Raw genomic sequence first — 144,179 nt, 5'->3', positions numbered from 1 at the left:
AGGGATCCATGCATACCAGGATAGGGATGAGGGGGCCTTGTGTATCAGGATGGGGGTGAGGCGACCATATATACCAGGATGGGGGATACTAAGCACATATTTGACCACATTTTTTGCAATAACCCCTTTACTCCCAAGGGTGGTTTGCATGTTAATGCCCGGGCCAATTTTTACAATTCTGACCACTGTCCCTTTATGAGGTAATAACTGGTGAACGCTTCCATGGATTCTGGTGATTTTGACATTGTTTTCTCATGACATATTGTACTTCATGATAGTGGTAAAATTTCATTCATATAACTTGCGTTTATTTGTGAAAAAAACAAAAAATAAAAAACTCATACTCAGCTGGCGTGCCGGCTCCACTTCAGCGGTGTCGAGACTCACTGTCCCGGGGCTTATGTGAGGTTCTCACATCACACGAGCCCTGCGCCCAATCAGCGGCAGCTTCACTGTTCCTTTCTTCGGACGTATTGAACATCAACATGAAGCCAGGGCTGCGGCTGCTCTCTGACGGCCTCATGATGCTTGATTTGTCTGAAGGTGGGGACAGTGACGTCAGCGCTGATTGGGCACAGGGCTCACATGACGTAAAAACCTCAAAAGAGACCCAAGAACGCAAGTGCCGACACCGCTGAGACGGTGCCAGCATGGGAGGTTTGTGTATATGTTTTTATTGTAACAGGACCAAACATGAGGAATGAGAAGGGGATGTCCAACAAGTTGTCAACCTTTTTATCAAAAATCCCACACAGGGAAAAGTCATTATTATACCGAGAGTGCGAGAAATGAATTACAGGAAAATCGTATTTTGTTGACCTTCAAAAATAACTCAGACGAGGAGAACCTATATATATTATTCACAAATTGTACAAAAACATGATGCACGCGGCGTGCGTTCAAGGATGGAATATTATATGGGAGTTTTATAGGATAAATTCAAGGTGAGAATATTATATGGGAGTTTTATAGGATAAATTCAGGGTGAGAATATTATATGGGAGTTTTATAGGATAAATTCAAGGTGAGAATATTATATGGGAGTTTTATAGGATAAATTCAAGGTGAGAATATTATATGGGAGATTTATAGGATAAATTCAAGGTGAGAATATTATATAGGAGTTTTATAGGATAAATTCAAGGTGAGAATATTATATGGGAGTTTTATAGGATAAATTCAAGGTGAGAATATTATATGGGAGTTTTATAGGATAAATTCAAGGTGAGAATATTATATGGGAGTTTTATAGGATAAATTCAAGGTGAGAATATTATATGGGAGTTTTATAGGATAAATTCAAGGTGAGAATATTATATGGGAGTTTTATAGGATAAATTCAAGGTGAGAATATTATATGGGAGTTTTATAGAATAAATTCAAGGTGAGAATATTATATGGGAGATTTATAGGATAAATTCAAGGTGAGAATATTATATGGGAGTTTTATAGGATAAATTCTAGGTGAGAATGTTATATGGGAGTTTTATAGGATAAATTCAAGGTGAGAATATTATATGGGAGTTTTATAGGATAAATTCAAGGTGAGAATATTATATGGGAGTTTTATAGGATAAATTCTAGGTGAGAATATTATATGGGAGATTTATAGGATAAATTCAAGGTGAGAATATTATATGGGAGATTTATAGGATAAATTCAAGGTGAGAATATTATGGGAGATTTATAGAATAAATTGAAGGTGAGAATATTATATGGGAGTTTTATAGAATAAATTCAAGGTGAGAATATTATATGGGAGTTTTATAGGATAAATTCAAGGTGAGAATATTATAATGGAGTTTTATAGAATAAATTCAAGGTGAGAATATTATATGGGAGTTTTATAGAATAAATTGAAGGTGAGAATATTATATGGGAGTTTTATAGGATAAATTCAAGGTGAGAATATTATATGGGAGTTTTATACAATAAATTCAAGGTGAGAATATTATATGGGAGTTTTATAGGATAAATTCAAGGTGAGAATATTATATGGGAGTTTTATAGGATAAATTCAAGGTGAGAATATTATATGGGAGTTTTATAGAATAAATTCAAGGTGAGAATATTATATGGGAGTTTTATAGAATAAATTCAAGGTGAGAATATTATATGGGAGATTTATAGAATAAATTCAAGGTGAGAATATTATATGGGAGTTTTATAGGATAATTCAAGGTGAGAATATTATATGGGAGTTTTATAGGATAAATTCAAGGTGAGAATATTATATGGGAGTTTTATAGGATAAATTTAAGGTGAGAATATTATACGGGAGTTTTATAGGATAAATTCAAGGTGAGAATATTATATGGGAGTTTTATAGGATAAATTCAAGGTGAGAATATTATATGGGAGTTTTATAGAATAAATTCAAGGTGAGAATATTATATGGGAGTTTTATAGAATAAATTCAAGGTGAGAATATTATATGGGAGTTTTATAGAATAAATTCAAGGTGAGAATATTATATGGGAGTTTTATAGGATAAATTCAAGGTGAGAATATTATATGGGAGTTTTTCAGGATAAATTCAAGGTGAGAATATTATATGGGAGTTTTATAGGATAAATTCAAGGTGAGAATATTATATGGGAGTTTTATAGGATAAATTCAAGGTGAGAATATTATATGGGAGTTTTATAGGATAAATTCAAGGTGAGAATATTATATGGGAGTTTTATAGGATAAATTCAAGGTGAGAATATTATATGGGAGTTTTATAGGATAAATTCAAGGTGAGAATATTATATGGGAGTTTTATAGAATAAATTCAAGGTGAGAATATTATATGGGAGATTTATAGGATAAATTCAAGGTGAGAATATTATATGGGAGTTTTATAGGATAAATTCTAGGTGAGAATGTTATATGGGAGTTTTATAGGATAAATTCAAGGTGAGAATATTATATGGGAGTTTTATAGGATAAATTCAAGGTGAGAATATTATATGGGAGTTTTATAGGATAAATTCTAGGTGAGAATATTATATGGGAGATTTATAGGATAAATTCAAGGTGAGAATATTATATGGGAGATTTATAAGATAAATTCAAGGTGAGAATATTATGGGAGATTTATAGAATAAATTGAAGGTGAGAATATTATATGGGAGTTTTATAGAATAAATTCAAGGTGAGAATATTATATGGGAGTTTTATAGGATAAATTCAAGGTGAGAATATTATATGGGAGTTTTATAGAATAAATTCAAGGTGAGAATATTATATGGGAGTTTCATAGAATAAATTGAAGGTGAGAATATTATATGGGAGTTTTATAGGATAAATTCAAGGTGAGAATATTATATGGGAGTTTTATAGAATAAATTCAAGGTGAGAATATTATATGGGAGTTTTATAGGATAAATTCAAGGTGAGAATATTATATGGGAGTTTTATAGGATAAATTCAAGGTGAGAATATTATATGGGAGTTTTATAGAATAAATTCAAGGTGAGAATATTATATGGGAGTTTTATAGAATAAATTCAAGGTGAGAATATTATATGGGAGATTTATAGAATAAATTCAAGGTGAGAATATTATATGGGAGTTTTATAGGATAATTCAAGGTGAGAATATTATATGGGAGTTTTATAGGATAAATTCAAGGTGAGAATATTATATGGGAGTTTTATAGGATAAATTTAAGGTGAGAATATTATACGGGAGTTTTATAGGATAAATTCAAGGTGAGAATATTATATGGGAGTTTTATAGGATAAATTCAAGGTGAGAATATTATATGGGAGTTTTATAGAATAAATTCAAGGTGAGAATATTATATGGGAGTTTTATAGAATAAATTCAAGGTGAGAATATTATATGGGAGTTTTATAGAATAAATTCAAGGTGAGAATATTATATGGGAGTTTTATAGGATAAATTCAAGGTGAGAATATTATATGGGAGTTTTTCAGGATAAATTCAAGGTGAGAATATTATATGGGAGTTTTATAGGATAAATTCAGGGTGAGAATATTATACGGGAGTTTTATAGGATAAATTCAAGGTGAGAATATTATATGGGAGTTTTATAGGATAAATTCAAGGTGAGAATATTATATGGGAGTTTTATAGAATAAATTCAAGGTGAGAATATTATATGGGAGTTTTATAGAATAAATTCAAGGTGAGAATATTATATGGGAGATTTATAGAATAAATTCAAGATGAGAATATTATATGGGAGTTTTATAGGATAAATTCAAGGTGAGAATATTATATGGGAGTTTTATAGGATAAATTCAAGGTGAGAATATTATATGGGAGTTTTATAGGATAAATTCAAGGTGAGAATATTATATGGGAGTTTTATAGAATAAATTCAAGGTGAGAATATTATATGGGAGTTTTATAGAATAAATTCAAGGTGAGACTATTATATGGGAGTTTTATAGGATAAATTCAAGGTGAGAATATTATATGGGAGTTTTATAGGATAAATTCAAGGTGAGAATATTATATGGGAGTTTTATAGGATAAATTCAAGGTGAGAATATTATATGGGAGATTTATAGAATAAATTCAAGGTGAGAATATTATATGGGAGATTTATAGGATAAATTCAAGGTGAGAATATTATATGGGAGTTTTATAGAATAAATTCAAGGTGAGAATATTATATGGGAGTTTTATAGGATAAATTCAAGGTGAGAATATTATATGGGAGTTTTATAGGATAAATTCAAGATGAGAATATTATATGGGAGTTTTATAGAATAAATTCAAGGTGAGACTATTATATGGGAGTTTTATAGAATAAATTCAAGGTGAGAATATTATATGGGAGTTTTATAGGATAAATTCAAGGTGAGAATATTATATGGGAGTTTTATAGGATAAATTCAAGGTGAGAATATTATATGGGAGATTTATAGGATAAATTCAAGGTGAGAATATTATATGGGAGTTTTATAGAATAAATTCAAGGTGAGAATATTATATGGGAGTTTTATAGGATAAATTCAAGGTGAGAATATTATATGGGAGTTTTATAGGATAAATTCAAGATGAGAATATTATATGGGAGTTTTATAGAATAAATTCAAGGTGAGACTATTATATGGGAGTTTTATAGAATAAATTCAAGGTGAGAATATTATATGGGAGTTTTATAGGATAAATTCAAGGTGAGAATATTATATGGGAGTTTTATAGGATAAATTCAAGGTGAGAATATTATATGGGAGTTTTATAGGATAAATTCAAGGTGAGAATATTATATGGGAGTTTTATAGAATAAATTCAAGGTGAGAATATTATATGGGAGTTTTATAGAATAAATTCAAGGTGAGAATATTATATGGGAGATTTATAGAATAAATTCAAGATGAGAATATTATATGGGAGTTTTATAGGATAAATTCAAGGTGAGAATATTATATGGGAGTTTTATAGGATAAATTCAAGGTGAGAATATTATATGGGAGTTTTATAGGATAAATTCAAGGTGAGAATATTATATGGGAGTTTTATAGAATAAATTCAAGGTGAGAATATTATATGGGAGTTTTATAGAATAAATTCAAGGTGAGACTATTATATGGGAGTTTTATAGGATAAATTCAAGGTGAGAATATTATATGGGAGTTTTATAGGATAAATTCAAGGTGAGAATATTATATGGGAGTTTTATAGGATAAATTCAAGGTGAGAATATTATATGGGAGATTTATAGAATAAATTCAAGGTGAGAATATTATATGGGAGATTTATAGGATAAATTCAAGGTGAGAATATTATATGGGAGTTTTATAGAATAAATTCAAGGTGAGAATATTATATGGGAGTTTTATAGGATAAATTCAAGGTGAGAATATTATATGGGAGTTTTATAGGATAAATTCAAGATGAGAATATTATATGGGAGTTTTATAGAATAAATTCAAGGTGAGACTATTATATGGGAGTTTTATAGAATAAATTCAAGGTGAGAATATTATATGGGAGTTTTATAGGATAAATTCAAGGTGAGAATATTATATGGGAGTTTTATAGGATAAATTCAAGGTGAGAATATTATATGGGAGATTTATAGGATAAATTCAAGGTGAGAATATTATATGGGAGTTTTATAGAATAAATTCAAGGTGAGAATATTATATGGGAGTTTTATAGGATAAATTCAAGGTGAGAATATTATATGGGAGTTTTATAGGATAAATTCAAGATGAGAATATTATATGGGAGTTTTATAGAATAAATTCAAGGTGAGACTATTATATGGGAGTTTTATAGAATAAATTCAAGGTGAGAATATTATATGGGAGTTTTATAGGATAAATTCAAGGTGAGAATATTATATGGGAGTTTTATAGGATAAATTCAAGGTGAGAATATTATATGGGAGTTTTATAGAATAAATTCAAGGTGAGAATATTATATGGGAGTTTTATAGGATAAATTCAAGGTGAGAATATTATATGGGAGTTTTATAGGATAAATTCAAGGTGAGAATATTATATGGGAGTTTTATAGAATAAATTCAAGGTGAGAATATTATATGGGAGTTTTATAGAATAAATTCAAGGTGAGACTATTATATGGGAGTTTTATAGGATAAATTCAAGGTGAGAATATTATATGGGAGTTTTATAGGATAAATTCAAGGTGAGAATATTATATGGGAGTTTTATAGGATAAATTCAAGGTGAGAATATTATATGGGAGTTTTATAGAATAAATTCAAGGTGAGAATATTATATGGGAGTTTTATAGAATAAATTCAAGGTGAGACTATTATATGGGAGTTTTATAGGATAAATTCAAGGTGAGAATATTATATGGGAGTTTTATAGGATAAATTCAAGGTGAGAATATTATATGGGAGTTTTATAGAATAAATTCAAGGTGAGAATATTATATGGGAGTTTTATAGGATAAATTCAAGGTGAGAATATTATATGGGAGATTTATAGAATAAATTCAAGGTGAGAATATTATATGGGAGATTTATAGGATAAATTCAAGGTGAGAATATTATATGGGAGTTTTATAGAATAAATTCAAGGTGAGAATATTATATGGGAGTTTTATAGGATAAATTCAAGGTGAGAATATTATATGGGAGTTTTATAGGATAAATTCAAGGTGAGAATATTATATGGGAGTTTTATAGAATAAATTCAAGGTGAGAATATTATATGGGAGTTTTATAGGATGAATTCAAGATAAGAATATTATATGGGAGTTTTATAGAATAAATTCAAGGTGAGACTATTATATGGGAGTTTTATAGAATAAATTCAAGGTGAGAATATTATATGGGAGTTTTATAGGATAAATTCAAGGTGAGAATATTATATGGGAGTTTTATAGGATAAATTCAAGGTGAGAATATTATATGGGAGTTTTATAGAATAAATTCAAGGTGAGAATATTATATGGGAGTTTTATAGGATAAATTCAAGGTGAGAATATTATATGGGAGTTTTATAGGATAAATTCAAGGTGAGAATATTATATGGGAGTTTTATAGGATAAATTCAAGGTGAGAATATTATACGGGAGTTTTATAGGATAAATTCAAGGTGAGAATATTATATGGGAGTTTTATAGGATAAATTCAAGGTGAGAATATTATATGGGAGTTTTATAGGATAAATTCAAGGTGAGAATATTATATGGGAGTTTTATAGGATAAATTCAAGGTGAGAATATTATATGGGAGTTTTATAGGATAAATTCAAGGTGAGAATATTATATGGGAGTTTTATAGAATAAATTCAAGGTGAGAATATTATATGGGAGTTTTATAGAATAAATTCAAGGTGAGACTATTATATGGGAGTTTTATAGGATAAATTCAAGGTGAGAATATTATATGGGAGTTTTATAGGATAAATTCAAGGTGAGAATATTATATGGGAGTTTTATAGAATAAATTCAAGGTGAGAATATTATATGGGAGTTTTATAGGATAAATTCAAGGTGAGAATATTATATGGGAGATTTATAGAATAAATTCAAGGTGAGAATATTATATGGGAGATTTATAGGATAAATTCAAGGTGAGAATATTATATGGGAGTTTTATAGAATAAATTCAAGGTGAGAATATTATATGGGAGTTTTATAGGATAAATTCAAGGTGAGAATATTATATGGGAGTTTTATAGGATAAATTCAAGGTGAGAATATTATATGGGAGTTTTATAGAATAAATTCAAGGTGAGAATATTATATGGGAGATTTATAGAATAAATTCAAGGTGAGAATATTATATGGGAGTTTTATAGGATAAATTCAAGGTGAGAATATTATATGGGAGTTTTATAGGATAAATTCAAGGTGAGAATATTATATGGGAGATTTATAGGATAAATTCAAGGTGAGAATATTATATGGGAGTTTTATAGGATAAATTCAAGGTGAGAATATTATATGGGAGTTTTATAGGATAAATTCAAGGTGAGAATATTATATGGGAGTTTTATAGGATAAATTCAAGGTGAGTATATTATATGGGAGTTTTATAGGATAAATTCAAGGTGAGAATATTATATGGGAGTTTTATAGGATAAATTCAAGGTGAGAATATTATATGGGAGTTTTATAGAATAAATTCAAGGTGAGTATATTATATGGGAGTTTTATAGGATAAATTCAAGGTGAGAATATTATATGGGAGTTTTATAGGATAAATTCAAGGTGAGAATATTATATGGGAGTTTTATAGGATAAATTCAAGGTGAGTATATTATATGGGAGTTTTATAGAATAAATTCAAGGTGAGTATATTATATGGGAGTTTTATAGGATAAATTCAAGGTGAGAATATTATATGGGAGTTTTATAGGATAAATTCAAGGTGAGAATATTATACGGGAGTTTTATAGGATAAATTCAAGGTGAGAATATTATATGGGAGTTTTATATGATAAATTCAAGGTGAGAATATTATATGGGAGTTTTATAGAATAAATTCAAGGTGAGAATATTATATGGGAGTTTTATAGAATAAATTCAAGGTGAGACTATTATATGGGAGTTTTATAGGATAAATTCAAGGTGAGAATATTATATGGGAGTTTTATAGGATAAATTCAAGGTGAGAATATTATATGGGAGTTTTATAGGATAAATTCAAGGTGAGAATATTATATGGGAGTTTTATAGGATAAATTCAAGGTGAGAATATTATATGGGAGTTTTATAGGATAAATTCAAGGTGAGTATATTATATGGGAGTTTTATAGGATAAATTCAAGGTGAGAATATTATATGGGAGTTTTATAGGATAAATTCAAGGTGAGAATATTATATGGGAGTTTTATAGAATAAATTCAAGGTGAGAATATTATATGGGAGTTTTATAGAATAAATTCAAGGTGAGAATATTATATGGGAGTTTTATAGGATAAATTCAAGGTGAGAATATTATATGGGAGTTTTATAGGATAAATTCAAGGTGAGAATATTATATGGGAGTTTTATAGAATAAATTCAAGGTGAGAATATTATATGGGAGATTTATAGAATAAATTCAAGGTGAGAATATTATATGGGAGTTTTATAGGATAAATTCAAGGTGAGAATATTATATGGGAGTTTTATAGGATAAATTCAAGGTGAGAATATTATATGGGAGATTTATAGGATAAATTCAAGGTGAGAATATTATATGGGAGTTTTATAGGATAAATTCAAGGTGAGAATATTATATGGGAGTTTTATAGGATAAATTCAAGGTGAGAATATTATATGGGAGTTTTATAGGATAAATTCAAGGTGAGAATATTATATGGGAGATTTATAGGATAAATTCAAGGTGAGAATATTATATGGGAGTTTTATAGGATAAATTCAAGGTGAGAATATTATATGGGAGTTTTATAGGATAAATTCAAGGTGAGAATATTATATGGGAGTTTTATAGGATAAATTCAAGGTGAGAATATTATTTGGGAGTTTTATAGGATAAATTCAAGGTGAGAATATTATATGGGAGATTTATAGGATAAATTCAAGGTGAGAATATTATATGGGAGTTTTATAGGATAAATTCAAGGTGAGAATATTATATGGGAGTTTTATAGGATAAATTCAAGGTGAGAATATTATATGGAAGATTTATAGGATAAACCAAATACCAACAGAAAATAAATGACCCAAAACAAACATTTATCAGTAAAAATAACTCCTCTTCATTAGGTAAAGTATAAAATAATTGCACCATTTTCCTATACCCGTCGCATCTCCATTTTTCATGATCTTGGGTTGGGGGAAGGATTATTTTTTGTGTGCCGAGCTGACGTTTTTAATACCATTTTGGTGCAGATACGATCTTTTGATCGCCCGTTATTGCATTTTAATGCAAGGTTGCAGCGATCGAAAACCTAATTCTGGCGTTTTGACTTTTTTCTTGTTACGCCGTTTAGCGATTGGGTTCTTTTTTTATATTGATAGATCAAGTGATTCAGAATGTGACAATACCAAATATGTATATGTCTTATTTTCTTTGAAACAAACATTTTTGGGCCAATATACCATGACGGCACCAAAAATCATGAAGAGATACAGTATGAGAATAAAATATCAAATTTTATTGAAAAAACATTAAAAATATTAAAAAAAATTGCAAAAATGCCCAGCAGGAGGCGCTCAAAACATTCATGCCATTAGTTATTATAGTCGCACAGACAAATGTGAATCCTTGCACATAAGTAATTATATATAATTTCCAACAGGAGTATAATATCTCTATAAATGTAGAGAATATTCACACCACAGTATTAAAAAACACATTGAATATAAATCAGGCCCGATATATGTAACTTAATTAAATAACCTCAGTGTCAAAATAGCTGAATATATCGTGACTGAAAAAAAATACTGTGTGGAAATAATCTGTGACAACACTACAGGCAGCTCACTCTGAATGTAATAGTTCACGCCTTCATTACCTTATGATGCTCTCTGATTGGTTCCTGGGTATATTTAAACCCGGAAGGCCCACCACATAGACACTCCCTGGAAGAAGCTAGTGCGAAACACGTGTTGGGGTGAGGGAGGTCGCGTCATTCACATTCACCAGAGACCTGCAGTTTTCATAGGTATTACCCTTTTTTACCTTTATGTTGAACCTTTGTGGATTTATGCAGCAATCCTCTAGTACTTTCTCAGCCGTGATATTATTTAATCGTGCTGACATTGAGGTCATTTACTTTTACCTGCAGCATATATCAGACTGGGTTACCTTCATTCAGGTGCAATTTAATGTGGGTCTCTATTGTCAGCGTCGGGATTTTTTCTCTAGTCCCCAACCTCGGGTAGAGCTCAGGTGGAGCTTCTCTTACCTAGGAACCTAGGAGTGGAGAAATAAAACGAGAGACTCAGGTTGCTTGTCTATCAAGTAAATCTCATTTATTAAAGGGGCAGGCTTGATCTTTTATAGCAAACCAGAAAAGGAAATGGAGAAATATGGACAATTCCGTAACATTGTGTAACCATTGGCAAAATACAGATAAGATTGTACAATAATTGGCAAGAAAGATAAGTTATATAATGATATGTCAACTATATCATGAGTTATGAGATATAATTTAATTAGAGGTGACGGGAACATGTGGGGGTTTTGGCATTTCCCTTATGTCAATTTAACAATTCGTGGAACCATATCCTGTTAGTGCTTTTTGGCCAAGAAGATACTTGGCCTCGGCATATTTAGACATTATTGAAATATAGAAGGGGGAATTTGGAGCTGACCACTGGCAAAAGCATCTAACCACGTAGACAGATGATAACAATTAAAATGGTGTCATGGGTTACGAAGTTGTTTTTCTGATATTTTTCGAGACTTTAGAGAACTAAGATTAACCATTTCTTTAACAACTCCCCTCTTTTTTATCTGTCTACCTACCTCTATCTGCCCTTGCCTTTTTCCAAGGCCTGCAAGATAACCCTACTTCAAAAAATACACGGCTTGTCCTATGTATATCATGGGACACCAGTCCTGCTGTGTATCCATTCAGATTATACTTGAGAATCAGACCTCCTTTCCCTACTTCTCTTCTACTTATTGCCCTTTCTCAGAGGAATACAGACTTTATTAGGGGGGTTATGTCTGTCTTGTGTGTAATATGTTAAGATATAGCGAATACATATTTATTGTAATACAGTGGGGAAAAAAAGTATTTAGTCAGTCAGCAATAGTGCAAGTTCCACCACTTAAAAAGATGAGAGGCGTCTGTAATTTACATCATAGGTAGACCTCAACTATGGGAGACAAACTGAGAAAAAAAAATCCAGAAAATCACATTGTCTGTTTTTTTTTCATTTTATTTGCATATTATGGTGGAAAATAAGTATTTGGTCAGAAACAAGCAATCAAGATTTCTGGCTCTCACAGACCTGTAACTTCTTCTTTAAGAGTCTCCTCTTTCCTACACTCATTACCTGTAGTAATGGCACCTGTTTAAACTTGTTATCAGTATAAAAAGACACCTGTGCACACCCTCAAACAGTCTGACTCCAAACTCCACTATGGTGAAGACCAAAGAGCTGTCAAAGGACACCAGAAACAAAATTGTAGCCCTGCACCAGGCTGGGAAGACTGAATTTGCAATAGCCAACCAGCTTGGAGTGAAGAAATCAACTGTGGGAGCAATAATTAGAAAATGGAAGACATACAAGACCACTGATAATCTCCCTCGATCTGGTGCTCCACGCAAAATCCCACCCCGTGGGGTCAGAATGATCACAAGAACGGTGAGCAAAAATCCCAGAACCACGCGGGGGGACCTAGTGAATGAACTGCAGAGAGCTGGGACCAATGTAACAAGGCCTACCATAAGTAACACACTACGCCACCATGGACTCAGATCCTGCAGTGCCAGACGTGTCCCACTGCTTAAGCATGTACATGTCCGGGCCCGTCTGAAGTTTGCTAGAGAGCATTTGGATGATCCAGAGGAGTTTTGGGAGAATGTCCTATGGTCTGATGAAACCAAACTGGAACTGTTTGGTAGAAACACAACTTGTCGTGTTTGGAGGAAAAAGAATACTGAGTTGCATCCATCAAACACCATACCTACTGAAAGCATGGTGGTGGAAACATCATGCTTTGGGGCTGTTTCTCTACAGAGGGGCCAGGACGACTGATCCGGGTACATGAAAGAATGAATGGGGCCATGTATCGTGAGATTTTGAGTGCAAACCTCCTTCCATCAGCAAGGGCATTGAAGATGAAACGTGGCTGGGTCTTTCAACATGACAATGATCCAAAGCACACCGCCAGGGCAACGAAGGAGTGGCTTCGTAAGAAGCATTTCAAGGTCCTGGAGTGGCCTAGCCAGTCTCCAGATCTCAACCCTATAGAAAACCTTTGGAGGGAGTTGAAAGTCCGTGTTGCCAAGCGAAAAGCCAAAAACATCACTGCTCTAGAGGAGATCTGCATGGAGGAATGGGCCAACATACCAACAACAGTGTGTGGCAACCTTGTGAAGACTTACAGAAAACGTTTGACCTCTGTCATTGCCAACAAAGGATATATCACAAAGTATTGAGATGAAATTTTGTTTCTGACCAAATACTTATTTTCCACCATAATATGCAAATAAAATGAAAAAAAAACAGACAATGTGATTTTCTGGATTTTTTTTTCTCAGTTTGTCTCCCATAGTTGAGGTCTACCTATGATGTAAATTACAGACGCCTCTCATCTTTTTAAGTGGTGGAACTTGCACTATTGCTGACTGACTAAATACTTTTTTTCCCCACTGTATATGGTAACGTATATTTTGATATATTAGAATATTAGTATGTATTCTTATATCTTTATTCATCAGTGTTAGTCATTTAAAATCCATAAAGCATGTAATCTTCATCGTTGTAGTTCTTTATAAAGTTCTTGTCTTTGGCTTTGTTCAGACCAGCGGTTTTCCACAATGCAGACAATCAGCCAGGTCTACTGCAGTTTGCTTGTTGCAGAATATACATTCACGCTGAACGGTGGTTATGAAGGTCGTCAGCACTTGGGTTTGCTTGATCTCTGAATCACTACGTTTACCTGGAAAACATTTACAATTAGAGCCAAGAATTTCTTTATGAGTAAAACAAATATTCTTATCATTACTGCAAGAACCAATATCACAAAAACTGCTTGAATTAGAAAATGAATTATTCCTGATATCCATCCGCCTATCCCTTTAAACAAATTCAAAGGCTTTAACCATGCGAGCCATTCAGGGAGGGGCAGGTCCTCCAGGGAATTAACCGTCCCTATTCCTTCCTTTATCAGCCTAGCTTGTTCTATGTCATGAGTGACTCTCATCAGTCCGGACGGATCTATATAGTGACAGCAGGCAGGTCCCACTACCTGACAGAATCCCCCTTGAGATGCTGTGAGATAGTCGAGCACCATAGAGTGTTGGTTGGTTATGACAATGAACTGCCTCATATAAGCAGATCCTACATTGATGGCATCAAATAAATACTCAGTCACATTATCAAAGATATCACCCAATTCTTCTATCATCTGAGCATTTCTTATAGTTCCGAACATAACTCCCAGAGGACCAGTGAGGACCATTCCGGTCTTAAGATACCATGGAGTGTGCATTAAATGCTTGGGTGGCTGGGGAGAAGGTGCACTACGCTTTGCTATCATGTGACCAGGGACGTTTTTATAAGGGAAGTCCTTTTCATCCCATACCCAGGTGGCCGGCTCTAACCTAGCCAGTGTACATGCTCCTTCAGCTCCTTTAGGAATCCACCTATACACATTGCTCCCACAGACTATATAAACTCCCTTCGGTAATTCAAACTGAAATTCATTAAGAAAAGCTATTGCTATTGAAACCAACCGGGTGGTGGCAGTGTAGAGGCACCAAGAGTTGTCTAAATCTGTAGTGACTGCCCTATAATATCGTAACGGCTGACATTCTGGGTCTGTATTAATACTTATGGACATCTCAGCTGCTCCATCTCCATACTGACCTCCTCCAGTTTCTTCATCTACATGAACCGCCTCTCGCTGTACATTGTGCTGTATTACCATAAAGGAAGAAATGATTCCTTGTCCAATTAGTATCATGTAGGAATCGTTCTAAACACACTTGGTCACTACAAATTTGCTTATCTCCCAGGGAAAAAGGGGTTTTTACTGCAAAACTAAGTTTTAGCTCCTGATCTGTCACCTTTCCTATATAATTTTTATCAGTAGCCTTGTTTCCCCAGTTTCCATCATATTCCTTAAATTCAAACAAATTGATTGGTCGCTTATTTACAGGTTCCTGTTTTCTGGTAAGATTTATTTGGAACCACGGCTGCTTTGTCCAACCTGTAATAGACAAGGCAGCAGAAGTTTGACTCTGCTGCTCAGCCAGATTGAGGGCCCGCATTTCCCAACACTTTCCTCTGAACAGCTCCTCTTCTGTCAATGGAGTTACGAAATATGGCATAGTTTTTGCAGCAATGGGAGCATGTGAACAGATCCAACAGTTGGATAAATTTCGGACTTGGGCAATATAGCTATGGTACTGGACAAATTTATTAGCCCACAGTTTTGATACCTCATTATCCCATGGTTCAAAGACATCATTATCTTTTTTACATTGAATAGATATCACAGTGAGAAGCAACAATGGATAGTACTTCCCAAATTCCATTCTTTTAGTTCCTGTAAAATTTCTTGCAGCGAGACGTGTGTGGGCGTGATCAGCTGGACTTGATAGGGTCCCTCAAAGTGAGGATCTAGACTTTTCCTCAGGTGCTTTCGCGTCACCACCCAGTCACCAGGCTTAAGGTCATACGAATTTGCTGCAACACCTGTTGCAATGCTCCCACATAGGCCGTCATATTTGAATGAGAGGCCTGCATCTGCTGGGGAAAGTACAATCCTGTCTTGGGAGGGCTCCCAAACAATACCTCATATGGACTTAAACTTGTCTTTCGGTTGGGAGTTACCCTAACAGTGTACAATGCAATGGGAAGACACTCAGTCCATGGTTTACCTGTTTCTGCCATTGCTTTCTGAATTTTCAATTTCAGTGCACCATTTAACCCTTCCACCCTGCCACTGCTCTGAGGATGATAGGGAGTGTGAAATGATTGCTCCATTCCTAAGGCTCGGGTGATTCCTTGGCACACCTGTGAAGTGAAATAACTACCTTGGTCACTTTCAATTACCTCTGGCACTCCAAATCTGCAAACAACTTCTGACAACAGCTTTTTAACCATGGTGCGTGCATTTGCATGAGCACAGGGCCATGCGTCTGGCCAGTTGGAAAAAAGATCCACACATACCAGCACATATTCATAGTTGCCTATTCTTGGAAGCTGAATTAAATCAATCTGCAGTCGCTGAAAAGGGTACAATGGCCTGGGGGTGCACTTTGGTGGCACCTTCACCGTTTTCCCCTACATTATGGCATGCACAGATAACACATCCCTGTACGAATTTTGCAGCTGCATAATGGAACCCTGGTGCGACCCAACTTGCTTTTACCTGGCTTACCATTCCATCCTTGGATTGGAGTGTTAATCCATGGGAGAGGGAGCACACTATAGGGAACAATGCCCTGGGCAAGCAGTACCTACCGTCCGCTCTCCACAATCCATCTTCTTCCTTCACACCTGCGTACCTTTGCCATTCTTCCTTTTCTGGTGCAGAGGCCTGGTCTTGCAGGCTCTGGAGTAATTGAAGATCCACCTCCCCTGACACCTGTACAGTGTATGTTCCTGCGGGAAGAGGGAACAAAGCAACCTTGGCTGCAATATCAGCTCGGTTGTTGCCTTCGGCTTCCTTAGTGCGCTCCTTTGTGTGAGCTTGCACTTTCACTATAGCAACTTTCTTAGGCAGCTCCAATGCTCTGAGAAGCTGGGCCACCAAATCTGCATTTTTAATGGGCTTACCAGAGGAACCAACAAACTTTCTGCTCTTCCATATGGGACCATAATCATGGCAGATGCCAAATGCATAGCGGCTATCTGTGAAAGTATTTTCTGTCAAATGTTCAGCGATTACACACGCCTCAGCGAGTGCTTTCAATTCAGCTTCTTGAGTAGACATCCTAGAAGGCAAAGCTTTACTTTGTACCACCTTATGTTGATCAACCACGGAATAACCTGCATAAGGTACTTCATCTTGGTAAATCTGTGACAAATCTACATAAAACTCTTGATCTACATTAGGGATTGGTGTCTCTTGCACATTGGCAAGTAGCCATGTTAAAAATACAGTATACCCTTAGCATGTCCCCCCCCAATTCATGACAAAGCAAATGGAAGTGGAGGTCATAATTTGGGATTTCTAGAGCCGAGGCTGAGAGAATGGCCTACTTCAAGTTCTTGAACCCCTCTTTTGCTTCCGGGGTCAGTTGGCATGGCTTCTCTACAGTAGCTGGTCAGCCCCAGGAATATACTCAGTGGCAGATGGAAGTGAGCTCCATTGCTTGGCTTATGGCTTTTTCTATGCAATGACCTAAGAAAAGAACTTTTTCCTTTGCTAATTGCAGTTACCTCTTGACACCTTACATCCTTCATGGTACAAAAATATTAACAAGGAAGCTGTTTCCATTAGACATACAGGACCTGTTTGATCTCTCTGCTCAGGGGATATCGTCTAATACGTACCGGGACAGTTCCTGGCTTCAATCTAATGAATACTGGCACTATCCTAAACCCACATCTGTTTTATCTTTTACCCATAGTGCAGCTGCTATCTGCTCGAGCATCTGCAGTATTTCCTCATCTTGCTCAACCTGTTGGTTTTCCTGTTCTTCTAACTGCATCATGGACATCACCGTGGATAGTGCTTCTTCCGATAAAGGGCCTGAAACAGTAATTCCCTTTTTCCCAAACTTAATGATTGCATTGACAGCATTCAAAATATCAGCGCCTATCAAGTTCAGCGGACATTTCTCTGAAACTAACAACTGGGCACATAAGTCAGTAGTCTGAGCTATTCGCACATTCATAGGTTCTGTTTCATACAAAGGATGAACCATTCCTCCTGCTCCTAATCCCTGTACCATTTTCCCTGTCCTGAATTGTTGTGGCATATCCTTTTTCTTATATATTATAGTACGGCTCACCCCCAATCAATCAGGCATTTTATTTGTTGGAGGAAGATTTAATTGTGTGATAGTGATTGGACCGTCCTGTGGGGGAACCGCTATTCTTGTTTCCACTTCTCCGGGTCTGTTCTCCCATCTTTCCTTTTTTTCTCTCCCCCTGTGATGTATACCTGCCGCCTGCACCACAGTTTTCACAGCATTAATAAATGCATCCGGAGGTGTATTCCCCATAACAGGAGTCGCCTTCTGCTGTTTCTTTACTTTCCAATTGTTAATCTGGTCCTCTATCCCCTGAACATGGGAAGGGATTGTATATACATTCTGGCCGTACTCTCATCACTTCTGTTCTCAGATCTTCCTTCAATCCTATCAGTAACATATTTTTACAAATCTGGCTTCTCTGGGGTTTTACAAATCATAGTTATGAGGTGTAAGGGTTGTCTGCAAGCGAAATGTAAAATGTTTCCTCATTTCTCCCCTCCGTAGGAATTGCTTGGGGCTGTTCCTTACCGGAGTGGAGAGACTGTCTGTGAACCCCTGTGGCGACCCAAGGGTAATAAGCATAGAGGAGAAGCATCATATACAAGTCAGCTAGTTTGCATCTGCGGAGACATGGGGATCAGTCCTCCCCCGTGTTTGGCACCTATGGGACCCCTGGCTGATGGTATATCACCAGGGTCTACCAGAGATGGGGCGTATAGAATTATACAGATGTTAAGGCTGCAGACAGAAATCTCCTGTCAGCACATAACTTCGCTCTTTGGGCTGCTTAACCCCTTACCTACAAATGACGTAATATTCCGTCCATGTGACCATGGACCTAATTACCATGGACGGAATATTACGTCATCGCGATCAGCGGCGCCCACGTGGTGAGCGCCGCTGATCGCGGCCGAGTGTCAGCTAATTATCATAGCTGACACCTGGCAAAATGTGTCAGGGGCGGTCACGGACCGCCCCCGACACGTTAACCCCTTGCACACCGCAATCAAACACGATCGCGGTGTACCGGGGTTAAAGGGAAGCATCGGCAGGGAGGGGGCTCCCTCCGTGCTTCCCTGAGCCCCCCACGGCAGCGCAATGTGCAGCGCTGCTGCGGGGGACTCCTTTCCTGCAGGTCCCCGGATCCAATATGGCGACGGGGACCTCCGGGGGCCTGCAGGAAGCTGGCTTCCTCAGTGCCTGCAAAGCGCAGGCATGAGGAAGCCTGTGCAGTGCCTGTGACAGATCGCTGATCTGTCACAGTGATCTGTGATGTGACAGATCAGCGATCTGTCACAGGACAGTGATGTCCCCCCTGGGACATTGTAATAAAGTAAAAAAAAAATAAAAAAAAGTGTAAAAATAATTAAAAAAAAATCGCCAAATAAATTAAAAAAAAAAAAAATATATTCCCCAATAAATTCATTTTTTGGAAATAAAAAAAAAAAAAAACAATAAAAGTACACATATTTGGTATCGCCGCGTCCGTAACGACCCGCCCTATAAAACTGTCCCAATAGTTAACCCCTTAAGCGAACCCCTTAAAAAATAAAAACAAAAAACGAAGCAAAAAATAATGATTTATTATCATACCGCCGAACAAAAAGTGCAATAACGCGCGATCAAAAAGACGCATATAAATATCCATGGTACCGCTGAAAACGTCATCTTGTCCCGCAAAAAACGAGCCACCATACAGCATCATCAGCGAAAAAATAAAAAAGTTATAGCTCGCAGAATAAAGTGATGCAAAAATAATTATTTTTTATATAAAATTTTCATTGCATAAAAGTGCCAAAACATAAAAAAACGACCTAAATGAGGTATCGCTGTAACCGTACTGACCCGAAGAATAAAACCGCCTTATAAATTTTACCGCACCCGGAACGGCGTAAACGCACCACCCAAAGGAAATTCATGAAACACTGGTTTTTGTAAATTCTGCGTCCCAAAAAACGAAATAAAAAGCGATCAAAAAATGTCACATGCCCAAACATGATACCAATAAAAGCGTCAACTCGTCCCGCAAAAAATAAGACCTCACATGACTCGGTGGGTCAAAATATGGAAAAATTATAGCTCTCAATATGTGGTGATGCAAAAACTATTTTTACAATAAAAAGCGTCTTTTAGCGTGCGACAGCTGTCAAACATAAAAACCGCCATAAATAATAAATCAAACCCCCCGTTATCACCCCCTTAGTTAGGGAAAAATAATAAAATTTAAAAAATGTATTTATTTCCATTTTCCCATTAGGGTTAGGGCTAGGGTTAGGGCTCAGATTAGGGTTAGGGCTAGGGTTAGGGCTAGGGTTAGGGTTAGGGCTAGGGTTGGGGTTAGGGCTATGGTTAGGGTTAGAATTGGGGGTTTCCACTATTTGCGCACATCAGGTGCTCTCCAAACGCAACATGGCATCTGATCTCAATTCCAGCCAATTCTGCGTTGAAAAAGTCAAATGGTGCTCCTTCCCTTCCAAGCTCTGCCATGCACCCAAACAGTGTTTTACCCCCTCATATGTGGTATCAGCCTACTCAGGACAATTTGTAAAACAACTTTTGGGGTCCTATTTCTCCTGTTGCCCTTAGGAAAATAAAAATTTTGGGGCAAAAATATCATTTCTGTGGAAAAAAATTTTTTTGTTATTTTCACGCCTGGGCGTTATAAACTTCTGTGAAGCACTTGGGGGTTCAAAGTTCTCACCACATATCTAGATAAGTTCCTTAGGGGGTCTAGTTTCAAAAATGGGGTCACTTGTGGGGGGTTTCCACTGTTTAGGTACATCAGGGGCTCTCCAAATGCGACATGGCGTCCGATCAGAATTCCAGCCAATTTTGCATTGAAAAAGTCAAACGGCGCTCCTTCCCTTCTGAGCTCTGCCATGCGCCGAAACAGTGGTTCCCCCCCACATATCAGGTATCAGCGTACTCAGGACAAATTGCACAATAATTTTTGCAGTCCAATTTCTCCTGTTACACTTGGTAAAATAAAAAAAATTGAACCTGAAGTAATTTTTTTTGTGAAAAAAAGTTAAATGTTAATTTTTTTTAAATATTCAAAAAATTCCTGTGACGCACCTGAAGGGTTAATAAACTCCTTGAATGTGGTTTTAAGCACCTTAAGGGGTGCAGTTTTTAGAATGTTGTCACTTTTGGGTATTTTCTATCATATAGACCCCTCAAAGTGGCTTCAAATGTGATGTGGTCCGTAAAAATAAAATGGTGTTGCAAAAATGAGAGATCGCTGGTCAACTTTTAACCCTTATATCTTACTAACAAACAAAAATTTTGGTTCCAAAATTGTGCTGATGTAAAGTAAACATGTGGGAAATGTTACTTATTAACTTTTTTGTGTGCCATATCTCTGTGATTTAAGGGCATAAAAATTCAAAGTTGGAAAATTGCGGAATTTTCAAAATTTTCGCCAAATTTCCCTTTTTCTCATAAATAAATGCAAGTTATATGAATGAAATTTTACCACTAACATGAAGTACAATATGTCACGAGAAAACAATGTCAGAATCACCGGGATCCATGGAAGCATTTCAGAGTTATGACCTCATAAAGGGACAGTGGTCAGAATTGTAAAAATTGGCCCGGTAGTTAACGTGCAAACCACCCTTGGTAGTGAAGGGGTTAAGGGGGGCCGGTCTCATCCCCTCCGCTACTACAGGGGTGGAGGGAGCTGTGGAAACACAGACTGATCTTGGGAAGGGGGAGCAGCCTGTGTGTGGAGACGCTGCAGATTGCCTGACATACATTCTCTCATTCTAACTTCATCACACTTAGTATTAACTTCATCATTCATCATAACTTCTTAGTAATAACTTCATCATTCTTAGTAATAAAACACAACATATCATTCAGAGGTTCTGATCCATGCTGCAACTTGCACACCATAATCACATTTTCCCAATGCCATACAGCATGCTCCTTACTTAAACACTCATTGTATCTCTCAGCATCCAAACATCCATTCCTTGGCACTTCTGCCTTTTCAAGACTTGTCAGCGGTATTGTTAACTGCTTCATAATCCTGCAGGTCCTTTATCTTATATCTCGGATCCGTAGTCTGCCCTGACCTGGTGTGCCTAGCACCCATAACAGCTGTCAAGGGTAGCGACCCCTGTCTTCAGCCCTGTTATGTATTAGCCGGATCCCACTGGTCTACTACAATAGCCAGCAATCCCACTATCAAAGCAATAACCTGAACCGCAGCTCTCTGTTCTATCCTAATGCTGATACATACTCTCCCAAATAATCAGACAGAATACTGTCAACAACACAGCTCCAAACACAAGCGCTATATACTCCTCATACATCTGGATCTGAGCCCTTACTAGACTCTGAATATGGAAGGTCTATTCCTGAATCCACTCCGGGTTCAATAAGATAATATTCGTGCGTGATATTATCTTGCCACCTTGGCATATACCACCTAGAGTCCAATACATCTACCCAGCTTTTGGACAATGCATATGACAAGAATATACTCTGTGCCTATACTGCTGAACTGAATACAGACCCTTATCACACAGCATATGGTGCACACATGGTAAGCATCTGTCTGACACTTCAATCACATCCATACACGCAGTACTTCTGTACTCTCCCGCTCCCCGCATCTTATCAAAAATGCTCTAGTGCCAATGGACGAAAACATGAATCGCATCTATTTGTAGAAACTCTTGCTTGGTTCACTATATCCTCTAATTAGCGTCCTATCTGAGTGCCGGGTTACATACAAAAAACATTTATATTCCCATAGATTGTCTTCACGTGATTTTCCCTCTTCACTACAAACTCCCACCCAGGACCTTCCTGTAAATTTTTCAAGTAGCAACTAACTAGAGAGTTTTATCTTACTCACTGCTTTGAGTAAGAAAACTATTTTATACACTGAGCACCCATCATTTATCAAATTTCCTTTGATAATCCTTTAATTTTATTTTTGCAGATTCACACCAAACAATCAACCAATTCTTATCATTTTACTACTTACCAACTGGATTCTGTCCCTTGTAGGACTGCAACTACTGGTAACATTTGAGTCACTAAGAGAGATTTCCCTACTCTCACTCAAAGGGGCGGAGGGAGCTGCGGACACAGACTGTCGCTGTAAAGGAGGGGCTGCTGCTCGTCCCTGCGCTATTTGATTTCTCCCTCTCCTACTTTGGGCGAACTCCCTCTAGTCATCATTCTTATCAGTATTAAAATATGGATCATGCTGCTCAGCTGTTCTCATCCATGCGGCCACTTGCTCCTCATAACCATATTTCTTAATCCATTTATCATGTTCTCTGCTAAATCGCTTCCATCTCTCAATCTCAACAGCGCAGCTTAGTGCTCCACAACACAGACATAGCAACATATCAGGACAGCATTATCAGTACTACTTATCAATTAACATTTGACAAGGCATCAACAAACAAAAGAAGAATAAAAGTTAGAACAAACATAAACCAAGTATAGCAAAGCAGCAAAGCAGGATCAAGACAATTTGATTGCAATATTTTCAATATTAACAAACACTGATATCATTACAAACAGAAAGACAGGAACCTTTGTTATAGATACAGACAAAACAAATGAAAAATCATCGCACTTCATCCTGAAACAAAACAATTGTTAACAGCACTTTTGGTCTATTGCCCGGTCTTTACTTTGCAACAACAATTAAGCACATAATATTAGAATGTTAAGATGGTTAGTATTTTTAGACAGATGAACAAGTGCAAATATGCAACAACAGACAAAGACACAAAAACAAAATAGATTAAAGCAAAGAGACAAAAATAAAATAAACCTAAATCTTTTAAATTTTGTTACCCGAGGGGATTCCCATTCAAAGATCCAGACAGACTGACCTACCTACCTTGCCTGAGGGAGACAAGAAAGGATGCGAGCAAAAATGCTCACTTACCCGGGTCCTCTTTCTGCTCTCCCTGACAAAAGCAAGGCAATCTTTTTCAGTCCAAATCGATAGTTAAAAGGGAATGCAATCCCGCTGTGGGCCTCCAAGTTGTCAGTGTCAGGATTTCTTTTCTAGTCACCAACCTCAGGTAAAGCTCACTTAGAGCTTCTCTTACCTAGGATCCTAGGAGTGGAGAAATAAAAAGAGAGACACAGGTTGCTTGTCTTTCAAGTTAATCTCCTTTATTGGGAGGGTCAGGGTAGATCTTTTATAGCTCATCAGAAGAGGAAATGAACAAATATGGACAATTCTGTAATATTGTGTAACAATTAACAAAAATGGCGGAGAGCTTACACAATAACTGGCAAGAATGATAGTTATATAACAAGATGTCAACTGTATCATGTATCATAAGATATATTTAATTGGAGGTAACGGGAGTTTTTGGCATTTCCCTTTTATTAATTTAATAGTTCATGGAACCATATCCTGTTGGCCAGGAAATGGATTTGGCCTCAACATATCTAGACATTTATTATGAGAGAGATTTGGAACTGACCACTGGCAGAATTATCTAACCACGTAGACAGATGATAAAAATTAAAATGGTGTCATGGGTTACAAGTTGTTTTTCAGTTATTTTTCTAGAATTTAGAGAACTAGGATTAACCATTTCTTTGACACAATTGACTGTACGGAACCACAGATGGGTGAGTCTGAAGAGCTGTTCACACATTCTATCATGAATTCATCAGAAGTGTACTCAAAAGCTTCACAGAGTCAAGAGGAGGAAATCTGCACCAATGCCCATTTATTTAGCTGGATCCGGGGCAGAACGAAGTATGGTCTGAACAGCATCCTGACCCTCATCAGCAGACGCTTACCCCTGGGGGAGATGGTCCTGATGAGACTCAGATATCTGAGGCTCATATGGATTGTACTGTGCTGTCAGGGCAAGAAGAGGAGGAGGGTGACTCCAATGGCGAGGAATGTGATAACACAGAGGATGATGATGATGAGGTGATAGATCCCAGTTGGTGTGAACATAGAGACACACAGCTGAGTAGGTCATCTGAGGAAGATGAGGTTAGGTTGCGCTGTACATCGCAAACACGCAGTGAGGCAGCCACGACGAGCGATGCATCCTCAGCCACAACTGTGCCTCTGACCAGCAGCGTCCATGGGTCTGCAGTTTGCAGAGGTGGCAAGGGTTGCCTATTCTGGGCCTTTTTTGACACTGCAAATTATGAGCCAACTCATGTAATCTGCCAACTTTGCAAAAAAAAAAAAACTGAGCCAAGGTAAAAAGTGCAATAATTTGACTACTTGTATGAAATTTCACATGCGCAATCAACACAAGGGCTTTAAAAGTGAACCTGGAAATTATAGGCCAGTAAGTCTAACCTCTATTGTTGGCAAAATATTTGAAGGGTTTCTGAGGGATGTTATTCTGGATTATCTCAATGAGAATAACTGTGTAACGCCATATCAGCATGGGGTTTTGAGGAATCGCTCATGTCAAACCAATCTAATCAGTTTTATGAAGAGGTAAGCTATAGGCTGGAACAAGGTGAGTCATTGGATGTGGTATATCTTGATTTTTCCAAAGCGTTTGATACCGTGCCACACAAGAGGTTGGCACACAAAATGAGAATGCTGGGTCAGGGGGAAAATGTGTGTGAATGGGTAACAGGCTTAGTGATAGAAAGCAGAGGGTAGTTATAAACTGTATATTTTCTAACTGGGTCGCTGTGACCAGTGGGGTACCACAGGGGTTGGTGTGGGACCTATTCTAATCAACATATTTAGTAACAATCTGGTAGAAGGTTTACACAGTAAAATATCGATATTTGCAGATGATGCAAAACTATGTAAAGCAGTCAATACAAGAGAAGATAGTATTCTGCTACAGATGGATCTGGATAGGTTGGAAAGCTGGGCCGAAAGGTGGCAGATGCAGTTTAGCAATGATACATGTAAGGTTATACACATGGGAAGGAGTCCATATCACTATTACACACTGAACGGGAAACCACTGGGTAAATCTGACATGGAGAAGGACTTGGGGATCCTAGTTAATGATAAACTTACCTGGAGTAGCCAGTGCCAGGCAGCGACTTCCAAGGCAAACAGGATCATGGGGTGCATTAAAAGAGATCTGGATACACATGATGAGAGCATTATACTGCCTCTGTGCAAATCTCTGGTTAGACCGCACATGGAGTACTGGTACAGTTTTGGACACCGGTGCTCAGGAAGAATATAATGGAACTAGAGCGAGTACAAAGGAGGGCAACAAAATTAATAAAGGGGATGTGGGAACTACAATACCCAGAGAGATTAGCAAAATTAGGATTATTTAGTCTAGAAAAAAAACAACTGAGGGGCGATCTAATAACCATGTATAAGTATTTAAGGGGACAATACAATCACTCCGAGGATCTGTTTATACTAAGGAAGGTGACGGTCACAAGGGGGTATTCTCTGCGTCTGGAGGAGAAAAGGTTTTTCCACCAACATAGAAAAGGATTATTTACTGTTAGGGCAGGGAGAATCTGGAATTCCTTGCCTGAGGAGGTGGTAAAGGCGAACTCAGTCAAGCGGTTCAAGAGAGGCCTGGATGTCTTCCTGGAGCGCAACAATATTGTATCTTACAGTTATTAGGTTCTTTAGAAGGACGTAGATCTGGGGATTTATTCTGATGGAATATAGGCTGAACTGGATGGACAAAAATCTTCTTTTTAACTATGTTAGCATGCTTTATTGTGGGAATTCAATTGCACAAAAATGCGGACCAGCGGACATCAACAACCATCAGCCGCCCCATCAATCACATCTGCTGCTTCCTCCTCCTCGGTTACTGTATCAACTATTGAGACACAGGTCTTCAACCACAAAACCTCAAGTTCTGTACTTGCTCCAGTCACGCTGACTGAGATGCCGCCTTCAGATGTAACGGAACCGGACAAGCCTAGATTTTGACTGATCAAAGAGAACGATCACACCACAAGTTTCTCAAACCACAGTAACATCTCCGCTTGCAACTCTCTCACGGTCCAGCAGTTTGTCTGGTTCACCGTTCTCCGCCCTCTCTCAGCACTGCAGCTAGCCCATGGTTCCGCAGTTGTGGTCACATAAAAGATAGCTTTGTCATGCGTAGGAGGAAATAAAGAGGTTGAACTCCACCATCTCCAATTTGTTGGCCACAGAAATGCTGCCTTTCTGCCTGATACAGACAGTTTACGAAATCTCATAGCCGTCGCAGTCCCCCAGTACCAATTACCCAGTAGTCATTACTTTTCTAAGAAAGCTGTGCCTGTGCTACACCAGCATGTCGCAGACATCACCCATTCCATGACAAAATCGCTGTCTGCTAGAGTGCATTTCATCACAGACACTTGGATGAGTAAGCATGGCCAAGGGGGTTACATCTCGCTGACTGAGCACTGGGTGACTCTACTGGCTGTGGGAACAGGTGCTGCTCCACAAGTCTTGGAATCCCCAAGGTTTGCAGGACAAACCTCTACATTTAACACTTCCTCCACTGCTTTTGCCTCCTCTATCACATCTAGGGCCTCCACCTGTGCCCTCAACCTCTGCCTTAACAAGACACACGTTCCAAGTGCGGAGCAGACCCCCACCACCTCCGTACTGCACAACATGGGCTCTCTGCAATCAGGCAGTCTTAAAATTGATATGTCTTGGAGATTGCAGTCATACAGCTGAAGAGTTGTGGACAGTTCTCCAGGCTCAGTGTGATCAATGGCTGTCTCCGCTGAACCTGCATGCAGGGAAGGTGATAACGGTGCAAACTTGGTGGCGGCCCTACAGCAAGGCAAGCCCACACATGTGCCTTGCATGGCTCATGTCCTCAACTTGGTGGTACAGCGTATTCTCCACCACTATTCTGGCCTGGGTGAACTGCTCAAGAAGGCACGTAAGCTGTGTGCTCATTTCTGCTGTTCACACCCCTCTCCTCATCGACTTGCAGTGGAATTCCACTGTGCACGTTGGAGCAACTGTAGCAGCAGCAACAAGCCCTGACGCAGTATGTCATGTCATATAGCCTGGGCCAACGCAGTATGGACCTGGCGCATGTCACATTTACAGAGTGCGCACAGATTAAGGACTTCTGAACCCTTCTGCACAGTTTCAAAATGGCTACTGAGATAGTTCTCACTGATGCCGCCATCATCAGCATCACTATTCCGGTCATCTATATGCTGGAGAAGACATTGAACAGCCTGCAGGAAGAGATGGTGGTCCCAGAAGAGGAGGAAGCAGAGGCGGATGCAGAAGGGATAATACTGTCTCTAAGTTCAAGACTGTCACCACACAGGTGGGTGCCAAGGGAGGGTGGATTACTGTGATCGAGTGGGGGTGGTGATAGACAAGCTGTTATCGAAGGTGCAAGATCCAAGGAACAAATGGAGGAGAAAGAGGTGATGGGCGAGCAACTGTAAGATGAAGAGGATAATACTTCCCTCTCTGTTATTCGTGGTTGGAGGGATGGGACGGAGGAAATGAGCCTCATTGTTACCCAGCCACCAACACAGCATGGGCTTTGGGCTTAGACCTCATGGTAGAGCCCGACATATGAGTGCCTTCTTGCTACACTATCTGCAACATGATCCCCGTATAGTTATGGTAAGGAATAATGCTGACTACTGGGTTGCCACTTTCTTAGATCCACGTTATAAAACCAAATTTTGCCAGACGATCCCCGCCCTAGAAAGGGAACAGCGAATGCTGGAGTATTGAAACACGCTTTTACACAACCTTAAGAGAGCTTTTCCCTAAGACAGCAGTGAAGCACACAGTTCGAATCGTGGTTGTAGACTTCCAACCTCTGGACCGTCAATTCTTCAATGCCAAAATATTAGCAGCAGCAGCAGTGGTGGAAGTAGAAGAAGCAATTTCTGTAAGTCCTTTGACACTTTTTTAGGCCAACGCATGATGTGGGTTACTTGCTTACGTATTTTGGCCAAAATATTTACTAAGACCTCTCATATTTTTATATGTGTTTTTTGCACTATATTTTTTAGGGTGCAGTTGGGCCCATTCGGTCTTGCAAACTGTGGTGTCTGTTCACATGGGATGCATTTGGATAGCACTGGGCAGCCCGCCTGATCTAATAGTATGGGCGTAACTAATAGGCTGTTAGCCTGGATGCTGTGCATTACCATTGTGTGAACAGCGCCGCATACAAGTCTTCATTGTGCATTAATATACCAAGCAACCGCCCCTCCATACATTGGTAGGTTGTGAGCGGTAGTCTCATCAGTATTCTTGCACCTGTGTTGCCGCCATCTTAACTATATGGGCGCACTCACCCTGATAGTGCGTTTGTTTGGAGGTCTGGGCAGGTCAGCATCTCTGCCTTTTTGCTGTTTTTGAACATTTGACATTTGCCTGAATTTTTATATCTACACTTGATTTACACAAATTATATTTTCTAGTCTTAACTCTATACTATTTAACATTAGAAGCTGTGTATTTCTGTAATTATTTGTATGTATACATGATTGATTACCACTTCTGTCTCTGTAAAAACAATCCCCATTAACCCCTTTCTGACATCGGGTGTAAATGTACGCTGATGTCACACTCCCTCCTTTTGATGTGGGCTCCGGCGCTGAGCCTACATCTTTTCTTGCACATGATGGGCCAGAAATCCCGCACTTCAGTGACCGTCACATGATTGCGGGTCACCGATAGGTTGGCATGACAACCAGAGGTCTCCAGCAGACCTCTATGGTTGTCACTGCCGGATCCTATGAGCGCTGCCCAGTGGTTGGCGCTCATAGCAAGTGAGCAACTCTGCTACATGCAGGTGATCTGATCATTGCCTGCATGTAGCAGAACCGATCGGGTTATAGCAGCTTCTAGCCTCCCATTGAGACTATTGAAGCATGCCTGTGGAGACATGGGGTGGTCAGTGCGCACCCCAGTGCGCTGACCGAAACGAGATGGATCAGGGATCATCCCACTGAACGCAGGCTCTCCCTTTAACATGGGCATAATGCTACTCAGACAGCACACAGTGAGGGTAATGCAGTGTGGCAATGCTTTATTGAACCACAAAACAGGCAGATAACACATAGAACAGTCCCAGCAAAATACCCAACAGAGTGCACATTACAGAGTCTCACCCTTCCGCTGATTAGCTCCCAGGGTCGCTACCCCACCTGTGGCACGCACAGAGAGGAGGTAACGACAAGCATAGGAAGATGACAATCCATTCAGTCCATACAAGGTAAAAGGCCAGTTGATCCGAGGATCACAACCTGGCTTCTCCAAACGTATCCATGGTTCAGCGATGGTGAATGGAGCAGATCTGTATTCTTCCAACCGAGGCTGAAAACCCCTAGGTTATTTTCTGTAGAATGATAGATCCGTGTCCCTCGTGATGTAAAAACTATGCGAAGTATAAAATTTGAAGTCTGGGATCTGCCGATATGTGGCTAGTTTTCTGTTACAGATAACATGATTTTAATTTTTTTTTGTCTAGTCTCGCTTGAATATAGATTAATATTAAATAGTCAACTGATGACGCCTTTGGTGAGGACAATGAAACCCATAGAAATGTGAGGCTTGGAGAGTGAGTGTGTATACATCACCTCACCCTATATACTGAGATGTCGGGTACATGTTTTTTTCTATTAGTCACCTTCTGTCTAACATTCAGGGGGTGAATTATGGGTATAGTTTTACATTTGGAATTAATAAAGTTTAGTTTTAGCCTTTTTTCAGCATACATGAGGAATGACAAGAGACAACCCATTTAAGAAAATTCAATTTTGGTTAAAACTATTCCAACATTATGAACATAAAAAAAGGCTTCTACCCTATGTGATGTTTCTGATGTTTATTAACAGCTGATTTCCAAGTAAAATATTGACTACATTAAGAAAATCAAAAAGGCTTCTCCCCTGTGTAACTGCTCTGATGTCTAACAAGCGCTTTCCGGTTAAAATATTTCCCACATTCTGAACAGGAAAAAGGCTTCTCCCCTGTGTAAGGTCTGTTGAGGTGGCTCAGTGGTTAGCACTACAGCCTTGTAGTGCTCTAGTCCTGGGTTCAACTCCCATCAAGGACAACATCTGCAAGGAGTTTGTATGTTCTCCCCGTGTTTGCGTGGGTTTCCTCCCACATTCCAAAGACATACTGATAGGGAATTTACATTGTGAGCCCCATTAGGGACAGTGATGATAATGTGTGCAAACTGTAAAGGGCTGCGGAATAGGTTAGCGCTATATAAAAATAAATATTATTATTAGTAGTAATATTTCATTTCTATTAAAAGATTTCCCACATTATAAACAGGAAAAATGGCTTCTCTGATGTGATCAAGATTTATTTTCGATTAAACATGAAGGAAGTTTCTCCCATGTGTGAGTTATTTGGTGTGGAACAAGACTCCCTTTCTGGTTAAAAATTGTTCCACATTCTGAACATGAAAAAGGCTTCTCCCCTGGTGAGTTCTCTGGTGCCTAACACAATCTGATTTATTGCAAAAACATTTCCCACATTCTGAACATGAAAAAGGCTTCTCCCCTGTGTGAATTCTCTGGTGTTTAACAAAATGTGATTTATGTGCAAAACATTTCCCACATTCTGAACAGGAAAAAGGCTTCTCCCCTGTGTGAATTTTATGGTGATAAACCAATTGTGATTTCCAGTGAAAACATTTCCCACATTCTGAACAGGAAAAAGGCTTCTCCCCTGTGTGAATTTTATGGTGATTAACCAAATCTGATTTCCGGTTAAAATATTTCCCACATTCTGAACAGGAAAAAGGCTTCTCCCCTGTGTGAGTTCTATGGTGATAAACCAATTGTGATTTCCAGTGAAAACATTTCCCACATTCTGAACAGGAAAAAGGCTTCTCCCCTGTGTGAGTTCTCTGATGAGTAACAAAATGTGATTTCTGGTTAAAACATTTCCCACATTCTGAACAGGAAAAAGGCTTCTCCCCTGTGTGAGCTCTATGGTGATTAACCAAATCTGATTTCTGTTTAAAATATTTCCCACATTCTGAACAGGAAAAAGGCTTCTCCCCTGTGTGAGATCTATGGTGATTAACCAAATTTGATTTCCGGTTAAAACATTTCCCACATTCTGAACAGGAAAAAGGCTTCTCCCCTGTGTGAGCTCTATGGTGATTAACCAAATTTGATTTCCGGTTAAAACATTTCCCACATTCTGAACAGGAAAAAGGCTTCTCCCCTGTGTGAGTTCTATGGTGATTAACCAAATTTGTTTTCAGGTTAAAACATTTCCCACATTCTGTACAGGAAAACGGCTTCTCCCCTGTGTGGGTTCTCTGGTGAGTAACAAAATGTGATTTCTGTATAAAACATTTCCCACATTCTGAACAGGAAAAAGGCTTCTCCCCTGTGTGAGTTCTCTGGTGAGTAACAAAATTTGATTTCTGTATAAAACATTTCCCACATTCTGAACAGGAAAAAGACTTCTCCCCTGTGTGAGTTCTATGGTGATTAACCAAATCTGATTTCAGTGTAAAACATTTCCCACATTCTGAACAGGAAAAATGCTTCTCCCCTGTGTGAGTTCTCTGGTGTGCAACAAAATGTGATTTCCACGTAAAACATTTCCCACATTCTGAACATGTGAATGACTTCTTTGCTTTACTAGCAGTTTGTTTTTTATTGCCTCTTTTGTGACATTGCTTTCCCTTATTACTCAGTAAGGAATCAGAAGATGGGACCTGTTTCATAGGACCAGATGACAGATCTTTGCTGTGAATGGATGATGGTATATCTGGAGTAATAGCAATCACTTCAGTTGTATCTTGTAGGATCTCAAGATCATCAGATTTAAAAATTGAAGATGTCAAATGTCCCTCTGATCTCCTGGTACAGTCATCTGCTAAGATAAAAAACAATTACTACTTATTAATAAAATATCCTTTGGTTTTATATTTTTGAACATTTCTACTTAAACTGTCCATAAAAATGGCAAGCTATGTATAAAACTTTAATTATTTACCAAGTCAATGACAGTTCACAGTCTAATAGAAAACCTTGTTGGATGAACCAGTAGTGTGCGGTGTTTAACTGTTTGTTCATTCTGCCTCCCAAATATCAAATATAAAGAAACCAATCAATGTTATGTAGGCGAAAATAATACCAATTCTCATCTCACAAAAACAAGTCCCCACTCAGGTCCATCATCTGTCATTGGAAAAACAGAGGTTCCCACACGATTAGTGGCTCAAAGGCTGTTGAAAAGCAACAAGGTTTCTATAAACCAATCCAGCAAAATCTGCTCTCACTTCGGAGTCTTGCAGTGTGCGCAAACAACATTTAGGATGCCTGTATTTAGCAATATTATAATGAGAAGAATCCACTTAATTTGCGGTGTCTCCTGGAGCACAATCTGGGCACTATGTGCTGGGTAATAAAATGGCAAATGTGTAATTTTCACTCCAACATCCACTGCGTGTTAATTTCCAGAAAGTTGCTGTGGAGTCAAATTATACACTCCTTCTACACATGTGGCCAAAATTGTTGGTACCAGTTGTTTAATGAAACCCACAATGGTCACAGAAATAACTTTAATCTGACAAAAGAAATAATAATTAAAAAATCTATGAAAATGAACAAAGTCAGACATTGCTTTTCATCCACGCTTCCACAGAACTTAAAAAAAATAAAACTCATGAAATAGGCCTGGGCAGAAATGATGGTACCCTAAAGTAAAATATTTTGTTGCACAACCTTTAGAGACAATTACTGAAATAAAATGATTCATGTACCTGTCAATGAGACTTCTGCACCTCTCGACAGGTATTTTGGCCCACCCCTCAAGGGCAACTGCTCCAGTCGTCTCGTGTTTGAAGGTTGCCTTTTCCAGACGGCATGTTTTCAGCTCTTTCCAAAGATGCTCATTAGGATTTAGGTCAGGGCTCATAGAAGGCCATTTCAGAATAGCCCAATATTTTCCTCTTAGCCATTCTTGCGTGTTTTAGCTGTGTATTGTGTGTCATTATCCTGTTGCAAGACCCATGACCTGCGACTAATACCAAGCTTTCTGACATTGGGCAGCACATTTCTCTCTAGAATCCCTTGATAGTCTTGAGATTTCATTGTACCCTGCACAGATTCTAGACACCCTGTGCCAGATGCAGCAAAGCAGCCCCAGAACGTAACAGAGTCTCCTCCATGTTTCACAGTAGGGATAGTGTTCTTTTTGTGATATGCCTCATTTTTCCATCTGAGAACATAGAGCTGATGTGCCTTGCCAGAAAGTTCCATTTTTGTCTCATCTGTCCATAGGAAATTATCCCAGAAGCTTTGTAGCATGTCAACATGTGGGTTGGCAAATTCCAGTCTGTTTTTTTATGATTTTTTTTTCAACAATGGTGTCCTCCTTGGTCGTCTCCGTGAAGTCCACTTTGGGTCATAGAATGACGGATGGTGTGATCTGACACTGATGTTCCTTTAGCTTCAAGTTCACCTTTAATCAGTTTACAAGTTATTCTGGGCTATATTACCATTCATATTATCTGTCTCTTTGATTTGTCATCAATTTTCCTCCTGCGGCCACGTCCAGGGAGGTTGGGTACAGTCCCATGGATATTAAATTTCTGAATAATATGTGCAACTTTAGTGACAAGAATATAAAGCTGCTTGGAGATGGTCTTATAATTTTTACCTGTAACATGTTTTTCTATAATTTTCCTTCTAATCTCCTGAGACAACTCTTTCCTTCGCTAACTCTGGTCCATGTTGAGTGTGATACACACCATGTCACCACACACCACAGTGAGTATCTGTAGCCTCTATACAGGCCACTCACTGATTCCAGGATTGTAGACACCTGTGATGATAATTAGTGGACACACCGCGATTTACACATTCTGTTGAAGCTTGGTTGAAAAGCAATGTCTGACTTTCATTTGTTCATTTTCATAGATTTTTTATTTATTATTACTTTTGTCAGATTCAAGTTATTTCTGTGACCATTGTGGGTTTTTGTCATTAAACGAGGGGTAAGAACAATTTTGACCATGTGTGTATAGTTTATAACCATCAGTGAATTAACTAATTACATGGAATTACTTTATGGGGATTTCGACTGTTCTGGTTTTCTGTCAATTAGTTATATTAGGGCTTCTGCATATGGTGTGACCAATCTCATCTGGGATCTGTTCCTGCTGTCCAGCTGGAGTAATCTGCTCCCTACTTCAGCCAATTGGAAAGTACCACACCCTACTAAAGCGCAAAGCACATGGCCGGAATCTGCCAGATACAGCGCTGTTCTTCTCTGGTTCAGTCCTCTGTGCTCAGCTTGTGGATTAAAAAACTGGAGTCTGAACTGAGAAAGTAAGTTAATGTGTATGCACAATGTAAGTGCATATTAACACATGACCATTAACCAGAGAAAACAAAAAGCAAAAAACACAACTATCCTAAACTAAAAAGTAAAAAAATAAACTGCAAATAATGCATAAAGGTAATAATAATAAGGGTATTTAGTAAACATAATTTTGATCAAAATAATGTACAAGCCATCCCACCACGTCACGGCAACCCCGGTGGGACAGTCCTAACTCTAGTATTTAAAAGCTTTTCACTTGCCAAGTGACGTAAATGTGAACAAGGATCGAGCGACTAAACCACTAGTAAAAGCATAGGCCAGACAGGATGGTTTTCCCAGCTCAGAAAAGAGGGCGGTCACACCCTTATATGCACTGAATGCACAATAAAATGAATAAAAAACTGGAGTCTGAACTGAGAAAGTAAGTTAATGTGTATGCACAATGTAAGTGCATATTAACACATGACCATTAACCAGAGAAAACAAAAAGCAAAAAACACAAATATCCTAAACTAAAAAGTAAAAAATAAACTGCAAATAATGCATTTTTTACTTTTTAGTTTAGGATATTTGTGTTTTTTGCTTTTTGCTTTCAGCTTGCGGATTGTGTATTTATCCCCTGTTGTGACCGTGGCCCGTTTACTGACTACTCTTGTGTCTTCTGATTCTGTATTCTGGCCTTCTGGTTCTGACCCAGCTACCTGACTATTCTTCTCGCCATCTAACACTACAGAATAGCAGGTAACACCATGGTCCAAGCCTAGGGGTCTCTGTGTAAGTCCAGATCCATGTAATCGTGTTATAAGGCGATGAGCAAGGCAATCCTTGGGATATGGAAAGCAGAGAAGATAGAGTCAAGCATGTTCATGGTGGACATCTTTTGAGCTGCCAGTTGACCATGAACAGTGCTCCCAATACATTGTGTCTGCAAACTATTCCAGCTAGATCTGCATTCAAATAGCTAAGTGGCGCTCCTTCCCTTCTGAACACTGCCATGTGCCCAGACAGTAGTGTACAACCGTATGTAGGGTATAGTGCGAAGCTGGAAAATAATTTGTAAGATCCATTTGTTTCCTATTATCCTCTGTGAATAATTTATCACCACATAAAGTGACACACGTCAGATATTAATAATGGGGCCTGATTAGGAACACAAAACTGGCTGCAGGAAGAGGTTAAATCAGAGGATTTTGGACACTACTGTAATCAAACACTGTGACTATAGACAATAACATCTACTGAAATGATCAAACTCCACAGTCTCCATCAGTAATAAATGAGCAGCTAGTGGTGAAACCTCTCTGGGGTAATTAGTGTATGGGGCTCGGTGACGTCACAATCTAAACTATCGTAAGGTCCAATATTTTCTGTCAGATGAGTTTCAAGAAGAAATATTACACATTTATAGAGAACTGTGTATAATAGTGCAGAGCGGAGATGTCTTAAAGAGAACCTGTCAGCAGGATTGTGCTCAGTAACCTACAGACACTGTCAGGTCAGCACCGTTATACTGATTACATCGATACCTAGTGATGAAATCCGTCTTGTTGTTGTTTAATCTGTATTTGTAATTTTCAGTTAATGATATTATCGTGCTCGGGGCGGGGCTGTGGGTGGGGCTGTGGGCGGGGCTTTATGTGGTGCTCTGATTACATATTCCTCTGTATTGGCTTATGACAGGTCGCTGACCCCTCACTGACCTGCCCCCATTATTACATAATGCATATAATAGCATTGATGTTATTGGTGATAATGCCTATAATATTGTGACTATTGTGAGGCTTAGAAAAAAAATTACATCCAGCAAAATGTCACCAGCGGCGCCAGCGCAGTAACCTCTGTCTCTTACTTATAGATGCTACTGCGCAGGCGCCGGATGTAATACAGATGAATATATAATCAGAGCACCACCTAAAGCGCATATTTTTCTTCAAGTGATTTTCTATCTTGTCAGCACATTCTACGTACGCTGTCATTTGGCTTTATAGTTACAGATCTGGGCAGGTAACGGTCAGCATCTCCTAATGTGAAGGAGAGAATGGCTAATGAAATCAATTATTAAACCTTATATAAGTCAGTTCAGATATGGTGTACCAAGATGGCATCTGTGTCTTCAGACAACACCCTGGAAGGAATCCTTGGAATGCAGAAGCTGAGATACTGGATACCATATATGGAAGTGAAGCTGAAATGGACCTATCATAGACTGACACTGGCTCCTCAGAAGATTGTGTGACACCCATTTCCTGTCTCTTTGTCTTGAGAATAAACTTCAGCTGTGTGCAAGCCTTTACTGAGAAAGGAGTAGACATCTAACTCTGTGCTCGGTGTGACTCTTTAAGTGTGCACTCGGCCTATATTGGGTCAGGTACAAGCAATCATATAGATCTCGCTTTAAGGATCACCCTCACACTAATCCCAGGGGGTAGGTAGATCCTCCAGGTTGTAAGTTCTATAGAAAAGGGCTATCAATACCCAAAGTCATTTGAACAGTTTTGGGTGGAGGAGAATGTTGTGGTCTAGAGGCAAAATGGTGATCATGGTAATACGGCCGGACTACACCACCGATAAAGCAGCCACAGCCGTTGACTGAGAGGAATCTGTGACTTCTCTGCATTCAGTGGTTACTACTCACCTGGGTAGTCATATGTGGGAATCTCCTCGTTACACCACTCATCATCTCTCACATCTGTGTCTGTAGTATTAATATGGGTCAGATCTTCACCCTGAAACAAATATTGTAAGAAGTCCCATCTATGATCAGCTCTAATCCTGCCATCTCCACCGTTCTCATTACACAAGTATAAAACATACAATACTGGAGGATAAAACAAGATTGAGCACAAGACCTTCACAGCCATCTACACATCATAGGGGAGATCTCCTGACACCTTCTCTCTATCTACCTGATGATCCTGGGGAGCACTGGGATCTTCTTGGTTACAGTCCTGTGGAAGAAGAGGACAGGGACATCTCTCTGGTGTTGTCCTCTTACTGGATAGATCTGGAGGAAACACATACAGGGACTGAATTCATTATTTACATACAGATAATTATAGGCCGTGTGTATTTAGTCCTGTCTATTACCTGGTGATGTGAGGGGCTGGGGAACCTCCATTATGACGTCCTTGTACAGATCGTTGTGTTCTTCTAAATACTCCCACTCCTTCATGGAGAAATAGACAGCGACATCCTGACACCTTATAGGAACCTGACACATACAATGATACCGTCATCCCCCGATCCCTTCATAGTGTTACTGTATAATGTCCCAGCATTCCCAGCAGTGTCACCTCTCCAGTCAGCAGCTCAATCATCTTGTAGATGAGTTCTAGGATCTTCTGGTGATTGATGTCCTCATGGATCAGGGGGTGAGGTGCAGGCCCCGTGATTGGGCTCAGGGGTCTTCCCCATCCCTCAGACACAGGGTCCTGACAGCGATCACTAGAGGTCTTCTTCACCACTGTGTAATCCTGGTTATGGAGAGACACATTAATAAATCTCACTACAGACATTTCCAGAGTCCTCACCTCTCCAGTTCTGTCCATCTGTTATTCCCATAGATAAGAATGATGTAATGTGACGTCATCAGAATCTCTCACCTCTCCAGTGAGACGGAAGAGGATCTCTAGGGTGAGGTGTAACATCCTCTCCGCCATCTTGTTTCTGTCCATATCCATCCTTGATGGGTAAATCAGGAAAATTCTCTTTTGTAGAAGATCTTCACTGAGAGGATCCGATATTGTAGAGACCTGAATGAGAAGAAGATGATCCGATGTAACATCATAAGAATCCTGTGTAATAATACAATTACTGGAGATAATAAGGGAAACATATGAGGAGATTTATTATCTTACAGGGTTTAGTTTTCTTCCCTGACATCTACTAATAAAACCTATATATTTAGGCCACAGACAACAAGCAGTTTCCTCCTCGGAGTCGGCAGCTGAACACGTTCCTCATAGACTCATCTTCCATAACGCTAATTCTCGTCTCATTACCGACACTGGAATCGGCATTAGCAATACTGCAGGAGATATTCATCACACACGACATGAGAAATAACTCCTTCATGATGAGGACGACATCTTCATCTTCTACTGCGGCTCTAGAGACAGATTTGGCCAGAGTCGGTCACTGCCTCCATCCCCACCGGCCGTCTATATGAAGGTTTCCCGTCTTCCCCGCACTGGAATCTTCTCTCACGTTAGATCTCAGCTCTGAGTCACACACAGAAGTTTGAGGCTTTTAGAAAAGATTTTTTGTTTCCACAAACACAATGGACAGAAATTATCTGATCCCAAAGTCTCCATGTACAGTGATTTATGGGGATTATTTCTGGCCTTAGGCTTTCCTATATTACAAGAAAAACTCCAGAAAAAGCCGATATTAAAATGTTTCTAAAGAAAATTGGCTCCAACAATTCTTGTAAAAAGAAAAAAATTTATAATTTTTAACATGTTGAACATTTATTAAAAAGAAATGAATCTGTTTGGGCCCCAGAACATAGATGTACACCGCAGGGACGGCACAGATGAGGCTTCAACAAAACCACTTGCTGCTATGAAAAGCAAACATGACATGTAAGAAGGTGTGACAGAGTTTGGCTGAATGCCCCCCGCCCCCAAGTACTCGATAGCATGGGGCGGCCTAGTTACTACGATACTTACATGCCTAATAATGGGGTCTGGGCTGCAATGTATGAAGGTCTATTAGGCCAGAGGCAGCGTCCAATAAGTTACCTTATAACGCCCCCAAACACAGTAGACTAAAGTTCCATGAAAGCACTGATTTCGGGGGGATTGGCCGACCATATAATGTATTTGGGGGCCTCCCGACAGATGATGTCAGGGCAGAGAAGGATCTGACATCCTGAATTTCAGAGGATAATCTGTTTGTTCTTCCTATAGATAATCCTCCTCTAGAGGAGTCTGGAGGCGACTCTCTCATACAGACCACAGGAAAGCTGGAATATTTGTGTGTATGGGGGAGTCGGGAGAGATCACCGTCTGCCAAATGACCGTTCAGCCAACTCTGATCTCATGTGTATGGGGCCGTTAGTATTACACTGACAGGCAGTGATGATACACGGCACTACAGTAGTACAGGGCATCACCGGAGCCATCAGATGCTTGTATGTTGTGCGATCGCACTGATCAGAGGGGTTTAAAAAAGGTTTAAAGGGGGAAAAAAATCACAGTTTCAGCAACAAGAAATATCCATCACTATATGGAAAGCAGAGTCACTGCACAATGTTAGTTACGTCACGTCCATAACTACTTTATTATACTCTATTATCCTGTACACAGTGGAGTAGATAGAAATCACAGGTCCCACAGCAATAGCTGGAATTGGACCCTCCAACGTAAAGAAAAAAAATCTATCTATATACACTGTTCAAAAAAATAAAGGGAACACTTAAACAACAGAATATAACTCCAAGTAAATCAAACTTCTGTGAAACCAAACTGTCCACTTAGGAAGCAATACTGATTGACAATCAATTTCACATGCTGTTGTGTAAATGGAATAGACAACAGATGGAAATTATTGGCAATTATCAAGACACCCTCAATAAAGGAGTGGTTCTGCAGGTGGGGACCACAGACCACATCTCAGTACCAATGCTTCTGGCTGACGTTTTGGTCACTTTCGAATGTTGGTTGTGCTTTCACACTTGTGGTAGAATGAGACAGACTCTACAACACATACAAGTGGCTCAGGTAGTGCAGCTCATCCAGGATGGCACATCAATGCGAGCTGTGGCAAGAAAGTTTGCTGTGTCTGTCAGCGTAGTGTCCAGAGGCTGGAGGCACTACAAGGAGACAGGCCATTACACTAGGAGATGTGGAGGGGGCCGTATGAGGGCATCAACCCAGCAGCAGGACCGCTACCTCCACCTTTATGCAAGGAGGAACAGGAGGAGCACTGCCAGAGACCTGCAAAATGATCTTCAGCAGGCCACAAATGTTCATGTGTCTGCACAAACGGTTAGAAACTGACTCCATTAGGATGGTCTGAGGTCACGACGTCCACAGATGGGGGTTGTACTGATAGCCCAACACCGTACAGGATGCTTGGCATTTGCCACAGAACACCAGGGTTGGCAAATTTGCCACTGGCGCCCTGTGCTCTTCACAGATGGAAGCAGGTTCACACTGAGCACATGTGACAGACGTGACAGAGTCTGGAGACGCCGTGGAGAGCGATCTGCTGCCTGCAACACCCTTCAGCATGACCGGTTTGGCAGTGGTCAGTAATGGTGCGGGGTGGCATTTCTTTGGAGGCCACGATGTTGGGCTGTGAGCACAACCCCCATGGAGACACAATTGTGCCTTTACCTGGAGATAAATTCCCAGTGGGGGCAATTTCCAAAATGCAATAACTTAAGTGGGGAATTCAGCTCTTTTCACACTTAAGGGATCTGTATATGGAGTCTACAAACTACAGTGGGGAAAATAAGGATTTGTTACGCCGCCAATTTTGGGGCTAAAGTCACATTTTTGTGAGGAAATAAAGTAAAATTGTCATTTTTTCCTTCCACATTGATTAAATTCCTGTCACACTATCCGAATTCAGATATTGTCCTGTCAGAAAGGAGAATACAGGGAGCAAAAGGGTTAATAGGACTCACAGGATGAACCGGCCCAGAAAGCAGAAGATCCAGGAGTGTCTGCCACATATATGACTGCTCTGTGCACAGGACCTGTGATGAGGTCACAGGAGGGGAGGAGTCAGGGGGTCACATGATCGGGGCCTCAGTGTGTGCAGGACTCAGTGTGCTGGAGCGCTCCCGATAATCAGCTGTGTGTGTCGCGCTGTGTGATAGTCACAGCACCTGCATGGAGGGCGACACATGCAGCTGATTATTGGGAGCGCTCCAGGGATCCGGGGTCCCGATGCAGCTATTCGGTAAGCGATATTAGCCAATAGCAACTTCTCCGACGATATTCGCTCATCTCTAGTAATAACAGCTCAAAGAAATTCACCAAACTTTTCATTAAGTTTAATAGTAAGACCCTATTAAATATTGAGCACCAACGGGATGGAGCATTGACAGCGGCATGTAAAAGTGTGGGCGCCCCGGGTCAAAATGACCGTTATTGTGAGCAGTAGTAAGATGAAGATGAAATGATCTCTAAAAGGCCGAACCTCTAAGATGACACATGGCCTTTGTATTTTAGGCAAAAATAATATTAAAAAAATATATATATAGACTTTTTTACAATTTCAGAATTGCAAAAAGGAAAAAGGGTGATGCAAAACTTTGGGCACCCTTGGAGATTTGTGTACTGAGATGATTTTGATCAAGATTTCACACCTTAATTAGCTTGTTAGGGTTATGGTGAGATCACATGGTGACCAGGAGCTACAGTCTGAGGAAAGGGCTAAAAAGCCTTCACTAGACCCCTGTACAGCTGTATAATGGGGCCCAGGCTTTATAGTGAAGGGACAGGAGTGAGGGCCTGTGCCCAGAAGCTACAGTCTGAGGAAAGGGCTAAAAAGCCTTCACTAGACCCCTGTACAGCTGTATAATGAGGCCCATGCTTTATAGTGAAGGGACAGGAGTGAGGGCCTGTGCCAGGAGCTACAGACTGAGGAAAGGGCTAAAAAGCCTTCACTAGACCCCTGTACAGCTGTATAATGAGGCCCAGTCTTTATAGTGAAGGGACAGGAGTGAGGGCCTGTGCCCAGGTGCTACAGTCTGAGGAAAGGGCTAAAAAGCCTTCACTAGACCCCTGTACAGCTGTATAATGAGGCCCAGGCTTTATAGTGAAGGGACAGGAGGGAGAAAAGTGGGGAAAGGAGCCAGAAGAGCCGGACTGCCCATCACTAACCTGCAGAGCCGCACTCCACATATATGGCTGCTCTGTGCACAGGACCTGTGATGAGGTCACAGGAGGGGAGGAGTCAGGGGTCACATGATCTCCGGAGTGCAGACCTCCATGGAGCCTTCTCCTCAGTCAGTGACATTCCCGCCATTATTCGCCCCTCACTACTGGCACAATTACCCCGCGCCGCCTTCTCTACACAGTGTTATGTGTGGAATGTAACGTGTGATTTCTCTGGAGGGAAATAGACCCCACACAGGAGGGAATTCTCACCAGTTACCGGCCGTCTACTATATGGCGGCATATGATTGTGCTATCGACTCCACACCAGGAGCTAAAATGCCCAAATCTCTATTGTAACCGCTATAAGAGAAGATATAACAAATTTCCCCTAAACTCACACAGCGGAGGAGGCCTCACTTGGAGCAATGTGACTCGCGCACAGAAAATCTATTCCCGGTTCTGTGATAAGTTATCGGCCGACAGGAAGAAGAAAGGTCTGAATTACAGCCCAGACTGGAGGAGAAACTGCAGGAGTTAGAATTGGCCAATCAGCGCTCTTCACCCCTATACTTATCTACACAAATACAAGATATGAAATGACAATTAGACGCCATTCTCACCACCAGAACGGAGAGGCGCTAACTTGGAGTAAAGCCGCGTTTTATCACCATGCCAATAAGCCTAATAAGATGCCGCTCGTAAGCTCAGAATGAGAGAGTCACTGCATATAATCTCCTCTATAAAAGACCCTAAGGGTCAGACCTCAGCCCACCCCGATGTCATGTATAGCACTTATAATGAATACCCCCAGAGTTTGTATTCGCCCCCACAATCACCCCCCTCACTACTGGAGTCATTCCTTCACACACTACATCTACCTAACCTGACTGAGTCCGCGGCACAACAACTCCATTTACACATCTCTGAGGAGGAAATAGTTTCATCAATCAAAAACCTAAAAAAAAGGAAAGTCCCCGGGACCGGATGGTCTTACAGCAATATATTATAAAAAATGCAGCGATGTGCTGACACCACCTATAAAAACCTCTGTAATTCACTACTAAATGGCTCACAGCTGCCCCCTGAGTTCTACGTGGCGCATGTAACCGTAATCCCTAATCCTAAGAAAGATCATCTCACAACAAATTATAGACCTATATCCCTCTTATACATTGACTTCAAAATCTTTACATCCATTGTGACTAACAGGATCAATAAAATCCTCCCTCACCTCATCCATCGGGATCAGGTTGGTTTTATACCAGCGCGACAGGCCCCAGATAATATTAGGAGAGCGTTAAATATTATTCATACAACTAACCTACAGCGAAAGCGACTTCTCCTGCCTGCATTAGATACTGAGAGGGCTTCCGATTCGGCGTCCTGGACATATCTCTTTACGGTTCTATCGGAAGTCGGATTCTCCCCTAAACTTATAAAGTGCCTCCAATTGTTATATGATAGCCCTATCGCTTATGTAAAACTCCCGTCACCACATCACCCTCCAATTAATATTCAGAGGGTACCAGGCAGGGCTGTCCTCTATCTCCGGATCTTTTTGCACTTGTAATGGAACCCATTGTGGAATCAATAAGGAGAGATCAGAATATCCTGGGCCCTGAGAATATGGGAGACCAATATAAAGTCAGCCTCTTTGCGGATGATCTCCTGCTAACATTAATAAGTCCCCACACTACACTCCCTCACTTGTTTTCCCTCCTTCACGAATTTGAGAAGGTCTCAGAGTTAAAAATTAACATTGATAAACCCGAAGCATTATTTGTAAATTTTCCTAAGAGCAAACTAATATAGCCTCCCATTTTGGGTTTATACACAAAGAACATTATCTAACATATCTGGGTATCAACTTAACAGCCAACAGGTCACCTCTGTTTAGGTGGAATTACACTCCACTGATCCAAAACTTCCAGAGGGACTTGGATAGATGGGCTTCCTCAAAGTTATCCTGGCTCGGCAGAATACATGCATTAAAAATGGTGTCACTGCCTCGCTTCTTATATCTATTTAGGTCCCTCCCAATTATGGTACCAGCCAGAATGTTCACTCAGTTACACTCTATGATGTCTAAGTTTCTTTGGCTCGGAAAACAACCCACAATTGTGCAAAAACTTATGTTCCGTCACAGAAAAGAAGGGGGTTTATCCCTCCCTAATTTTACACTTTATTACAAGTCGGCACAGATTGCTCCATTAATAAGTGCGTGTTCATATCCCAATAGTCCGAGATGGGTTATTCTGGAATCATTTCTCTCCAAACCATTCTCTTTATCAGGCCTAATGTGGACCACAGACCAACTTCCACGGGGGCTAATGAATGTGGCTCCTTTTACAGTCCACTCGTTGCTTCTTTGGAGGAAAGTCTGGTTTAAATATAACTTACAATAAAGCCCTTCTCCCCTGACAGCTATATTACAAAACCCCATGTTCCCGCCAGGCCGTGGGCCACAAATTTTTTCTTGGTGGATAATGAAAGGTATTCATATACTTAAACATTTGTGTTCCCCATTTAATATCTTACTTGACAGACAGGAATTTGTTCAAACATTTGACCCTCCAGTTAGGGAGGTAATGCGACTGAACAAATTCTTCCAATTTGCAAAGCAGATCCTCCCGAGCGGTACTACTCTCAGGGCAACGAGTTTTGAAAATAAATGTCTAAATGACCCTTTGGGAAGGGCAACGATCTAATTGATCTACTATGTGTGAGAATCATGTGGGAATAGTGGATGAGGGCAGGTATATCTCGCCCAGATTCCTTTCCTATGTGGCCTAGTCTGGTCAGTATCGCACCTGCTTGCTAATGAATAATGGGAGGTGGATATAAAAGGATGCAAGGTGGTTGTGTGAGTGTCTCAGCCTGGGAACACAGAGAGCCTGTCTGTATGAGAGACACACGTGAGTGGAAGCAGTGCCCACTGCAACTGTGGTTTGGCTGGACGGGAGAAGCCCGCCAGTTGGTAGTTAGGTTGTCCATTGTTTAGTTAGTGCTGGACAGGCAAGGATTTGTTTTATGTTTTATTTCCTTTTGCATTGCTTTCACCGTTAATAAACCTGACCCAGGGTCAGTTATACACGAATCCCAGCTCTGCGCCTGAGTTTCATGCTGAATGCACGTGACCTTTGACCCCAGCAAAGGCGATCCCTGAGTGTTTTATCACATTGTGGTGGAGAACGCGGGCATCACGTTGCAAGCATGAGCATGGAGGACGTGGTGAAAGCGCTGGTACAATCCACCGCCGTCCAGCAAGAAGCTAATCGGGTGATGATGGCCCAGCTGAAGGAGTTGGTGGACATGACAGTTACCGATCGTTCGCTTCTCCAGCAGGTGGCGCAGCGCTTGGCAAGCTTACCTGAGCTTAACCTGGAAGCCGAGTCGAGAGTGATTCACGTGAGTCGGTACTGGCAGAAAATGACAACCGAAGATGACGTCGAGGCATACCTGACCACGTTTGAACGGACGGCGGTGAGAGAAAGATGGCCAAAGGCACGATGGGCCGGCCTGATTGCCCCGTTTCTTTCCGGTGAGGCCCAAAAGGCTTATTATGACTTAGAGCCTGAAGCCGCGCAGGACTTTGACAAACTGAAAGCCGAGATCTTGGCCCGGCTGGGAGTGACGACCGCTGTCCGTGCACAGAGAGTGCATCAATGGACTTATCAGCCGGATAAACCACCGCGGTCCCAGATGTTCGACCTGATCCACGTGACGAAGAAGTGGCTACAACCCGAGGTGTTGACAGCGCCAGAGATAATCCAGAGAGTCGTCATGGACAAGTACCTGAGAGCTCTACCGCCAGCCCTGAGGAAGTGGGTAAGCCATGGAAATCCTATGACGGCAGATCAACTGGTGGGTCTGGTTGAATGTTACTCCGTGGCGGAAGGACTCCGAGACGACGCTACCCCACCTCGTTCTTCATCATCTCCACGTGGAACCGGTAAGACTGTTCCAGGGAGTAGGGGAGATGGAAAAAGCCCTAAGACAGTGGGGGAGGAAAACGGGACTGCCCGCACTGCGAGGCCGAGAGTAACGAACTATGGTCTAAGCAAGGGGCCCGTTAGGTGTTTCCGCTGCCAAGAGATGGGACATATTGCTGCGAACTGTCCGGTCACTACTGAACCCATGCAGTGCGACGTCACAGACTCTAAAAAACGCATGTCTATGGTTGCACGGGTAGTGAGTGTGAATGCCGGTCAAAAGGATGTGGAAAAACACTTGTGTGATTTAACTGTTGATGGCAAAAATGTGGTGGCATTGTTAGACTCGGGAAGTGTGGTGACTCTGGTGAAGGCCAGTCTGGTGTCAGCCCCGACTGGACCATCAGACAAATTTTCTGTAACGTGTGTGCATGGAGACACCTGTTCGTACCTCACCACGGTCATATGCATTACTACTTCCTATGGGTCTGTGCAACATAAAGTGGGACTCGTCCCGGCGTTATTGCATGATGTTATCCTGGGCCGGGATTTTCCCCACTTCTGGCAATTGTGGGAGAATCAGTTGATGCCCTCGGGTAATAGTGTACATGATTCTTCTCCCAGGGAGCGTGTGGGTCCCGAACCCCTGGAAGAGGTCTCCCCGGAAGACTCGGGGGAAGAGTCTGCGGGAAATGACCTGCAGTTCCCGTTTTCAGTCATGGCGGGTGATAATGAGGAGACCGGGGAAGAGGAGGAGGCTGACAGCCGTCCACCTCCCCGTTTGCCGGATTTAGAAGTTCAGAAAGATGACTTCCAAAGTGAGCAAATAAAGGATCCTACCCTTTCTCAGGCTAGGACAAATGTGAAAGTGATAAATGGGGTAACCGTAGAACCTGGCTCTAGGCTGGCATATCCTTACATGGTTCTGGAGAATGATTTACTCTATCAGATAGAGAAAAAGGGGAAGATACGGTGCAACTATTAGTCGTGCCAAAACCCTACCGGCGACAGGTGCTGGACCTGGCCCACGGACATGTGATGGGAGGTCACCTGGGAGTCCAGAAAACCACCGAAAGGATATTACACTGTTTTGTTTGGCCAGGCATGCATCACGATATTCGTGTATATTGCGAGTCTTGTCCTGACTGCCAAGCCTCTGCACCTAAGCCCCGGTTCTGTAGCCCTTTGGTACCCCTACCTATTATTGAAGTCCCGTTTGAGAGGATTGGGATGGATTTAGTTGGGCCCCTTCCACGGTCTGCACGTGGACACCAACATATCCTGGTCATCTTGGATTATGCCACTCGTTACCCGGAGGCCATCCCTTTGCGTAACACGGCCACCAAGATGATTGCCAAGGAGCTGGTGCATGTGTTTAGTCGGGTCGGTATACCAAAACAGATACTCACCGACCAGGGGACCCCCTTTATGTCCAGGATAATGAAGGAGCTCTGCCGATTGTTACAAATCGAACCGTTACGCACATCCGTGTATCACCCTCAAACAGACGGGTTGGTTGAACGGTTCAATAAAACTCTGAAGCAGATGCTGAGAAAGGTGATAGACAAGGATGGGAAGAACTGGGACTATTTACTTCCGTATTTGCTTTTTGCCATCAGGGAAGTACCCCAGTCTTCCACGGGATTCTCGCCTTTCGAGTTATTGTACGCCCGACGTCCTCGCGGACTGTTAGACGTTGCAAAAGAAACCTGGGAGGGTCAGGTCACTCCATTTAAAACAGTGATAGATCACGTCACACAAATGCAGGACCGTATTGCGGCTGTTATGCCTATCGTCAAAGAACACATGATACAGGCTCAAGGAGCCCAAAAAAGAATCTACGATAGGGGCGCCAAGATCCGTACGTTTGCACCCGGAGATAGGGTGTTGATCCTGGTCCCCACGGTGGACAGTAAGTTCCTGGCAAAGTGGCAGGGCCCCTTTGAGATCAAGGAAAGAGTTGGTGAAGTAAACTACAAAGTATACCAGGCAGGTAAACGGAAACCTGAACAGATTTATCATGTAAATCTGATAAAGCCCTGGAAGGATCGGTCTGCCTTGTCAGCGGAGCTGGCCCGTCCTGTCTGCTCGCATACCGTACCGGAGGTACGGGTTGCAGAGACTCTCTCAGAGCGGCAAAAGACTGAGGTCAGGCAGTTTCTACTTCACAACCAAAAGTTTTTCTCAGAAAAACCCGGGCAGACTATGCTAAGCTAATGAAACATGACATCGTAACGGAACCTGGTGTCACAGTTCACGTAAAGCCCTACCGAATCCCGGAAGCGCGCCGTGAAGCCGTTTCCCGAGAAGTGAAGGCAATGTTAGAGTTAGGAGTCATTGAGGAATCGCACAGTGTGGGGTCCAGCCCGATTGTGCTAATTCCTAAACCGGACGGCACCATCCGGTTCTGCAATGACTTCAGGAAACTGAATGCGGTCTCAAAATTTGATGCCTATCCTATGCCCCGGGTCGACGAGTTAATAGATCGGTTAGGAAAAGCCCGGTATACTACGACCCTAGATCTAACAAAGGGGTATTGGCAGATCCTTCTGGCTGAGGCTGCCAGAGAAAAGATGGCATTTGCTACGCCGGAAGGTTTATTTCAGTATGTGTATATGCCGTTTGGACTGCACGGGGCACCGGCGACCTTCCAGAGACTGATGGATCGAGTCTTGAGGCCACATAGGCGGTACGCTTCAGCCTATTTGGATGACATTGTCATTTACAGCTTGGACTGGGAGACTCATCTCCAGAAAGTACAAGCTGTGATTGACGACCTGTGGGAGGCAGGTCTAACCGCGAACCCCAAGAAATGTCACATCGGGCTAGAAGAAGCCCGGTACTTGGGGTATGTAATTGGGAGGGGTGTTGTTAAACCCCAGAAGCCTTCCATAGCCTAAAACGGGCACTTTGCTCTCAGCCCGTACTGGTGACTCCGGACTTCCGCAGCGAGTTTGTGGTACAAACGGATGCCTCTGATACCGGTATCGGGGCCGTACTCTCACAAGTGAGGGATGGAGTGGAACACCCAGTCCTCTATCTCAGCAGGAAGCTGAATAAACACGAGCAAAGGTATGCAGTCGTAGAAAAAGAGTGCCTCGCCATTAAGTGGGCTCTAGAGGCCCTCAAATATTACCTGGTGGGCCGAAAGTTCAGGCTGATCACTGACCATGCCCCTCTCAAGTGGATGCACTTGAACAAGGAACGGAATAGCCGGGTGACCCGGTGGTTCCTTGCCCTGCAGGCCTACACTTTTACGGTGGAGCACCGCCCAGGGGTACAGATGGGGAATGCAGATGCCCTGTCCCGAGTGCACTGTTTGGCGGGTGTCATTGCTCGACCAGAGTGGTCTGAGCAGAGGGGGGGGATATGTGAGAATCATGTGGGAATAGTGGATGAGGGCAGGTATATCTCGCCCAGATTCCTTTCCTATGTGGCCTAGTCTGGTCAGTATCGCACCTGCTTGCTAATGAATAATGGGAGGTGGATATAAAAGGATGCAAGGTGGTTGTGTGAGTGTCTCAGCCTGGGAACACAGAGAGCCTGTCTGTGTGAGAGACACACGTGAGTGGAAGCAGTGCCCACTGCAACTGTGGTTTGGCTGGACGGGAGAAGCCCGCCAGTTGGTAGTTAGCTTGTCCATTGTTTAGTTAGTGCCGGACAGGCAAGGATTTGTTTTATGTTTTATTTCCTTTTGCATTGCTTTCACCGTTAATAAACCTTACCCAGGGTCAGTTATACACGAATCCCAGCTCTGCGCCTGAGTTTCATGCTGAATGCACGTGACCTTTGACCCCAGCAAAGGCGATCCCGGAGTGTTTTATCACATATGCCATAAATTCTCCATAAAATGATAAAAAAATGAAGTATATGTTACAATGGGAGGAGGATCTGGGGTTTGAACAGTCAATTGATGAATGGTATCGTAGCTGTGACACCCTATCAGAAGGTAGTCACCAGACTTCTCTTGTGGAGACCTCCTTAAAACTATTGCACAGAGTCTATTATGTACCAGAAAAAGTTCACAGCATTTTTCCTAAAATCTCGGGAGACTGTTTTAGGGGTTGTGGATTTTCTGGTGACATGAGACATATTTGGTGGTCTTGTATGGTGGTTTCTGGGCTTTGGGAGAAGGTGAAGCGTCTGATAGCACAGATGTATGGTGGACCGGTTGATCTGGAACCTTTTACCCTTTTACTGGGAACCAGGCCTTCCCAGCTCCAGAAAGCTTTCAGAAGCTAGTAAACTACTTATGTATGGCCACTTATATCCACATTGTGGCAAAGTGGAAGTCGCCCTCACTGTCAATATCTATGGTGAAAGAGAAGAAGAACGACATTATGTTATTCTCATTTGTGGCCCCAGCGTTTCTTGTAGAATAAATCCCTTTCTCACACAGTCCTGTAGTAATGACTTTGTTCTCACGTTTTGTAGGAGGGTTCGTCTGACTCCATCTTATGTTATCAGTATAAGTGCGAGAGATGAGAGACCGACGACCGCAGTATTACCGTGTGTGTCCGGCGTCAGTTCTACAGTGTGAGAGATGGGTGGTCTGTGACTGAAGCTGGGGGTATACGGGTGTATACAGCATACACAGAGGGGTCTGTGACCGAAGCTGGGGGTATACGGGTGTATACAGTGTACACAGAGGGGTCTGTGACCGAAGCTGGGGGTATACGGGTGTATACAGCATACACAGAGGGGTCTGTGACCAAAGCTGGGGGTATACGGGTGTATAGAGCGTACACAGGGGTCTGCGACCAAAGCTGGGGGTACACGGGTGTACACAGCATCCACACAGGGTTTTGAGACTGAAGCTGGGGGTATACGGCTGTATACAGCGTACACAGAGGGGTCCATACAAACGCGGCTCTGCTCCATACACCTCGTACACACACGTCTCCGCTCAGTACAGCTCGTACCCACACGGCTCCGCTCTGTACACCTCGTACACATGCGACTCTGCTCCGTACACCTCGTACACACACGGCTCCGCTCAGTACACCTCGTACACACACGGCTCCACTCCGTACACTTCGTACACACACGGCTCCGCTCCGTACACCTCGTACACACACGGCTCCGCTCCGTACACCTCGTACAAACTCGGCTCCGCTCCGTACACCTCGTACACACACGGCTCCGCTCCGTACACCTCGTACACATGCGGCTCCGCTCCGTACACCTCATACACACGCGGCTCCTCTCCGTACACCTCGTACACACACGGCTCTGCTCCGTACACCTCGTACACATGCGGCTCCGCTCCGTACACCTCATACACACACGGCTCCGCTCTGTACACCTCGTACACACACGGCTCTGCTCCGCACACCTCGTACACACGCGGCTCCGCTCCGTACACCTCGTACACACGCGGCTCCGTTCCGTACACCTTGTACACACGCGGCTCCGCTCCGTACACATCGTACACACACGGCTGCGCTCCGTACACCTCGTACACACACGGCTCCGCTCCGTACACCTCGTACAGACGCGGCTCCGGTCCGTACACCTCGTACACACACGGGTCCGCTCCGTACACCTCGTACACACGCGGCTCCGCTCCGTACACCTCGTACACACGCGGCTCCGCTCCGTCCACCTTGTACACACGCGGCTCCGCTCCGTACACCTCGTACACACACGGGTCCGCTCCGTACACCTCGTACACACACGGCTCCGCTCCGTACACCTCGTACACACACGGCTCCACTCCGTACACCTCGTACACACATGACTCCGCTCCGTACACCTCGTACACACACGGCTCCGCTCCGTACACCTCGTACACACATGACTCCGCTCCGTACACCTCGTACACACATGACTCCGCTCCGTACACCTCGTACACACACGGCTCCGCTCCGTACACCTCGTACACACACGAGTCCGCTCCGTACAAGTCGTACACACACGGCTCCGCTCCGTACACCTCGTACACACACGGCTCCACTCCGTACACCTCGTACACACACGGCTCTGCTCCGTACACCTCGTACACACACGGCTCCGCTCCGTACACCTCGTACACACATGACTCCGCTCCGTACACCTCGTACACACACGGCTCCGCTCCGTACACCTCGTACACACGCGGCTCCGCTCCGTACACCTCGTACACACACGGCTCCGCTCCGTACACCTCGTACACACACGGCTTCCCTCCGTACACCTCGTACACACACGGCTCCGCTCCGTACACCTCGTACACACACGGCTCCGCTCCGTACACCTCGTACACACACGGCTCCGCTCCGTACACCTCGTACACACACGGCTCCGCTCCGTACACCTCGTACACACACGGCTCCACTCCGTACACCTCGTACACACACGGCTCTGCTCCGTACACCTCGTACACACACGGCTCCGCTCCGTACACCTCGTACACACATGACTCCGCTCCGTACACCTCGTACACACACGGCTCCGCTCCGTACACCTCGTACACACGCGGCTCCGCTCCGTACACCTCGTACACACACGGCTCCGCTCCGTACACCTCGTACACACACGGCTTCCCTCCGTACACCTCGTACACACACGGCTCCGCTCCGTACACCTCGTACACACACGGCTCCGCTCCGTACACCTCGTACACACACGGCTCCGCTCCGTACACCTCGTACACACACAGTTCTGCTACATCCACCCTGTAAACCCCTCCTGACCCCACACAGAAACTTCTCCTCATCCAGCACCATGACAACCAGCACAGCAGAGTCCTGCACACACTGAGGCCCCTGATCATGTGACCCCTGACTCCTCCCCTCCTGTGACCTCATCACAGGTCCTGTGCACACAGAGCAGCTGTAGAACTCTCCGGCCTCGGGGGGTCTCACCAGACTTCGCTCTTTTCTTGCAGGGGCCGCAGTGGATTTCATCCTGGATCCATAGAGCTGAATAGAGGAGCGATGTTCCTTCACTCTGATGGGAATTGATGGTGACGTTTGTCCAACGTCCACGTTACCGAGTAAATCCCCCCAGGACTGCAGCCGGTAAAGAGCCCGATATCCACAGGTGTCCCCTCTAATTGGGGGAAAGGGATAGAAAAGCCTCTTATCCCGAGGGGAAACCCTGTACATGGAGACATCGGCCTCAGATCTCTCCTGTCCTGTTCTTCCAGAAAAGCCTCAGACTTCTGTGTGTGACTCAGAGCTGAGATCTAACGTGAGAGAAGATTCCAGTGCGGGGAAGACGGGAAACCTTCATATAGACGGCCGGTGGGGATGGAGGCAGTGACCGACTCTGGCCAAATCTGTCTCTAGAGCCGCAGTAGAAGATGAAGATGTCGTCCTCATCATGAAGGAGTTATTTCTCATGTCGCGTGTAATGAATCTCTCCTGCAGTATTGCTAATGCCAATTCCAGTGTCGGTAATGAGACGAGAATTAACGTTATGGAAGATGAGTCTATGAGGAGCGTGTTCAGCTGCCGACTCCGAGGAGGATGAAAATGAGGATGAGTGACCTCATGGAGATCAACATCCAGCACTGCGGAGACACCATCACATGTTTCTCAACGCAAGCAATGACTAGCCAGGTCTTTCCCCGGGAAGGAACAACCACGGGAAGGGAAGTCTCCAATGAAGTAAACCACCTATGCCAAAACATGGTATCCATCCACAGACAGCTGTTTCGGGGTATTGCCCCTCATCAGTGTGGAGTAGGAAACTGGCTAGTAGGAGCAATGCCTAGTAAAAGACTATGAAAATGAGGATGAGTGACCTCATGGAGATCAACATCCAACACTGCGGAGACACCATCAAATGTTTCTCAACGCAGTGATTCTAGAGCAATGCCCCCATCCCTTATGGGAAATATGCAAAAACATGTAAATCAATCAGCCACGGAGACACCATCACATGTTTCTCAATGCAAGCAATGACTAGCCAGGTCTTTCACCGGGAAGGAACAACCACGGGAAGGGCAGTCTCCAATGTAGGAAACCACCTTCTCTTCTCTACAGAAGAGAATTTTCCTGATTTCCCCATCAAGGATGGATATGGACAGAGACAAGATGGCGGAGAGGATATTACACCTCACCCTAGAGATCCTCTTCCGTCTCACTGGAGAGGTGAGAGATTCTGATGATGTCACATTACATCATTCTTATCTATGGGAATAACAGATGGACAGAACTGGAGAGGTGAGGACTCTGGAAATGTCTGTAGTGAGATTAATGTGTCTCTCCATAACCAGGATTACACAGTGGTGAAGAAGACCTCTAGTGATCGGTGTCAGGACCCTGTGTCTGAGGGATGGGGAAGACCCCTGAGCCCAATCACGGGGCCTCCACCTCACCCCCTGATCCATGAGGACATCAATGACCAGAAGATCCTAGAACTCATCTACAAGATGATGGAGCTGCTGACTGGAGAGGTGACACTGCTGGGAATGCTGGGACATTATACAGTAACACTATGAAGGGATCGGGGGGATGACGGTATCATTGTATGTGTCAGGTTCCTATAAGGTGTCAGGATATCGCTGTCTATTTCTCCATGGAGGAGTGGGAGTATTTAGAAGGACACAGAGATCTGTACAAGAACGTCATAATGGAGGTTCCCCAGCCCCTCACATCTCCAGGTAATAGACAGGACTAAATACACACGGCCTATAATTATCTGTGTGTAGAGAATGAATTCAGTCCCTGTATGTGTTTCCTCCAGATCTATCCAGTAAGAGGACAACACCAGAGAGATGTCCCCGTCCTCTTCCTCCACAGGACTGTAACCAAGAAGATCCCAGTGCTCCTCAGGATCCTCAGGTAGATGGAGAGAAGGTGTCAGGAGATCTCCCCTGTGATGTGTAGACGGCTGTGAAGGTCTTGTGCTCAGTCTTGTTTTATCCACCAGTATTATATGTTTTATACTTGTGTAATGAGAACGGTGGAGATGGCAGGATTAGAGCTGATCATAGATGGGACTTCTCCATCTGTCTGTGACTTTTACAATATTTGTTTCAGGGTGAAGATCTGACCCATATTAATACTACAGAAACATATGTGAGGGGTGATGAGCGGTGTAAAGAGGAGATTCCCACATATGACTACCCAGGTGAGTAGGAACCGCTGAATGCAGAGAAGTCACAGATTCCTCTCAGTCACCGGCTGTGGCTGCTTTATCGGTGGTGTAGTCCGGCCGTATTACCATGATCACCATTTTGCCTCTAGACCACAACATTCTCCTCCACCCAAAACTGTTCAAATGACTTTGGGCATTGAAAGCCCTTTTCTATAGAACTTACAACCTGGAGGATCCACCTACCCCCTGGGATTAGTGTGAGGGTGATCCCTTAAAGCGAGATCTATATGATTGCTTGCACCTGACCCAATATAGGCCGAGTGTGCGCTTAAAGAGTCACACCGAATATAGAGTTAAGGCCCTGTCACACATAGCGATCTCACCTGCGAGAATGCTGCTGAGTCACAAGTTTTGTGACACAACAGCGATCTCACCAGCGAGATCGCTGTGTGTGACAGCGATCAGCAACTGTCCCCCTGCCGGTATCGCTGATCGCTGTAGGAAACCGCTGGACATTTCTTTTGTTGCTGGTCTCCCGCTGGCCAGCACGGCTTCCCTTGGATACCCGATGTGTACATTAGTTACCAGCTCCCTGCACCAGGACGCTGGTAACTAACGAACACAGCAACGCCTTGCGCTCGGCGTCGCTGTGCTGATCGCTAGTGAAGCTGTCTGTGTGACAGCTCACCAGCGATCACATAGCGACTCACCAGCGATCCTGACACGTTGATATCGTTGTCGGGATCGCTGGTGAGTCGCTATGTGAGACTCCAGCTTTAGATGTCTACTCCTTTCTCAGCAAAGGCTTGCACACAACCGAAGTTTATTCTCAAGACAAAGAGACAGGAAATGGGTGTCACACAATCTTCTGAGTAGCCAGTGTCAGTCTATGATAGGTCCATTTCAGCTTCACTTCCATATATGGTATCCAGTATCTCAGCTTCTGCATTCCAAGGATTCCTTCCAGGGTGTTGACTGAAGACACAGACGCCATCTTGGTACACCATATGTGAACTGACTTATATAAGGGTTAATAATTGATTTCATTAGCCATTCTCTCCTTCACATTAGGAGACGCTGACCGTTACCTGCCCAGATCTGTAACTATAAAGCCAAATGACAGCGTACGTAGAATGTGCTGACAGGTTAGAAAATCACTTGTAGAAAAATCTTATGCTGGGCCTGTAAGAGAAAGCGGAGGGTAATGATGCTGTTGGCTTCCTAGATCCCTGAGATCTTATCGGACGAATCTTCTCTCCCTTCTGTGCTGCTGAATGTCTCATGGTCCCTACAAGACAAGGTCCAGTCTTTCTGACCAAACTTCCCTTTTATGAGCGACACCAGTAAATGTGCAGTGAGGCCAAGTGTGGATTTCTGTACAATAACAGCAGAGTTTCCCTTTATCCTGACTTTTCAATTTGTATTAAAACCAACTAACTTCAAGGAGGATTGTGATAATCTCCAGGACAAACATTCCACCTGTGCCATGATAGATCTCTAAGCTGTGCGTGGCTGATGGCTGTAATATACATTTATTCCCGCCTGCAGGAGATGTGTTGGCTCCCCACCCAGCAAAATGACACCAGCGGCGTCTGTCCAGTAGCTTTTATCTCTTACTTATAGACGCTACTTCACAGGCGCCGCCATCACCGGTGACATTTTGCTGGATGTAATTTTTTTCTAAGCCTCACAATAGCCACAATATTATAGGCATTATCACCAATAATATCAATGCAATTTTCACATTTTTTTTATGCCCTTAAATCAGAGAGTCATATCGCACAATATAGTTAATAAATAACATTTCCCACATGTCTACTTTACATCAGCACAATTTTGGAAACTATTTTTTTTGTTAGGAAGTTATAAGGGTTAAAAGTTGACCAGCGATTTCTCATTTTTACAACAAAATTTACAAAACCATTTTTTAGGGACCACCTCACATTTGATGTGAGTTTGGGGGGTCAATATGACAGAAAATACCCAAAAGAGACACCATTCTAAAGAGTGCACCCCTCAAGGTGCTCAAAACTACATTCAAGAAGTTTATTAACCCTTCAGGTGCTTCACAGGAATGAATGGAATGTGCAAGAAAAAAATATTTACTTTTCTATAACAAAAATGTTCCTTTAAAACTAATTGTTTTTACTTTCGCCAGGGTAACAGGAGAAAATGGACGATACATTTTGTTTTGCAATTTCTCCTGAGCATGCCGATACCCCATATGTGGGGGAAATCTACTGTTTGGGCGCACGGCAGGGCTCGGAAGGGAAGGCGCACCATTTGGCTTTTTGAATGTAAAATATGCTGGAATAATTAGCGGTTGCCATGTCGCGTTTCGAGAGCACCTGATGTGCGTAACCAGTGGAAACCCCCAACAAGTGACACCAATTTGGAAACTAGACCTGCCAAGGAAATGTGTGGTGAGCACTTTGAACCCCCAAGTGCTTTGCAGAAGTTAATTACGTAGAGCCGTGAAAATAAAAAATCATTTTTCCACAAAAAATGATCTTTCCGCCCTCCATTTTTTTTCTAAAGGGTAACAGGAGAACTTGGAACCCAAAATTAGTTGTGTAATTTGTCCTGAGTATGCTGACAACCAATATGTGGGGGTAATCCACTGTTTGGGCGCATGGCAGAGCTCGGAAGGGAAGGAGCGCTATATTGGAGAGCAGATTTTGCTGGAATTGTTTGTGGGTGACATGTCACATTGTCAGAGCCCCTGAGGTGCCAGAACAGCATAAGCCCCAAAAGTGACCGCATTTCACCATATACTTCCCTGAGTGAATTCTTCTAGTGATGCAGTGAGCATACTGACACCACAGCTGTTCCATAGAAAATTATACCATTGGGCAGTGAAGAAAAAATAATTACATTTTTACCACTAAAATGTTGTTTTAACCCCAGATTTTACATGGGAAAATAGGTAGATAGGTAAATGGTCACTACACCCATAGATGAATTCTCAGAGGGGTGTCATTTCCAAAATGGGGTCACTTCAGGGGGGATTCTGCTGTTATGGCACTTTGGAGAGCCGCTAAGTGCCAGAACAACAGTTATTATTATTATTATTTATTGTTATAGCGCCATTTATTCCATGGCACTTTACATGTGAGGAGGGGTATACATAAAAACAAGTACAATAATCTTAAACAATACAAGTCATAACTGGTACAGGAGGAGAGAGGACCCTGCCCGCGAGGGCTCACAATCTTCAAGGGATGGGTGGTAATACAGTAGGCGAGGGTAGAGCTGGTCGTGCAGCGGTTTGGTCGATCGGTGGTTACTGCAGGTTGTAGGCTTGTCGGAAGAGGTGGGTCTTCAGGCTCTTTTTGAAGGTTTCGATGGTAGGTGAGAGTCTGATATGATGTGGTAGAGAGTTCCAGAGTAGGGGTGATGCGCGAGAGAAATCTTGTATGCGATTGTGGGAAGAGGAGATAAGAGGGGAGTAGAGAAGGAGATCTTGTGAGGATCGGAGGTTGCGTGCAGGAAAGTACCGGGAGACGAGGTCACAGATGTATGGAGGAGACAAGTTGTGGATGGCTTTGTATGTCATGGTTAGGGTTTTGTAATGGAGTCTCTGGGCAATTGGGAGCCAGTGAAGGGATTGACAGAGGGGAGAAGCTGGGGAATAGCGGGGGGACAGGTGGATTAGTCGGGCAGCAGAGTTTAGAATAGATTGGAGGGGTGCGAGAGTGTTTGAGGGGAGGCCACAGAGCATGAGGTTGCAGTAGTCAAGGCGAGAGATGATGAGGGCATGGACTAGGGTTTTTGCAGATTCTTGGGTGAGGAATGAACGGATGCGGGAAATATTTTTGAGTTGAAGTCGGCATGAAGTGGAAAGGGTTTGGATATGTGGTTTGAAGGAGAGATCAGCATCAAGGATTACTCCGAGGCAGCGAGCTTGTGGGACTGGGGAGAGTGGGCAGTCATTTACTGTAATTGATAGGTTCGTAGGGGGGGGTCGTGTGAGATGGGGGAAAGATGATGAATTCTGTTTTGTCCATGTTGAGTTTCAGATATCTAGTGGAGAAGAAGGATGAAATAGTGGACAGACATTGAGGGATTCTGGTTAGTAGGGAGGTGATATCTGGTCCAGAGATGTAGATCTGTGTGTCATCAGCATAAAGATGATACTGAAAGCCATGAGATTCTATGAGCTGTCCCAGGCCAAAGGTGTAAATAGAGAACAGCAGGGGCCCAAGGACTGAACCTTGTGGGACTCCGACAGATAGGAGGTGAGGAGGTGGTGTGTGAGTGGGAGACGCTGAATGTCCGGTCTGTTAGGTATGATGAGATCCAGGAGAGGGCCAAGTCTGTGATGCCGAGGGATGAGAGGGTCTGTAATAATAGGGAATGGTCCACTGTGTCAAAGGCAGCCGACAGGTCCAGGAGGAGGAGGACAGAGTAGTGTCGCTTGCTCTTGGCAGTTAAGAGGTCATTGGTGACCTTAGTAAGGGCTGTTTCAGTGGAGTGGTGTGACCGGAAGCCAGATTGTAAGCGGTCGAAGAGGGAGCAAGAAGAGAGATGGGAGGAAAGTTCAAGGTAGACGTGTTGTTCCAGTAGCTTGGAGGCGTATGGGAGAAGTGATATAGGGCGATAGCTAGATACAGAGGATGGGTCAAGAGAGGGCTTTTTGAGGATAGGTGTGATGGAGGCATGTTTAAAGCTTGAGGGGAAAACACCAGTTGTTAGTGATAGGTTGAAGAGATGGGTTAGGGTTGGGATGAAGACTGTGGTGAGGTTTGGGATGAAGTGGGATGGGATCGGGTCGAGTGCACAGGTGGTGAGATGTGATCTTGAGAGTAGAGTGGAGAGTCGATCTTCTGTAATGGTGGAGAAGTTGGTTTTGAAGGTGGAGGGCTGGGAAGTCGGGAGGAAGGGCTCTGGGGGTTGTTGACCAAAACTGTCCCTGATGTTATCAATTTTCTGCTTGAAAAATGAGGCAAAGTCTTCAGCTGAGATGAGTGAGGAGGGAGGAGGTGCTGGGGGGCGGAGGAGAGAATTGAAGGTGTTGAATAACTGTTTAGGGTTGCGAGACAGGGAGGATATGAGAGATGAGAAGTAGGTTTGTTTAGCTGTGGCGAGTGTGGTCTTGAAAGTAGTGAGGGACTGTTTGAATGCGATGAAGTGCTCGTTGGAGTGGGATCTTTTCCATCTGCGCTCAGCAGCCCTGGAAGCTCGCCTCAGCTCTTTGGTCAGGCTGGTGTGCCAGGGCTGTCTGTTGATTTTGCGAGTTTTGGTATGTGTAAGTGGGGCAGCGGATTCCAAAGCTACAGCTATCGTGGTGTTATATAGAGCGGCAGCGTCATCCGCATTGTGTAAGGAACTTATATCTGTAAGAGGGAGGAGGGATTCAGAGAATGAGTGTAGGTCAAGGTGTTTAAGATTCCTGCGAGGGTGTGAAAGTTTGTGGGGTGAGGATTGTAGACATGGAGTGAAGAGGGAAGAGAATGTGAGCAGGTTGTGGTCAGAGAGAGGAAGAGGTGAGTTAGAGAGGTTAGATAGGGAGCAGAGGCGGGTGAAGATGAGGTCCAGTGTGTGGCCATCTTTGTGGGTGGCTGTAGAAGACCATTGAGTGAGGCCGAAGGAGGAAGTGAGAGATAGAAGTTTAGTGGCAGCTGAGAGGGAAGTGTCAATGGGGATGTTGAAGTCGCCCATGATGATGGTAGGGATGTCAGCGGAAAGGAAATGAAGTAACCAGGTGGTGAAGTGGTCAAAGAAGGTGGTGGCTGGCCCTGGGGGGCGGTAGATGACAGCCAGTTGGAGGTTGGAGGGGGAGTAGATGCGCACAGAGTGCACCTCAAAGGAAGGGAGGGTAACAGAGGGTGGCAGTGGGATTGGGGTGAAGGAGCAGGTATCTGACAGGAGAAAACCAACTCCTCCACCATGTTTGCTGCTGGGGCGGGGGGTGTGAGAAAGGTGGAAGCCACCATACGAAAGTGCAGCAGGAGAGGCTGTGTCAGAAGGGGTGAGCCAGGTTTCGGTGATGGCGAGGAAGGAGAGTTTGGTAGTAACAAAAAGATCATGGATGTAGGAAAGCTTGTTGCAGACAGAGCGAGCGTTCCACAGAGCTCCTGTTAGTGGGACTGGGGAAGCGGGGGCTGGGTGAATGGGTATAAGGTTGGAGAGGTTACGGAAGGTTGTGATAGAGCGTGGATGGGAGGTAGAAATGACTGTGGGAATGTGGTGAGGAGGACCAGGATTTGGAGAGATATCACCAGCAGTGAGAAGGAGCAGAGAAAGTGTTAGCAGGTGGGAGCAGGAGAGGGCATGAGGGGGCTGTCTGTGTTTGGAGACAGAGGATTGTATGTTAAGGAACAGTTTTGAGGCGGAGGTGAGGTGGATGGGGAGGATTGAAGAAGAGATGAACAGTTCCTTACTAGGAGTAGGGATTAGGGGAATTAGCAGAAAGTGAAGGATTATTGGGGTGAAAGTGATAACAAACAGAAACATTGTTTACAGTGACTGTGTCCAGTTACCTTCAGTTCCCTTCTGGTTCAATTCTGGTTTTAATTCTTAAATTAATCTTCACACTTCTAGCACACACTTATAGGAATCACAATGCAGACTGAAGTCTATGCAGACTTGTGCTCTGCAATATATGTACAACTAAGTGCAGTCAGGTGTGAAGCAGAGAGGAGTGGTCTCTGCTCATCTTGGCCAGACAATTAAGAGTGGACCATATGTATATGATCAAGCCAGAGTAAACAAGGTCATAAATAACACTGGGGTAAGCTGGGGTTAGCTGAAAGGCATACCATGTGAATGCTAGGTGCAGAGGCAAGTCTATGTGCAAAGCTGGGTGATGCACTGTGTGTCCTTCATAGACAGACAGCAGGAGAGCTGGGTGGATGGACATACCATGTGAATGCTAGGTGCAGAGGCAAGTCTATGTGCAAAGCTGGGTGATGCACTGTGTGTCCTTCATAGACAGACAGCAGGAGAGCAGGAGAGCTGGGTGGATGGACATACCATGTGAATGCTAGGTGCAGAGGCAAGTCTATGTGCAAAGCTGGGTGATGCACTGTGTGTCCTTCATAGACAGACAGCAGGAGAGCAGGAGAGCTGGGTGGATGGACATACCATGTGAATGCTAGGTGCAGAGGCAAGTCTATGTGCAAAGCTGGGTGATGCACTGTGTGTCCTTCATAGACAGACAGCAGGAGAGCAGGAGAGCTGGGTGGATGGACATACCATGTGAATGCTAGGTGCAGAGGCAAGTCTATGTGCAAAGCTGGGTGATGCACTGTGTGTCCTTCATAGACAGACAGCAGGAGAGCAGGAGAGCTGGGTGGATGGACATACCATGTGAATGCTAGGTGCAGAGGCAAGTCTATGTGCAAAGCTGGGTGATGCACTGTGTGTCCTTCATAGACAGACAGCAGGAGAGCAGGAGAGCTGGGTGGATGGACATACCTGTCGGAAGAATAGAGATGCTTGTTAGAGTGCGATGGTGGCAGGTAGCAGGGCACAGTCTGTATACATCCTTCTGGTTTTAATTCTTAAATTAATCTTCACACTTCTAGCACACACTTATAGCAATCACAATGCAGACTGAAGTCTATGCAGACTTGTGCTCTGCAATATATGTACAACTAAGTGCAGTCAGGTGTGAAGAAGAGAGGAGTGGTCTCTGCTCATCTTGGCCAGACAATTAAGAGTGGACCATATGTATATGATCAAGCCTGAGTAAACAAGGTCATAAATAACACTGGGGTAAGCTGGGGTTAGCTGAAAGGCATACCATGTGAATGCTAGGTGCAGAGGCAAGTCTATGTGCAAAGCTGGGTGATGCACTGTGTGTCCTTCATAGACAGACAGCAGGAGAGCAGGAGAGCTGGGTGGATGGACATACCATGTGAATGCTAGGTGCAGAGGCAAGTCTATGTGCAAAGCTGGGTGATGCACTGTGTGTCCTTCATAGACAGACAGCAGGAGAGCAGGAGAGCTGGGTGGATGGACATACCATGTGAATGCTAGGTGCAGAGGCAAGTCTATGTGCAAAGCTGGGTGATGCACTGTGTGTCCTTCATAGACAGACAGCAGGAGAGCAGGAGAGCTGGGTGGATGGACATACCTGTCGGAAGAATAGAAACAGTTCCCCCTGAAGTGACCCCATTTTGGAAATGACACCCCTCTGGGAATTCATCTATGGATATAGTGACCATTTTCACTACATGGATGATTTCCAGAAACTCGTAGTGGAAGTTTTAGAGCAAAAATTGCAAAAATGTCATTGTAGTGCCCAATATATTGTGCCCAGCTTGTGTCTCTGGAGACCTCCCCCCACCTACCCCCGGAAATTGTTAAGTCAGCTCTACTCAAATGTGTCTGTCACTAAATAATCCAAATGCTTGAATGTCAAAACAGTTCAAAAACGTGGTTCTGTGTGGAAGATTGTAAAGCCGTCATGGAGGCATAAGGCTGGCAGTGATGGGCATTGTGGGTAATAATAGCGGGGATCATGCCTCATTCCTTTCTAGGAACATACACGACATCTTCTCTGGGGGTTCTTTCTTGTTTCAGTTACTGGGGTGAGTGCAATAAAATGTCGCTCAGTGAGTCTTCTGACATCTTCAGATTCTAAAGGATTGGCGGGGACAAAATTTTCAAAAACAAGATTTACATGACGTCATAATAATCAAGGAAAGTATCTGCATTTCTGGATTTTATGTATAACACAAAAGAATTATATGTGGCCACCTGAAACAAATACATGACTAACTTTTTATACCAGATCTATGATTTTCTTGATACCTGGTATGGCTGTAGAACCTGATCTGCAAGGTCCACACCCCATATATTTGTTGTAGTCAATGACAGACACAGGTTTTGGAGTAGTGGATCCCTGTTGGTCTGCAGTGGCCCTTGTGGCATCTGTGTGGATCAAGCTCAGGATAAAAATATCTTTTTTATCCTTATACTTAAGGGCAAGCAGCTCTCCATTGTGTAAAGCCCCTGACTGCCCCTTTCAGAACTTTTTGCTGACCAATGATTGTGGAAACGCCTGACAGTTTTTGCGAATGGTCCCACAAGCCCCTATGTTATTTCCAACCAGACTTTTAAATAGGGGTATGCTGGTGTAGTAGTTGTCAACATACAGATTGTAGCCTTTTTGTAAAATTGGAGTTATCAGCTCCCAAACGATTTTTCCTGATGTCCCCAGATAAGTAGGGCATCCTGGTGGGTTTAGTTGGCTGTCTTTCCCCTCATAAATGTGAAAAGCTGATGTGTATCCGGTTGAACTCTCGCTCATTTTATAGAGCTTTATTCCGAACCTTGCCCTCTTAGAAGGAATAAATGGCTTGAGGTGCAGTCTTCCTTTGAATTTTGCAAGGGACTCATCAATGGAAATGTTTTCTGTTGGGGTGTAGAGCTTTAAGAACTTTTCTGTCAAGTCTTCGATGATGGGTCTGATTTTGAATAGTCTGTCATTTTCTGGGGCATTTCTGGGCAGTCATTGACTATTGTCGTTAAAATGCTAAAATCTCATGAGCATTTCATAACGGGTCCTAGGAAGAACGGGAGAAAACATAGTGGTGGCTTGAACAGGGCGGTTGGACCAATAGGACAGAATGCTCTTTTTATAACAAGCCCCATAGCGAATGTAAGTTCTAAATTTGACCTAGCCTAATAGGATCGTGGATTCTGGCTGATGAATTGGGACGCATGTAAATTTGTGTGTAGAACAAATAGAAATAGGAAACTCTGACATGACTGACGTGACGTTACTGATGTGACCCAATTATTGGGGAGACAATTGAGAAAAGCCTAATTCTTGAGCCTAACCCTAACTTTAGCCAAACAGTAACCCTAACTTTAGCCCCAACACTAACCCTAACTATAGCATTAACTCTAACCTGCCTTTTCTGTTTTTCCGTTGACAGATGATGGACCTGAGTGGGGACTTGTTTTTTTGTGAGATGAGAATTGGTATTATTTTCGCCTACATAACATTGATTGGTTTCTTTATATTTGATATTTGGGAGGCAGAATGAACAAACAGTTGAACACCGCACACTACTGGCTCATCCTACAAGGTTTTCTATTAGACTGTGAACTGTCATTGTCTTGGTAAATAATTAAAGTTTTTACATAGCTTGCCATTTTTATGGACAGTTTAAGTAGAAACATTCAAAAATATAAAACTCAAAGATATTTTATTTAAAAAAATGTTTTTTTTTATCTCAGCACATGACTGTACCAGGAGATCAGAGGGAATGCTGGCATTTTCAACTTTTAAATCTGATTATCTTGAGATCCTACAAGATACAATTGAAGTGATTACCATTACTCCAGATATATCATCATCCATTCACAGCAAAGATCTGTCATCTGATCCTATGAAACAGGTCCCATCTTCTGATTCATTACTGACTATTAAGGAAAATCAAAGTCACAAAAGAGGCATTAAAAAACAAACTGCTCCTAAAGGAAAGAAGTCATTTTCATGTTCAGAATGTGGGAAATGTTTTAACAAGAAATCTCATTTTGTTGCACACCGCAGAACGCACACAGGGGAGAAGCCTTTTTCATGTTCAGAATGTGGGAAATGTTTTAACCATAAAGGTAATCTTGATAAACACTATAGAACTCACACAGGGGAGAAGCCTTTTTCCTGTTCAGAATGTGGGAAATGTTTTAATCAGAAAGCGCTTCTTGTTAGACATCAGAGCAGTCACACAGAGGAGAGGACTTTTTCTTAATGTGGGAAATATTTTACTTGGAAATCAACTGTTAATAAACATCAGAGACGTCACATAGGGGAGAAGCCTTTTTTATGTTCATAATATTGGAATAGTTTTAACCAAAATTGAATCTCCATAAATGGGTTGTCTCTTGTCATTCCTCATGTTTGCTGACAAAAGGATAAAACTAAACTTTATTAATTCCAAATGTAAATCTATACTCATAATTCACCCCCTGAAGATTAGTCAGAAGGTGACTAATAGAAAAAACATGTACCCCACAGTTCAGTATATAGGGTGAGGTGACGTATACACACTCACTCTCCAAGCCTCTCATTTCTATGGGTTTCATCGTCCTCACCAAAGACGATTCATCAGGAGACTATTTAATATTAACCAATATTCAAGCGAGACTAGACAAAAAAAAACTAATATCATGTTATCCGAAACAGTCAGAAAACTAGCCACAATATAGTTCAATATTAAATAGTCTCCGGATGAATGAATGAATTCAATGAATATTCATTTCTCTTAAGTAGCGGCACACGTGACCGCCGGCAGCAGCAGGAAACCGGTGGCTGACACTGCGCGCTACTGAAGAGGAATGAATACTCACTGCTCGCACAGTCCCAGTGAGTACTCCGGCAGCTGTGCTCTGCTTGTGAGCAATGCATGATGTCCCTGAAATGTGCTGCTTACAAGCATATAGCAGTTGCTGGCATCGGAGCAGGACGCTGTGAGGAAGCACCGAGTAGATAAGTGTAATGTTTTTTTTTTATGTTTTCTGATGGGGCCAATCATACCAGAACGAGATGAGAGCCCTGCATACCAGGAAAGGGATGGGGTCCTTATATACCAGGAAACGGATGGGGTCCCTGCATACCAGGAAAGGGATGAGGGGGCCATGTGTATCAGGATGGGGATGAGGGGACCATATATACCAGGATAGGTGATATTAAGTACAGAATTGACCACATGTTTTGCTTTCATTTTTTTTCCTAATTTCCTCCTCTAAACCTAAGTGCGTCTTATAGTCCAAAAAATACGGTGTGTATATATATATATATATATATATATATATATATATATTTTTTTTTTTTTTTTTCTCATTGAACTCATTCCTCATGTTTGGCCTCATTAAAATAAAAACACTCATACTCCGCTGGCGTTCCGGCTCCACTTCAGCGGTGTGGAGACTCACTGTCCCGGGGCTTATGTGAGGTTCTCACATCACACGAGCCCTGCACCCAATCACCGGCAGCTTCACTGCTCCTTCCTTCGGACGTATTGAACATCAATAGGAAGCCAGGGCTGCGGCTTCTCTCTGACGGCCTCATGATGCTTGATTTGTCCGAAGGTGGGGACAGTGACGTCAGCGCTGATTGGGCACAGGGCTCACATGACGTAACAACCTCAAAAGAGCTAAGAATGCAAGTGCTGACACCACTGAAACGGTGCCAGCATGGGAGGTTTGTGTAAGTGTTTTTATTTTAACAGGACCAAACATGAGGAATGAGGAGGGGTTGTCCAACTAGTTGTCAACCTTTTTATCAAAAATCCCACACAGGGAAAAGTCATTATTATACCGAGAGTGTGAGAAATGAATGACAGGAAAATCGTATTTTGTCGATCATCAAAAATAACTCAGACGGGGAGAACCTATATATATTATTCACAGATTGTACAAAAACATGATGCACGCGGCGTGCGTTCAAGATGGAATATTATATGGGAGTTTTATAGGATAAATTCAAGGTGAGAATATTATATGGGAGTTTTATAGGATAAACCAAATACCAACAGAAAATAAACGACACAAAATAAACATTTATCAGTAAAAGTAACTCATCTTAATTAGGTAAAGTATAAAAGAATTGCACCATTTTCCGATACCCGTCGCATCTCCATTTTTTGTGATCTTGGGTTGGGTGAAGGCTTATTTTTTGTGTGCCGAGCTGATGTTTTCAATGATACCATTTTGATGCAGATACGATCTTTTGATCGCCCGTTATTACATTTTAATGCAATGTTGCAGCGACCAAAAAACATAATTCTGGCATTTTGGCTTTTTTCTCATTACGTCGTTTATCGATCGATGTAATCCTTTTAAATATTCATAGATCAAGCGATTCTGAAAGCGGTGATACCAGATATGTGTATGTGTTATTTTGAATAGGATGAAAGGGGGTGATTTGAACTTTTATATTTTTTTTTATATATTTTTACAAACATTTTTTTCTGCTTGGCATTGTGAAGACATACAGCATTGTATCTTAATTAACAAGACGACTATTTTTTAGCAAACAAAGAATAATAGAATGTTATCTGTATGTTGGCTTTCAAATTTTAAGTGTTGATTTCTGGTTGGTCAAGGAAACAGACTTTTATTTGTGTAAGCCGGTAATATTGACTTTTATTGTGCGCTTATCCTTGATCACTAGTGATGTTTACTGATATGCTAATTATGCATTGTGCTATGGAGCCAGTTTGTTGATTTCTAAAGCAGAGAGGGAAAAACTATGCAAACAGGTTAAATAATCAAGTAAAACTACTTGATTTCATCTCCATTCTTACCCTTTATGTAAGTACTGAATGAGAGACACTTGTTAAGTCTAAAAATAGGTTAAATGCCTCTGTATAAAGAGACTGAGAGAGAGAAACAGCCAGAGAGATTCTGCCAAGACATCCATACATCCCAAAAGGACAAGAGACAGGACAGCAGCCACAACATCATCACAAGGGACACGGATCTATCATTCTATAGGAAACAACCTAGGGGTTTTCAGCCTCGGTTGGAAGAATACAGATCTGCTCCATTGACCATCACTGAACCATGGATATGTTTGGAGAAGCCAGGTTGTCATCCTCAGATCAACTGGCCTTGTATGGACTGTCATCTTCCTACACTTGTTGTTACCTCCTCTCTGTGTGCGTGCCATCGGTGAGGTAGTGACACTGGAAGATCTGTAGTCACAGCAGCTATTATCCTGGTGAGTCAGTAGAAAAGAGACTCTGATGTGCCCCATCTTGGGTCCTGTGCTGGGACTGTTCTATGTGTTATCTGCCTGTTTTGTGGTACAATAAAGCATTGCCCACACTGTTTTACCCTCACCCTGTGTTGTCTGAGTAGCATTTTGCCCATGTAAAAAGGAGAGCGGGAGTTCAGTGGTGCAATCCCTGGTCCATGCATTTTCGGCTAGTGGGCTAGTGGCCCATCAGTGACCCATAATCATGTGACAGGGTCACTGATGGGCGGGATTTACGGCACACTTGCGGACATCCGCCAGAAAAGAAGTGGGCTCAGCGTTGGAGCCCACATCAAAGGGAGAGAGTCTGACATCGGCATACATTTACACCTGATGTCAGAAAGGGTTTAAAGGGGATTGTTTTTACAGAGACAGAAGTGGTAATCAATCATGTATACGTACAAATAATTACAAGAATACACAGCTTCTAATGGTAAATAGTAAAGAGTTACCACAAGAAAATATAATTTGTGTAAATCATGTGTAGATATAAAAATTCAGGCAAATGTCAAATGTAGCGCCATCTAGTGGCTATGTGCAAAAGTGCCATCATAGAGTAAAATGTATCCTAAGAGAGCGTCACTGTCAAGGCAGAGATGAGATTAAATGGAAGGTGCCGTGATTTTTGATAATTTATTGTAAAAATGAAAATATGTAAAAAGATGTTTTCACCTAAGCTTGACTCTGTTATGTTCATTTATTTTTTTTACTGTTTTAGTGCAGCCACTGGGCGCTGCCAGTTTACCACTTTCTGTCCTCAAATATGGCAGTCCTGGGTATAGGAGACAGCGGTCGGACGCCTCTGAAGGTTTTACAATGGCCCTCAGGCTATGTTCACGTAGCGGAACTCTCGCGGAAATTACCGCGAGAATTCCGGATTCCATTCTGCGGGAATTTTGCAAGCGTAATTAGCTTGCAGAATGCTAGCATTTTCCAAGCGACCTGTCGCGATCCCGCGAGAACGGACGCCATCGCGGTCATTCTCGCAAAGGATTACTGGGACCGGGAGCATGGAGAGGGGCGGGAAGGCTGCGCGGGACGCCGGAAGGTGAGAATAACAATATTTTTTATTTTAATTCTATTTTTTACAGGGATATGGTACCCAGAGCCTGGAGGACAGTCTCCTCTTCTCTGGACCGTGGGTACCATCCGCAAATGTTCTGCTTACTTTTCGCATGGTGTGCACAGCCGCATGCGGGAAGTAAGCAGAACAATGCATTCCTATGGGTGCGGGATCGCCGCAAATCCGCTAAATTAATGAGCATGCTGCGTCTTTTACCGCAAAGCGATTCCGCCGCGGTAAAAAACGCAGCATTAGCACAGCATTGCGGAATCCCATAGGAATGCATGGGATGCTTATTTTTCGCGTTTTCACGGCAAAATCACGCGTTTAAAACCACCGCGAATACGTGAAAAAAACGCTACGTGTGAACTCAGCCTCACAGTCCCCTGATGTGAACATCATTGTAAATCTGTGGTTAGACCTCAAAATATCAGTGCATGCAAGACGACCCAGGAAGCTCAAATCCCAATAGTAACCTGTTCCTCGCATGTTACAAACATTAACACACTCCCCCCGCAGTGACATCACTAGAATTAATTATATGCAAACACATGTAGTGGATCAATAAATTGGAATATCAAAATATACCCAATATTCCAAAATTTAAACATTGCTTCAATAAAACAATAAAACAAAGCCGAGCAGATGAGCGTTTTTTTAATATTAATTTTTATTGAAACCTTTTCGGTAACAACAAAGGGTGGTAACATAGAAAGCATTATTCATGACGACCATGTATTACATTTACTACTGTCACAGTATTTATAGGCTGAAGGCCTAGATTAAGAATGTCTCTCTCTAGAAGTAGAAGAGATGACCTTGTAATACGTTGCTTCCCATGTAACAGTGTTAACAGCACTAACAACAGTATCATAAACAAACAACAAAAACAGAAAGGGATCGGGAAGGAAAGGGGGGAACCTCCCCCAAGCCGCCTCACTCAGCCAACCCAGCGGCCTATCTCGCCTCCCCTCCAACCAGTATCAACCTCACACCAGTACTCTCCTTTAAAAACAAATATTTTAATTTTTCCTTTAAAAAACACCTAACGCAGTGTAGAAAGGCACATACACCAAAAGATGCAAAAGCCATAAATGACCGAAACACCTGCCTGCCAAAACCCTACAATAAACCTAGTCTTACTCCTTCCTTGCTGTGGAGGTAGGCACCCCAAGAAACAATAGTTTGGCGCCCCCACTCAACGTGGACTGTCCCTCTCTCCCCTGATGTAACCCTATCAATATAGGTGGGAAAACAATATAGTGAAGGAAAGAAATGAAAAGGATAGGCCCTTGTAAAATGTGTAACATATCATAGGTTGCTTTATGGGTCTGGCAGTACAAGAGCAAAAATCAACAAAAATGATCTAAAAAAACAGGCAAACATCTGCCCTCATGGTCACCTTGTTTAGTAAGGCCGGGTGGGTCATTTTTGGCGTGATAGGTTCACTATATAGTTCTCCATAGTATGCTCCCAAAATTTGGTTTATCGCCTGGGGGTTAGATTGAATTAGTGACGAGGGGTCCTTGAGCTGGTAAATCCCCTGTTGGGGTCTGATACCCCTGGCCAGATTAGCCAGGATTCTGCCGGCTTTGTTCCCATATCTATAAAAATATATCTCCCTTTGTGTCAAAAACAGCTTTTCTCTCCTTTCTGCTTGAAGATTAAAGTCTGCCTGTTTTTGTAGCCAGTGCTCTCTGTTAGCAGGGGATGAATCTGCGAGGAAGTTAGTGTACGCCTTTCTGAGCTCCTCTGTTAACTCCCCGTACCTCTGTAATGTACGCCTTTTCAAGGTGCACAAGTATGTGCCATAATTTTCCTTCTGAGTACAGCCTTCGCTCTCTCCCACAGGAGTGAAGGCTCATTTTGATGTAGCTCCTTGTCGGTTAAAAATTCCTGCCACCACATCCTGAGGGAGAAGGTAAAGGAGTCACCTGCGTACAAAAAGTTAGGGAATCTCCAGAGGAAATCAGTACCCTTCTGATAGGTCTCCCTCAGGTCTAACAGCATAGGGAGTGGTCCAAGAGGATCAAATCTCCAATTGTTGCATCTATTAGTTTGGGAATCAGGGGGAGGGAAGTCAGGAAGTAATCAATCCGGGATCATGAGTTTTTAGCGTGAGAAAAGAATGTGTATTCCGTGCCATCAGGATGTAAGAATCTAAAAGCATCTTTTAGAGAACACTGTGCCAAGAGTGGAGCCATTACCCTGCCTCTTGAAGACTCAGAACTACTGGATGGAGTCTCATGCTTTCTATCTTCCAAGGTAGATATCACCGAATTGAAATCACCCCCTACTATTTGGTTAAGATTCTGGTCTGCATTAATTGTATTCTCCAAATATTTAAAGAAAGGCTTATTGCTCTCATTTGGGCCATACACATTAAAAATGAAGATGTCACTTAGTTGCGTCGACAAAGTTTAGTGCGATAGTCTTCCCTCTTTATCAGTTTGGTGAGAGATCAGGTGGTGGGTAAAGTGTTTGCTAATATGAGTCAGCGCACCAGCCCTGCAGCGATGGAGACCCATATACACTCCCCACCCAGAGCCTTCGCATTCTGATAGTCAGCCTCACGCAAATGAGTCTCCTGAAGGAGAGCTACATCAGGTTTAAGTCATTTTAGATGTCTAAGGACCATCATTCATTTTTGTGGGGAGCGCAGGCCTTTAACATTCCAGCAAATTATTCTCATGTTAAATGTATAATATGTAGGTCTGTGAATTAAGCTTGTAACTTAAACAGATTGAGGCAGGTGGGGGTAGAGGCAGGAGAAGGGGAAGGACAGTGGGGAAAAAACGAACATCAGAGTGAAATTCAATAGGAAACAACATTAGCTGCAGTGGAAAAGACACTAAACAAGGAATTACAGCAAACTGTTCTGGGAGATAAGATCGCAGTCTCACCACAAACATTTCATCCAAGCGTCAATGAATAAAATAGCATTCACCAACTGGAGAAATGGAAAACATTTAACAAATGGACTACACTTCTACCCGACCCTGTGAGACAAGGGTCCCTCTAACCCTCCGTCATATCAAAATAGGCTTAACTAAAATCAAAAGATCCACATCAGTCAGGGATGAATCATCCATTTTCACGGGATCTCACTTCCTCTATTGTCCTCAGAATTCCTCGGTGACTGGCGAGCTTCAGAGCTTCTCAGGGAGTGGTTGTTCTTGGGGAGGTTTTTTTAATTTGAACAGCTCTCTAGTAAAAGCTTCTGCTTTGTCAGGGGAGACAAAAGTGTGAGATAATCCCAATCTCTCTCTGCCCAACAACGTTGCAGGGTATTCAAGTTGATATCGGATGCCTTCCTTGTACAATTTCGTACAGATAGGGCTAAAAGCCTTGCGCCTCCTTATAACTTCAGCTGAGAAATCATCAAAGATGAGAGTTTTGTGGCCACAGATCATCAAAGGTTGGTTGCATCTCTGGTATGCTTACAATATATCAATTTTGTCATTGTAATCCAAAAAGCGCATGATCGTCCGGCGTGGGCACTTCGGGGCCCTTCCCTCAGATGTAGTCGAGGGTGCCATAGGCGCTACTCTGTGGGCCCTCTCCACTTTTTGTCCCGTGGAAAGATGCAAGGCCTTGGGAAGATCAATTTCACAGATTGGCTTTAGATCCTTAGGTAGAAAAGATTCTGGCAGGCCCACCAAGCGCAAATTATTACATTGGGAACGTTTTTCCAGGTCATCAATTCTATCCCATAGTAAGGTGTTTTCTTTTGCAAGCGCCAAGAGCTTATTATGGTCACTATAGGTGTCATCTTCAAGATTTGACAGTCTTTTTCCTATTTCAGAGATACTTTCGGCTTGTTCGTCCTGTCTGTCTTGCATTCCCTTTAAGGTGGAATTTAATGAATCTTCAATAGTAGATTTGATTTCCGGCAGAATTTTAGCCATAATGTTATCAACTATAGAGGGGATATTTATTTGCAAGTCTGAGTTACCAGGTGATGGCAAAGAGGTGGAAATGGGCATCACAGCTTCCCTGACAGAGGTCATATTGGAAGAAGTCATGTTAGCGGACTCCCCAGAAGGCTGGCGCTGTTTCTGCCTGCTGTGCAAAAGGTATCGGTCCATATAAAGATATGTTGTAAATGCAGATTATTGCACGTCTTTAATTCTAAGCAGGTCACCAGGTCGTATTTGCAAGGAAAGCAAGATGCAGATGTTTCCACAGGGTTAACGGAGGGCAAGGGACACCAACTACACAACTTTCACATGACCGACGCACGACTCGGAAGCCACATAATCAAAGTGGTCTGTTTCTGTTAGGTGGAAAACAAACTGCAGCAAGATTCACATTTGTCAGGCTGTGAGTGACCTCATGGATCACAAGAGGGGGTAGACATTTGCAGTAGAGCAGCGAAGTATTGTACAATTTTATGGCAGCAGGAAGATGCAGGCTCTTCAATACAGGACACTTTCCTCTGCTGTCCAGGGAGAGGGGGACAAAACCCTTCCCAGGGAGGGTAGCTGACATTATCACCCCAGATTAGGATTTCCCTCCCTTATAATGATCGCTCTTTCCCCTTATAGCTCAGCTATCCAAAGGATAAGTGTCTCACCTCAGCCAGCAGTGTGTACTTAAGATCAACTTCGTAACATCAGCCTTGGAAAGTTCGGTGATTACAGAGAGGTAAAGCTCAGTTCTGTGTTGTATAAGAGCAAGTACAGTCCCTCATATGAGGAGAGGGGAGAATGCTCTTCCTGGCTTTAGCTGTATGAAGACATCCCGGCAGATATGCCGGGCAGGGAAGCAGCAGTGCAGTCCGATTAGATTCTGTCGTGGGTATCTCTGCGTTGCTTGATCCCACAGGTCTGATTAAGGTCTCAAAATGATCATGGGATAAGTGGCAATAATCCCTAAGTGAAAGAAGATGAAGTAGAACCTCAAAGTCTGCTTTTTTGTTGCTTTTCGGGGAAGTCCTGTGGGAGCTCCAGACCCCTACTTCCCCACACAACAAGAGTCAGATCACGCCTCTGTAGAACGTATTTGTGACCAGCTGTTAGTCCTTAAAAGGTTAGTCCAAAACCAAAAAGTAAACTTCAATTAATAAATCTTTCAAAACTAATAACTTTTGTAATTCAAGTCATTTCTTGATTCCACACCATTCACTCTGTACTGAACTTCGGGTTCTGCTTATATTACCCGCCTCCTGTGATGATTCATATGAGAATCCTCAGTGCATGATGGGATATTCAACCAATTCATCATCTGCTGGCTGACACTGCTGTCACTCCCCTTTCTACCCTGAAATGTAGCATCATTGAAGGGGGCTGGGACATCCCTACACTCCGCTTACTTAGTTTTACCCCCGGAAACAAAGCATTATCAGTCACGCTCCTTTCATGGGCTGGTCCCTGGATCGTCTCCCTTGTGCAATGTCTCCCCCAGCGTCCTGTGTGATGAGAGCAGCGTCCAGGCTGTTGTCTGCTTAGCTGAATACTAATAAGCCGGCTCTGCTTACAGTCAGAAATAAAATACAACAGTGCACTTATAGTATCTGAGTGCTTACTTTATGATTCATAGCTGTTCATCTGTTCCCCCAACAAATGATTTCAGTGATAAAAACTGACATCCTGCCAAGTTTGATATACATAGGACAAGCTGTGTATTTTGTGAAGTAGGGTTATCTTGCAGGCCTCGGATGAAGGCAAGGACAGACAGAGACAGGTAGACCGATAATAAAAGAGGGGAGTTGTCAAAGAAAGGGTTAATCCTAGTTCTCTAAACTCTAGAAAAATAACTGAAAAACAACTTGTAACCCATGACACCATTTTAATTGCTATCATCTGTCTACGTGGTTAGATAATTCTGCCAATGGTCAGTTCCAAATAAATGTCTAAATATGTTGAGGCCAAATCTATTTCCTGGCAAAGCACATCAACAGGATACTGTTCCACGAATTGTTAAATTAATACAAGGGAAATGCCAAAACCCCTCCATATCCCTGTCATCCAATTTAGTGATATCTCATAACTCATCATATAGTTGACATGCCGTTATATAACTAACTTTCTTTGCCAAGATATCCTCCATTTTGTTAATTGTTACACAATAATACGGAATTGTCCATATTTGTTCATTTCCTCTTTCTGGCTCACTATAAAAGATCTACCCTGACCCTCCCAATAAAGGAGATTAACTTGAAAGACAAGCAACCTGTGTCTCTCTTTTTCTCTTTTTATTTCTCCACTCCTAGGATCCTAGGTAAGAGAAGCTCTAAGTGAGCTTTACCCGAGGTTGGTGACTAGAAAAAAATCCCGACGCTGACACCCCAAAAATGATTTCAGTGATAAAAACTGACATCCTGCCAAGTTTGAGCAAGGTCTACTACCTCCCGAATGCCTCTTCTGCACAGTACAAACATAAGAAAAACTTTATAAATGCCGGCATCACAAGAAAGATTTTGGAGTGGAAGCTGAATGGCCTTTTTCGCCACAGGTCATGACAAATGTGGATGTGATGATTTAGGATGCCCCGTGAAACATTTTGTAGCTCGGGCTAGCCTCCAGAGGACATATTCAGACCAAATCTTATCTCCTCTGCAACTTTTCAACCGGAGGGAGAAAATTATTCCTAACATCCAGATCATGTAGTGTACAAACCAGGACTGTGAAGACGAGGAGAGTTTGTAAAACATTGATTTCTGTAAGCAGAGCCCATCAGAGAGACTCAGCAATACTGGACTGTCATCGCAGGTAAGTGAAAAAGAAAAAATAACAATGAATTTATCATTCAACAGTGACGTCCATGAAGGGATTGAAGGTGGCACAAGATTGGCAATGCATGACGTAACTGGTGATGTGATATGTGAATATGATCGACACCGCTGGCAGCTGACGGACTCTCCAAAGATTAATGAAGAAGTAGAAGTGACTTTTCTGCACCTTCCATCAACGCCTTTTGTGTATCCAAGAAAACCAGATATTTTAAAAGTAAAAAAAATCAGGTATAATTCAAGTGGAGCCAAACCCCATAACAGCCGGACATACTGTCACGGGGTTACCGCAACAGTGCGGAGCCAGAAGACTGCAGTGTCTGATTGCTCCTTCTCCGGCGCTGAGAAAAAGAACTCCTGCTTCATTTTAAATGTGTTTATTCCTTCTGGCAGAACAGGGGTTAATCGGCCTTGTTGGAAATCCCTGTGCTCACAGTTGTGCTCCGTTAGCCACTCCCTTCCCCTTTATAATCTGGGTCCTGTTGCAAATCCTTGTGTGAACTACCATTTGCTGCATGGAGAGGAGTTCATATGAGAAGGAGATTTGGAAGAGTTATCTGTGACTGTCGCTTGGTTGGTATGTGTGGTAGTTCCCTATCCTTCTCTATTTTGGTTTATTCCCCTACCTCCACGCCCTGGTTCATTCCTCTGTTATATGTGAGTGAATATCTTATATGCCTGGAGTATTCCATTTACCCTTGTTTGTGCTGCCTTGTTTGTCGGGTTGGTGTACTACGGTGCACAGTAGCGCCCCCTCTTCCCTGAGTGGGAGAAGAGAGCCTTATCTAATGTAAATAATTAGTACAGAAGTGTTAGGACTGCTCACCTAATAGGGATGTGTGAGACACAACACATAGAAAGCTCTGAATCCAGATGCTGCGGCTTCCTGGGGATGTTAGAAATAGATGCCGGGAAAGGAAGTTGTTCTGCGCTCTCTGGAGTCACCACAAGCCAGTAGTGAGGATAAAAATATAGGTTTATTTGTCTACGTGTTTCACCAACTCCTTCCACAGGACGACCATACATAACAATGAGATAATCAACATACATGGTATCAATATAAAACTCTAGGAAAAGGAACAGAGGGAGGGGTGTATACAGTCACGTGTCTATTACAGTCACATGTCTATTATAGTCACGTCTCATTACAGTCGCATTTCTATTTCAGTCACATGCCTATTACAGTCTCGTGTCTATTATAGTCACATATCTCATTACAGTCACTTGTCTATTAGAGTCACATGTCTCATTACAGTCACATGCCTATTACAGTCACATGCCTATTACAGTCGCATGTCTATTACAGTCACGTCTCATTACAGTCACATGTCTATTACAGTCACATGTCTCATTACAGTCCCATGTCTAGTACAGTCCCATGTCTATCAGTCACATGTCTTATTACAGTCACATGTCTATTACAGTCACATGTCTCATTACAGTCACATGTCTATTACAGCCCCATGTCTCATTACAGTCCCATTTCTATTACAGTCACGTCTCATTACAGTCACATGTCTATTACAGTCACATGTCTCATTACAGTCCCATGTCTATTACAGTCACATGTCTATCAGTCACATGTCTTATTACAGTCACATGTCTATTACAGTCACATGTCTCATTACAGTCACATGTCTATTACAGTCACATGTCTCATTACAGTCCCATGTCTATTACAGTCACATGTCTATCAGTCACATGTCTTATTACAGTCACATGTCTATTACAGTCACATGTCTCATTACAGTCACATGCCTATTACAGTCACATGTCTATTACAGTCACATGTCTCATTAAAGTCACATGCCTATTACAGTCACATGTCTATTACAGTCACATACAGTCATATGTTAAAGTTTGGACACCCCTATTAATGTTAACCTTTTTTCTTTATAACAATTTTGGTTTTTGCAACAGCTATTTCAGTTTCATATATCTAATAACTGATGGACTCAGTTATATTTCTGGATTCAAATGAGATTTATTGTACTAACAGAAAATGTGCAATCTGCATTTAAACAAAATTTGACCGATGCAAAAGTATGGGCACCCTTATCATTTTCTTGATTTGAACACTCCTAACTACTTTTTACTGACTTCCTGAAGCACTAAATTGGTTTTGTAACCTCATTGAGCTTTGAACTTCATAGCCAGGTGTATCAAATCATGAGGAAAGGTATTTAAGGTGGCCACTTGCAAGTAGTTCTCCTATTTGATTTCCTATGAAGAGTGGCATCAAGGGCTCCTCAAAACAACTCTCAAATGATCTGAAAACAAAGATTATTCAACATAGCTTTTCAGGGGAAGGATACAAAAAGTTGTCTCAGAGATTTAACCTGTCAGTTTCCACTGTGAGGAACATAGTAAGGAAATGGAAGAACACAGGTACAGTTCTTGTTAAGCCCAGAAGTGGCAGGCCAAGAAAAATATCAGAAAGGCAGAGAAGAAGAATGGTGAGAACAGTCAAGGACAATCCACAGACCACCTCCAAAGACCTGCAGCCTCATATTGCTGCAGATGGTGTCACTGTGCATCGGTCAACAATACAGCGCACTTTGCACAAGGAGAAGCTGCATGGGAGAGTGATGCGAAAGAAGCCGTTTCTGCAAGCACGCCACAAACAGAGTCGCCTGAGGTCTGCAAAAGCACATTTGGACAAGCCAGTTACATTTTGGAAGAAGGTCCTGTGGACTGATGAAACAAAGATTGAGTTGTTTGGTCATACAAAAAGGCGTTATGCATGGAGGCTAAAAAACACAGCATTCCAAGAAAAACACTTGCTACCCACAGTAAAATTTGGTGGAGGTTCCATCATGATTTAAGGCTGTGTGGCCAATGCCGGCATCAGGAATCTTGTTAAAGTTGAGGGTCGCATGGATTCAACTCTGTATCAGCAGATTCTTGACAATAATGTGCAAGAATCAGTGACGAAGCTGAAGTTATGCAGGGGATGAATATTTCAGCAAGGCAATGATCCAAAACACCGCTCCAAATCTACTCAGGCATTCATGCAGAGGAACAATTACAATGTTCTGGAATGGCCATCCCAGTCCCCAGACCTGAATATCATTGAACATCTGTGGGATGATTTGAAGCGGGCTGTCCATGCTCGGCGACCATCAAACTTAACTGAACTGGAATTGTTTTGTAAACAGGAATAGTCACAAATACCTTCATCCAGAATCCAGGAACTCATTAATAGCTACAGGAAGCGACTAGAGGCTGTTATTTTTGCAAAAGGAGGATCTACGAAATATTAATGTCACTTTTATGTTGAGGTGCCCATACTTTTGCACCGGTCAAATTTTGTTAAAATGCAGATTGCACATTTTCTGTTAGTACAATAAATCTCATTTGAATCCAGAAATATAACTGAGTCCATCAGTTATTAGATATATGAAACTGAAATAGCTGTTGCAAAAAACAAAATTGTTATAAAGAAAAAAGGTTAACGTTAATAGGGGTGCCCAAACTTTAACATATGACTGTATGTCACTACAGTCACAAGTCTATTACAGTCCCATGTCTATTACAGTCACATGTCTCATTACAGTCCCATGTCTATTACAGTCCCATGTCTATTACAGTCCCATGTCTATTACAGTCATATGTCTATCAGTCACATGTGTTGTGAACTCATTTTCTGGTCTGCCTCTGGTTTCTGGTGAGGGAGCTGGTTGTGCTGACAGAGGAGTTGTGAGATCTCTTTCCGTGAACCCTCTGGTGGTGGCAGGAGGTAGTGAAGCTGATCTAATTAACAGAGACCTGCCACCTGATAATGAGGAAGAGGATTTGACATCTGGAGTCTCAGACTGGATTTAAGACAGCCGACTCCCTATTTTCATGCTGGTGATTTTTTCCTGCCTCCTGAGGTCTTAGTTTCCAGCTCAGTTCCTGCCTTCTCAAGCTAAGTTGTCTTTGCTAATGTTCACATTTGATTTGGTTTGGTTTATTCAGTTTTTTGTGTGGTCAGCCAGCCCCGGCTGGGGCTGTGCTAAATTTCCACTCTTTTGTCATTGTATGTGCCAGTTTGCTTTTTGTCCCTTATTAGATTGGCCTATTTTTGCTCTGTTCTCAGAATATGCCAGAGTGCTGATATAGTGGGAGAAGTCTAGTGACTTCAGGGTATTTTTGGCTACCAGAAGTGTTGGATATTTTTGCAGGGTTTTTGGCGTGATTGCAGACAGTATCTTTCCTTTCCTGTCCTTTCTAGCTAGTGTGGGCCCCATAGTTTGCTCAGCCTATTTTCCTACCTGTGTTTGTGTTTTCATCTTGTCTTACCGTCAATACATGTGTAGGGGCTGTCTATTCCTTTGGGGTCTGCTCTGGGGCAGTTTTAGATTTCCCCTTTTCTTGCTTTAGGCTTATTTAGTCCTCCGGCTGTGACGAGGTGTCTAGAATCATCGTAGGTACGCTCCACGGCTGCTGTTAGTTGTGTGGGTAGGCTCATGGGTCTGCAATCTGCGTAGTTACCAACCTCTCTGGTTTTCTGTGACTTGGCTTGGTCTTGTTTTCCTCCTCCGTGACCCATTCATAACAGAATCACCAGCCTAAACCGCAGATTCTAGGGTATTCCATAGCAGGAAAAAATTGTTAAAAAAAGTGTCATAATTTTTTTTATATGTATTTTTTCCTTTTTTTCTCTTGGGGCCGTAGGAGGATTTTTTTCTCTAATGGAGATTAAGCAATTGTCTGATCGTGTGGAGCAAGCTCGCTGCTGAAGTGCGGGGAATTTCTGCCTATCTCGCTAAATTTTTGAATTTTAAGAATAATTGTAAATTATTTTGTGCCTGGAAGCCTAACTTATCGGGGAGCTCTGTGCAGCAGGTTAAAATTGTCATCTCCTTGCTGCGCGGCAATCCTCAGGATTGGGCTTTTTCTCTGACACCTGAAAAAACTATTCTGACTAATGTGGACGCATTTTTTCAAGCCTTGGGGTTGTTGTTTAATGAACCTAATGCTATTGATCAAGCTGACAAAACCCTGTTGGCATTAAACCAGGGTCAGGATTCTACAGAGTTATACTGTCAAAAATTCTGAAAGTGGGTGGTCCTTACTACATGGAATGATGGTGCATTGGCAGCTCTCTTTCGGAAGGGTTTATCAGAGACTGTAAAAGACATGATGGTGGGATTTCCTGTTCCCTCTGGTCTTGATGATTCTATGTCATTGGCCATTCAAGTGTTTACGTAAACTTAAAACTACACGAGAGGCGTTGCCATCTTTTGAACAAACATCTGAACCTATGCAATGTGATAGGGTTTTGTCTAGGGCGCAACGTCAGGAGTTTAGAAGGCGTAATAAGCTGTGGTTTTTCTGTGGAGACGCCTCTCATACTATTTCTATCTGCCCTAACTGATAGAAACTATTTGCACACACATTTGCTGTGGGCAGTGTATAACCTAAGTTTCTTTTGGCAATTACTCTGATCTGCTCCTTATCCACATTTTCCGCTAAGGCTTTTGTAGATTCAGGAGCAGCTTTGAATCTGATGGATTTGGACTTTGCTAAACATTGTGGTTTTCCTATGATACCTCTGCGGATGCCTATTCCTTTGAGGGGCATTGATGCTACTCCTTTGGTGGAGAATAAACCTCAGTTTTGGACCCAGGTGATTATGCGAGTTGCCCCAGACCACCAAGAAAATTGTAAATTTTTGGTGCTGCCCAATTTGCATGATACTATTGTTCTGGGTTTCCCTGGTTGCAAACTCATAATCCAGTTTTGGATTGGAAATCTGTGTCTGTGGTGAGTTGGGGTTGTCAGTGTGTTCTTAGGGACATTCCTGTTTTCTCCACCTCTCCTCAGTCTCATGATATTCCTGTTTATTTGGCTGATTTTTCTGATGTATTTAGTGAGAGTAAGTCTGCGTCTTTGCCTCCTCATAGGAGTTTTGACTGTGCAATTGAGTTGATGCCTGGGTGTACATTTCCCAAGGGTCGGCTTTTCAACTTATCATTACCCGAACATTATGCTATGCGATCCTATATTAAGGAGTCGTTGGAGAAGGGTCATATTAGACCATCCTCTTCACCCTTAGGTGCTGTGTTTTTTTTGTGGCCAAGAAAGATGGTTCATTAAGACCTTGTATTGACTATCGTTCCCTAAACAAGATGACGGTTAAATATCAGTACCCGTTACCCCGATGTCTGATTTATTCTCCAGAGTTAAAAGTGCCTGCTGGCTTACTAAGCTGCCTCAGGGGTGCGTATAATCTTATTCGCATCAAGCACGGGGATGAATGGAAGACGGCGTTTAATACTCCGGAGGGACATTTTGAGTACCTGGTGATGCATTTTGGGCCCACTAATGCCCCTTCTGTCTTCCAATCCTTTATGAATAATATTTTCAAGGACTTTGTGGATACGTTTTTGATCATCTATCTGGATGATATTTTGATCTTTTCCAGTGATTGGGCTTCTCATGTAGAAAATGTCCGGACTGTTTTCTGGATTTTGAGGGAGAATTCCCTGTTTGTTAAGGGATCGAAATGCCTCTTTGGTGTACAGAGGATTTTATTTTTGGGATTTATTTTGTCTCCGTCGACTAATGAAATGGACCCGGCCAAGGTACAGGCCATTTATGATTAGGTTCAGCCCACTTCTTTGAAGGCTCTCCAGAAGTTTTTGGGTTTTGCTAATTTCTATCGTAAATTTATAGGTAATTTTTTCTGGCATTGTCAAACCCCTGACTGATCTGACCAAGAAGGGCGCTGATGTGCTGAATTGGTCTCCAGGGGCTGTCTCGGCATTTCAGGAGCTTAAGCGGAGATTCACTTCTGCTCCGGTTTTACGGCAACCTGATGTCTCACTTCCATTTCAGGTGGAGGTAGATGCTTCTGAGATTGGTGCGGGAGCTGTTTTGTCCCATAAAGATCCTGTGACTTCTAAAATGAATCCCTGTGCCTTCTTTTCTTGAAAGTTCTCCCCATCTGAACGAAACTATGACATGGGGAATCGGGAATTGTTGGCCATGAAATGGGCATTTGAAGAGTGGAGACATTGGTTGGAGGGAGCTAGACATCAAGTTGTGGTCCTCACCGACCACAAGAATTTGAATTATCTGGAGTCGGCCAAATGCTTGAATCCTAGACAGGCTAGGTGGGCCTTGTTTTTCATGCGTTTTAATTTTGTGGTCTCTTTTTTTCCTGGCACTAAGAATGTTAAGGCAGACGCCCTTTCTTGGAGTTTCTTTGATGATTCTCTTATTGTAGCCGAGCCTACTACCATCCTAGGTGAGGGGGTAGTTCTTTCTACCATTTCACCCGATTTGAGACGCACCCTGGAGGAATTTCAGGAGGATAAACCTGAGCGTTGTCCTATGGGAAAATTGTATGTTCCTGACCAGTGGAGGAAGAGAGTGATGTCTGAAGTTCATTGCTCCGCATTGGCTGGTCATCCAGGTATTTTTGGTACCAGAGATTTGGTGAGTCGTTCTTTTTGGTGGCCTGCCTTATCTCGTGATGTCAAGAATTTTGTCCTGTGGGACTTGTTCTCGGTCTAAACCCTGTTCTCATTCTAGTAGGTTGTTGATGTCCCTGCCGGTGCCCAAGAGGCCATGGACCAATATCTCAATGGATTTTATTTCTGATCTTCCTGTCTTTCAGAGAATGACTGTTATCTGGGTGATTTGTGATAGATTTTCTAAGATAGTCCATCTTGTACCACTCTCAAAGTTGCCATCTTCCTCAGAGTTGGTGCCCTTGTTTTTACAACAGGTGGTTCGGTTGCATGGGATTCCTGAGAACATTGTGTCGGACAGAGGAGTCCAGTTTGTTTCCAGATTCTGGAAAGCCTTTTGTTCCAATCTGGGAATTCAGTTATCTTTCTCCTCTGTGTTTCATCCTCAGACCAATGGGCAGACTGAGAGAACAAACCAGACTTTGGAGTCCTATTTGAGATGTTTTATATCTGCTGACCAGGATGACTGGGTCTCATTTTTGCTCTTGGCCGAATTCGCGCTAAACAATAGAGCTAGTTCTGTCACTTTGATGTCGCCCTTTTTCTGTAACTTTGGGTTTCATCCTCGATTTTCTTCAGGGCAGGTGGAATCTTCAGCCTGCCCAGGTGGGGACACTGTGGTAGAGAGAATGCAGCAGATTTGGGACCAAGTGGTGGATAAGTTGTCACTCTCTCAGGAAAAGGCCCAGCGGTTTTTCAACCAGCATAGGACCAATGGTCCATGGTTTAAAGTGGGTGATATGGTTTGGTTGTTGTCAAAGAATATCTCTATGAAGGTTGCGTCTCCAAAGTTCAAGCCAAGATTTATTGGACTTTATAAGATCTTGGAGATTCTTAATCCTGTTTCTTTTCGATTGGCTCTTCCAGTTACGTTTAAGATCCATAACGTATTTCACAAATCTCTGTTGAAGAGGTTTGTTGAGCCAGTAGTTCCTGCGGTGGTGCCTCCTGACCCTGTATTGGTTGAAGGCAATGTGGAATATGAGGTAGATAAAATATTGGATTCTCGTTTGGCTAGACGGAGACTCCAGTATTTGGTCAAATGGAAGGGTTATGGCCAGGAGGATAATTCTTGGGTCTCTGCCTCTGACATTCATGCCAATAGATTGGTTTGTGCTTTTCACCGGACCCATCTGATCGGCCTGGTGGCGTGGATGAGGGTTTGGTGACCCCTCCTAAAGGGGGGTACTGTTGTGAACTCATTTTCTGGTCTGCCTCTAGTTTCTGGTGAGGGAGCTGGTTGTGCTGACAGAGGAGTTGTGAGTTCTCTTTCCGGGATCCCTCTGGTGGTGGCAGGAGGTAGTGAAGCTGATCTAATTAACAGAGACCTGCCACCTGATAATGAGGAAGAGGATTGGACATCTGGAGTCTCAGACTGGATTTAAGACAGCCGACTCCCTATTCCCATGCTGGTGATTTTTTCCTGCCTCCTGAGGTCTTAGTTCCCAGCTCAGTTCCTGCCTTCTCAAGCTAAGTTGTCTTTGCCAATGTTCACATTTGATTTGGTTTGGTCTATTCAGTTTTTTGTGTGGTCAGCCAGCCCCGGCTGGGGCTGTGCTGAATTTCCACTCTTATGTCACTGTATGTGCCAGTTTGCTTTTTGTCCCTTATTAGATTGGCCTCTTTTTGCTTTGTTCTCATAATATAATAATAATAAATAATACATTTTATTTCTATAGCGCCGACATATTCCGCAGCACTTTACATTTCAGAGGGGATTTGTACAGAAAATAGACATTACAGCATAACAATAATCACATAGATTATAACAAATTCCATGAGGAATGAGGGCCCTGCTCGCAAGCTTACAGTCTATGAGGAAAGAGGCAGACATGAAAGGTGGGTGGTAACGGTTGCCCTGATTGTATGGACCAGCCATGTTAAGTGTGTAACAGTACAGACACAGAGGGCTAATGGATGCATAAAGCATGTGGGAACATGATGCGGGGAACCTGGTTATGGTAAAACTTTTGGCTGTGCCACACAGGAATAGATTAGGTTAATGTGGTGAGGCGATAGGCCAGTCTGAATAAATGCTTTTTCGGACGCTTAAAAGTGTGGGGATTGGGGACTAATCGTATTGACCTGGGAAGTGCATTTCAAAGAATTGGCACAGCACGTGTAAAGTCTTGGAGACGGGAGTGGGAGGTTCTGATCATTGAGGATGCTAACCTCAGGTCATCAGCAGAACGGAGGGCGCGGGTAGGGTGGTATACTGAAACAAGGGAGGAGATGTAGGGTGGTGCTGAGCCATGGAGGGCTTTGTGGGTGAGGGTAATAAGTTTATACTGAATTCTGGAGTGGATGGGTAGCCAGTGTAATGACTGGCACAAGGTAGAGGCATCGGTGTAACGATTGGTGAGGAATATGATCCTGGCTGCAGCATTCAATACAGATTGGAGAGGGGAGAGTTTGGTAAGAGGGAGACTGATTAGAAGAGAGTTACAATAGTCGAGACGAGAATGAATAAGAGAAACAGTAAGAGTTTTTGCAGAGTCAAAAGTAAGAAAAGGTCGAATTCTAGAAATGTTTTTGAGGTGCAGATGACAAGAGCGAGCCAGTGATCGAATGTGGGGGGCAAAGGAAAGCTCGGAGTCAAGTATGACCCCAAGACAGCGGGCATGTTGCTGGGGAGTAATAGTGGAACCACACACAGAAATGGCAATGTCGGGTATAGGTACATTTGTAGAGGGAGGAAACACAAGGATTTCAGTCTTTGACAGGTTCGGTTTCAGATATAGTGAGGACATGATGTTAGACACATCGTTTAGACAATCGCCGGTGTTTTCTAGAAAGGCTTGCGTGATGTCAGGAGAAGAAGCGTATAATTGGGTGTCATCAGCATAGAAATGGTACTGGAAACCAAATCTGCTGATTGTTTGACCAATAGGGCAGTGTACAAGGAGAAGAGGAGGGGGCCTAGAACCGATCCTTGAGGAACCCCAACAGTAAGGGGAAGGTGAGAGGAGGAGGAACCGGCAAAAGATACAGTAAAGGAGCGGTTAGAGAGATAGGAGGAGAACCAGGAGAGAACGGTGTCCTTGAGGCCAATGGAACGGAGCATAGTGAGGAGGAGCTGATGATCCACAGTGTCGAATGCTGCAGAGAGATCCAAGAGAATTAGAATGGAGTAATGACCATTTGATTTAGCTGTTAGTAGATAATTAGAGACTTTAGTGATGGCAGTTTCAGTAGAGTGTAAAGAGCGGAACCGGATGGGAGAGGGTCGAGAAGAGAGTTATCAAAGAGGTAGCGGATAAGACGGGAGTGGGCCAGGCGTTCCAGGAGTTTAGAGATGAAGGGAAGATTACAGACAGGTCTATAGTTAGCGGCACAGTTTTGGTCGAGAGATGGTTTATGCCAGAGTGCTGATATAGTGGTAGAAGTCTAGTGATTTCAGGGTATTTTTTGCTATCAGAAATGTTGGACATTTTTGCAGGGTTTTTGGCGTGATTGCAGACAGTATTTTTCCTTTCCAGTCCTTTCTAGCTAGTGTGGGCCCCATTGTTTGCTCAGGCTATTTTAATACCTGTGTTCGTGTTTTCATCTTGTCTCACCGTCAATACATGTGTGGGGGCTGTCTATTCCTTTGGGGTCTGCTCTGGGGCAGTTTTAGATTTCCCCTTTTCTTGCTTTAGGCTTATTTATTCCTCCGGCTGTGATGAGGCGTCTAGAATCATTGTAGGTACGCTCCACGGCTGCTGTTAGTTGTGTGGTTAGGCTCAGGGGTCTGCAATCCACATAGTTACCAACCTCTCTGGTTTTCTGTGACTTGGCTTGGTCTTGTTTTCCTCCTAGGTGACCCATTCATAATACACATGTCTTATTACAGTCACATGTCTATTACAGTCACATGTCTATTACAGTCACATGTCTTATTAGTCATATGTCTATCAAAAAAAAAGAGGAAAAGAATCATGCTCTCATGGACTCTTAACATCACCACTGACCGCACCGCTGCTATTCAGATGACTGGGCGACTGACTGGTTCCCCCAATCACTATCATATAGGGTGACGTTTTCAGCTTCTGTAGCCCAGCATGCAGGATGCATTTGGCATCATTGTGTATTCACTATTAACCCCTTTCTTGTGGCATTCAGCCGTTTGGCTTTTGGTAATAATCAGGGTTTAACTTTTGCACTGCATGCTCCATATATGGGGGCTACACTGGTTTATAATCTAAGACTGTTGGTTATATGCTAGCAGCATTTATTCAGAGTTATTTTTCTCTGTGCACTTTCAGCATTTGCGGTCTATTGATACATTAAAGTCTATTATGTTATATTCTGTCATCTTTTGGAAATTCCATTTATGATCTTTTGGATGTTTTAAATGTTTTTAAATGTGTGCTTTTTTTTTGGCTTGTCACTAATAAAATTTGCTCATAGTTTGTACCTATTGATACTGAGTGGTGATCCTATTTTTTTGCATGATTCTTTTTCTCTTTTTTTCTGGTTTCCATACTCGTCATGCAAGACATCCCCCAGTGACTATAGACTCTAATTATTACTGTTGTGATAGTGCCTGCTTGCTCTTTTTATATTAGTCATATGTCTATTACAGTCCCATGTCTATTACAGTCCCATGTCTTATTACAGTCACATGTCTATTACAGTAAAAAGTCTGTTATAGTCAAATGTCTATTACAGTCACATGTCTATTATAGTCACATGTCTATTACAGTCATGTCTTATTAGTCACATGTCTTATTACAGTAACATGTCTATTACAGTCACATCTTATTACAGTCACATGCCTTTTACAGTCACATGTTTATTACAGTCATGTCTTATTACAGTTACATGCCTTTTACAGTGAAATGTCTATTACAGTCACATGTCTTATTGCATTCACATGTCTATTACAGTCATGTCTTATTAGTCACATGTTTTATTACATTCACATGTCTATTACAGTCACATCTTATTACAGTCACATGCCTTTTACAGTGAAATGTCTATTACAGTCACATGTTTATTACAATCACGTCTTATTACAGTTACATGTTTATTATAGTCACATGTCTATTACAGTCACATACCTATTACAATCACATCTTATTACAGTCACATGTCTATTACAATCACGTCTTATTACAGTCACATGTCTAATAATGGGCCACCTGAAGATATGCAATTACAAGTGTTTTCTACTTGGTAAGGATAATAAATATATTTTGAAACCAGAGAGGTAATATACCAGGGTTATGGACAGGAAAAGAGATAGGTAATATACCAGGATCATGGACAGTAAACCAGAAAGGTAATACTGTATACCAGGGTCATGGACAAGAAACCAGAGAGGTAATATACCAGGGTTATGGACAGGAAACCAGATAGGTAAGATGCCAGCGTCATGGACAGGAAACCAGAGACGTAACATACCAGGGTCATGGACAGGAGCCTAGAAACGTAATATATCAGGGTCATGAACAGAAAACCAGAGAGGTAATATACCAGGGTCATGGACAGGAAACCAGAGAGGTAATATACCAGGGTTATGGTCAGGAAACCAGATAGGTAAGATGCCAGTGTCATGGACAGGAAACCAGAGACGTAATATACCAGGATCATGGACAGGAAACCAGAGAGGTAATATACCAGGGTCATGGACAGGAAATCAGAGAGGTACTATACCAGGGTCATGGACAGGAAACCAGAGAGGTAAGATGCCAGTGTCATGGACAGGAAACCAGAGACGTAATATACCAGGGTCATGGACACGAAACCAGAGAGGTAATATACCTGGGTCATGGACAGGAAATCAGAGAGGTACTATACCAGGGTCATGGACAGGAAACCAGAGAGGTAAGATGCCAGTGTCATGGACAGGACACTAGAGACGTAATATACCAGGGTCATGGACACGAAACCAGAGAGGTAATATACCAGGGTCATGGACAGGAATCCAGAGAGGTAATATACCAGGGTCATGGACAGGAATTCAGAGAGGAAATATACCAGGATCATGGACAGTAAACCAGAAAGGTAATACTGTATACCAGGGTCATGGACAAGAAACCAGAGAGGTAATATACCAGGGTTATGGACAGGAAACCAGATAGGTAAGATGCCAGTGTCATGGACAGGAAACCAGAGACGTAATATACCAGGTTCATGGACAGAAGCCTAGAAACGTAATATATCAGGGTCATGAACAGAAAACCAGAGAGGTAATATACCAGGGTCATGGACAGGAAACCAGAGAGGTAATATACCAGGGTCATGGACTGGAAACCAGAGGGGTAAGATACCAGGGTCATGGACAGAAAACCAGAGAGGTAAGATACCAGGGTCATGGACAGAAAACCAGAGAGGTAATATACCAGGGTCATGGACAGGAAACCAGAGAGGTAATATGCCAGGGTCATGGACAGGAAACCAGAAAGGTAATATACCAGGGTCATGGACAGAAAACCAGAGGTAAGATACCAGGGTCATGGACAGAAAACCAGAGAGGTAATATACCAGGGTCATGGACAGGAAACCAGAGGTAAGATACCAGGGTCATGGACAGGAAACCAGAGAGGTAAGATACCATGCTCAAAATTATGAGGTCCAGAATAAATGCCTGAATCATTTCTTATGTACTGATGAGTATTTTTGTGGCTATTTAAATGTATAAATATTTTAACCATGTTAATTTTATGTAGATTTTATTCTAATTGTTTAAAAGAAAATAATTCTAAGCTCAAACTTCACAGAGGGAGGAGCAGGCACAGAGGGCAGTAAATCACCAGAATGAGCCGAACGCTGCATCACTTCAGAAAGTGAGTGAACGGAGTTCAATATTTTGGGAATCCGTTCTGCTCACTAATAGCAGTATGGACCGGAGACCAGAAGCACAGTGTACTAGGGCACAGAGAGAAACATGGGTTCCAGGACATATCGGCCCCCGATGTCCTGTTAAAAAACTGGAAATCCGGAATATCAAGGAATTTATGGAAAAAAGAAGAAAAGAGAAAATGTTGATGGGTAAGTTTTTCATATTAGGCTCAATATATACTTGGCTTGGTTTTAATAAGGTGGAAATATAATTTTCCCACCAGGTTCAGGAATTGACAAGGAAGTTATCGATTGTAACCTGAACCTTGGAAATTTTGGGATATTACAGACCCGCTTTTTAGTTTGACATATGTTAAATCTACCGATCTCAAAGAACAACTGCCCATAATAATATATGCTATTCACCATAAATACTGGACGTGAGGCACCATGTATCTTATCAATGGTATCTAGTGGAGCAGAAGCTATCCTCCAGGAACACAGACCAATATAGTATATCATTAATCTGCAGAGAGTTTATCACTATAGTCGGATGGTAGATATATATCTAGATGGGAAAAGATGGCTGGGGGGGAAAGGGGGAGGATGGAAGTAAGATGGGGAATTGTGGCCAGGGAGAGAGCACAGTAGGTGCTCATCCGCGCTGATTCTACCGGCAAGAATCTTCTTATGGGAGAGAAAGAAGGGGGAACGAACATATATTTGATCATATATGTTATATTTATACCTAATTTATAACCCACTTGCTGATTGTCTCTCTTAGGCCAGACACATCACACAATCACAGGGATTGAGTGTGAGGACAAAATAGTACTGTGACCCGGTCACTGCTTCACATAGAGTCTATGGTGCCTGCAGTTTAGGTGCTTCCTATGTGGGCTACGGGATCTGGCAATAAAGGCTGGTTCCGTAGTGCCAATAGGACAAGCACCCCCTTTAGGACTGTGGGTTTCGGTAACTGCGGCCGGCTCGCGGCCTTGCAACATTGTTTTTCAGGGGTACTTTCTGCTCCCCATCCGGGTTCCAGCATTGTCAGCAGGTTCTTGGCAGTGCCATTGGCTCTTGTTCCTTCTGCTGCCCCTCCGGGTTCCAGCACCATCAGCTGGTTCTCGGCAGTGCCTTTGGCTTAGGTACCTCCATCTCGGTATCTGAGGTCCAGCAACATCTGCTGGTCCTTGGTAGTGCTTTCTAGCACAGGTACCTCCTGCTTAGTAACGGTGTTCCAGTACCCTCAGCTGGTCCTCGGTAGTGCCATTGGCTCTTGTTCCTTCTGCTGCCCCTCCGGGTTCCAGCACCGTCAGCTGGTTCTCAGCAGTGTCTTTGGCACGGGTACTCCCTCCTGCCCAGCCTGGTTCCAGCACGCCAGCTGTTTCCGGGAAGTGTCAACGTCACTTTGGCACCAATACATTGTCCTGTCATGTTGCGGTCGGGTTAGCCGAATCTATGGTGCCTGCAGTTTAGGTGCTTCCTATGTGGGCTGCGGGATCTGGCAATAAAGGCTGGTTCCGTAATGCCAATAGGACATGCACCCCCTGTAGGACTGTGGGTTTCGGTAACTGCGGCCGGCTCGCAGCCTTGCAACGTTGTTTTTCAGGGGTACTTTCTGCTCCCCATCCGGGTTCCAGCATTGTCAGCAGGTTCTTGGCAGTGCCATTGGCTCTTGTTCCTTCTGCTGCCCCTCCGGGTTCCAGCACCATCAGCTGGTTCTCGGCAGTGCCTTTGGCTTAGGTACCTCCATCTCGGTATCTGAGGTCCAGCAACATCTGCTGGTCCTTGGTAGTGCTTTCTAGCACAGGTACCTCCTGCTTAGTAACGGTGTTCCAGTACCCTCAGCTGGTCCTCGGTAGTGCCATTGGCTCTTGTTCCTTCTGCTGCCCCTCCGGGTTCCAGCACCGTCAGCTGGTTCTCAGCAGTGTCTTTGGCACGGGTACTCCCTCCTGCCCAGCCTGGTTCCAGCACGCCAGCTGTTTCCGGGAAGTGTCAACGTCACTTTGGCACCAATACATTGTCCTGTCATGTTGCGGTCGGGTTAGCCGAATCTATGGTGCCTGCAGTTTAAGTGCTTCCTATGTGGGCTGCGGGATCTGGCAATAAAGGCTGGTTCCGTAATGCCAATAGGACATGCACCCCCTGTAGGACTGTGGGTTTCGGTAACTGCGGCCGGCTCGCAGCCTTGCAACGTTGTTTTTCAGGGGTACCTTCTGCTGCCCCTCCGGGTTCCAGCACCGTCAGCAGGTTCTCGGCAGTGCCTTTGGCTTAGGTGCTTCCATCTCGGTATCCAAGTTACAGCAACGTCTGCTGGTCCTTGGTAGTGCTTTCTAGCACAGGTACCTCCTGCTTAGTAACTGGGTTCCAGTACCGTCAGCTGGTCCTCGGTAGTGCCATTGGCTCTTGTTCCTTCTACTGCCCCTCCGGGTTCCAGCACCGTCAGCAGGTTCTCCGCAGTGCCTTTGGCTTAGGTGCTTCCATCTCGGTATCCGAGTTCCAGCAACGTCTGCTGGTCCTTGGTAGTGCTTTCTAGCACAGGTACCTCCTGATTAGTAACTGGGTTCCAGTACCGTCAGCTGGTCCTTGGTAGTGCCATTGGCTCTTGTTCTTTCTGCTGCCCCTCCGGGTTCCAGCACCGTCAGCTGGTTCTCGGCAGTGCCTTTGGCTTAGGTGCCTCCATCTCGGTATATGAGTTCCAGCAACGTCTGCTGGTCCTTGGTAGTGCTTTCTAGCACAGGTACCTCCTGCTTAGTAACCGGGTTCCAGTACCGTCAGCTGGTCCTCGGTAGTGCCGTTGGCTCTTGTTCCTTCTGCTGCCCTTCCGGGTTCCAGCACCGTCCCGTCAGCTGGTTCTCGGCAGTGCCTTTGGCTTAGGTGTCTCCATCTCGGTATCCGAGTTCCAGCAACGTCTGCTGGTCCTTGGTAATGCTTTCTAGCACAGGTACCTCCTGCTTAGTAACCAGGTTCCAGTACCGCCAGCTGGTCCTCGGTAGTGCCATTGGCTCTTGTTCCTTCTGCTGCCCATCCGGGTTCCAGTACCGTCAGCTGGTTCTCAGCCTTCTTGTACCTTCTGCTACATTTCCAAGTTCAAGCTTTTACCACCATAGAGTCTATGGTGCCTGCAGTTTAGGTGCTTCCTATGTGGGCTACGGGATCTGGCAATAAAGGCTGGTTCCGTAGTGCCAATAGGACAAGCACCCCCTGTAGGACTGTGGGTTTCGGTAACTGCGGCCGGCTCGCGGCCTTGCAACGTTGTTTTTCAGGGGTACTTTCTGCTCCCCATCTGGGTTCCAGCATTGTCAGCAGGTTCTTGGCAGTGCCATTGGCTCTTGTTCCTTCTGCTGCCCCTCCGGGTTCCAGCACCATCAGCTGGTTCTCGGCAGTGCCTTTGACTTAGGTACCTCCATCTCGGTATCTGAGGTCCAGCAACATCTGCTGGTCCTTGGTAGTGCTTTCTAGCACAGGTACCTCCTGCTTAGTAACGGTGTTCCAGTACCCTCAGCTGGTCCTCGGTAGTGCCATTGGCTCTTGTTCCTTCTGCTGCCCCTCCGGGTTCCAGCACCGTCAGCTGGTTCTCAGCAGTGTCTTTGGCACGGGTACTCCCTCCTGCCCAGCCTGGTTCCAGCACGCCAGCTGTTTCCGGGAAGTGTCAACGTCACTTTGGCACCAATACATTGTCCTGTCATGTTGCGGTCGGGTTAGCCGAATCTATGGTGCCTGCAGTTTAGGTGCTTCCTATGTGGGCTGCGAGATCTGGCAATAAAGGCTGGTTCCGTAATGCCAATAGGACATGCACCCCCTGTAGGACTGTGGGTTTCGGTAACTGCGGCCGGCTCGCAGCCTTGCAACGTTGTTTTTCAGGGGTACCTTCTGCTGCCCCTTCGGGTTCCAGCACCGTCAGCTGGTTCTCGGCAGTGCCTTTGGCTTAGGTGCTTCCATCTCGGTATCCGAGTTCCAGCAACGTCTGCTGGTCCTTGGTAGTGCTTTCTAGCACAGGTACCTCCTGCTTAGTAACTGGGTTCCAGTACCGTCAGCTGGTCCTCGGTAGTGCCATTGGCTCTTGTTCCTTCTACTGCCCCTCCGGGTTCCAGCACGTCAGCAGGTTCTCGGCAGTGCCTTTGGCTTAGGTGCTTCCATCTCGGTATCCGAGTTCCAGCAACGTCTGCTGGTCCTTGGTAGTGCTTTCTAGCACAGGTACCTCCTGATTAGTAACTGGGTTCCAGTACCGTCAGCTGGTCCTTGGTAGTGCCATTGGCTCTTGTTCTTTCTGCTGCCCCTCCGGGTTCCAGCACCGTCAGCTGGTTCTCGGCAGTGCCTTTGGCTTAGGTGCCTCCATCTCGGTATCCGAGTTCCAGCAACGTCTGCTGGTCCTTGGTAGTGTTTTCTAGCACAGGTACCTCCTGATTAGTAACTTGGTTCCAGTACCGTCAGCTGGTCCTTGGTAGTGCCATTGGCTCTTGTTCTTTCTGCTGCCCCTCCGGGTTCCAGCACCATCAGCTGGTTCTCGGCAGTGCCTTTGGCTTAGGTGCCTCCATCTCGGTATCCGAGTTCCAGCAACGTCTGCTGGTCCTTGGTAGTGCTTTCTAGCACAGGTACCTCCTGCTTAGTAACTGGGGTCCAGTACCGTCAGCTGGTCCTCTCTTGTTCCTTCTGCTGCCCCTCCGGGTTCCTGCACCGTCAGCTGGTTCTTGGCAGTGCCTTTGGCTTAGGTGCTTCCATCTCGGTATATGAGTTCCAGCAACGTCTGCTGGTCCTTGGTAGTGCTTTCTAGCACAGGTACCTCCTGCTTAGTAACCGGGTTCCAGTACCGTCAGCTGGTCCTCGGTAGTGCCGTTGGCTCTTGTTCCTTCTGCTGCCCTTCCGGGTTCCAGCACCGTCCCGTCAGCTGGTTCTCGGCAGTGCCTTTGGCTTAGGTGTCTCCATCTCGGTATCCGAGTTCCAGCAACGTCTGCTGGTCCTTGGTAGTGCTTTCTAGCACAGGTACCTCCTGCTTAGTAACCAGGTTCCAGTACCGCCAGCTGATCCTCGGTAGTGCCATTGGCTCTTGTTCCTTCTGCTGCCCATCCGGGTTCCAGTACCGTCAGCTGGTTCTCAGCCTTCTTGTACCTTCTGCTACATTTCCAAGTTCAAGCTTTTTGAAATGGTTTTTGGTAATCACTCTGGATCTCCCTGACGACGACCCTGAAGACCACCCCAAAGAAGACCAAAAAGATGACCCTGAAGAAGATGACCAAGAGGACAAAGAACATGAAGACAACCACCAAGATACAGAACAACAAGAGACAGAAGACCAAGAAACAGAAGAAAAAAAAGCAGAAGAACATTAAGCATAAGACTAAAAATCAGAGCAAAAGATATTATCTAAATTATAAGCAGAAGAAGACTAAACAGTGTATGGGGGTGAGTCCATTCTTCCTCGTCGTGCCCCTGGAAAATGCATGCTGCTGCAGGCCAAATTGAACGCGGACAAATCCTGTTGTAAATCTTTTGTGACAGGCAGAATGGAAGGTGTAATCTTCAAACTTTTATAGATAACAACTACAGGAATGCCTGTCACAAATAAGAATATGATGAAGAAGAAAAATAGGAAGAAGATGAAGAAATAGAAAATGAAGAAGAATAATAGTTGAATAAGAAGAATATGAAGAATGTAAAAAAAAGAATAATTGGAAAAAGGTGAAGAAGAAGAAGATGAATAAGGTGAAGAAGAAGTTGATGAAAACGATGAAGAGAGAAGGAAGATCCGGCACTGGAGACTTGATAAAATCCACGATAAGTTTTATTCACATAATTTCATGATAAAACCATAAAGGGGAAAACAGACCCCCCACGCCTGATGCGTTTCGAACCTTACACCAGGTTCTTCCTCAGAGACATGTCTCTGAGGAAGAATAAAACTTATCGTGGATTTTATCAAGTCTCCAGTGCCGGATCTTCCTTCTCTCTTCATGTTTGCAACACATGGTGGTCAGCCATTTGATCCCTAGGCACGACCGGCTTACAGGACTATTTTGGTGAGCACAAATTTCCCTTTCCCCTTCCTAATTTTCCAAATATGATGAAAACGATGCTGCTGCTGCTGCTGCTGCTGCTGCTGAGGATCATGAAGGAGAAAGTGTGGGAGAGTAAAAAAGAAGGTGAAGAGCATGGAAGTAGTGAAACATACATATCTGACAAAATATAAAAAAGGTTAACATAGTCAATATCTTTGTAACTCCGAACGTCTTAAAAAAAAAAATTATTTCTGCTATTCCATTTGATTGGGCTAAACCTCTATGCCTTTAATGTCTCCTCCACCTCCCCCAATACATTCTACATTATTCTTAGTTGTTTTTCTTTATGTAGAATTAACCTACAAGGAAGGAAAGGGTTTATTTTAATTCCGATATTTCTGTCCCATTGACTTGCATTGGTTTCCTGTATCGGAATCGGCGATATACGATACTTTTTGGGTATCGGTCCGATCTAATCCGATCCGATATTTCACGATATCGGAAGGTATCGCTCAACACTACCAACTACTACAGACAATTCATTCCTAACTTTTCCACCTGAGTGGCGCCCATCTCAGCCCTGACCCGGAAAGGTAAAATTCCCAAGGATTGGCCTCCTGATGCAGAGGAGGCTTTTGTTTCTCTCAAGAAGGCCTTTGCTGTCGCACCTGTCCTCCATCGTCCTAAATCTAATGAGCAATTTTTTCTTGAGGATGATGCTTCCTCCGTAGGTGCGGGAGCAGTACTTACCCTGAAATCGTCCACTGGTCGAATGAACTCATGTGTTTTTTTTCCAAGGTTTTTTCTTCCGCAGAGAGGAATTATTCCGTTGGAGATCGGGAATTGCTGGCTATCAAATTGGCTCTGCAGGAGTGGAGGCATCTTCTTGAAGGAGCTCTTCATCAGGTAGTCATATACACCGATGACAAAAGCCTTGCTTACCTTCAAACTGCACAGAGGCTGAAACTACATCAAGCCCGCTTGGCTTTGTTTTTTGCTTGATTTAATTTTGTTCTTCATTTTCGTCCAGCTGACAAAAATGTCAAGGCAGACACACTTTCCAGAGCCTTTTTGCCTCCTGATCAAGAGGAAGAACCTCAGCACATCACTGAACTCTCAAGGTTAGTTGCTGTCGCTTCTGCTGATCTTACCCGGCTACCCCCTGGGAAAACTTTCGTGTCTGCTCCTGAACGTACTCGTGTCTTTCGGTGGGGTCACGCTTCCAAGTCGGCTGATCATGCCGGTCAGAGGAAGACTCTGCAACTAATCACCCGATACTACTGGTGGCCTGCTATGGCTAAGGATATCCAGGAGTACGTCGTAGCCTGTCCTTCCTGTGCCCGTAACAAGACTGTCAAACGTCTACCTGCTGGTAGGCTTCAGCCTCTACCAATTCCATCCGCCCCCTGGCAGCACATCGCAATGGACTTCATCACCATCCCAGATCTTCCAATCTCATCTGGCTGTTCTGTGGTGTGGGTAGTGGTGGACCGCTTTTCTAAGATGGCTCACTTCATTCCGCTACCCGGTCTTCCTACTGCTTCTGAACTGGCAGATCTGTTCATCCGACACATCTTCGGTCTCCATGGTTTCCCTTTCCACATTGTGTCCGACAGAGGAGTCCATTTCACCTCAAAATTCTGGAGAGCAGTTTGTAAACTGGTAAGAATTGAACGGGATTTTTCCTCGGCATACTATCCCAAATCCAATGGTCAAGTGGAGAGGACTAATCAGATCCTGGCTGGATTCCTGCATCATTTCGTCAATGAGCTTCACGACGACTGTGTAGACTTACTGTCCTGGGCTGAATTTTCCTACAACAACCAAGTAAGTGAATCTTCTGGAAAGTCTCCCTTTCAGATTGTCTTTGGACTGCAACCCGGAATACCTCTTCCCATCTCCGGATCATCTGGCGTTCCGGCTGCCAATCCTTTCTCTGAAGACTTTTCTAAGGTTTGGAATGACACCAAAACTGCTCTGGAGAAAACCTCCCTGTGCATGAAGAGGCATGCGGACAAGAGACGTTTGGATGCGCCTATCTTTTGCCCCGGAGATGAGATATGGCTCTCCTCCAAGTATATCCGTCCGAAGTTGCCATCCTACAAATTGGGTCCCCCGTTGATTGGACCATTTGAAGTCTTGAAACAAATCAATCCAGTCTCTTATAAGCTGAAGTTGCCTTCTTCTTTACGTGTGCCTAACTCCATTCATGTTTCTCTCCTCAAACCAGTAGTTTTGAGCCCCTTCTTTAAGGATCCGGGTACCACTCCTGACCCTGTCTCGGAGGATAATGTTTTTGAGGTAAAACATATTCTGGCCATTAAGAAAGTAAGGGGTAAGATATATTACCTGGTGGACTGGAAGGGCTTTGGTCCTGAGGAGAGATCTTGGGAGTCTAGGGAGAACATCCAGGCTCCTCTTCTTAAAAGATTTCACACAGGCTTGAAAAAGAGGAGGCGTAAAGAGGGGGATACTGTTACACCCGGTCCCTGTCCTGGCTCTGCTCCCCGGTCTGCCGCTGCTCCCCATTCAGGGCACTCACCTCGTGCCTTCCATGCTGTCCCTGTGCAGCAGCCAACTCCCTGTATGTCCCATCCTGCTTCTCAGCGTTCAGTTCTCTCCCCTTCCCCCACCTCCTGGCGTCCCGTCGGCAGATCTTCAGCCAGAGCTATTAGGGCAAGCGCACACGCCCCCCTGGCTTCTTAAAGGGACAGCGTGCATTTTTCAAAATTTGTAATTATCCAATGGCAATGCACTGGCTGCTATTTCTGGCCTCTCCTTCATAGGGAGAGCGCCAGCGCAACGAGTATCAGTCATTTCTACATCCGGTTCTGTTGCTAACCTGTCTGTGCTGCGTTAGCAGTCTCTGTGCATTTTCTCATGCTATCTGTCTCCACAGAAATATCCGTATCCTGATAACCCTGGTTATATCTGCAACCATCTGAGCGAAAGCCATCCCGTTCCTCCAACAGCCATCCGAGTCCAAGGACTGTGTCAAGGTTAGCGGAGCCAGCTATTCACCAACTACCCGGATCCAGGACCCGTCTCATTATGGACTCTGCTGTCACTTGTTATCCCTTTTGGTCCCGCTGGGAGAGCTGCCACGTGTCCGGGGTCTAACTGGAGGTAGCACCTGTGTCCTCCGGGTATTCCATTCTGGTCCTGTCTGAGGGGCTTTACTACAGGTACCCGGGGCTCACTAGTTACGCCCCCTTTGGAGCCCCCCGGTCTGTGGTCCCGAGATTCCACTTTAAAAATAAATCTCTGCCTCCGCTTCCATTTGTTACAGCTATTTACCATACGGCAGAGACCTTACACCTGAGATATGTAACGATATAGGATGATATGCTATATACAGTGCCTTGCAAAAGTATTCAGCTCCCTGGAACTTTTCAACCTTTTCCCACATATCGTGCTTCAAACATAAAGATACCAAATGTTAATTTTTGGTGAAGAATCAACAACAAGTGGGACACAATTGTGAAGCTGAACGAAATTTATTGGTTATTTTAAATTTTTGTGGAAATACAAAAACTGAAAAGTGGGACGTGCAATGTTATTCAGCCCCTTTAACTTAATACCTTGTTGCGCCACCTTTTGCTGCGATTACTCTGCAAGTGGCTTGGGGTATGTCTCTATCAGTTTTGCTCATTGAGAGACTGAAATTCTTGCCCATTCTTCCTTGGCAAACAGCTCGAGCTCAGTGAGGTTGGATGGAGATCGTTTGTGAATAGCAGTTTTCATCTCTTTCCACAGATTCTCGATTGGATTCAGATCTGGACTTTGACTTGGCCATTCTAACACCTGGATACATTTATTTGTGAACCATTCCATTGTAGATTTTTCTTTATGTTTGGGATCATTGTCTTGTTGGAAGACTAATCTCCATCCCAGTCTCAGGTCTTTTGCAAACTTCAACAGGTTTTCTTCAAGAATGGTCCCATATTTGACTCCATCCATCGTCCCATCAATTTTAACCATCTTCCCTGTCCCTGCTGAAGAAAAGCAGGCCCAAACCATGATGCTGCCACCACCATGTTTGACAGTGGGGATCGTGTGTTCATGGTGATGAGTTGTGTTGCCTTTACGCCAAACATATCGTTTGGCATTATTGCCAAAAAGTTCGATTTTGGTTTTATATGACCAGAGCACCTTCTTCCACATGTTTGGTGTGTCTCCCAGGTGGCTTGTTGCAAACTTTAAACGACACATTTTATGGATAACTTTGAGAAATGGCTTTCTTCTTGCCACTCTTCCATAAAGGCCAGATTTGTGCAGGGTACGACTGATTGTTGTCCAATGGACAGACTATCCCACCTCAGCTGTAGATCTCTGCAGTTCATCCAGAGTGATCATGGGCATCTTGGCTGCATCTCTGATCAGTCTTCTCTTTGCTTGAGATGAAAGTTTAGAGAGACGGCCGGGTCTTGGTAGATTTGCAGTGGTATGATACTCCTTCTATTTCAATATGATTGCTTGCACAGTGCTCCTTGGGATGTTTAAAGGGAACCTGTCACCCCCCAGGCGTTTTTAAGTAAAAGAGCCACCTTGTGCAGCACTAATGCTGCATTCTGTCAAGGTGGCTCTTTTATTTAACGTCCCTTCCACCGCAGAAATAATTGTTTTAAAAATTGGTCAGACATACCTGATATTTGACAGAGGGGCAGGTCTTAAGTCATAAGAGAAAAAAGGAACAGCATCCAATCCAGGTGATAGCCGTATCAAAGGTTTATTCTGCCAGTATAAAATACAATGTTTTGGCCATATTGTGGCCTTCTTATTCATCTGGGTTCATGAACTTTGAGCTTGCATCCACTTAGTCCCTGCTGTGCAGTCGGCTGCTTTTTTGCCTCACATAAGTCAGTCATGTCATGCTTTTGAATTTGGCGCCAACTCCTCAGCGTATTCTGACGTCACCACACATCTTGCTGCACTGCTGCCCTGCTCAGCTCTGCCCCTACAGGTCACATGGTGCTGACATCATCACAGGTCCTGCTGCACCACTGCTTTGCTGAGCTCCGCCCCTATTGGTCACATGGGGCTGACGTCATCACAGGTCCTGCTGCACCACTGCTCTGGTGAGCTCCGCCCCTACTGGTCACATGGTGCTGATGTCATCACAGGTCCTGCTGCACCACTGCTCTGGTGAGCTCCGCTCCTACTGGTCACATGGTGCTGATGTCATCACAGGTCCTGCTGCACCACTGAAAGAATATTACAGCGTAGGCTTGAAAAAAAGAAATGAATGCTGAGGAGGCTGCGCCAAATTCAAAAGCTGGACATGACTGACGTATGTGAGGCGTCTGTGTCCAGGGGGGAAAGACCTGCTCCCCTGTCAAATATCAGGTATGTCTGACCAATTTTAAAAACGATTATTTCGGCGGTGGAAGGGACGCTAAATAAAAGCGCCACCTTGACAGAATGCAGCATTAGTGCTGCACAAGGTGGCTCTTTTACTTAAAAATGCCTGGGAGGTGACAGGTTCCCTTTAAAGTTTTGGAAATCATTTTGTATCCAAATCCGGCTTTAAACTTTTCCACAACAGTATCACAGACCTGCCTGTTATGTTCCTTGGTCTTCATGATGCTCTCTGTGCTTCAAACAGAACCCTGAGACTATCACAGAGCAGGTGCATTTATACGGAGACTGGATTACACACAGGTGGATTATATTTATCATCATTAGTCATTTGGGACAACATTGGATCATTCAGAGATCCTCAATGAACTTCTGGAGTGAGTTTGCTGCACTGAAAGTAAAGGGGCCAAATAATATTGTATGTCTCACTTTTTAGTAAATTTCGTTCAACTTCACAATTGTCTCCTACTTGTTGTTGATTCTTCACCAAAAATTTACATTTGGTATCTTTATGTTTGAAGCATGATATGTGGGAAAAGGTTGAAAAGTTCCAGGGAGCTGAATACTTTCGTGAGGCCCTGTAATTGTTATACTTCTTCCATATGGTCTTTCAACTTATATACAGTATATATATATATACTGTATATACTGTATGTAAAGGATTTTTCTAAACTATATTTTGGGACAGATTTAGATATGTTTTATATACATACCTGATGATTTCTCTCTACATAATCTCTTGTCTTTACATTTTTTTATGTGTTTTGTTGAAATAAATATTTATTTCATACTGAAATGTTGTTTATGGGAGTAATGTTTGTAGGCTGTGTTGTTGATTTCTACTTCTGAATATATGGAGGACCTCATTTGGGCTTTTTATATATATGGTTAGACAAACGAACTACATAGAGCGGTAAAAGGTGTATACATGATAACCTCATACTGCAGGGAAAGACATGTATTCTAGAATACTAAAGGAAGTGATAATACAAAATGACAATATTTAGGAGTATTTCACCAAACTCCATTACAGTCCATAAATCCCCATGTCCCTTTTATCTAATGTCATTACTCACATAACTCTTCACATATTGACTACTGTATTGTCCTCATCACAGACACTACTTACTACCATGTGACACCATTATTTACTCTCACAATGCCCTGCAGCTACTCCTATTAACCTTTGTGTATGCCAACCATACCTGATAATTAGGGATGAGCGACTTTGCCTTTTTTAGGGTCGAGTCAGGTTTCATGAAACCCGACATTCTCAAAAGTCGAGTCGAACTAAATTGGCCGACTATCGTGAAACACGAAACCCAATGCAACTCAATGGGGAATAAAAGTCAGCAGTGAGTGGAGGACAGTAAACACACCTACATGCCGAACCGCTTTTTTAAAGTGCGCATGCCCGGAAGATTTTCGCCGGCATGAATTTTAACCCTAGAGGCGGTGAAATCTCTCTCTCTCCCCCCGGATGCTGCACATGTCATCTCATTGCCCACAGTTTACGTCCTTGCTCATTGGCTGAAAAAAGTCACATGCTGGCATTCTGGGAAAACCGACTTTGGCGCTTGGGTTGACGACCGCATGGCCAACTTTTGCATAAGTCGGCGACTTATGAATCTGGTCGACCTGTTTTGCTCAACTCTACTGCTAATGGCTCTGATGTCATTTTATGTCTAAATTCTGGCTAGAGCTCCCATAAGGTCATCTCATTAGCTGCAATGTTTAGTTGGCAAAAGTTTTTCTAACATGGCAGCTCAGTCTGACATGACTGTTCAATATATTTAGTACTGATCATTCTCGCACAATGAGTGTTTTTATTTTAACATTGCCAAACATGAGTAATGACAAGGGGTTGTCCGAGTAGTGGTCAACACATTTAAGAAGATACAATTTTGAGTTAAAATATTTCCAACATTTTGAACATGAAAAAAGCTTCTCCCCGTATGACTTCCCTGACGTTTATTAAGAGTTGATTTAGATAGAAAACATTTCCCACATTAAGGACATGAAAAAGGTTTCTCCCCTGTGTGAGTTTTTTGGTGACTAAGAAGAGATAATTTCCTCACAAAACATTTCCCACATTCTGAACAGGAAAAAGGCTTCTCCCCTGTGTGAGTTCTTAGGTGCTTAATCAAATATGATTTCTGGGTAAAACATTTCCCACATTCTGAACAGGAAAAAGGCTTCTCCCCTGTGTGAGTTGTTTGGTGCTTAACCATATCTGATTTCTTTGTAAAACATTTCCCACATTCTGAACAGGAAAAAGGCTTCTCCCCTGTGTGAGTTTTATGGTGAGTAACGAAATGTGATTTATCTGCAAAGCATTTCCCACATTCTGAACAGGAAAAAGGCTTCTCCCCTGTATGAATTTTTTGGTGCCTAACCAAATCTGACTTCTTTGTAAAACATTTCCCACATACTGAACAGGAAAAAGGCTTCTCCCCTGTGTGAGTTCTATGGTGAGTAACAAAATGTGATTTATGTGCAAAACAGTTCCCACATTCTGAACAGGAAAAAGGCTTCTCCCCCGTGTGAGTTCTTTGGTGCTTAAACAAATCTGATTTCCAGTTAAAACTTTTCCCACATTCTGAACAGGAAAAAGGCTTCTCCCCCGTGTGAGTTCTATGGTGATAAACCAATTGTGATTTCCAGTTAAAACATTTCCCACATTCTGAACAGGAAAAAGGGTTCTCCCCTGTGTGAGTTCGTTGGTGCTTAACCAAATCTGATTTCTTCATAAAACATTTCCCACATTCTGAACAGGAAAAAAGCTTCTCCCCTGTGTGGATTCTCTGGTGCTTAACACAATCTGATTTATTGCTAAAACATTTCCCACATTCTGAACAGGAAAAAGGCTTCTCCCCTCTGTGAGTTCTCTGGTGCTTAACACAATTTGATTTTTTGCTAAAACATTTCCCACATTGTGAACAGGAAAAAGGCTTCTCCCCAGTGTGAGTTCTATGGTGCTTAACCAAATCTGATTTCTGGCTAAAACATTTCCCACATTCTGAACATGAATATGGCTTCTCCCCTGTGTGAATTCTCTCATGTGCAACAAGATGTGAATTCTGAGTAAAACATTTCCCACATTCTGAGCATGAATATGGCTTCATTGCTGTGTGAATTCTCTCATGTGTAACAAGATGTGAATTCTGAGTAAAATATTTCCCACATTCTGAACAGGAAAATCTATTCTCTGTTATATGAATTTTTTCATGTTTAAGAACAGTCTTTTCAAGAAAACTATTTCCATATTCTGAGTATGAAAATGTCTCCTTTCCTTTAGAATCAATTAATTTTTTAATGCCTATATTGTGACTTTGATTTTCCTTAGTAGTTGGTAATGAACCAAAAGATGGGACCTGTTTCATAGGATCAGATGACAGATCTTTGCTATGAAGGGATGATGGTATATCTGGAGTAATGTCATTAACTTCAATTGGGTCCTGTGAGATCTCAAGATCATCAGATATAAAAATTGAAGATGTCAGCGTTCCCGCTGATCTCCTGGTGCAGTCATCTGCTAAAAATAAAACCAATTAATAATTTTGAATAAAATATCTTCACATTTTATACTTTTGAACATTTCTACTTAAGCTGTCCATAAAAAATAGAAGCTTTTTATAAATATTGAATTATTCTCCAAGACAATGACAGTTCACAGTCTAATCGAAAGCCTCATAGCATGACCAGTGCATCATGGTGTTCAGTGGTTTGTTCATTCTGCCTCCCAAACATGGAATAAAAAGCCAAAAAACAATATTATATAGGCAAAAATTATACCAATAAAACTTCTACTCATCTCACGGAAACACAAGACACCACTAAGGTCCATCATCTGTCAGAGGAAAACCAAAAGGTTTCCACAATATTTGTGGCTCAAAAGCTCTTGAAAAGCAACATGGCTTCCATAAACCAATCCAGCAATATCCGCTCTCCCAAAGTCAAATATCCACTCTCTTCTGAGCCTTGTAGTGCGCCCAAACCATATTTAGCATCCGTATATTTGGCATTACTATAGTGAGAAGAACCCACTGAATTTACGGTGTGTGTTTCCTGGAGCACAATCCGGGCATTATGTGTTGGATAATAAAATGGCAAATGTGCAATTTTCATGTTGCAACATCCAGTGCGAGCTAATTTCCGTAAAGTGTCACTACTCCCATAGAATAATTCACTGAGGGTTATAATTTCCATAATGGAGCCACTTTATGGGGATTTCTACTGCTTCAGTTCCCTGTAATTTTGCTATATTAGGGCATCTGCAGATGGTGTGTCCCCTCTCCACTGGAATCTGCTCCTGCGATGTTTGGTTCCATCACCAAGCAGCGCCTTATTTATTGTGCAGGCGTTGCTGGTAATAGAAGAGACATCGAAACCAGAAGCTCTGGGTGGCGCTGGCTCTGTCCAGCCAATAAGATTAGGGTGCCTGAGACCAGTAGTTTCATCCAGCCTGGCAGTATGGGTTTGTGTGCTGTCCAGCAATCTGGTAGCAATCTGCTACCTGCTTAAGCCAATTAGAAAGCACCAAACCCTACTAAAGCTTGAAGCATATTCCCGGAATCTGACAGATACAGCCTTGTTCTCCTCTGGTTCAGTCCTCTGTGCTCAGCTGGTGTATTTGTTTCCTGGTGTAATCCCAGCCCGCTTACTGACTACACTTGTGTCTTCTGATTTTGTACTTTCTCTGCCCTCCTGGTTATGACCAGCTACCTGACTATTCTTCTTGCCATCTCACTCCACAGAATAGCAGGTAACACCTTGGCCCAAGCCTAGGGGTCTCTGTGTAAGTCCAGATCCATGAAGAGGGGTTAAAGGATGATGAGCAAGGCAATCACTGGGATCTGGAAAATAGAGTAGATAGAGCCAAGTCTTCTCGTGGTGGCCATCTTTTCATCTGCCAGGTGATCACTAACAGTGCTCCCAATACATCGTGTCTGCAAACTATTCCATCAAGATCTGGGTACGAATAGCTAAATGGCGCTCCTTCCTTTCTTACCCTACCATGTGCCCAGAGAGTAGTGTACAAACATATATAGGGGATTGTTGGATTCAAGAGACATTGGGAAATCATTTGTAAGGTCCATTTGTTTCCTTTTATCCTGGTGAACACTCTCTGGGTAATTAGAGTATGGGGCTCGGTGGCTCTTGGCAATCTAAACCATCGTAAGGGCCAATATTTTCTGTCAGATGAGTTTCAAGAAATATTAGACATTTACGGATAACTTCTTATAATAGTGCAGAGCTGATGTGTCTTAAATTTAGATCTCAGGCATTTGGCAGAGGTAATGGAGACCTTATTTTAAAGGCTACCAGGTAGTTGCAGACTCACATAAGTGAGGCAGGCCGATCCCACCATCATCAGACTACCATACAAAATGAACCTGTACAAAAAGAACTAGAATAAAAAAACATGTTACCGTATTTTTTGGATTATAAGACGCTCCGAATTATAAGACACACCCCAAATTGTGAGGAGAAAAATAGGAAAAATTATTTTTAATAACACGGTGGTGCTTCTTATAATCCATGCGTCTTATTGCTGTGGTGAAGTGGGGACCCATAGTTGCTGCTGGAGGAGGCAGGAGTGGGGTGATGCTGCAGGCCACAGGGTGGGATGAGGGGGTGTCCGATGAGTAGTGCGCCACTGAGAGAGTTTGGTGCTGCTGGAGTGCCTGGCACTGCTGCCCAGGGTGTCCGCTGCTGCTGCCTGGTGTGTCCGCCGCTGCTGGGGACTCTGCTGACATTTTGTGAAAGGCCAGAGCCCCCCGCATATCCGTGGTTTCCTCCTGTGCGGAAGACTCCGTGAACATGGCAGCCTGGGGGCGACGCATGCGCAGATGGAGATCTCGGTATCAAGATCTCGGGAGATGAGATTTCAGCTCTGAAATTAGATCTTGGGATTCTAGGAAGACAACAGCATCATTACCCTCCGCTTTCTCTTAGAGGCCCATCATAATATTTTTCTTCAAGTGATTTTCTATCTTGTCAGCACATTCTACGTACGCTGTCATTTGGCTTTATAGTTACAGAACTGGGCAGGTAACGGTCAGCATTTTGAGGTGGATGGATCCTCCAGGTTCTAAGTTCTATAGAAAAGGGCTTTCAATGCCCAAAGTCATTTGAACAGTTTTGGGTGGAGGAGAATGTTGTGGTCTAGAGGCAAAATGGTGACCATGGTAATACGGCCGGACTACACCACCGATAAAACAGCCACAGCCGGTGACTGAGAGGAATCTGTGACTTCTCTGCATTCAGTGGTTACTACTCACCTGGGTAGTCATATGTGGGAATCTCCTCTTTACACCGCTCATCACCCCTCACATATGTCTCTGTAGTATTAATATGGGTCAGATCTTCACCCTGAAACAAATATTGTAAAAGTCACCGACAGATGGAGAAGTCCCATCTATGATCAGCTCTAATCCTACCATCTCCACCGTTCTCATTACACAAGTTGTTGAAATATGTTTAGTGCAACAACTCCATTCCTGTCAATGAGTGTTTTGTTTCTAGATTTGTATGCTGTCTATAAAGTATAAAAAAAAAACTCCCAGAGGCTCACACGGGAAGAGCATGTGACTGTATTTCCTGTTTACCTGCTGGATGTAGAAGGACATAGATCTGGGGATTTATTCTGACGGAATATAGGCTGAACTGGATGGACACATGGCTTTTTTCGGCCTTGCTAACTATGTTATTATGTTTAAGAGCACCTTGTTTGTAAAATGCAAAAATCTCTCTATGGACTTAAGCAGTCGGCAAGAGCTTGGAACTCGAAAATGAACAAGGATTTGAGGGATGAAGGATTTAAGAGATCTCAAGCTGATCCATGTTTGTACACGAAAAATGTAGCGGCGAAGGAGTGGATGTATGTTCTCCTATATGTAGACGATGTAATCATGTCTTATCAAGATGAAAAAGAAATTGCAAAGCTAGGAGAAATTCTCAACCAGCACTTTTGAGACTAAGGACCTTAGAAATATGACGTATTATTTGGGAATGCAAATCCATAGAGATGAAGATGGGAGTTTTCTTCTTGACCAAAGTTCTAAAATTTCCGCAATCCTAAACCAGTTTGGAATGTCAGAAAGCAAAGGTGCGTCAACACCAATGGATCCATCCTACTTAAAGTTAGAAGGAGATCTGCTACCCAGCAATGAGAGTTAAAGACAAGCAGTGGGGGAGCTTCTGTACATAGCAACCGCAACTCGTTCGGATATCACAACCACAGACTGTCGTCGTGTAAGCAAGCCACGCCAAAGAGAGTGGAATGCAATTAGGAGAATTCTTTGAGAAACTCTAAGGCTAAATCTTAGGATTTCTGCATCAGGAGATCTCACTCTCAGAGGTTATGTGGATGCAGATTGGGCTGGAGATTCAAGCGATCGGAAATCAACAAGTGGTTACTTGTTCTAATTAGGAGAAAATTTAATTTCTTGGTCCAACAGAAAACAAGTGCCAGTCGCATTATCTTCTACAGAAGCAGAATATATGTCTGCTGCTTATGCAAGTCAAGAAATAATTTGGTTGAAACAACTTTTGGAAGATTTTGGCAAGCCATTAGCTCAACCAACAGTTACCTTGCCAGCAGTAAGATTAGTGCAAGGACTAAGCACATTGATGTAAAACATCACCACTTACGTGACTTAGTAGAACGTGGTTTACTCGAGTTTGTTTATTGCGAGTCTGACAAGATGATAGCTGATGGTATGACAAAGCCATTATCAAGAGCCAAGTTTGTGGACTTCAGAACCGCAATGGGACTAACAGGGTAAGTCGTTGTTGAGTGGAGTGTATGAGTGTTTAGTTGACAGTTTTGTATGATGTTTTAAAAGTTAAAAAAAACCTCCCAGAGGCTCACACAGGGAAAGCATGTGATTGTATTTCTTGTTTTCCTGTCTGTGTATGAGAGAAGCAACCTTCTGTAGATGCTGCATAGATAGAGACACAGAAATGATTTATTCCTGATCTATTAAGCTGATCATATATTGTTCCTGATTGTTCTCGAATAAACAAGTTCTGTTGTCACACTCTTGGAGAGAATCATGAGTAATCTGCTGCCAACATAAGTTCTGTGACGTATTTAGAGAAGTATAGAGTCTAAATCACGTCAAATAATTATTCTCGTCTACTCCTTCTTGGTCAGATCTCTTCTGAAACACTGTGTCCAGTTCTGGGCACCACATTTTAAAAAAGCATTGAAAAGCGAGATCAAGTTCAGAGAAGAGCTACCAGGATGGTGAGATAAAACAAGACTGAGCACAAGACCTTCACAGCCGTCTACACATCATAGGGGGGGATCTCCTGACACCTTATCTCCACCTACCTGATGATCCTGAGGGACATTGGGATCTTCTTGGTTACAGTCCTGTGGAAGAAGAGGACGGGGACATCTCTCTGGTGTTGTCCTCTTACTGGATAGATCTGGAGGAAACACATACAGGGACTGAATTCATTCTCTACATACAGATAACTATAGGCCGTGTGTATTTAGGCTGAGTTCACATGTGGCTTTTTTTCGCGTTTCCGCAGCGGTTTTAACCGCGCGATTTTGCCGCGAAAAATAAGCATCCCATGCATTCCGCAATGCTGTGGTTTTCACCGCGGCGGAATCGCTTCACGGTAAAAAACGCAGCATGCTCATTAATTTCGCGGAATCGCGGCGATCCCGCACCCATAGGGATGCATTGTTCTGCTTACTTTCTGCATGTGGCTGTGCACACCATGCGAAATGAACATTTGCGGATGGTACCCACGGTCCGGAGGAGAGGAGACTGTCCTCCGGGCTTTGGGCACCACATCACTGTAAAAAATAGAATTTAAAATAAAAAATATTGTTATTCTCACCTTCCGACATCCCGCGCAGCCTTCCTTCCTCTCTCCACGCTCCCGGTCCCAGTAAGCCTTTGCGAGCGATGATGTCCGTTCTCGCGGGATCGCGAAGTCTCGCGGTCATTCGCGTGACGTCATCGCAAAGGACCGCGAGATGTCGCGATCCCACGAGAACAGACGTCATCGCGGTAATTGTCGCAAAGGATTACTGGGACCGGGAGCGTGGAGAGAGGCGAGAAGGCTGCGCGGGACATCGGAAGGTGAGAATAACAATATTTTTTTTTTTATTACTATTTTTTACATTCCATCTTTTACTATTGATGCCGCATAGGTGGCCTCAATAGAAAAAAGTTGGTCACACTCGTCAAACTCTATGTTTGATGTGTGTGACCAACCTGTCAATCAGTTCTCCAAGCGATGCTCCAGATCACTTGGATAACGCTAGCAATTCTGCAAGCTAATTACGCTTGCAAAATGCTAGTTTTTCCGTGGGAAAATCGCGAGAATTTAAAATGCAATTTTCCCGCGGAATGGAATTCCGAAATTTTCGCGGGAATTTCCGCGAGAGTTCCGCTACGTGTGAACCCAGTCTTAGTCCTATTACCTGGAGATGTGAGGGGCTGGGGAACCTCCATTATGACATTCTTGTACAGATCTCTGTGTCCTTCTAAATACTCCCACTCCTCCATGGAGAAATAGACAGCGACATCCTGACACCTTATAGGAACCTGACACATACAATGATACCATCATCCCCCCGATCTCTTCATAGCGTTACTGTATAATGTCCCAGCATTCCCAGCAGTGTCACCTCTCCAGTCAGCAGCTCAATCATCTTGTGGATGAGTTCTAAGACCTTCTGGTCATTCATGTCCTCATGGATCAGGGGGTGAGGTGGAGGCCCCGTGATTGGGCTCAGGGGTCTTCCCCATCCCTCAGACACAGGGTCCTGACAGCGATCACTAGAGGTCTTCTTCACCACGGTGTAATCCTGGTTATGGAGAGACACATTAATAAATCTCACTACAGACATTTCCAGAGTCCTCACCTCTCCAGTTCTGTCCATCTGTTATTCCCATAGATAAGAATGATGTAATGTGACGTCATCAGAATCTCTCACCTCTCCAGTGAGACGGAAGAGGATCTCTAGGGTGAGGTGTAACATCCTCTCCGCCATCTTGTCTCTGTCCATATCCATCCTTGATGGGTAAATTAGGAAAACTCTCTTTTGTAGAAGATCTTCACTGAGAGGATCCAATATTGTAGAGACCTGAATGAGAAGATGATCCGATGTAACATCATAAGAATCCTGTGTAATAATACAATTACTGGAGATAATAAGGGAAACATAGGAGGAGATTTATTATCTTACAGGGTTTAGTTTTCTCCCCTGACATCTACTAATAAAACCTATATATTTAGGCCCCAGACAACAAGCAGTTTCCTCCTCGGAGTCGGCAGCTGAACACGTTCCTCATAGACTCATCTTCCATAACGCTAATTCTCCTCTCATTACCGACACTGGAATCGGAATTAGCAATACTGCAGGAGATATTCATTACACGCGACATGAGAAATAACTCCTTCATGATGGTGACGACATCTTCATCTTCTACTGCGGCTCTAGAGACAGATGTGGCCAGAGTCGGTCACTGCCTCCATCCCCACCTGCCGTCTATATGAAGGTTTCCCGTCTTCCCCGCACTGGAATCTTCTCTCACGTTAGATCTCAGCTCTGAGTCACACACAGAAGTTTGAGGCTTTTCTGGAAGAACAGGACAGGAGAGATCTGAGGCCGATGTCTCCATGTACAGGGTTTCCCCTCGGGATAAGAGGCTTTTCTATCCCTTTCCCCCAATTAGAGGGGACACCTGTGGATATCGGGGTCTTTACCGGCTGCAGTCCTGGGGGGATTTACTCGGTAACGTGGACGTTGGACAATCGTCACCATCAATTCCCATCAGAGTGAAGGAACATCGCTCCTCTATTCAGCTCTATGGATCCAGGATGAAATCCACTGCGGCCCCTGCAAGAAAAGAGCGAAGTCTGGTGAGACCCCCGAGGCCGGAGATTTCTACAGCTGCTCTGTGCGCACAGGACCTGTGATGAGGTCACAGGAGGGGAGGAGTCAGGAGTCACATGATCAGGGGCCTCAGTGTGTGCAGGACTCTGCTGTGCTGGTTGTCATGGTGCTGGATGAGGGGAAGTTTCTGTGTGGAGTCAGGAGGGGTTTATAGGGTGGATGTAGCAGAGGCGCGTGTGTACGAGGTGTACGGAGCGGAGCCGTGTATGTACGAGGTGTACGGAGCGGAGCCGTGTGTGTGAGGTGTACGGAGCGGAGCCATGTGTGTACGGGGTATACGGAGCGGGGCCGTGTGTGTACGAGGTGTACGGAGCAGAGCCGCGTGTGTACAAGGTGTACGGAGCGGAGCCGTGTGTGTACAAGGTGTACGGAGCGGAGCCGTGTGTGTACGAGGTGTACGGAGCGGGGCCACATGTGTACGGAGCAGAGCCGCATGTGTACGAGGTGTACGGGGTGTACAGAGCGGGGCCGTGTGTTTACAAGGTGTACAGAGCGGAGCCGTGTGTGTACGAGGTGTACGGAGCGGAGCCGTGTGTGTACGAGGTGTACGGAGCGGAGCCGTGTGTGTATGAGGTGTACGGAACGGAGCCGTGTGTGTACAAGGTGTACAGAGCGGAGCCACGTGTACGAGGTGTACGGAGTGGGGCCACGTGTACGGAGCAGAGCCGCATGTGTACGAGGTGTACGGAGTGGAGCCGCGTGTGTACGAGGTGTACGGAGCGGAGCCGTGTTTGTACGAGGTGTACGGAGCAGAGCTGTGTGTGTACGAGGTGTACGGAGCGGAGCCCTGTGTTTACGAGGTGTACGGAGCAGAGCCACATGTGTACGAGGTGTACGGAGTGGAGAAGTGTGTGTACGAGGTGTACGGAGCAGAGCCCTGTGTGTACGAGGTGTACGGAGCGGAGCTGTGTGTGTACGAGGTGTACGGAGTGGAGCCCTGTGTTTACGAGGTGTACAGAGCAGAATCGCTTGTGTACGAGGTGTACGGAGCAGAACAGTGTGTATGAGGTGTACGGAGTGGAGAAGTGTGTGTGCGAGGTGTACAGAGCGGAGCTGCGTGTGTACGAGGTATACGGAGCGGAGCCCTGTGTGTATGAGGTGTACAGAGCAGAATCGCTTGTGTACGAGGTGTACGGAGCAGAACCGTGTGTATGAGGTGTGCGGAGCAGGGCCGTGCGTACAAGGTGTATGGAGCGGAGCCGTGTGTACGAGGTGTACAGAGCGGAGTCCTGTTTATACAGGGTATATGGAGCAGACCCGTGTGTACGAGGTGTACGGAGCGGAGCCGCGTGTGTAGGAGGTGTACGGTGCGGAGCCGCATGTGTGTGAGATGTACAGAGCGGAGCCTCATCTGTACGAAGTGTACGGAGCGGAGCCCTGTGTACAGGGTGTTTGGAGCGGAGCCGCATTTGTGCCGACCCATCTGTGTACTCTGTATACCCCATCTTCAGTCACAGACCCATCTGTGTATGCTGTATACACCCGTATACCCCAAGCTTTGGTCACAGACCCCTCTGTGTATGCTGTATACACCCAAATACCCCAGCTTTGGTTGAGGACCCCCCTGTGTACGCTGTATACACCCGTATATCCCCAGCTTCAGTTGGAGACCCTTCTGTGTATGCTGTATACACCTGTATTCCCCCAGCTTCAGTTGCAGACCCCTCTGTGTACTCTGTATACACCCGCATACCCCCAGGTTCGGTTCCAGACCCCTGTGTGTAAGCTGTTGTGAATTCGCTTTCTGGCCTACCTCTGGTTACTACTGAACATAGTGGAGCTGGTCAAATTGACAGAGGGGTTGTGAGTTCTCTTTCTGGGCTCCCTCTGGTGGTTACTGGAGGTAATGGAGCTGATCTGATTAACAGAGGCTTGCCACCTGATAATGAGGACGACGATTGGAGATCTGGGGTTTCAGACTGAATTTAAGACAGCCAACTCCCTCTATCCCTGCTGGTGATTTTTTCCTGCCTCCTGAGGTCTTAGTTTCCAGCTCAGTCCCTGCATGTTCAGCTAAGTGTTCTTTTGCTATTCTGTTCACATTTGATCTGGTTTTGTCTATTTCAGTTTTGTGCGGGTCAGCCAGCTCCGGCTGGGGCTGTGCTGAATCTCCATCCATATGTTACTGCTTGTGCCAGTTTGTTTTCATCCCTTATTAGATTGGCCTCTTTTTGCTCTGCTTTCAGAATATACCAGAGTGCTGATATAGTGGGTGAAGTCATGCAACTTCAGTATTTTTTGCATCAGACGTGTTGGACTTTTTGGCAGGGTTTTTTGCGTGATTGCAGACAGTGTCTTTCCTTTCCTCTCCTGTCTAGTTAGTGTGGGCCCCATCATTTGGTCAGTCTATTTTCCTGCCTATGTTTGCGTTTTCATCTTGTCTCACTGACAATATGTTTGGGGGCTATCTTCCTTTGGGGTCTACTTCGGGGCAGTTTAGATTTCCCCTTTCTTCCTTTAGGCTTAGTTAGCTCTCCGGCTGTGCCAAGGCGTCTAGGATCATCGCAGGCACCCTCCACGGCTACTGATAGTTGTGTGGATAGGATCAGAGGTCTGCAATCTGTCTAGTTACCAACTTCTCTGGTTTTCTGTGGCTTAGCTTGGGCTTGCTCTCCTCCTCGGTGACCCAATCATAACAGTATGCTGTATACAACCATATACCCCCAGGTTTGGTTGCAGACCCCTGTGTGTATGCTGTATACATCTGTATGCCCCCAGCTTCGGTCGCAGACCCCTGTGTACACTGTATACACACGTATACCCACAGCTTCTGTCGCAGACCCCTGTGTACACTGTATACACCCATATACCCCCAGCTTCGGTCACAGACCCCTGTGTGTAGGCTGTACACACCCGTATATCCCCAGCTTCAGTCGCAGACTCCTGTGTACACTGTATACACATGTAGACCCCTAGCTTTGGTTGCAAACCCCGGTGTACACTGTATACACCTGTAAACCCCCAGCTTCGGTCATAGACCCCTCTGTGTATGCTGTATACACCTGTATACCCCCAGCTTTGGACGCAGACACCTGTGTACGCTGTATACACCCGTATACCCCCAGCTTCGGTAGCAGACCCCACAGTGTACACTGTTTACACCTGTATATCCCCAGCTTCGGTCACAGACCCTGCATCTCTCACACTGTAGAACTGAACCCGGACACACACGGTAAAACTGCGGTCGTTGGTCTCTCGCACTTATCCCGATAACATAAGATGGAGTCAGACGAACCCTCCTACAAAACTTGAGAACAAAGTCATTACTACAGGACTGTGTGAGAAAGGGATTTATTCTACAAGAAATGTTGGGGCCACAAATGAGAGAATCCGGGCCCCGTGGCTGGATACTCCGGGCCCCCAGCGTGTTAGGACCAGACGGGGTCTTTGTCTCTGGAGCTTCTCTACTAGGGATAATGAGACTCTGATCTTGGTCATCCATATGGATAATGGAATTACAAAGCTTCTCATATAATTTCCGTGTTAAACACGAATGGCACATCTACAGCACACGGACGGCTCATGTACAGCACACGTACGGCACATGTACAGCACACGGACGACACATGTACAGCACACAGACGGCACGTTTACACGGACTCATAGACTTGTATTGGCCCTTTGTCATCTGTGCTGCTGGGAAAACATGGACATGAGAGCAGCACCATAGGTCAAATAGGGGACACGTGGCATCTGTGAAAAACATGACAGGTCGTGTGAAGGTGCCGTACAATCACATAATAGAAAACATTAGCAGAATTACCATCTTTTTGTACATCCTACCTCACAAACAGCAGAATAAAAAGTGATAAATAACAAGTCCTACATGTCCCCCAAACTACTCTGCTAAATCCCCTCTGGCTCTGTGGATGATGGTTGGAAAAATAAGAATTGAGGGTGAAAAGATCATTTTTGAGGAAAAAATTTCATTTTTTAATTGTACGACTGTACGTTATAAACTTCTGTGAAGCCCATGGGGGTTCAAAGTTCTCACCACACATCTACAGTTGTGGCCAAAAATATTGACACCCCTGCAATTCTGTCAGATAATACTCAGTTTCTTCCTGAAAATGATTGCAAACACAAATTCTTTGGTATTATCTTCATTTAATTTGTCTTAAATGAAAAAACACAAAAGAGAATGAAGCAAAAAGCAAAACATTGATCATTTCACACAAAACTCCAAAAATGGGCCAGACAAAAGTATTGGCACCCTCAGCCTAATACTTGGTTGCACAACCTTTAGCCAAAATAACTGCGACCAACCGCTTCTGGTAACCATCAATGAGTTTCTTACAATGCTCTGCTGGAATTTTAGACCATTCTTCTTTGGCAAACTACTCCAGGTCCCTGATATTTGAAGGGTGCCTTCTCCAAACTGCCATTTTTAGATCTCTCCACAGGTGTTCTATGGGATTCAGGTCTGGACTCATTGCTGGCCACCTTAGAAGTCTCCAGTGCTTTCTCTCAAACCATTTTCTAGTGCTTTTTGAAGTGTGTTTTGGGTCATTGTCCTGCTGGAAGACCCATGACCTCTGAGGGAGACCCAGCTTTCTCACACTGGGCCCTACATTATGCTGCAAAATTTGTTGGTAGTCTTCTGACTTCATAATGCCATGCACACGGTCAAGCAGTCCAGTGCCAGAGGCAGCAAAGCAACCCCAAAGCATCAGGGAACCTCTGCCATGTTTGACTGTAGGGACCGTGTTCTTTTCTTTGAATGCCTTTTTTTTCTCCTGTAAAGTCTATGTTGATGCCTTTGCCCAAAAAGCTCTACTTTTGACTCATCTGACCAGAGAACATTCTTCCAAAACGTTTTAGGCTTTTTCAGGTAAGTTTTTGCAAACTCCAGCCTGGCTTTTTTATGTCTCGGGGTAAGAAGTGGGGTCTTCCTGGGTCTCCTACCATACAGTAACTTTTCATTCAGACACCGATGGATAGTACGGGTTGACACTGTTGTACCCTCGGACTGCAGGGCAGCTTGAACTTGTTTGGATGTTAGTCGAGGTTCTTTATCCAACATCCGCACAATCTTGCGTTGAAATCTCTTGTCAATTTTTCTTTTCCGTCCACATCTAGGGAGGTTAGCCACAGTGCCATGGGCTTTAAACTTCTTGATGACACTGTGCACGGTAGACACAGGAACATTCAGGTCTTTGGAGATGGACTTGTAGCCTTGAGATTGCTCATGCTTCCTCACAATTTGGTTTCTCAAGTCCTCAGACAGTTCTTTGGTCTTTTTTTTCTCCATGCTCAATGTGGTACACACAAGGACACAGGACAGAGGTTGAGTCAACTTTAATCCATGCCAACTGGCTGCAAGTGTGATTTAGTTATTGCCAACACCTGTTAGGTGCCACAGGTAAGTTACAGGTGCTGTTAATTACACAAATTAGAGAAGCATCACATGATTTTTCAAACAGTGCCAATACTTTTGTCCACCCTCTTTTTTATGTTTGGTGTGGAATTATATCCAATTTGGCTTTAGGACAATTCTTTTTGTGTTTTTTCATTTAAGACAAATTAAATGAAGATAATAATACCAAAGAATTTGTGTTTGCAATCATTTTTAGGAAGAAACGGAGTATTATCTGACAGAATTGCAGGGGTGTCAATACTTTTGGCCACAAGTTCCTTGGGGGGTCTAGTTTCCAAAATGAGGTCACTTGTAGGGGGTTTCCACTGTTTAGGTACATCAGGGGCTCTCCAAACGTGACATGGCGTCCAATCTGAATTCCAGCCAATTTTGCATTGAAATAGTCAAACGGCACTTCTTCCCTTCTGAGCTCTGCCATGAGTCGAAACAGTGGTTCCCCCCACATATCAGGTATCAGCGTACTCAGGACAAATAGCACAATAACTTTTGCAGTCTAATTTCTCCTTTCACACTTGGTAAAATAAAAAAAATTGAACCTGAAGGTTTTTTTTGTGAAAAAGTTAAATGTTCATTTTTTTTAAATATTCAAAAAGTTCCTGTGAAGCACCTGAAGGGTTAATAAACTTATTGAATGTGGTTTTGAGCACCTTAATGGGTGCAGTTTTTAGAATGGAATCATAGAATCGTAGAGTTGGAAGGGACCTCCTGGGCCATCTGGTCCAACCCCCTGCTCAAAGCAGGATTCGCTAAATCATCCCAGTCAGATGTCTGTCCAGCCTCTGTTTGAAGACTTCCATTGAAGGAGAACTCACCACTTCTCGTGGCAGCCTGTTCCACTCATTGATCACTCTAACTGTCAAAAAGTTTTTTCTAATATCTAATCTGTGTCTCCTCCGCTTCAGTTTCATCCCATTGCTTCTAGTCTTTCCTTGTGCAAATGAGAATAAAGTTGATCCTTCTACAATGTGACAGCTCTTTAGATATGGTGTCACTTTTGGGTATTTTCTATCATATAGACCCCTCAAAGTGACTTCAAATGTGATGTGGTCCGTAAAAATAAAATGGTGTAAAAATAAGAAATCGCTGGTCAACTTTTAACCCTTATAACTTCCTAACAAAAAAAAATTTGGTTCCAAAATTGTGCTGATGTAAACATGTGGGAAATGTTACTTATTAAGTTTTTTGTGTGCCGTATCTCTGTGATTTAAGGGCATAAAAATTCAAAGTTGGAAAATTGCGAAATTTTCAAAATTTTCGCCAAATTTCCATTTTTTTCACAAATAAACGCAAGTTATATGAATGAAATTTTAACACTAGCATGAAGTACAATATGTCACGAGAAAACAATGTCAGAATCACCGGGATCCATGGAAGCGTTTCAGAGTTATTACCTCATAAAGGGACAGTGGTCAGAATTGTAAAAATTGGCCCGGGCATGAACGTACAAACCACCTTTGGGGGTTAAGGGGTTAAAACATTTGCTTTTCCCATATCGCTCTCTATGATTTCACCCTCATTGTTCTTTAAAGGGCCGACACCATCAATTTTAATCTTTTTACTGTTTATATAATTAAAGAATAGTTTGGGGTTTGTTTTACTTTCCTTAGCAATGAGTCTCTCAGTTTCCACTTTTGCTAAATGTATTTGTTTTTTGCACATTTTATTTTTTTCTCTATAACTTTTTAATGCTTCTTCATTGCCTTCTTGTTTTAGCTTCCTAAATGCCTTGTTCTTGTTCTTTATTGCCCTTTTTACATCCTTATTTAGCCACATTGGTGTTCTCCTGTTCCTAGCCCTTTTATTTCTGTACGGTATGGCTAGCTCGCAGTGGGGGTGTAAAACTGATTTAAATATTTCCCATTTATTTTCTGTGCTCCTATTTTTGAGGACATTGTCCCAATCAATTCGGCGAAGGTCCTATCTAAGCTGATCAAACTTTGCTTTCCTGAAATTCAGCGTTTTGGTAACCCCCTTCCAGGGCACCTTACTGAAGGACAAGTGGAATTGTATTCTATTGTGGTCACTGTTCCCTCGGTGCCCATCGACTCGGACTTCTGTTATTCTATCTGGCCTGTGGCTTAACATTTAGTCCAGAAGGGCCGTCCCTCTAGTTGGGCCCTGCACAAGGGGTGACAGAGAATTATCCTTGGTCACTGACAGAAATTGGTTTCCTCTCTGAGATCCGCAGGTTTCCGTTTCCCAGTCTATGTCGGGGTAGTTGAAGTCCCCCATAATAATCACCTCATTGGGATTTGCTGCTTTGTCTCTTTGTTTCAATAATACATTTTCAGTGGTTTCTGTTATATTTGGTGGCTTATAACAAACCCCTATGAGGATTTTATAACTTTTCTCTCCTTGTATCTCCACCCATAGAGACTCCACCTCTTCATTTCCCTCTTGTATATCTTCTCTTAGTGTGGGCTTTAAAGTGGACTTTATATATAGACAGACTCCGCCCCCTTTCCTTTTTTTACGATCCCTCCTAAACAAATCATATCCTTGCAAGTTAGCCGCCCAGTCATAGCTGTCGTCTAACCATGTCTCAGTTATTCCTACTATGTCGTATTTTTCCTCATACATTACCAACTCCCGATCTTCAATCTTATTGGTCAGGCTTCTTGCGTTGGTCAGCATGCAGGAAAGAAGTTTTCCTTCCTTTTTCTTAGCTTCCTTCTGAGTACCCCGTCTTTGGTCCTCGGTACCACATCTAGTATCCTTGATTAGTTTGTCTATATTCAAGCGGGACTAGACGAAGAAAACCCTAAAATCATGAATCATGTTATCCGAAACAGTCAGAAAACTAGCCCCATATTGGCAGATCCCAGACCTCAGACTATATACTGTGTAAGTTTATAAGCCACTCCAGTGTCAGGAATAGATAGTATGTGATAATACCGTATATACCGCTCAGGGAACACTTACCTTTCAGAGATAATTTCCATATTCATACTAATTAATGGCACAGATCTCCCAGACATTATGACTGCACATATCCCTAGTCTTTATACCGATATTGCACTCATTCCCTGACAGACCGCAGCATGGCCATTAGTTAGAAGCTGCTAATGATCTTTGGAGCAGGTAAGTTTTCCCTGAGTGGTACATATTGGGCCGTCTGAAGACTGAGTTTAGTCTAGGACAATTTGTCTGCACTACTAATTAACAGCAGTTACATTACCAAACTAGGGCAGTCCCTATAGGAGGAAAACACAAGAATTATACTGTATTGTCACATACTATCTATTCCTGACACTGGAGGGGCTTATAAACTTACAGTATATAGTCTGAGGTCTGGGATCTGCCAATATGTGGCTGGTTTTCTGACTGTTTCGGATAACATGATACATGATTTTAGGTTTATTTGTCTAGTCTCGCTTGAATATAGGTCAATATTATATAGTCTCCTGAAGACGCCTTTGGTGAGGACGATGAAGCCTGCAGAAATAAGAGGCTTGGACAGTGACTGTCTATACGTCACCTCACACTATATACTGAACTGTGGGGCACATGTTTTTTCTATTAGTCACCTATTGACTAACCTTCAAGGGGTGAATTATGGGTATAGTTTTACATTTGGAATTAATAAAGTTTAGTTTTATCTTTTTGTCAGCAAACATGAGGAATGACAAGAGACAACCCATTTAAAAAGATTCAGTTTTGGTTAAAACTATTCCAACACTATGAACATAAAAAGGCTTCCCACTATGTGACATCTCTGATGTTTATTAACAGTTGATTTCCAAGTAAAATATTTCCCACATTAAGAAAATGAAAACGGCTTCTCCCCTGTGTGACTGCTCTGATGTCTAACAAGAAGCGCTTTCCGGTTAAAACATTTCCCACATTCTGAACATGAAAAAGGCTTCTCCCCTGTGTGCGTTCTTTGGTGAGTAACAAAATTCCCTTTATGGTTAAAACATTTCCCACATTCTGAACAGGAAAAAAGCTTCCCTGTGTGGGTTATTTGATGGTGATCAAGATCTATTTTCCATTTAAAACATTTCCCACATTTTGAACATGAATATGGCCTCTCTCCTGGGTGAATTCTCTCATGTCTAACAAGATGTGAATTCTGAGTAAAACATTTGCCACATTCTGAACATGAAAAAGGCTTCTCCCCTGTGTGAGTTCTATGATGTTCATTAAGACACCCTTTCTGGTTAAAACATTTCCCACATTCTGAACAGGAATAAGGCTTCTCTCCTGTGTGAGTTCTCTGGTGTGTTACAAAATGTGATTTCTTGTTAAAACATTTCCCACATTCTGAACATGAAAATGACTTCTTTCCTGTGTGAGTTCTTTGGTGTATATCAAGATTCCCTTTCTGGTTAAAACATTTCCCACATTCTGAACAGGAAAAAGGCTTCACTCCTGTGTGAGTTCTTTGGTGTATATCAAGATTCCATTTCTGTTTAAAACATTTCCCACATTCTGAACAGGAAAATGACTTCTTTGCTTTAGGAGCAGTTTGTTTTATAATGCCTCTTTTGTGACTTTGATTTTCCTTAGTAGTCAGTAATGAATCAGAAGGTGGGACCTGTTTCATATAATCAGATGACAGATCTTTGCTGTGAATGGATGATGGTATATCTGGAGTAATGGCAATCACTTCTGTTGTATCTTGTAGGATCTCAAGATCATCAGATTTAAAAATTGAAGATGTCAGCTGTCCCTCTGATCTCCTGGTACGGTCATCTGCTAAGATAAAAAACAATTATTTATTAATAAAATATCCTTGAGTTTTATATCTTTGAACATTTCTAAACTGTCCATAAAAATGGCAAACTATGTAAAAAACTTTATTTACCAAGACAATGACAGTTCACAGTCTAATAGAAAACCTTGTTGGATGAGCCAGTAGTGTGCGGTGTTCAACTGTTTGTTCATTCTGCCTCCCAAATATCGAATAAAAAGAAACCAATCAATGTTATGTAGGCGAAAATAATACCAATTCTCATCTCACAAAAAACAAGTCCCCACTCAGGTCCATCATCTGTCAATGGAAAAACAGATAAGGCAGGTTACAGTTAATGCTATAGTTAGGGTTAGTGTTAGGCTAAAGAATTAGGCTTTTCTCAATTGTCTCCCCAATAATTGGGTCCCGTCAGTCACGTCAGAGTTTTCTTTTTCCGAAAAAAAAACAAAAAATGAATAAAATGGCCCTTAAGTTTTATAGTACAGAGGAGGCTTATGCACTTTTATGTTCTGACAGTGAAGAAAGTGCAGTGTCAGATGGCGATGAGGATTTCGAGGGCTTTAGTAGCAGCGACAGTGATAGCTCAGAAATGAGCAGTGATTCTGGTCCATCCTCACACACAAGGACCAGTACAACAAGAAGGACAAATAGCGCTTCTGGAGAAATGTCTCCAACTCAGGGAACAATGCCCAGTACTAGCGCTGTCCCTAGTGCTCGAGAATTGGCGCACACCAATGTCCAAGGGGCTTTGCCTCTTGATGTAGCATTTCCCAGATGGGAGGCTTCGGATTCGACTACTCCATTCATCCCTAATTTTAATGCCATTCCTGGTATAAATGTGGAGGAGGAAAATTTTGCACCAATTAATTTTTTTAATTTGTTTCTGACAGATAGCTTTCTAGAGCATATTGTCCTACAAATTTATATGCGTCCCAATTCATCAGCCAGAATCCACGATCCTATTATGCTCGGTCAAATTTATGGACACCAACTAATGTCCTAGAAATGAAAACATTTTTAGGACTTACATTCATTATGAGGCTTGTTAAAAAAAATGAGCATTTGGTCTTATTGGTCCAACCGCCTGTTCAAGCCACCGCTATGATTTCTGCCGTTCTTCCTAGCACCTGTTATGAAATGCTCATGAGATTTTGGCATTTTAACGACAATAGTCAATGCCTGCCCAGAAATGTCCCAGAACATGACAGACTATTCAAAATCAGACCCATCATCGAAGACTTGACAGAAAAGTTCTTAAAGCTTTACACCCCAACAGAAAACATTTCCATTGATGAGTCCCTTGTAAAATTCAGAGGAAGACTGCACCTCAAGCCATTTATTCCTTCTAAGAGGGCAAGGTTCGGAATAAAGCTCTATAAAATGTGCGAGCGTTCAATCAGATACACATCAGCTTTACACATTTATGAGGGGAAAGATAGCCAACTACACCCACCAGGATGCCCTACTTATCTGGGGACATCTGGAAAAATCGTTTGGGAGCCGATAACTCCATTTTTACAAAAAGGCTGCAATCTGTATGTTGACAACTACTACACCAGCATACCTCTATTTAAAAGTCTGGTTGAACATAACATAGGGGCTTCTGGGACCATTCGAAAAAAACATCAGGGGTTTCCAGAATCATTGGTCAGCAAAAAGTTCTGAAAGGGGCAGTCAGGGGCTTTACGCAATGGAGAGCTGCTTGTCCTTAAGTATAAGGATAAAGATATTTTTATCCTGAGCTCAATCCACCCAGATGCCACAAGGGCCACTGCAGACCAACAGGGATCCACTACTCCAAAACCTGTTTTTAGTCATTGACTACAACAAATATATGGGGGGGTTGACCTTGCAGATCAGGTTCTACAGCCATACCAGGTATCAAGAAAATCATATATCTGGTATAAAAAGTTAGTCATGTATTTGTTTCAGGTGGCCACATATAATTCTTTTGTGTTATACAAAAAAGCCGGAAATGCAGATACTTTCCTTGATTATCAGGAAAAGGTCACTGAAAATCTTGTTTTTGACAATGTTGTCCCCGCCAATCCTTTATAATGTGAAGATGTTAGAAGACTCACTGAGCGACATTTTATTGCACTCATCCCAGTAACTGAAACAAGAAAGAACCCCCAGAGAAGATGTCGTGTATGTTCCTAGAGAGGAATGAGGCATGATACCTGCTATTATTACCCACAATGCCCATCTCTGCCAGCCTTATGCCTCCATGACGGCTTTACAATCTTCCACACAGAACCACGTTTTTGAACTGTTTTGACATTCAAGCATTTGGTTTATTTAGTGACAGACACATTTGAGTAGAGCTGACTTAACAATTTCCGGGGGTAGGTGGGGGGAGGTCTCCAGAGACACAAGCTGGACACAATATATTGGACATTACAATGACATTTTTGCAATTTTTGCTCTAAAACTTCCACTACGTGTTTCTGGAAATCATCCATGCAGTGAAAATGGTCACTATACCCATAGATGAATTCCCAGAGGGGTGTCATTTCCAAAATGGGGTCACTTCAGGGGGGATTCTGTAGTTCTGGCACTTAGCGGCTCTCCAAAGTGCCACAACAGCAGAATCCCCCCCTGAAGTGACCCCATTTTGGAAATGACACCCCTCTGAGAATTCATCTATGGGTGTAGGGACCATTTACCTATCTACCTATTTTCCAATGTAAATGTAAAATCTGGGGATAAAACAACATTTTAGTGGTAAAAATGTAATTATTTCTTCTTCACTGCCTAATGGTATAATTTTCTATGGAACAGCTGTGGTGTCAGTATGCTCACTGCACCACTGGAAGAATTCATTCAGGGAAGTATTTGGTAAAATGCAGTCACTTTTGGAGCTCATGCAGTTCTAGCACCTCAGGGGCTCTGACAACGTGACATGTCACCCACAAACAATTCCAGCAAAATCTGCTCTCCAATACGACACTCCTTCCCTTTGGAGCTCTGCCATGCGCCCAAACAGTCGATTACCCCCACATATGGGGTGTCAGAATACTCAGGACAAATTGCAAAACAACTTTTGGGGTCCAATTTCTCCTGTTAGCCGTTGGAAAAAACAATTGAGGGCGAAAAGTTCATTTTTTTGTGGAAAAAATGTTTTTTTATTTTCACGGCTCTATGTAATTAGCTTCTGTGAAGCACTTGGGGGTTCAAAGTGCCCACCTCATGTCTAGATAAGTTCCTTGGGGAGGGGTTTAGTTTCCAAAATGGGGTCGGATTTCCACTGTTTAGACACGTCAGTGTCTCTGACAATGTGACATGTCAGCCACAAACAATTCCAGCAAAATCTGCTCTCCAATATGGCGCTCCTTCCCCTCTAAGCTCTGCCATGCGCCCAAACAGTAGTATTCTCCCACATATGGGGTATCGGCGAGCTCAGGAGAAATTGCATGGAGCAATCTCTCCTGTTACCCTTATGAAAATGCAAAATATGGAGCTAAAAAGATTTGTGAAAAATTGTATTTTTTTTTATTTCCACGGCTCTACATTATAAACTTCTGTGAAACATCTGTGGGTTCAAGGTGCTCAATACACATCTGGATAAGTTCCCTAAGGGGTCTAGTTTCCAAAATGGTGTCACTTGTTGGTGGTTTACACTGTTTAGGCAGATGAGGGGCTCTCGAAACGTGACATGGCAACCGCTAATTATTCCAGCATATTTTACATTCAAAAAGTCAAATGGCGCTCCTTCCCTTCCGAACCCTGCTGTGTGCCCAAACAGTAGATTTCCCCCACATATGGGGTATCGGCATGCTCAGGAGAAATTGCAAAACAAAATGTATAGTCCATTTTCTCCTATTACCCTTGCGAAAGTAAAAAAAAATTAGGTCTAAAGGAAAATTTTTGTGATGGTGGGATCTGACACTGATGTTCCTTGAGCTTGAAGTTCACCTTTTGTTTAGAAGTTTTTCTGGGCTCTTTTGTTACCATTCGTATTATCCATCTCTTTGATTTGCCATGAATTTTCCTCCTGTGGCCACGTCCAGGGAGGTTGGCTACAGTCTTATGGATCTTACATTCCTGAATAATATGTGCAACTGTAGTCACAGGAACATCAAGCTGCTTGGAGATGGTCTTATAACTTTTACCTGTAACATGTTTGTCTATAACTTTCTTTCTAATCTCCTGGGACATCTCTCTTCTTCGCTTCCTCTGGTCCTTGTTGAGTGTGATTCACACTATGTCACCAAACAGTACAGTGAGTATCTGTAGCCTCTATACAGGCCACTCACTGATTCCAGGATTGTAGACACCTGTGATGATAATTAGTGGACACATCGCGATTTAACATGTCCCTTTTGTTACATTATTTTCAGGGGTTCCATCATTTCTGTCCAGGCCTATTTCATGAGTTTTATTTATTTTTTAATTCTGTGGAAGCATGGTTGGAAAGCAATGTCTGACTTTCATTGTTCATTTTCACAGATTTATTATTTATTATTACTTTTGTCAGATTCAAGTTATTTCTGTGACCATTGTGGGTTTTTCTGTCATTAAACGAGGGGTAGCAACAATTTTGACCCCGTGTGTATAGATTATAACCCTCAGTGAATTAATTAATAACATGGAATCACTTTATGGGGATTTCTACTATTCTGGTTTTCTGTCATTTAGTTATATTAGGGCTTCAGCATATGGTGTGTCCAATCTCATCTGGGATCTGTTCCTGCTGTCCAGCTGGAGTAATCTGCTCCCTACTTCAACCAATTGGAAAGTACCACACCCTACTAAAGCGCAAAGCACATGGCCGGAATCTGCCAGATACAGTGTTGTTCTCCTCTGGTTCAGTCCTCTGTGCTCAGCTTGCGGCTTGTGTATTTGTTTCCTGCTGTGACCGTGGTCCGTTTACTGACTACTCTTGTGTCTTCTGATTCTGTTCTTTTGGTTCTGACCCAGCTACCTGACTATTCTTCTTACCATCTAACACCACAGAATAGCAGGTAACACCATGGTCCAAGCCTAGGGGTCCCTGTGTAAGTCCAGATTCCATGTGAGGGTGTTATAGGGCGATGAGCAAGGCAATCCTTGGGATATGGAAAGCAGAGAAGATAGTGCCAACCAGCAAAATGTCACCGGTGATGGCGGCGCCTGCGCAGTAGCATCTATAAGTAAGAGACAGAGGCTACTGGACAGGCGCCGCTGGTGTCATTTTGCTGGATGTAATTTTTTTTCTAAGCCTCACAATAGCCACAATATTATAGGCATTATCAACAATAATATCAATGCTATTATATGCATTATGTAATAATGGGGGGCAGGTCAGTGAGGGGTCAGCGACCTGTCATAAGCCAATACAGATGAATATGTAATCAGCGCAACACATAAAGCCCCGCCCACAGCCATGCCTCAGAGCACGAGAATCTCATTACTGAAAACTACAAATACAGATTACACAACAGTAAACCAGAGTTGCCCTCATTTATGGTGGAGCATTGGAGCTACTATGAATCCTGAGCAGAAGATTAGAGAAAATAATATTGCTCCCCATTTCAGGAGAGATTGTGCAGTAATCTGAATTCCTTAGGATCAGAAACAATGTAATTTATGATGTGGAGGGAATCCATGACACCAGGGCTGGAGCCAACACATCTCCTGCAGGCGGGAATAAATGTATATTACAGCCATCAGCCACGCACAGCTTAGAGAGGAGAGTTGTGAAATACTCGCCAGGATTCGAGTACCGCATTACTCGCCGAGTATAATGAGTATACTCGCTCATCCCTAGGAACCATGAGACATTCAGCAGCACAGAAGGGAGAGAAGATTCATCCGATAAGATCTCAGGGATCTAGGAAGCCAACAGCATCATTACCCTCCGCTTTCTCTTACAGGCCCAGCATAAGATTTTTCTTCAAGTGATTTTCTATCTTGTCAGCACATTCTACGTACGCTGTCATTTGGCTTTATAGTTTAGAAGGCTCTGGCCATTACCTGTCTAATTCCTGTCTCTTTGTCTGGAGAATAAACTTTAGGATTTCTATGCAGCCGCAGCTCCAGTCTCGATGAGCGGCAGCAGTGACGGGTGTTGATGCGAGAGACTCGTGCAAGTTTCTTGCATCACAACAGTAGTGTGATCCCGGCCTAACTTTGCGTTCAGTGTGACCCTTTAAGCGCGCACTTGGCCTATATTGGGTCAGGTACAAGCAATCATATAGATCTCGCTTTAAGGGATCACCCTCACACTAATCCCAGGGGGTAGGTGGATCCTCCAGGTTGTAAGTTCTATAGAAAAGGGCTTTCAATGCCCAAAGAAATTTGAAGAGTTTTGGGTGGAGGAGAATGTTGTGGTCTAGAGGCAAAATGGTGACCATGGTAATACGGCCGGACTACACCACCGATAAAGCAGCCACAGCCGGTGACTGAGAGGAATCTGTGACTTCTCTGCATTCAGTGGTTACTACTCACCTGGGTAGTCATATGTGGGAATCTCCTCTTTACACCGCTCATCATCTCTCACATATGTCTCTGTAGTATTAATATGGGTCAGATCTTCACCCTGAAAAAAATATTGTAAAAGTCACCGACAGATGGAGAAGTCCCATCTATGATCAGCTCTAATCCTGCCATCTCCACCGTTCTCATTACACAAGTATAAAACATATAATACTGGTGGATAAAACAAGACTGAGCACAAGACCTTCACAGCCGTCTACACATCATAGGGGAGATCTCCTGACACCTTCTCTCCATCTACCTGATGATCCTGAGGAGCACTGGGATCTTCTTGGTTACAGTCCTGTGGAAGAAGAGGACAGGGACATCTCTCTGGTGTTGTCCTCTTACTGGATAGATCTGGAGGAAACACATACAGGGACTGAATTCATTCTCTACTTACAGATAACTATAGGCCGTGTGTATTTAGTCCTGTCTATTACCTGGTGATGTGAGGGGCTGGGGAACCTCCATTATGACGTTCTTGTACTGATCTCTGTGTCCTTCTAAATACTCCCACTCCTCCATGGAGAAATAGACAGCGACATCCTGACACCTTATAGGAACCTGACACATACAATGATACCGTCATCCCCCGATCCCTTCATAGCGTTACTGTATAATGTCCCAGCATTCCCAGCAGTGTCACCTCTCCAGTCAGCAGCTCAATCATCTTGTAGATGAGGTCTAGGATCTTCTGGTCATTGATGTCCTCATGGATCAGGGGGTGAGGTGGAGGCCCCGTGATTGGGCTCAGGAGTCTTCCCCATCCCTCAGACACAGGGTCCTGACAGCGATCACTAGAGGTCTTCTTCACCACTGTGTAATCCTGGTTATGGAGAGACACATTAATAAATCTCACTCCAGACATTTCCAGAGTCCTCACCTCTCCAGTTCTGTCCATCTGTTATTCCCATAGATAAGAATGATGTAATGTGACGTCATCAGAATCTCTCACCTCTCCAGTGAGACGGAAGAGGATCTCTAGGGTGAGGTGTAACATCCTCTCCGCCATCTTGTCTCTGTCCATATCCATCCTTGATGGGTAAATCAGGAGAATTCTCTTCTGTAGAAGATCTTCACTGAGAGGATCCGATATTGTAGAGACCTGAATGAGAAGAAGATGATCCGATGTAACATCATAAGAATCCTGTGTAATAATACACTTACTGGAGATAATAAGGGAAACATATGAGGAGATTTATTATCTTACAGGGTTTAGTTTTCTTCCCTGACATCTACTAATAAAACCTATATATTTAGGCCACAGACAACAAGCAGTTTCCTCCTCGGAGTCGGCAGCTGAACACGTTCCTCATAGACTCATCAACGTCACCATCAATTCCCATCAGAGTGAAGGAACATCGCTCCTCTATTCAGCTCTATGGGTCCAGGATGAAATCCACTGCGGCCCCTGCAAGAAAAGAGCGAAGTCTGGTGAGACCCCCGAGGCCGGAGATTTCTACAGCTGCTCTGTGCGCACAGGACCTGTGATGAGGTCACAGGAGGGGAGGAGTCAGGGGTCACATGATCAGGGGCCTCAGTGTGTGCAGGACTCTGCTGTGCTGGTTGTCATGGTGCTGGATGAGGGGAAGTTTATGTGTGGGGTCAGGAGGGGTTTACAGGGTGGATGTAGCAGGGCTGTGAGTGTACGGGATGTACAGAGCAGGCTCGTGTGTGAACGAGGTGTACGGAGCGGAGCCCCGTGTGTACAAGGTGTACGGAGCGGAGCCGTGTGTGTACGAGGTGTACGGAGCGGAGCCGTGTGTGTACGAGGTGTACGGAGCGGAGCCGTGTGTGTACGAGGTGTACGGAGCGGAGCCGTGTGTGTACGAGGTGTACGGAGCGGAGCCGTGTGTGTACGAGGTGTACGGAGCGGAGCCGTGTGTGTACGAGGTGTACGGAGCAGAGCCGTGTGTGTATGAGGTGTACGGAGCGGAGCCGTGTGTGTACGAGGTGTACGGAGCGGAGCCGTGTGTGTACGAGGTGTACGGAGCGGAGCCGTGTGTGTACGAGGTGTACGGAGAGGAGCCGTGTGTGTACGAGGTGTACGGAGAGGAGCCGTGTGTGTACGAGGTGTACGGAGAGGAGCCGTGTGTGTACGAGGTGTACGGAGCGGAGCCCTGTGTGTACGAGGTGTACGGAGCGGAGCCGCGTGTGTACGAGCTGTACGGAGCGGAGCCGTGTGTGTACGAGGTGTACGGAGCGGAGCCGTGTGTGTACGAGGTGTACGGAGAGGAGCCGTGTGTGTACGAGGTGTTCGGAGAGGAGCCGTGTGTGTACGAGGTGTACGGAGCGGAGCCGCGTGTGTACGAGGTGTACGGAGAGGAGCCGTGTGTGTGCGAGGTGTACGGAGCGGAGCCGTGTGTGTACGAGGTGTACAGAGCGGAGCCGTGTGTCTACGAGGTGTACGGAGAGGAGCCATGTGTGTACGAGGTGTACGGAGAGGAGCCATGTGTGTACGAGGTGTACGGAGCGGAGCCACGTGTGTACGAGGTGTACGGAGCGGAGCCGCGTGTGTGCGAGGTGTACGGAGAGGAGCCGCGTGTGTGCGAGGTGTACGGAGCGGAGCCGCGTGTGTACGAGGTGTACGGAGAGGAGCCGTGTGTGTACGAGGTGTACGGAGCGGAGCCGTGTGTGTACGAGGTGTACGGAGAGGAGCCGTGTGTGTACGAGGTGTACGGTGCGGAGCCGCGTGTGTACGAGGTGCACGGAGCGGAGCCGTGTGTGTAAGAGGTGTACGGAGAGGAGCCGTGTGTGTACGAGGTGTACGGAGCGGAGCCCTGTGTGTACGAGGTGTACGGAGAGGAGCCCTGTGTGTACGAGGTGTACAGAGCGGAGCCGTGTGTGTACGAGGTGCACGGAGCGGAGCCGTGTGTGTACGAGGTGTACGGAGCGGAGCCGTGTGTGTACGAGGTGTACAGAGCGGAGCCGTGTGTGTACGAGGTGTACGGAGCGGAGCCCTGTGTGTACACGGTGTACGGAGAGGAGCCGTGTGTGTACGAGGTGTACGGAGAGGAGCCGCGTGTGTACGAGGTGTACGGAGTGGAGCCGTGTGTGTACGAGGTGTACGGAGCGGAGCCGTGTGTGTACGAGGTGTACGGAGCGGAGCCCTGTGTATGAGGTGTATGGAGCGGAGCCCTGTGTGTACGAGGTGTATGGAGCGGAGCCCTGTGTGTACGAGGTGTACGGAGCGGAGCCGTGTGTGTACGAGGTGTACGGAGCAGAGCCGTGTGTGTACGAGGTGTACGGAGAGGAGCCGTGTGTGTACGGAGCGGAGCCGTGTGTGTACGAGGTGTTCGGAGAGGAGCCGTGTGTGTACGAGGTGTACGGAACGGAGCCGCGTGTGTACGAGATGTACGGAGCGGAGCCGCGTGTGTGCGAGGTGTACGGAGAGGAGCCGTGTGTGTGCGAGGTGTACGGAGCGGAGCCGTGTGTGTACGAGGTGTACGGAGCGGAGCCATGTGTGTACGAGGTGTACGGAGAGGAGCCGTGTGTGTACGAGGTGTACGGAGAGGAGCCGTGTGTGTACGAGGTGTACGGAGCGGAGCCGCGTGTGTACGAGGTGTACGGAGCGGAGCCCTGTGTGTACGAGGTGTACGGAGCGGAGCCGTGTGTGTACGGAGCGGAGCCCTGTGTGTACGAGGTGTATGGAGCGGAGCCCTGTGTGTACGAGGTGTACGGAGCGGAGCCCTGTGTGTACGAGGTGTACGGAGCAGAGCCATGTGTGTACGAGGTGTTCGGAGAGGAGCCGTGTGTGTACGAGGTGTACGGAGCGGAGCCGCGTGTGTACGAGATGTACGGAGCGGAGCCGCGTGTGTGCGAGGTGTACGGAGAGGAGCCGTGTGTGTGCGAGGTGTACGGAGCGGAGCCGTGTGTGTACGAGGTGTACGGAGCGGAGCCATGTGTGTACGAGGTGTACGGAGAGGAGCCGTGTGTGTACGAGGTGTACGGAGAGGAGCCGTGTGTGTACGAGGTGTACGGAGCGGAGCCGCGTGTGTACGAGGTGTACGGAGCGGAGCCCTGTGTGTACGAGGTGTACGGAGCGGAGCCGTGTGTGTACGGAGCGGAGCCCTGTGTGTACGAGGTGTATGGAGCGGAGCCCTGTGTGTACGAGGTGTATGGAGCGGAGCCCTGTGTGTACGAGGTGTACGGAGCAGAGCCGTGTGTGTATGAGGTGTACGGAGCGGAGCTGTGTGTGTACGAGGTGTACGGAGCGGAGCCCTGTGTGTACGAGGTGTACGGAGCGGAGCCGTGTGTGTACGAGGTGTACGGAGCGGAGCCCTGTGTGTACGAGGTGTGCGGAGCGGAGCCGTGTGTGTACGAGGTGTGCGGAGCCGTGTGTGTACGAGGTGTACGGAGCGGAGCTGTGTTTGTGTGGACCCCTCTGTGTACACTGTATACCCCCAGCTTTGGTCGCAGACCCCTGTGCACACTGTATACACCTATATACCCCCAGCTTCAGTCTCAGAACCCTGTGATTTTGCTGTATACAGTCATGTTAAAGTTTGGGCACCCCTGTTAATGTTAACCTTTTTTCTTTATAACAATTTTGTTTTTTGCAACAGCTATTTCAGTTTCATATATCTAATAACTGATGGGCTCAGTTATATTTCTGGATTCAAATGAGGTTTATTGTACTAACAGAAAATATGCAATCTGCATTTAAACAAAATTTGACTGGTGCAAAAGTATGGGCACCTCAACATAAAAGTGACATTAATATTTCGTAGATCCTCCTTTTGCAAAAATAACAGCCTCTAGTCGCTTCCTGTATCTATTAATGAGTTCCTGGATGAAGGTATTTGTGACCATTCCTGTTTACAAAACAATTCCAGTTCAGCTAAGTTTGATGGTCACCGAGTATGGACAGCCCGCTTCAAATCATCCCACAGATGTTCAATGATATTCAGGTCTGGGGACTGGGATGGCCATTCCAGAACATTGTAATTGTTCCTCTGCATGAATGCCTGAGTAGATTTGGAGCGGTGTTTTGGATCATTGTCTTGCTGAAATATCCATCCCCTGCGTAACTTCAACTTCGTCACTGATTCTTGCACATTATTGTCAAGAATCTGCTGATACTGAGTTGAATCCATGCGACCCTCAACTTTAACAAGATTCCCAGTGCCAGCATTGGCCACACAGCCCCAAAGCATGATGGAACCTCCACCAAATTTTACTGTGGATAGCAAGTGTTTTTCTTGGAATGCTGTGTTTTTTAGCCTCCATGCATAACGCCTTTTTGTATGACCACACATCTCAATCTTTGTTTCATCAGTCCACAGGACCTTCTTCCAAAATGTAACTGGCTTGTCCCAATGTGCTTTAGCAGACCTCAGGCGACTCTGTTTGTGGCGTGCTGGCAGAAACGGCTTCTTTCGCATCACTCTCCCATACAGCTTCTCTGTTGTGAGTTCATTTTCCCCTTCGTCACTGAGGTCTGGTGAACTCCCTATTCTGGTGAAGGAAGGTAGTGAGCCTGATTATCAGGCACCTGAGTCTAATGATGATGACTGGCTGAGTGGAGTCACGGACTGGATATAAGGCTGCCGGCGCCCTTCTCCCCTGCGGGTGATTTCTCTGTGGACTTCTAGGAAACCAGTCTGATTCCTGCTCCTCTAAAGCTAAGTTTTCTGCTTTGCCTTTTAGCATTTGTGTTTTGTTTTTGTTTGCCTTGCTTTTCTGGATTCTGCCATTCCTGCTGGAGTGAGCTGAATCTCCTTTTGCCGGTTTCTCTGTCTTCAGAATATTCCTGAGTACTGACATAGCTTTTTGAAGCCTAGCGTCTTCAGGGCCTTTTTCACTGTCAGTCTGTTGGCTCTTACTTTCATAGGGTTTTTCACGGATTGCAGACAGCAGCCTTCCTGTCCTTTCCTATCTAGTTAGCTTGGGCCCCGTCTTTGCTCAGTCTATCTTTCTGTCTGTGTTGTGTTCTTTCTTCTTGCTTCACCGTCATTATTTGTGGGGGGCTGCATTTTGCTTTGGCATCTGCTCTGGGGCAGTTTAGATTTCCTTTTCTGTCTTTAGGCTATTTATCTCTCCGGCTGTGATCGAGGGGTCTAGGGCTCCGTAGGAACCCCCCACGGCTACTGCTAGTTGTGTTGATAGGTTCAGGGGTCTGCAATCTGATAGTTGCCAACTTCTCTGGTTTTCTGGACATAGCTTCTATTTTTGTGTCTGCCTCCTACGGTGACTCTATCATAACAGAATCACCCGCCATACCGCAGATCCTAGGGTACTCAATAGCAGGAAAGAATTGTAAAAAAAAAAAAAAAGGGTGTATATTTTTTCCTCTATATCTCTGAGGCCGTAGGGGGAATTTTTTTTTTCTCTCAATGGAGATAAAGCAATTGTCTGATCGTGTGGAGCAGCTCGCTGCGGAAGTGCGGGGAATTTCCGCCTACCTTGCTCATTCACATGCTGCTGAACCAAAGATTCCTACACCTGATGTATTTTTTGGGATCGGTCTAAATTTTTGAATTTCAAAAATAATTGTAAATTATTTTTTGCCTTGAAGCCTAACTCGTCAGGGTGCTCCACGCAGCAGGTTAAAATTGTCATCTCTTTGCTGCGTGGCGATCCCCAGGATTGGGCGTTTTCTTTGAAACCAGATGATCCTATTCTGACTAATGTGAACGCATTCTTTCAAGCCTTGGGGTTGTTGTATGACGAACCTAATGCTATTGATCAGGCTGAAAAGACCCTGTTGGCATTGAACCAGGGTCGAGATTCTGCAGAGTTGTACTGTCAAAAGTTCCGAAAGTGGGCGGTCCTTACTACCTGGGATGATAATGCCTTGGCTGCTCTTTTTCGGAAGGGCTTGTCAGAAGCCGTAAAAGATACTATGGTGGGATTTCCTGTTCCCTCTGGTCTGGACGATTCTATGTCATTAGCCATTCAGGTTGATCGGCGTTTACGCGAACGCAGGATTGCACGAGAGGTGTTGCCACCGGTAGAACAGACGTCTGAACCTATGCAATGTGATAGAGTTTTGTCTAAGGCGCAACGTCAGGAGTTCAGAAGGCGTAATAAGCTGTGTTTTTTCTGTGGAGATGCCTCGCATATTATTTCTGTTTGTCCTAAACGAGAGAAACGCTTTGCACACACGTTTTCTGTTGGTGGTGTTCAACCTAAGTTTCTTCTGGCAATTACTCTGATCTGCTCCCTGTCCACATTTTCCACCAAGGCTTTTGTGGATTCGGGAGCAGCGCTAAACCTAATGGACTTGGATTTTGCTAAACGTTGTGGATTTCCGATGACACCTCTGCAGATGCCTATCCCTTTGAGGGGGATTGATGCTACTCCTTTGGCGAAAAATAAACCTCAGTTTTGGACCCAGGTGGTCATGTGGGTCGCCCCAGACCATCAAGAAAATTGCAGATTTTTGGTGTTACATGGTCTGCATGATGCCGTTGTTCTGGGGTTTCCCTGGTTGCAAATTCATAATCCAGTCTTGGATTGGAAATCTGTGTCTGTGGTGAGTTGGGGTTGTCGGTGTGCCTGTAGTGAGGCTCCGGTTTTTTCCACCTCTCCTCAGTCGCATGATGTTCCTGACTATTTGGCGGACTTTTATGATGTATTTAGTGAGAATGAGTCTGCGTCCTTGCCTCCTCATAGGAGTTATGACTGTGCAATTGAACTGAGCCCGGGGTGTAAATTTCCCAAGGGTCGGCTCTTCAATTTATCTGTACCCGAGCACGAGGCTATGCGGTCCTATATTAAGGAGGCGTTGGAGAAGGGTCATATTAGACCATCCTCTTCACCCTTAGGTGCCGGGTTTTTTTTTGTAGCCAAAAAGGATGGTTCTTTAAGGCCTTGTGTTGATTATCGTGCCCTCAACAAAATTACTATTAAATATCAGTATCCGTTACCCCTGATTTTGGATCTATTCTCTAGAGTTAGAGGTGCTTGCTGGTTTACCAAGCTTGACCTCAGGGGGGCTTATAATCTTATCCGCATTAAGCAGGGGGATGAATGGAAGACGGCGTTTAATACTCCGGAGGGACATTTTGAGTACCTGGTGATGCCTTTTGGGCTCACTAATGCCCCTTCTGTCTTCCAGTGCTTCATGAACGATATTTTCCGAGACTTTGTCGATAAATTTGATTATCTATCTGGATGATATTTTGATCTTCTCCAAGGATTGGGATTCTCATGTGGAACATATTCGGACTGTGTTCCAGATCTTGAGGGAGAAGTCCCTGTATGTCAAAGGATCGAAATGCCATTTTGGAGTACAGAGGATTTCATTTTTGGGATTTATTTTGTCTCCATTAACTATTGAAATGGACCCGGCCAAGGTACAGGCCATTTATGATTGGGTTCAGCCCACTTCTTAGAAGGCCCTCCAGAAGTTTTTGGGTTTTGCTAATTTTTATCGGAAATTTATAGCTAAATTTTCTAGTATTGCCAAGCCATTGACTGATCTGACTAAGAAGGGTGCTGATGTGTTGAATTGGTCTCCGGAGGCTGTTGCTTCCTTTCAGGAGCTGAAGCGAAGATTTACCTCCGCCCCGGTTTGGCGGCAACCTGATGTCTCACTCCCGTTCCAGGTAGAGGTGGATGCTTCTGAGATTGGTGCAGGAGCTGTTTTGTCCCAAAAGGATCCTGTAACATCTAAAATGAATCCCTGTGCTTTCTTTTCCCGAAAGTTCTCTCCATCTGAACGTAACTATGATGTGGGGAATCGGGAACTGTTGGCAATGAAATGGGCATTTGAGGAGTGGAGACATTGGTTGGAGGGAGCTAAACATCAAGTTGTGGTCCTCACTGACCACAAGAATTTGATTTACCTAGAGTCGGCTAAACGCTTGAACCCTAGACAGGCTAGGTGGGCCTTGTTTTTTACACGTTTTGATTTTGTGGTCTCTTTTCTTCCTGGAACTATGAATGTCAAGGCAGACGCCCTCTCTAGGAGCTTCTTTGCTGATTCTCCTGTGGTGACCAAGCCTGCTACCATCTTAGACGAAGGGGTAGTTCTTTCTGCCATCTCGCCTGATTTGAGACTTGCTCTGCAAGAGTTCCAGGAGGACAAACCTGAGCGTTGTCCCAGTGGAAAGTTGTATGTTCCTGACGAGTGGAAGAAGAACTGGCCAAGTTCTCCAAAAAAAAAAAATGGACAAGTTCTCCAAAAAATATGACATAGTTGTCATGGGAGATTTCAACTATCCAGACATTTATTGGGAATTTCTCTCAGGCAAAACTAACAGGTCAAGGAAATTCTTATCCTCTCTTGCTGACAACTTTATCTTCCAAAAGGTAAGGGAGAAAACAAGGGGAACTGCTACCTTGGATCTAATCCTTATAAACAGGGAGGAAATGGTTGAGGAGGTAAAAGTGGCTGGGACCCTAGGAGGTAGCGACCATGCTATTTTAGAATTTTGGATAACTAGAGGCGGAAGACCTGTGAAGACTCAGACGTCAAGGTTAGATTTCAGAAAGGCAGATTTTAAGGGATTCAGAAAGAGAATTGGAGGGATCCAATGGCTGGATATCCTTAAAGACAAAAATGTCCAGGAAGGATGGGAAATCTTGAAAAATGAAATTCTCAAAGCACAGTTGTTAACAATTCCGTAAAGAGGGAAGAATAGGAAGCATTTAAGGAAACCAGGATGGATGAACACAGAACTTAAGCACATGCTAAAAAGGAAGAAAAAAATGTTTATAAAATGGAAAGAGAGAGGCATATCTAAAGAAGAATATAATGCTGTCTGCAGAACCTGCAGGGCACAAATCAGATTATCTAAAGCTGAAAATGAATTGAGGCTTGCAAGAGATGTCAAAAGCAATAATAAAGGATTTTGGGTATATGTCAAAAGTAAAAGAAAAGTCAAAGATGCTATAGGATTTTTACAGGATGAAAATGATGAAATGGTAAGACAGGATGTTGAGAAGGCTGAACTTTTAAATTCCTATTTTGCATCTGTTTTCTCTCAGAAAGGAAATGTAACATCAACTGTTATTCACTGTCCTATTAGGGAATAGAAGAATCCAGGATATCTATAAACAGAAAGATAGTGAGGAAACACTTAGCTAACCTAAATGAATTCAAGTCTCCAGGTCCAGATGAATTACACCCCAGAGTACTTAAGGAGATAGCAGAAGAAATTTTTGAACCCCTCTCCATAATCTTTGAAAATTCTTGGAGAACAGGAGAAGTGCCAGAAGACTGGAGAAGAGCAAATGTTGTTCCTATCTTCAAAAAGGGGAAGAAGGTGGACCCAGGCAACTATAGGCCGGTGAGTCTGACTTCTATACCAGGAAAGATCTTTGAACAAATTATTAAACAACATGTATGTCAATACCTGGATAAGAATGAAGTGATTAAACAGAGTCAGCATGGGTTTGTAACTAATAAGTCATGTCAGACTAACTTAATTTCCTTCTATGACGGTATCACTGATTGGGTGGATCAGGGAAATGCTGTAGATATAGTATATCTTGACTTCAGCAAAGCATTTGACAAAGTCTCTCATACAATCCTTATTGAAAAAATGACTAAGTATGGAATGGACAAGGCAACTGTTAGGTGGATTCATAACTGGCTTAGTGATCGGACCCAAAGAGTGGTCATAAATGGCTGCACATCCAGTTGGAAGAATGTCTCAAGTGGGGTACCACAGAGCTCTGTCCTGGGCCCTGTATTATTCAACATCTTTATCAATGATTTAGATGAAGGAATTGAGGGTAAACTGATTAAATTTGCTGATGACATAAAGCTAGGAGGGTTAGCTAATACTAGAGAAGAGAGAGAGAGGATTCAAAAAGATTTAAATAAACTGGAGAAGTGGGCAGCAACTAACAGAATGGTTTTTAACAGGGAGAAATGCAAAGTACTATATCTGGGCAATAAAAATGAAAAAAGCATATATAGAATGGGAGGAATAGGGCTAAGTGACAGCACATGTGAAAAAGACTTGGGTGTTATGATTGAGTCACCGTAGGAGGCAGACACAAAAATAGAAGCTACGTCCAGAAAACCAGAGAAGTTGGTAACTATCAGATTGCAGACCCCTGAACCTATCAACACAACTAGCTCCCACGATGCCCCAGACCCCTCGATCACAGCCGGAGCGCTAAATAGCTCAAAGACAGAAAAGGAAATCTAAACTGCCCCAGAGCAGACCCCAAAGCAAAAGGCAGCCCCCACCATATAATGACGGTGAAGCAAGATGAAAAAACACTCACACAGATAGAAAGATAGGCTGAGCAAACGATGGGGCCCAAGCTAGCTAAACAGTACAGGAAAGGAAGGTTGCTGTCTGCAATCTGCCAAAACCCTATCAAAGACAGAAGCCAACAAGCTGATATGAAAAAGACCCTGAAGCAGCTAGGCTTCAAAAACTAAATCAGCACTCAGGTATTTTCAGAAGACAGAGCTAAAGGAATTCAGCACACCCCAGCAGGGAATGGCAGAAATCCAGAAAAACAAAGCAAAACAAAGTCTAAGCACAAATGCAAAAAGCCGAGCAGAAAACTTAGCTTTAGAGGAGCAGGAATTCAGACTGGTCTCCAAGGATCCCACAGAGAAATCACCCGCAGGGCAGAAGGGCGTCGGCAGCCTTATATCCAGTCAGTGACTCCACTCAGCCAGTCATCATCATCAGACTCAGGTGTTTGATAATCAGGCTCACTACCTTTATTTACCAGAAGAGGGAGTTCCTCGGGCCTCAGTAGTGAAGGGGAAAATGAACTCACAACACTTGGGTATACTAATAGATCACAGACTGAATATGAGTCAACATATACTCTTAGACCTGTGACGGGGACAAGGGGGCATCCTTTATGTCTGGAGGAAAGAAGGTTTAAGCATACTCACAGACGCGGACTCTTTACTGTAAGAGCAGTGAGACTATGGAACTCTCTGCCATATGATGTTGTAATGAGTGATTCACTACTAAAATTTAAGAAGGGACTGGATGCCTTTCTTGAAAAGTATAATATTACAGGGTATATACACTAGTCTCCTTAATATTGCGTTGATCCAGGGAGATAGTCTGATTGCCGTATGTGGAGTCGGGAAGGAATTTTTTTCCCCAATGTGAAGCCTACTGTTGCCACATGGGTTTTTTTTGCCTTCCTCTGGATCAACATGTTAGGGCAAGTTAGGATAGGATATGGGTTGAACTAGATGGACTTAAAGTCTCCCTTCAACCTTAATAACTATGTTACTATGTTACTATGTAACAGTGTGATGCAGCAGCAAAAAGGCAAATGCAATTCTAGGATGTATTAACAGAAGCATACAGTCTAGATCACGTGAAGTCATTATTTCCCTCTACTCCTCTTTGGTCAGACCTCATCTGGAATATTGTCTCCAGTTTTGGGCACCACATTTTAAAAAAGACATCAACAAACTGGAGCAAGTTCAGAAAAGAGCGACCAGAATGGTGACCGGTCTGCAAACCCTGTCTTATGAGGAAAGGTTGCAGGATTTGGGAATGTTTAGTTTGCAAAAGAGAAGACTGAGAGGAGACTTAATAGCTGTCTACAAATATCTAAAGGGCTGTCACATTGTAGAAGGATCCACTTTATTCTCATTTGCACAAGGAAAGACTAGAAGCAATGGGATGAAACTGAAGCGGAGGAGACACAAATTAGATATTAGAAAAAACTTTTTGACAGTTAGAGTGATCAATGAGTGGAACAGGCTGCCACGAGAAGTGGTGAGTTCTCCTTCAATGGAAGTCTTCAAACAGAGGCTGGACAGACATCTGACTGGGATGATTTAGCGAATCCTGCTTTGAGCAGGGGGTTGGACCAGATGGCCCAGGAGGTCCCTTCCAACTCTACGATTCTATGATTCTAAGAGAGTGATGTCTGAAGTTCATTGCTCTGCATTGGCTGGTCATCCAGGTATTTTTGGTACTAGAGATCTGGTGAGTCGCTCTTTTTGGTGGCCCACCTTGTCTCATGATGTCAGGAATTTTGTGCAGTCCTGTGGGACTTGCTCCTGGTCTAAATCTTGTTCTCGCTCTAGTGGGTTGTTGATGCCTTTGCCGGTCCCCAGGAGGCCATGGACCCATATTTCAATGGATTTCATCTCTGATATGCCGGTCTCTCAAAGAATATCTGTTATTTGGGTGATTTGTGATAGGTTCTCTAAGATGGTTCATCTTGTACCACTCCCTAAGTTGCCGTCTTCCTCTGAGTTGGTGCCCCTGTTTTTGCAACAGGTGGTTCGCTTGCACGGGATTCCTGAGAACATTGTATCTGACAGAGGAGTTCAGTTTGTGTCTAGATTTTGGAGGACTTTCTGTTCCAAACTGGGAATTCAGTTGTCCTTCTCCTCTGCTTTTCACCCTCAGACCAATGGGCAGACAGAGAGAACAAACCAGACCTTGGAGTCGTATTTGAGATGTTTTATTTCTGCTGATCAGGATGATTGGGTTTCATTTTTGCCCTTGGCCGAATTTTCTTTAAATAATAGAGCTAGTTCTGCCACTTTGATGTCACCTTTTTTTTGTTACTTTGGGTTTCATCCTCGATTTTCTTCAGGGCAGGTGGAGCCTTCTGCCTGCCCAAGTGTTGACACTGTGGTGGAGAGAATGCACCAAA

General features: G+C 43.5%; 1 pseudogene; it reads right to left on the bottom strand.

The window, feature by feature from the left end:
* Window positions 1–29,974: 29,974 nt before the first annotated feature.
* On the bottom strand, window positions 29,975–124,164 carry LOC141056860 (uncharacterized; annotated as a pseudogene).
* Between the last annotated feature and the right edge of the window lie 20,015 nt (window positions 124,165–144,179).

This window comes from Dendrobates tinctorius, unplaced genomic scaffold (assembly GCF_039654945.1).
Source record: "Dendrobates tinctorius isolate UK_male_01 unplaced genomic scaffold, ASM3965494v1 ptg000200l, whole genome shotgun sequence".
Lineage (NCBI taxonomy): Eukaryota > Metazoa > Chordata > Amphibia > Anura > Dendrobatidae > Dendrobates > Dendrobates tinctorius.
Note: the sequence above shows the minus strand (reverse complement) of the source record. Positions and strands in the feature narration are given on the sequence as shown.